The sequence below is a fragment of the Cryptomeria japonica genome, chromosome 4 (assembly GCF_030272615.1).
Source record: "Cryptomeria japonica chromosome 4, Sugi_1.0, whole genome shotgun sequence".
NCBI lineage: Eukaryota > Viridiplantae > Streptophyta > Pinopsida > Cupressales > Cupressaceae > Cryptomeria > Cryptomeria japonica.
Genome location: NC_081408.1, coordinates 727,644,612 through 727,788,790, shown reverse-complemented (window position 1 = coordinate 727,788,790; position 144,179 = coordinate 727,644,612).

The following is a 144,179-nucleotide window of genomic DNA, read 5'->3' as shown; positions in this document are numbered from 1 at the left end:
GTATGGAGACTCCTCAAGAAGATACAAATGCTCAGATTAAAATATTGTATACTATGTGATGAATAATAAGAGGGGGGGCTAAATTAGTATGCCAAAAATCTTTGCACTAAAACACTTTGCAAGACTAACAGTAAACCAATAAAACAGTTTAGCAGACAAACCGATTATCACACATGCGAACCAAATAGAAAATAATGCATTCACCCATTGAAGCACAAACACCATAACACAAGAGATTTTGAAGTGGAAACCCAAATGGGAAAAACCACGGTGAGATAGAACTCACAAGTAACTATCCGCAGAATAGGAACCAAACCGGTTAAGGTCTTACAATGTTCTTTACTAGAACAAATCCTATTAGGAATCTCAATCTCTGTTAGGAGATAAGTATGATTAAAGACTACCTTGCTAGAGGATTTTAGATCCATAGATGTGAACCACCTTGTTAGAGGATTTACAAAAGGCTTTTGGGCCTACTTAGTTAAGGGCTATGGACTTGTCAAAGATGTGAGTAATCAACAAGTATATGATCTATCAAATAGCATAGATTGCTTGGTTAGATCCTTGATAGCTCATTCCTAATGCATTCCAACATTAGTTCAGTCTTCTACACATTCAGACTCTCTTTATCTCATCAACCACCTTAAACCCTAGCAACAACATTGACCACAACAACAACCTAAAACCCTAGACATGATGTACTTATAAAGGAATCTGATTTGATGTCAGTCCAATAGGATTACAATACAATTTCCTAGGTTTAATGCATCTAGACATATTCTAGTAACACGACACAAAATGCACTGCCAAAGTGTCAGCACCGTCAAACAATCAGTGGATGGTAACTCGTCACAAAACGTCAGTTGGTAACTCATCACAGAGTATTACTAGTTCATACAAAATACCTATTGCTAGTTTGTCAAAAATGAAGACTGGTAAAAATGTGTTAAGCTGCTTTGATCCCTCAAACCGCTTGGAATCCATGAACCGCTTGGGGTCAACATGCTGCTTCAGACCAGTAAACACATTCTGCAAAACATCAATAGTCTAAAGACTATAATACAACATATCGGTTGGAACAAATATCGGTTGTGCTTTAACTCATACATATAAAGGAGATCTCAATGCAAGTGTGTGTCCATCAATGACAATCACAACATAAACATCAAAAATGCTAAAAATCTCCCCCTTTGGCATTGATGGCAACACTTAGGAAAATAAAATTTTGACATCTAAGTGTTTTACAACAAAATCATGCCATTAGCAAAATTGCTCCCCCTAAGCATATACACTATCCCTTTTGCATATAGAGATATTCAGAGCATATATCAAAATTTTGATTACCAGATACTTCTCCCAAATAGAATCCTTCTCCCCCTTTGCCAACAATGACAAAGTACAGCTGAACAACCCTATTTTCATTTGATATTAAAATAATAAAAGTTTATGACAATAAGGAATGATACTTGTCAAAAATAGATTTAAAGTCTTGCAAGAATTGTTTCATCGACAAAGACTAGGACTCAAGTAGGGAGGTGGCTACTTCTTTCTCTGTCTGCATCTGGGAGACTTGTTCTTCCATGGCATAAATTGTGCTCATCTCCTGTGTCACTGTCAAGGCATCCAGATTTAGATAGCACTTCTAAAGAATTTGCAGATGTAGGAGTAGAACCAGTTGTAACTCCTACAAATCTTGAGACTGGGTGCTGATATCTTGCTCCATTTTTGCTGACTGGATGTGAAACTGGTGAACGGTTTGCCCATAAGTTGTAAAGGAATCATAAGGTGGCTTGAATGTGCTCATGTAGGACTGCAAGTCCGTTTGAAGCTTTTGCTTCTAAGCTAGCACATCATCATAGAACAGATGGGGTTGACAGATCTTGCTGAGTAGCAAATTCCCCTCATCCAGAGCGTCCCTTATATCCTTTTGATCTTTTTGCAATTCAGACCTGAGCTCATTCAACTTCTTCACCAGAGCAATATTAAGAGCTTTTTGATGCTACTTCTTGACATTTTCCTCTACTGCCTCTTCTAGGCTCTAAACCTGATCATCCACTACTACGCATAGGAGTTTTAGTTTGGCCAATGATGATTTAGTGTTGGGAAGGTTAGTACTGGGTATCAAACCAATAAGAGTGTCCACAACCATTTGAATTACATCTTTCTCCTTATTCCTCCATATATTTTCAAGCCATTCTTGGGCAACTTTGATGCTTTGCATCAGCTCCATTTCACTTGCAGATTGGAGGTCAATAGGACTGGTGAGGTTAGCCAATTTGGCTAGACTATCAGTTGCCTTTGGAGTCTCCATCTGTGTATTCTTTGTTGCTTCTACTTTCTTGTCCTCCTCTGCTTTCTTCATCGCTTCTTTTCTCTTTTCCTCTTCCTTATCCTCCTCTGCCTTCTTCTTTGCCGCTTCTCTTCTCTTCTCCTCTTCTTTGTTCTCCTCAGCCTTTTTATTTTCTGCTTCCTTCTTCTTCTCCTGTTCCTTATCTTCCTGTTCCTTCTTCTTCCTTTCTGCTTCCTTATCTTCCTCTTCTTTCTTTTTCTTTTCATCTTCTTGCTTCTTTTTCTCTTCTTCATCCTTTTTCTTCTTCTCTTCTTCATCCTTTTTCTTCTTCTCTTCTTCATCCTTCTTCTTATTCTCAGCTTGTTCCTTTGCCCCTTCCTATCTGTCCTTAGCTTGCTTATCAACCTATTCAGCCTATTGCTCTTGTCCTATTACCTCAGATGGTGTTTCCTGAGTAACATCTTCTACGTCAAGGGCATCGATATCAATAGTGTCGACCAATTCAACAACCGGGTTTCCTTCATCATCAAATACTTCATCCAGTTTGGATATAATTGGTTCAGTTTCAGCTTGCCAATTGGCTAGACATGCTTTGTGAGTCTGGATAGCGGTTGCCATATGCTGATGAGTGTCCTTTTCAACAACATCAACTCTTCCTTCTAGCAGCTAGAGTCTTCCTCTTCTAGTGAAGAAGAGTCCTTTATTTTGGTTGATGACATCATATAATTCTGAATTGGATAGGTCAGGAAAGTATTGAGCAAACACTTTCTCCCTCATTTCCTATTCCTTTTATATGGCAATGCGCCATTTATTATCTAGGGACTTATACAAAGAATTCAGTGTCTCAGATCTAATTTCTAAGGGCGACCGGTCATTAGCACATAAATATTTAATGATTTCATTTTCAACAGCTTCTTGTTCATCATCATTGAAATCATCAAAATAATCAATCAAATCATTCAGTAGTTTTCTCCTAATATTTTTTATGGTTCTTTGACAATGTGTCAAAGGTTTGTAGGAGGAGATGTCAATATTTACCGGTGCCGATGATGCTGTTTCAATCTTTGTCTTTTTCTTTTCTTTCCTTGTCTTCTTAGGTTTTTCCTCAAAAATAGTTTCTTTTGAGTCTGGTAAGGTATTCCTTGTCTTTCTTTTCCTCTCGAAGACTTTAGCTGGTGTTGCTTCCAATTTCTTCTTGGCTGGTGACCATTTGGTCACTTTAGGACTTGTTGTAACCAATGTTGATACTGCAGGCACTGCCTTTGCCTTCTTCACTGCAAGTTCTTTTCCTTTCTTTGCAGAAGGTTCCTTGACCGGTGTAACCCTTTCCAGATAGGTTCCTATCCTCTTTGCCTTAGGATCTAGGGGTGAGGCAATTAGGGTAGATGCATACCCATCTAGCATATTGTACATCACCTCATAGCCCATAAGCTCCACCTCTTCTTCTCTAGGCTCAACGGCCTCCATTATGCATTGATCAACATTGATGATAAAGTAGATATCATCTTCATACTTCTTGACTATGTCACTGTATATCCTCATCCTTAGGCTCATTTTGCCTTTTAACTCATCAAAGTACCTATTTAGAACATCAGGATAGCCGGTTTTGACTTCTTGTAGACTTTCTTTGATCTGCTTGGTTATCGGTTGGTCCGCAGACCACTGAATGTCTCCCACTCCTAGGAAGTAACCTTGAAAATAGAAGAACAACCCAACCAGTAGTTGTCCAAACTTGAACCTTAGTGCATTATCTTGTTTGATTGATTTCAAATTTAATAGGAGTTTCCTTTGCATACCGGTGCACAAGTCAAATGATGCATCCTCCTTTATCATCCGGTAAGTGGCATTTACCACTGCAGCAGTGTCGTGCCCAAACTTTAGGGCACAAAAACGGAACAACAAAAATTTTTTTTGACGTCATGAACTTGCTATAAATCCTAATACATAACAACTGTATTTAAAGTTTTGTCTTATCTAGGATGTAAATAAACTTACTTACTAAGGTTAAGTTAAATAACCAACTCGAGCGAGTGACTTGATTGGTGGAGATTAATTTGCATTGCGGATTAGTTAGCTAGCTCAATTACCTAAGACAAATTGCCGCTAATTAAATCAAGGGATAATTGGCTACCTTAATGTATTAAATCATTCCAGGTCATATAATGATATTGCTAATGATTATTTGATGCTTATATAAAAATTCATTATACACATCCACCCGATGAGGGTTTCGAATTACTACAATGTCATTTGCCCACTAAAACCGACAATAAGCTAAGGCCAATTCTGATTTTCCCTAAACCCCTTGATTTTGTCAATTAATTTTCAATCCGACCAAAAATCGGTCTCAAGGGCTTAGGTTCATAAATTTACAAATTCCTCCTTTCAAATTTTCCTATCGTCGAAATATATGGGAGGTAAGTCCATTGATTAGTTAAATATATTGCTGGATTTAACGTATAGTTTATCCAACTATAGTAATCCTTTATTATTAACCCCCTTGAATTAATTGAAATTAAATTTCTAAAGAATGGGGACATATAATAATTTAATTATTAAATTAACCCCTATATCAAAAGTCTAAAATTCCATAATAATTCAATTTTTAGATTAGTCCCCAATTATATACATTAAAATCAAGGTTTAAAATTCCATAATATTTCAATTATAAACTTAACCCAAAATTATATACTAAAATCTAACTTTAAATTTCCAATTTAAATTCCATATATATATATATATATATATATATATATAATCACAATATAAATTCTTAAATTCTAACCCTCATTATAAATTAAAAATCAATTTTAATGTTCCAATCTAAATCTCCTATATATATATACATATATATATATGTATATATATATATATATATATATGTATATATATATATATGTATATATATATTTATATCTAATTACCTAAATGCTAACCCTAACCCGAAATTGGGTTAGGGTTGCTTTTCTACATTTTACTCCTTGTTTTATTTCCTTTTTACCATTTTGTACCCTAACCCGGAATGGGTTAGGGTTTTATATTAACCTTTTTCTTTGTTTTGTTTTCTTTCTTTTTTTTTTGTTTTGGAATGTGACTGCAGGTACGGAGGTAGAGGGTTTCATGCGGGGAGAGGCAGAGGGTTTCGCAAGGTATCGGGCGCCGCTATGCATACGCATAGTGGCGGCAGCGCCGCCCACTATGTGTACACACAGTGGCGGACGGCATAGCCACCGCCCACTGTGTATACACACAGTGGCAGGCGCCGTTCACTGTGCGTAGCACAGTGGCGGCCGCAACCGCCCACTGTGTTACACATAGTGCGGTGCCCTTCGGCGCCGCCCACTGTGTGTAGCACAGTGGCTCGGCCGTGGCCGTCCACTGTGTTGCACACAGTGGCCCGCGTGACTTTGCTTCCCCATTTTTTGCAACATTTTTAGTAAATTTCGTGGGTTGATAAAAATGGTATAAGATGTGGTTTTTTTTTTTGAATTTCAAATGTATATTTTATATATATATATAATATGCACAGTATCATTTATGAATATGAAGATATTTTCTTCTACAGGCATCCACAGAGTATATATTTTTTTTGATGCAGAATATATATATATAGATATATATATATTTATATATATATATGTATCTATATATATATATATATTAAGAAGTCCATTCTGCCATATCTTTTATTTGTTTTGTAACAGAGATGCACAAGATTCAGAATATGTCTTTTATTTCATTGTTACAGGGGTGTACACGCACAGGAAGCTTATATATATATTTTTATATCTATAGGTATATATTTTCAATATATATACTTATATACCTGAAAATATATATATGTATGATTAAATGTTGAGATAATAGGGTTAAAAACACTTATATTGATCTGAGATTTTTAACCATCTACATTCTATTTTTTTTTGTCTTCTAACAGCATTTAGAATAGGTCTACTTTATTCTTCCTTTTATTTAAACTTTCTACAACAATAAAACAATACTGGTTCTCCTTTCTTTCTAACAGACATAAAATAACAGAATTTAAAACTATGCAAGTAAATAATACACCCTATTGCATTTCTTTTTTTTCTTTTCCTTACTTTAACATTGCAGTAATTAAACTAGTGAATAGTAAATAAGGAATCCTAATGCATTTTTCTGTTTCTTTTCTTTAATATTGCAGTCAATAAACGAGTGAATAGACTAGATTAAAATGTAGACTACAGCAACACAATAGACATCATAATAAAATAAAAATTTACATTACTTTCCAGAATGATAAGTTACAATAGCCCAAATATGAAAGTGGGTAGAAAATCTAACAGTCCCCTTTTTTTTTCTAATCTTTACACAGAAAATAAAAATTACATTTATTTAAACAGAAACAGAATCATTTTAAGCCCTATTTTTACATATGCACTTTCTCTTCCTTTTTCTTTTTTTTTTTGCTACAAATCATAAGGTTACATTTCTTTCTTCTTTTCTGCATTTAAATAAAAGTAAGAAATCTGAATAGAAGTCTGCAACACAACAATCTGCAACTCCTAGTCTTTTTTTTTTCCCCAAGCCACCTGCAAGTAAAGTTTAGGACTGTGACCATGGGATGCTCACCTCCCAGCCCAGCCTTACCAGAAGCCACCCCCGAGCTAGGAGAATCAAGACCTAGATGGGTTACAACCAAGCAATACAACACAACAATAGGGCAATCACACAAACATTCACTTTCCCATCCCAAGCTACACTTTCACCACACTTTGTGATGATCAATCTACGGGTGGAAGTGGACCAAGTACCATTGGGGAGACTGGAGCCAAAAATATAACACAAGCCACCTCATGGCAACACAAAATACTGAACAAAATTCATCCCACACACCTTATGCCCCCCAAAGGCTCAAAGCCATTTCTCTCCCCTTATGACCCCCAAACGCATAAACAAGGCTATGCAGCAAGGGTCACAAAGGACACCCTTGAGGTCACTCTCCTTAAGGAGAGCCTCTCACCCAAGGCTGTCATGCTTCTTCCACCCCAAGATCATCCTACTCTCCCAAGAGTAGAAGATCTTGGACACTCCCAAAAGAAGAACACAAAACAGAAAAACATAGAAATGAAACTACACATTATTTTCTTCAACAACAATTTACATACACACTTTCTTTACAAGCATTTCTTTCCTTCAACAAAACAACATAACTAACATAAACAACAAAAACAAGAGGAGATAACAACCAACCTTATTCTGCCAATAGGTATGCTAAACTTGGTTGGAGATGAGCTGCCCAATCCACACAACTTTTTTCCAATCCTTGGCCCCCAAATTCCTCTAAATTCCTAAAACTGGTTTTTCCTTCCAAGTTTTTCCAAAAATCTCCAAAAATGGAGAGTGGGTGATTAGCTCACTAAGCTTCCATTCTTAGCCTAAGAAGGCCTCTCTCACTCCTTCCAACCTCTTGGATAGAGTGAGAGATCTCCCATTGGGTTGGTCTTCCCCAGGGCTTACACACTCCCTAACCTAGGTGTCTAGAGAAGGGAAATGGAATGGGGAAGGGGGATTACTATCTCCAAGAAGGTTATCCTACCAAGGAGGGCACTCCTATAGATGGAATTCGTCCATCTTGGGAAAACCACTTTTTTGGGTGGTTAAACAAGTCCTAAGGGGAAGACACATGGCCAATTTTGGCCTTCACCCATAGGTACCCCATGAGGCCTAATAGAAAAGCTCTAAAATTGACTCTAGGAGTTGATTTGACCTTCAGAAAGTCCACCTGAAGTTAACCTACGGGTCAACTCTGAGTTGACCTTCCTTGTGGCTCTCTAACCTAGATTTCTTGGTTCCTTCAAGGATAATTAGGGGATATAACAATTAACAAAAATAAAACTTTCAAAAAGGTGACATGACAAATTGCCAACTCAACATACTACATAGGTGTCAAGTGACACTACAAAATAATTCCACATCACAATAAACACATGGCAATTGTCCCTTAAACAATTTAATCAATCCAATAAATACAAATTACACTCATGCAACATTTTACATTTACGAATAAAATACAGTACATACGGGGTGTTGTCTCTCCAAATAGACAACCCCTGGTTTTACTAACGCACATTGGCCTAGGCTTGATTCTCCCTAATATTTCCATGGTCACATGGATATTTTCCTGCACATCTCAATTTAAACATTAGTACTTCCCAAATAGCCTCATATAATATATAATCACAAAATCAGAATACAATACATTCATTCTGCAAGGACTTGACATTATAAATTACGATTTGTCACAAATCAAGGCAATTTCCTCATAATCCTCAAAATTTGATCCATCTACAATATATGCAAACATTTTCCTAACATTATATCAAATCCTGAAATTCAGATAATAACCTGCATCATCACAACATTACCCTAATCTAGAATCATATAATATTCTATAATCCACAAGGGATAGAAATGAAGCATCCACATATATCAATGTTACCAAAATCGTGGAATCATGAAAAGTTCTATATCCATAGTGTGTCAAAACTAGCATCCAAAATAGTTCCAAAATGAAAATAACTGAAGAGATAGGATGGGTTGGGGTAGGGCCTCACACCCTCCCCCTCTAGGCATGAACGTCCTCCTGGAGTTCATCAAAAAGATGAGGGTACTGTGATCTCATACGTGCTGCATCCTCCCATGAAGCTGTAACCTCATCATAGCAATCCCACTGGACCCTAACCTGTTCCAGCTCTCGACCTCGAAGGGCCAACATCCGACGAGCCAAAATGCAAATGGGCTCCAAGGCTATCTGCCCGTCCGACTCCACCTACAAGGCATCCCAATCTAAAATATGAGACTCGTCATAGATATACTTTCTCAAAAATGACACATGAAATACATCGTGGATGCGTGACAGGCTAGGTGGCAAAGCTAGGCGATAAGCAACTGGTCCTATCCTCTCAAGGATCTCGAAGGGTCCAACAAAGCGAGGTGCGAGCTTAGAACCCTTTCCATAGCAGATTGGACTCTTATGCGATCGCACTCTCAGGAAAACTCTGTCCCCAGCCATGTAACTCTGGTCTATCCTCTTTGTATCTGCATATTTCTTCTGCCTATCCTGTGCCTCTCTAAGGCGCTGTCTAATCAAAATTACCTGCTGCTCCATATCATGGACCAACTCAGGGCCTATGGCCACTCTGTCCTCAATACGATCCCAACTCAAAGGTGTCTTGCATGGTCTGCCATACAAAGCCTGAAAGGGTGGCATCCCCAAAGAAGTGTGATGCCCATTATTATAGGCAAATTCTACTAAATGCAGGTACTCCTCCCATCGGGTCTGATGATCCATGACGTACATGCGGAGCATATCCTCTAACACCTGGTTAACCCGCTCTATCTGTCCATCTGTCTTTGGATGATAGGCTATGCTAAAGTTGAGCTTGGTGCCCAACGCTGTCTGTAATGCCTTCCAAAAGGAAGATGTAAAGAGAGAATCCCTATCAGAGATAATCTTGCGTGGGACACCATGAAGCCTAACAATATCTCGTAAGAACACCTGTGCCACTGCTGGAGCTGTGAAGGTAGTCCGGACTGGTGAGAAGTGGGCTACTTTGGTCAATTTCTCAACTGTCACCAAGATAGCATCATGGCAACGAGATGACATAGGAAGACCAATAATGAAGTCCATGGATATAGTATCCCACTTCCACTCTGGTATAGCATGGGACTGGAGTAACCCACCTAGATGGTGCTGCTCTACCTTGACTCTCTGACACTCAAGGCATCGGGCTACTAACTCGGCGATAAGCTGCCGCATTCCTGGCCAATGATATAACTGTCTCAAGTCAGCATGCATCTTCTTAACCCCGGGATGCGCTACATAAGGAGCTCTATGAGCCTCCATGATAATGAAATCTCGCAAACCCCCAGGAGAGGGTACATAAATGCATCCTCTATGGCATAATAGACCATCGGACTCTAAAGAGTAGTCCACAAACTTCCCTTCTAGGGTCTCCTGATTACGGATCCTCTGACAAACCTCTAGATACCAATCATCCTCTGGCAATCGCTGCAAAATACGGTCTCTCAAATCAGTGCTCATGGATATGGTGTAAACCTCATGTCGTCTCCTACTTAGGGCATCTGCGACCACATTCTCCTTTCCTTAGATGTAATGAACATCAAAATCATACTCAAAAAGGAACTCCATCCATCTCCTCTGACGTGCATTAAGGTTAGGCTAGGTGAAGATATACTGCAAACTCTGATGGTCTGAATGAAGCTCGAAGTGATGACCTAAAAGGAAGTGTCTCCACCTCACAAGTGCATGTACAACTGCTGCAAGCTCTAGGTCGTGCGTAGGGTAGTTAAGATCGTGAGTCTTAAGTTTCCTAGACTCGTATGCTATAACCCTACCCTCCTGCATAAGAACTGCTTCCAATCCATCTAAGGAAGCATCCGTGCATACCATGAAGTCGGTCGTGGGGTCTGGCACAATAAGAATGGGTGAACTAGTAAGTGCCCTTTTTAGATCCTGAAAAAGCCCTCTCACACTTCTCTGTCCACTCGAATTTCTTCCCTTTTTGCTAGAGGGATGTGATGGGGTGTGCAACTCTGGAAAATCCCTCCACAAAATGTCTATAGTATCCTACTAAACCCATGAAGCTTCTGACCTCTGTCACACTGGTAGGTGCCGGCCAATCCATGATGGCTCTAATCTTTGATGGGTCAACTGAGATCCCATCACTGGATATAACATGCCCTAGGTACTTGACCTCTGATCTAAAGAAAGCACACTTCGACAAACTGCCGAACAACTGGTTATCCCTCAAACACTGCAAAACCTGCCTCAAATGCTCCTCATGCTCCTGCTCATTTTGGGAATAGATCAATATGTCATCGAGGAACACTATCACAAATCAATCAAGGAAGGTGCGGAATACCCCATTCATGAGACTCATGAATACAGCTGGAGCATTCGTAAGACCGAATGGGACCACAGTGAACTCATAGTGGCCATATCTGGTGCAAAACGCGGTCTTGTGGATATCACTTTCCACAATCCTCAACTGATGATATCCTGACTTCAGGTCTATTTTGGAAAACACTTTGGCTCCCTAAAGCTGATCAAACAAATCATCGATCCTCGGCAAGGGATAGCGGTTCTTGATGGTTACTTTATTCAGTTGCTTGTAATCCATGCATAACCGAAGGGATCTGTCTTTCTTCTTCATGAAGATGACTGGTGCACCCCAAGGGGAGATGCTAGGACGGATGTGACCCTTCTCTAAGAGTTCCTCTAGCTGCATCTTGAGCTCATTAAGCTCATGAGTGGTCATCCTATAAGGTGCTCTCGAAACTGGCTCGGCTCCTGGTACCAAATCTATGTGGAAGTCAATCTCCTTGCTGGGCGGCATATCGGGTAGCTCATCAGGAAACACATCTGCAAATGCCTCAAGGATGGGATGATCATCTATGGAAGGCTCCTTCTCATTTTCTTCCTCTCGGTCACTGATTGTGATAGCAAACAACTGGCATCCCTTCCGCATGCTCCGCTTAAGCTGCATAGCGGATATCATACGAAGAGACACGGGTCTCTGAATCCCAGTGATTACTATGGGAGCACCATGATCATCCTCACACTCGACCTTTTTCAAGCGACAATCCATCTTGGCTCTATGGGCGTAAAGCCAATCCATGCCTAGTACGACGCCATAAGATCTGAGTGGTGTAACTCTAAGGTCTACTAAGGTGGTGGTATTACCAATCTGGAGCGGACATCCCCTAACCTCTGAATCCACTGACACTCTAGCCCCTGAAGCTAACTCCACTTCCCAGCTGACACTTTGCCTTACTGCCACTAGCCCGCAATGCTCCACAACCAATGGAGATATAAAGGAGTCAGTCGCTCCTGAGTCAAATAATATAGAAATACTACTACCTCTGACCTTACCTGCAGCCTCGATGACTGTGGCCTAGTGCTCTGCCTGGCGGTTGTCAACCACTGCGAAGACTCTATGGGACTTGCCCATGTCCCCAACTGTAGGCTCTGATGTTGCCATCCTCTGATTCCCTGTCATCTGTCCCTGTGGACAATCTCTCACCATGTGCCCCATGGCTCCACACGTGAAGCAAGCTCCGCGTGCCTGAAACTGTGCGCCCTGAGGCCTAGTAAAAGGATGCCCACCTGTCCAGGTAGAACCACTGTACCCACCCCTGGAGGACTGCTGAGCCCGTGCCGAGGGCGTGTATGTACCCTGTACTCTCTGGTCATGCCTAGGACCCTGTGATTGCCACTGTTTGGGCCTGGAGCCCTGCTGTCCCTGAGGTGGCCTATGTCTCTGACTCTGTTGTGACTGCTGTGGAGGACGGGGTTTATGGGACCCTGAAACATTTCTGTGGTTGCCTTTCCAATGGGGTTTCTGAAACCTGAAAGGCTGGGGAGCTGGGTTTCGGTTCTGGAACCGATCCCTCGTGTCCTGTGGCCTGATCTGAATCTCCTCGGCTATAAGGGCCTTCTCTACGGCAACCCGAAGGCTCCCTGGAGCGGCCATCCTCACTGGTCCTGCTATCCCAGCATTAAGTCCCCTAACAAATCGGTTGACAAGCAGCTTCTCATCCTTCAGGTAATCTACATAGGGTAGGAGCTCAATAAACTTACTCTCGTACTGGGTCACTGTGAGACCCTTCTGCTGGAGGTCATGGAACTCATCGATCCTACGCTGCCAGAAGTGCTCTGACAAGTACCTCTCTCTAAACCTCTCTGTGAAGATTTCCCATGTGATGGTATCTACAGTGAGTCCGCACTTGAATTCCTCTTGCTTCCACCATGTGGAGGCTGTTGATCTCAGAAGGTGGACTGCAACACGTGCCTTCAGATTGCTTTCATAAGATCGCAATGTGAAGCACCAGTCTAGGCTCAAGAGCCATGCCTCAGCCTCTACTCCATCAGTATTTCCTCCAAAAGATGGCGGCTGGAGGCGCAAAACCTCTCTAATCAGGTCTCCTTGTTCCTGACGTGCTCTCTCAAAGTACACAGGTGCTGCTACTGGAGGGGGTTCGGGCAGGTGAACGGACTTCGGTTCATGCTCTGCCTCACCCTCTATGGAATTAGGAGGTGGACTCCTACTCCATTCCCTATCAACCGATCTATGACTCCCTAAGTTCTGATTATATGCATGACGATCCACTGCTAGAAGCCTGTCCTGCACTATCCCAATCAAGTTCCGAAGAGCTAGCAAGATGTCTCGGTTAGGGTCAACCGGTGGTTCGAGAGGTGCTTCCGGGTTCCCTTCTGGAACCGGTTCCTCCCTAGCAACATCCTCGTGTGCCATACGTGTACGCCTAGGACCCCTTCCGCGCTTGCGAGCTTGTCGCGTAGTCAGAGGCATCCTATGAGGAAACAAAAATAAAATAAATAAACAATTAATTAAATAATTTAATTTTCATATATTTATATTTTTATTTTCCGTTTAAGAAAATATTTGATTAATTTAGATAATTAAAGCGAAACGTAATGGAGAAAGGTTCCTAGTGTTGGAAACCTTGCTCTGATACCAAAATGTCGTGCCCAAACTTTAGGGCACAAAAATGGAACAACAAAATTTTTTTTTGACGTCATGAACTTGCTATAAATCCTAATACATAACAACTGTATTTAAAGTTTTGTCTTATCTAGGATGTAAATAAACTTACTTACTAAGGTTAAGTTAAATAACCAACTCGAGCGAGTGACTTGATTGGTGGAGATTAATTTGCATTGCGGATTAGTTAGCTAGCTCAATTACCTAAGACAAATTGCCGCTAATTAAATCAAGCGATAATTGGCTATCTTAATGTATTAAATCATTCCAGGTCATATAATGATATTGCTAATGATTATTTGATGCTTATATAAAAATTCATTATACACATCCACCCGATGAGGGTTTCGAATTACTACAATGTCATTTGCCCACTAAAACCGACAATAAGCTAAGGCCAATTCTGATTTTCCCTAAACCCCTTGATTTTGTCAATTAATTTTCAATCCGACCAAAAATCAGTCTCAAGGGCTTCGGTAGATAAATTTACAAATTCCTCCTTTCAAATTTTCCTATCGTCCAAATATATGGGAGGTAAGTCCATTGATTAGTTAAATATATTGTTGGATTTAACGTATAGTTTATCCAACTATAGTAATCCTTTATTATTAACCCCCTTGAATTAATTGAAATTAAATTTCTAAAGAATGGGGACATATAATAATTTAATTATTAAATTAACCCCTATATCAAAAGTCTAAAATTCCATAATAATTCAATTTTTAGATTAGTCCCCAATTATATACATTAAAATCAAGGTTTAAAATTCCATAATATTTCAATTATAAACTTAACCCCAAATTATATACTAAAATCTAACTTTAAATTTCCAATTTAAATTCCTTATATATATATATATATATATATATATATATATATATATATATATATATATATATATATATATATATATATATATATATATAAAATCACAATATAAATTCTTAAATTCTAACCCTCATTATAAATTAAAAATCAATTTTAATGTTCCAATCTAAATCTCCTATATATATATATATATATATATATATATATATATAATTACCTAAATGCTAACCCTAACCCGAAATTGGGTTAGGGTTGCTTTTCTACATTTTACTCCTTGTTTTATTTCCTTTTTACCATTTTGTACCCTAACCCGGAATGGGTTAGGGTTTTATATTAACCCTTTTCTTTGTTTTGTTTTCTTTCTTTTTTTTTTTGTTTTGGAATGTGACTGCAGGTACGGAGGCGGAGGGTTTCATGCGGGGAGAGGCGGAGGGTTTCGCAGGGTATCGGGCGCCGCTGTGCATACGCACAGTGGCGGCAGCGCCGCCCACTGTGTGTACACACAGTGGCAGACGACATAGCCGCCGCCCACTATGTATACACACAGTGGCGGGCGCCATTCACTGTGTGTAGCACAATGGCGGCCACGACCGTCCACTGTGGTACACACAGTGCGGTGCCCTTCGACACCACCCACTGTGTGTAGCATAGTGGCTCGGCCGTGGCCGTCCACTGTGTTGCACACAGTGGCCCGCGTGACTTTGCTTCCCCATTTTTTGCAACATTTTTAGTAAATTTCATGGGTTGATAAAAATGGTATAAGATGTGGTTTTTTTTTTTGAATTTCAAATGTATATTATATATATATATATATATAATATGCACAGTATCATTTATGAATATGAAGATATTTTCTTCTATAGGCATCCACAGAGTATATATTTTTTTTGATGCAGAATATATATATATATAGATATATATATATATTTATATATATATGTATATATATATATTAAGAAGTCCATTCTGCCATATCTTTTATATGTTTTGTAACAGAGATGCACAAGATTCAGAATATGTCTTTTATTTCGTTGTTACAGGGGTGTACACGCACAGGAAGCTTATATATATTTTTATATCTATAGGTATATATTTTCAATATATATACTTATATACCTGAAAATATATATATGTATGATTAAATGTTGAGATAATAGGGTTAAAAACCCTTATATTGATCTGAGATTTTTAACCATCTACATTCTATTTTTTTTTGTCTTCTAACAACATTTAGAATAGGTCTACTTTATTCTTCCTTTTATTTAAACTTTCTACAGCAATAAAACAATACTGGTTCTCCTTTCTTTCTAACAGACATAAAATAACAGAATTTAAAACTATGCAAGTAAATAATACACCCTACTGCATTTCTTTTTTTTCTTTTCCTTACTTTAACATTGCAGTAATTAAACTAGTGAATAGTAAATAAGGAATCCTAATGCATTTTTCTGTATCTTTTCTTTAATATTGTAGTCAATAAACGAGTGAATAGACCAGATTAAAAGGTAGACTACAGCAACACAATAGACATCATAATAAAATAAAAATTTACATTACTTTCCAAAATGATAAGTTACAATAGCCCAAATATGAAAGTGGGTAGAAAATCTAACAGTCCCCTTTTTTTTTCTAATCTTTACACAGAAAATAAAAATTACATTTATTTAAACAGAAACAGAATCATTTTAAGCCCTATTTTTACATATGCACTTTCTCTTCCTTTTTCTTTTTTTTTTTGCTACAAATCATAAGGTTACATTTCTTTCTTCTTTTCTGCATTTAAATAAAAGTAAGAAATCTGAATAGAAGTTTGCAACACAACAATTTGCAACTCCTAGTCTTTTTTTTTTCCCCAAGCCACCTGCAAGTAAAGTTTAGGACTGTGACCATGGGATGCTCACCTCCTAGCCTAGGCTTACCAGAAGCCACCCCCGAGCTAGGAGAATCAAGACCTAGACGGGTTACAACCAAGCAATACAACACAACAATAGGGCAATCACACAAACATTCACTTTCCCATCCCAAGCTACACTTTCACCACACTTTGTGATGATCAATCTACGGGTGGAAGTGGACCAAGTACCATTGGGGAGACTGCAGCCAAAAATATAACACAAGCCACTTCATGGCAACACAAAATACTCAACAAAATTCATCCCACACACCTTATGCCCCCCAAAGGCTCAAAGCCATTTCTCTCCCCTTATGACCCCCAAATTCATACACAAGGCTATGCAGCAAGGGTCACAAAGGACACCCTTGAGGTCACTCTCCTTAAGGAGAGCCTCTCACCCAAGGCTGTCATGCTTCTTCCACCCCAAGATCATCCTACTCTCAAAAGAGTAGAAGATCTTGGACACTCCCAAAACAAGAACACAAAACAGAAAAACATAGAAATGAAACTATACATTATTTTCTTCAACAACAATTTACATACACACTTTCTTTACAAGCATTTCTTTCCTTCAACAAAACAACATAACTAACATAAACAACAAAAACAAGAGGAGATAACAACCAACCTTATTCTGCCAATAGGTATGCTAAACTTGGTTGGAGATGAGCTGCCCAATCCACACAACTTTTTTCCAATCCTTGGCCCCCAAATTCCTCTAAATTCCTAAAACTGGTTTTTCCTTCCAAGTTTTTCAAAAAATCTCCAAAAATGGAGAGTGGGTGATTAGCTCACTAAGCTTCCATTCTTAGCCTAAGAAGGCCTCTCTCACTCCTTCCAACCTCTTGGATAGAGTGAGAGATCTCCCATTGGGTTGGTCTTCCCTAGGTCTTACACACTCCCTAACCTAGGTGTCTAGAGAAGGGAAATGGAATGGGGAAGGGGGATTACTATCTCCAAGAAGTTTATCCTACCAAGGAGGGTACTCCTATAGATGGAATTCGTCCATCTTGGGAAAACCACTTTTTTGGGTGGTTAAACAAGTCCTAAGGGGAAGACACATGGCCAATTTTGGCCTTCACCCATAGGTACCCCATGAGGCCTAATAGAAAAGCTCTAAAATTGACTCTAGGAGTTGATTTGACCTTCAGAAAGTCCACCTGAAGTTAACCTACGGGTCAACTCTAAGTTGACCTTCCTTGTGGCTCTTTAACCTAGATTTCTTGGTTCCTTCAAGGATAATTAGGGGATATAACAATTAACAAAAATAAAACTTTCAAAAAGGTGACATGACAAATTGCCAACTCAACATACTACATAGGTGTCAAGTGACACTGCAAAATAATTCCACATCACAATAAACACATGGCAATTGTCCCTTAAACAATTTAATCAATCCAATAAATACAAATTACACTCATGCAACATTTTACATTTACGAATAAAATACAGTACATACGGGGTGTTGTCTCTCCAAATAGACAACCCTTGGTTTTACTAACGCACATTGGCCTAGGCTTGATTCTCCCTAATATTTCCATGGTCACATGGATATTTTCCTGCACATCTCAATTTAAACATTAGTACTTCCCAAATAGCCTCATATAATATATAATCACAAAATCAGAATACAATACATTCATTCTGCAAGGACTTGACATTATAAATTACGATTTGTCACAAATCAAGGCAATTTCCTCATAATCCTCAAAATTTGATCCATCTACAATATATGCAAACATTTTCCTAACATTATATCAAATCCTGAAATTCAGATAATAACCTGCATCATCACAATATTACCCCTAATCTAGAATCATATAATATTCTATAATCCACAAGGCATAGAAATGAAGCATCCACATATATCAATGTTACCAAAATCGCGGAATCATGAAAAGTTCTATATCCATAGTGTGTCAAAACTAGCATCCAAAATAGTTCCAAAATGAAAATAACTGAAGAGATAGGATGGGTCGGGGTAGGGCCTCAGAAGTAGATACAAAGTTAATTTTGCTGGCTGAGAATGTCCAATATCCAATTACCATGCATGCATACTTCATGAGGTCATCCTTGATTGAATTAATAGTCATTCCTCATGAGTCTCTCACCAAACCAGTGAGCTTGGACATCTCTATTTTTCTTACCATCCTTAGGGCTAGCACTTCCCCTATATTGCAAAAACTGGGGATGGCATGAATAGCTTGCGGCTTGATATCACGCATTCTCTCTAGGTACATTTTGTCACCATGGACTCTGCTTAGAATGATCCTTATATGATCCTCTATGAAATCCTCCAAGAAGTAAACAACATTGTGGAGCTTCTTCTTCTCCAAAATATTATACTCCGATTTGATCTTCTTATCCTTTCCACAAAATAAACCTAACTGGGAGTGGATAGCTAGAGACCCTAGGTCTTCAATCTTGCAATCTATGTAGTCAAAAATTCCCTCTTCTACTATCACACTAGCTGGAACTTGTGATAGGGCATTATACTTAGACTTTCATTGAATAAAACTTGCAGAGTCGACAGATGCACTAGAACTGGTATGAGATGCAGAAGCCATGATAAAATTTTTAAGAACTTGAGAAATACCTTTTGAAACATGTGAATTTAGGGCTTGCAGATTCTCCTTCACTTTAGACTCCGTTGGTTGCTAAATCACCACTTTGTATTCTCCACTTGACCATTTGCAGTTTGAATTTGAATCTCCTTCACGGTTTCTCAATTTCTCAAAATCTCAGCTCAAATCGCCTTTTCGTTGCTCTGCACTTTGAAAAACTTTTCTTCCCTCGAAAACTGATAGTGAGAAATGATTTGAAAAATGCTTTTAAGCATATTCCTCACCTAGTGTCATTAACGCTTCTCCATTAGGGCATAAACCCTAATTTGCCTTTTTACCATTTTTGGTCCTCTACCAAATGACAGGTATCACATATCGGTTAAGGTCTTTTATCGGTGTAAACCAAGGGTTTGAAACATTTCACCATTTGCTCCCCCTAAGCTCTTCTGAAGCTTAGTTTATCGATTCTATGATTTCCACACTAGGTGTAGAAATCGGTTCCTCTTGTAACACCGTTGGTTTCTTCTTGCAGGTTTTGTTCATGTCTGCTTGAATAGTGTCAACATCAATGTTTCCTTTCGGAGTGACTGGTATATCATCAGATATGTTCTTTCTTGATCTACAGAATCTGGCAATGTGACCTGGTTTGTTGTAGTGATAGAAAACCAATCCAGGTGCTCTCCAATGACCATTGTTCATGTTTCCATTCTTCCTTCTGTATGTTGCAGCAGTGTGACCATGATCATGACGAATCCAATAGTTTTCTCTCCATCTAGTTGCTGCTTGATAGCCACTATTACCTAACTAATGATTATAAGCATTAAACCAATTGGGGTTCCAGTTCACAAAAGAGTCCGAACCAACTCCTTGATTCCTCTGAGGATACCTTCTGGTGTTGTGCATGACAGACCTACATTCAAATGCTCTATGCGCAAACTTGTTGCATGCATAACAGTTACCATTGAATCTATTGGATCTAGGCTTATCATTTAGGAAATAAGGAAAATTGTTGTAAGCCTTACTCCTACACACATTTGCAATATGTCCTTCTTTAAGACAATTGAAGCAAACATGTTTAAACTTTTGCTTACCTTTAACCTCTAATGTTCCAGCATTTGCACTAGAGGTCTCACCTTCCTCATGACCAAAATAACCAAGTCCACCAGTATTCTTGACCAGTTTGGCAGATTCAAGCTTTTTCTCTAGCTTGACAGTACTCTTATTAAACTTAGCAAGTATTTCCTTTGACTCAAAGAGTTCCTTGGAAATAGCAGCATTTGTTTTCATTAGGTTTTCATTTTTAGAGATGGCTATGTTCAGTTCTCCTTGCATGTCTTCCTTTTCCACTTTGTTTGCATGGAGTTGAGCGGTTAGAGCACTGATCTCTTACTTCAACTTGGAGATCTCATGATCTTTGTCCTTCACCAGATCTTCAGCCTTCCTCCAGGTTTCAAGCTCTTGACACATTTAGATAGTTAGTCTTTCCAACTCCTTTCTCAGGTTGGAGTTTGACTCATTCATCTTTTCTACTTCTTGAATTAGGGCTTCCATATTCACTTCATCAAAAGAACTATTTTCAGATAGCTCCATCAGTTTCTCGGCATGTTCTCTCCTTTTTTCCTGAGAGGCCTTATATTTTATCATAAGCTCATCATAGGCTTTCTTAGACTGAGTGAGCCAATGGGTAAGTTCCCTCAATGTGTATTCCCCCATATCTCTTTCCAAGTGGTTAAACTTATAGAAAGGTAGGCTCTGATACCAATTGATGAATACTAAGAGGTGGGGGTGAATTAGTATGCCAAAATCTTTGCACTAAAACACTTTGCAAGACTAACAGTAAACTGATAAAACAGTTTAGCAAACAAACTGATTATCACACATGTAAACCAAATAGCAAATAATGCATTCACCCACTGAAGCACAAACACCATAACACAAGAGATTTTGATGTGGAAACCCAAATGGGAAAAACCACGGTGAGATGGAACTCACAAGTAACTATCTGCAAAATAGGAACTAGACCAGTTAAGGTCAAACCGGTTAAGGTCTTACAATGTTCTTTACTAGAACAGATCCTATTAGGAATCTCAATCTCTATTAGGAGATAAGTCCGATTAAAGACTACCTTCCTAGAGGATTTTAGATCCACAGATGTGAACCACCTTGTTAGAGGATTTACAAAAGGCTTTTGGGCCTACTCGGTTAAGGGCTATGGACTTGTCAAAGATGTGAGTAATCAACAAGTATATGATCTATCAAATAGCACAGATTGCTTGGTTAGATCCTTGATAGCTCATTCCTAATGTATTCTAGCATTACTTAAATCTTCTACACATTCAGACTCTCTTTATCTCATCAACCACCTTAAACCCTAGCAACAACATTGACCACAACAACAACCTAAAACCCTAGACATGATGTCCTTATAAAGGAATCTGATTTCATATCGATCCAATAGGATTACAATAAAATTTCCTAGGTTCAATTCATCTAGACATATTCTAGTAACATGACACAAAATGCACCGCCAAAGTGTCGGCATCGTCAAACAATCGGTGGATGGTAACTCATCATAGAGTATTACCGGTTCATACAAAATACCAGTTGCTGGTTTGTCAAAAATGAAGACTGGTAAAAATGTGTTAAGCCGCTTTGATCCCTTGAACCGCATGGAATCCACAAACTGCTTGGGGTTGACATGCCGCTTCAGACCGGTAAACACATTCTGCAAAACATCAATAGTCTAAAGACTATAATACAACATATCAGTTGGAACAAATACCAATTGTGCTGTAACTCATACATATAAAGGAGATCTCAATGAAAGTGTGTGTCCATCAATGACAATCACAACATAAACTTCAAAAATACCAACACTATGAATATAGACACCCAAGAGGTAAATATTATGGTAGATAAAGAGACCACTAAGGATAAGAAGAAAGATATGGCTACTGAGCCACCGACTGCAGATGTTGAGATTAAGGATAGCACAAAAAAACCCACTCAGACAGGGAAACTGACAAAGGACACCACTGGGAAACCATTAGAAGCTTTGTAAGTCAGTGTGACTTCTTTTATAACTGAGCAGTGAGCTCTAGGCCCTTGGCCTTCCTACATGTGGAGGCCCCTATTGTAAATAGTAATATTCCTTATTGACCAATAAGTGAATATTGTGGGTCACAAATCCCATGGAGGTTTTTCCCACACTGGGTTTCCTCATTAAAAATATTGTGTTATGGTGTGTTTCTTATGGTGTGGTTGTTCTTATTTACTGCATTATTTTTGGTTTACCGGTAGATAGTTTGATATGCTTTTCATGTTATAATTCAAGTAAATTGTTATACCGATCAGATACTAATTCACCCCCCCTCTCAGTATCTTTCAAAATCCTAGAAATTGGTATCAGACCTTGGTCCTCTATTTTCAAAAGGCTAATAGCTTGAGGAAGATCCTGACACCGGTAGAGATGGAAAACTTGAGAAAGAAATTGGAAACAACCCTTTCAGACTATGATGCAGAAAAGGTGAAGAATATAAAACCTGAAGATGATTTGAAGGCTGCACAGGATATTATTCAAGGACTTCAAGAAAATCTCACTATTGCAAGGAATAAGAGAAGAGAACTTTGCGAAAAGATGCAGAATAATGAAGATGAAAAGGAAACTCTTAATGATCTGGTGAACAAACTGAGACAAGAAAACAATACAATGAAGAATGAGATGCAAGATATGACTATGAGATTTTGTAAAGAAACTGAAAATCGGAAGAAGAATGAAGAGGACTTGGTTAGAAGACTGAACGATGCTGGAAATGAAAACACAAGACTTAGTCATGAAAATGATATGTTGAAGATAGACTTGATGCATACACAAAATGACACAAATGAACTCATGAGACAGAAAGGAATCTTGGAGAGTGAACTGGCTACTACAAATCAACGCAAGGAGAAATTCAAGAAAAGTTCAGAAGAACTTGTTGACATGCTGAAGAATTAAAAACCTAATGGTGATACAAATGGCCTTGGCTTTGAAGTTTGTGAAAGCTTTGGTACTGCAAACAATCATGATCATAGTAAACTGGTAAGACAACCTAATTCTTACAAATTTAATGGGAAATGCTTTAATTGTAACAAGTATGGTCATAGAGAAAATCGGTGTAGATCTAGAAATTATCAGAACACTAATACACCCACCGGTCAATGTTCTAAATGCAACAAAGTTGGTCACAATTCAGAAAATAGCAGAATGAATGTAAGATGTTTTGTTTGTGGAAGATTTGGACACTTATCTAATCAATGCAGAACACATACTGGCATAGGATACAGGAAAGATATTCAGAAAAACAACGTGACTTGTTATGCTTGTAACAAGATTGGACATATTGCAAAATTTTGTAGAAATAAGGCATCACCAACAAATAACAAAGGTCCTAGCTTGAAAGGTAAAGAAAAAGTTGAAGAGGTAAAGCAAGAATTCTCAAAGCAATGGATCAGAAAGTCAGATCAGAATGTTGATGGGAATACTCCTCCACTGGAAGAATAGAGTATCACTCCACCACGAAGAGATTCTTCATCTAACTGAAGTAAAATCCATTGGGGGTTTAGCAACAAATTTTAAAAAATACTAATATACCCTTGGTTGATGGTGAGAAGTTGGATTACTTCTTTACCGGCAGATGAGTTAAGTTGTGACTTAACCAACAAGCATTAAATGTGGTAGTTGGAGAAAAATAGCATTATAAAGCAAGGTTTTTGGCTCCTTTTTCATTCACCGAACATTCAAATCTTCGAGAGCACAAAAATTCTGAGCAAGGGCATCCATAGCAAGAAGGAAGAAAATCATTCAAGAACTCATCCTAAAGGCAGATTAAGGTATTTATAACCATGGCATCCTCCTTTGTTCCTGAATTCATTGCAAACCCTTTTATTATAGAAGAAGTTAAACGCCCTAGACCTGTGTTTAACATCATTCCTGACATTGCAAAGAAAGATGATACCCTAGGGGCATTCTCTCAAACTCCTAAAGGAGTACTATATGCTGAAGACCCTAGAATGTACATACATTGTCACATAGAAGAACTATGAAATGAAGAAATCAAGAATATGTATCAAACTATTTTGTGTGATGAATCTGTAAACATCAAACCAGAACATAAGATAGCGGAAACTCTAGGTTTTACTGAAATCCTTAGTATCCTAGATTTTCCCAAGGATGTTATATGGATTATGCTAAGAAGAGTGCACGGAGAATTATTTTGGTTGGATTCAATTCATAAGATCACGAAAGAGGCAGTTAGGGCAGTGACAAGATTACCCTCCACTGATAGTAGGCCTGACAAAACTAAGAAGGTCTCAAATGACACTATAATGGACCTAACCGGTGCAACATTTGACAAGAGATAACTTAGAGTCAATGATGTTAAGGATGAAACTATCAAATTCATTAGTGTGGTACTTAGCTACAAAGCTACTCATACAAACATACTAAACTCAGTCTCTAGCTTATGTATTAAAAGTGCTTATGGCTTAGTGAACAATAATGCTAAGACTGACATCTGTGAATGGCTGAAAGATGAACTAATAGAAAACCTAAAGAAAATCAAAGGTGACAAGAAGGGAACCTTTAGATTTGGCAACCTACTTGTAAGCTTAATGTTGTATATCACCAAGGAAGTACCCGGTACTGGTAGAAAAGACTTTGGATTTGATATACTGGTAGGAAAACAACTACTGAACCTACTGAACAACATGGGAGAAAATAGAGATAAGAACATCAATGAATATTTCCAAGCATTTAAGCCAGAGATGAAATCTAGAACAAGGTTGTCCCAAGCAATTGTTGACAAATACAAAGATGACATATGCTTTGTGGTAAAGAAAGATGGAATCTGGATGGAAGTAGTTGTCACAAGAACTATTTGGGTAACCTAAATGGGATATGAATCTGATGAAAACATAATTGAGACATATGAAAAAGGTCTAATTAAGGCATTAAGAAAATCGGATGAGAAATTCTTTGGTAATGCTAAAACTATTGAGAGTGGTATTCAATCCTAGAAAAGAATTAAGAAAACTAAACAGATAGTGAGGAAAAGTGCAAGACAAGCAAAAGCAATTAAGGAAGATGTATTGAAGCAAACTGGTATCAAGGAAAGTGAGTTGGAAGGACTTCAATCAGAATCTCATCTTTCACCGATTGCAACTTCTTCTGAAAGTGATATACCAATTGAGTTCAAAAGGGTAGTAAGGAAAAGAAAACCCTTACCGACACCCTCACCTACACCCAGAAAAAAAATACAAAAGCAACAGGAAGTGAGGCCTCTTGTTAAGAAGTTGACTCCAAAGTAGAAGAAGATAAAACAAGATATTTCTCCACTAGACAAACTCCTAAGTGAAGTAATTGAGGATGGTAAACTAAAAAATATTAGCAAACTGTATAACACACTTTCCACTGATGATAAAGAAAGCGTAGAGAATACTTTAATTTTACACTTGGACATATACAAGAAATTTTTTTATGGAGATTGTTGTTGATATACCCACGGATTTATACAGAAGACTAGAAGCTAGAAGGGTAGCTATTGTTGAGCTGGAAAAGAAGATAAAAATTGAAAAATTACTTGCAGTGCACCCAGTAAACTCACCTGAAGAGATAGATCAATTAATCAGTGAGGCCAACTGAATAGTATTTTCAACCAGTCACTGGCATGTTGCACTTATGGCAGAAAGAGTGAATGAAATTTTAGAAGAGATTGCGGATTAATGGGATATATTCTTTGTTGCAAAAGAGGAACAAGAAGAACTTAAAAGACCTAAGACCATCAAAGTCTATCAAAAGGACATGGATAAGGGAAAAGGTAAGGTAGGTGGACCTCCAAGCCTAAAAATAGCTGATAACTTACCCCCACCTTCTAATACTCCACCGACACATACTATTGACAATCAACTGGCAACTAAGAGTATGGAGACTCCTGAAGAGGATACATATCTTGAGTCTGAAATATTGTATACTATGAATATAGACACCCAAGAGGTAAATATTATGGTAGATAAAGAGGCCACTGAGGATAAGAAGAAAGATATGGCTATCGAGCCACCAACTGTAGATGTTGAGATTAAGGTTAGCACAAAAAAACCCACTCAGATAGAGAAACTGATAGAGGACACCACTAGGAAACCATCAGAAGCACCAGTAGATGAAACTAAGAAACAATCAGGAAAACTAGAAATGGACAGTGCAGAAGTGCATACTAAAAAACTGGCAGTAGAGAGCACAGAGAAACCCTCAGAGATATAGACTAAGAAATAGGAACACAAATAGGTTGAGGTACAGGTTCAAACTGAGACAGTGCCACTAGCAATAGATGAAAAGCCTAAACCTTTGCTAGTAGAAATGCAAACACAAACTGACCTACCAGAGGTCGAAACAAGCAAAGCTATTACTACAACCGGTAGCATGGAAATTGTGAAAATAGTTGTGCAGACATCTGGTACTTCAATGGTAGAATTCAGACCAACAAATGTAACAAAAGTCTTATTAGATTCTATTAAGAAAATTAGAGAGTGCAATGCACAAGCCTACAAGGCTATTGATGACCCAATTTCTATTCTTAAATTGATAGCACCAAAGTGCATTGTGGACAATAAAGATTCTTTAGGTCAACTAGACACATTGTCTAAATACATCACCGGTAACATTTTGACAGTTGATCAAATAAATGAGGAGACATTTAAAGAGAAAATGAATAAGGAGAAAGAAAAATTCTTTGAGGAAATAGTGAAGAAGAATAAGGAACAAATGGAAACCTTATTACCAGCACTAGGAGAAACAATTTTGGATTTCAAGAAACTATACAAGGATACCTACAAAACTGATATTTTGACAAAAGACATCGATTCAGAGATCAGCAAAGCTCAAGAAGAAATTAACAATGTTGCTGACAATTTAATAGGAACATCAGATCCATTTTTGGAAATTGAAAAGAACATTGTAGATTTGGAGGAGAAAATTGAGAAGTTAGAAAAAGATAAAGAAAAGATAAAGCATAAGGAAAAATATTTAAAATGCAAACTAGGTCCTAAACTAGATTACCTCATTTCTTTGAGAAATTTTTTTTTTGAGGCTCTGGTTCCCAAACTTAAGACACCAGAAGAGAAAATCCAACACCTCACCAGTATGGTTCAGAGAATAGAAGTGGCATTAAAGGACATCAAAAGATTCAGCGACAGTCAAAATTTTGCATTGGCGGACATCTATCAGATTGTAACCCACCAGTTACAAGGATCTAGGTAGGAACCACACTCCACTGATAGTGAATGACAACCTTTGTCATTGATGTCAAAGGGGGAGTAGTGGAGATGAGAAAAATGATCAGAAGAAAGACATCATCAACTCAGGGGGAGCACACTTTTGATAACACAGTTTTCGTAAGACAATTTTGGCAAAATCCTTTTGGATAAACATTTTTGGATTTTTCTCATGAGTGTTGCCATCAATGCCAAAGGGGGAGATTGTTGGAAAATGCAAACTCCAATGAGAAATTGTAGGTGATTGAAGGTATTGTCATTGATGGCAACCTTACAATCATATGATACCAACAGGCATCGGCATCGGCACCAGCAGATTCTACATTGGCATACAAGTTCACCAACATCGAAAAGGAAGATTACCGGCACCATGGCCGATAGGAATTTTGTAATTAATTGTAAAAAATTTTGTAAGCCGACTTGGCAGATTGTAATATGACTCATATAAGTATGAGATCATTTTAGATCATTTATGAGAGTGATATATGGAGGGATTAATGTAGACCTAATATGTGAATTGTAAGGCAGATATTGGATAAGGGTTTATGTAAATTGTAGAGCTTAAATCGGTACTAAATCTAGCATAGTATATGCTGATCTGAAGTAGTACAAGACATTGGATTTGTATAATCCAATTTTGTAAGTCAATGTGACTTCTTTTGTAACTGAGCAGTGAGCTCTAGGCACTTGGCCTTTCTACATGTGCAGGCCCCTATTGTAAACAGAAATATTCCCTTATTGGCCAATAAGTGAATATTGTGGGTCACAAATCCCACTGAGGTTTTTCCCACACCATGTTTCCTCATTAAAAATATTGTGTTATGGTGTGTTTCTTATGGTGTGGTTGTTGTTCTTATTTATTGCATTATTTTTGGTTTATCGATACACAGTTTTGATATGCTTTTTATGTTATAATTCAAGTAAATTGTTATACTAGTCAGATACTGATTCACCCCCCCCTCTTAGTATCTTTGGGAATCCTAACAACCTTCACTTTCTGCTTCTTTACTTCCTTAGCCTTCTTCCTTGGTATCCTGATAAAAATTTTAGGAATCTGTGAGGGTACAACATCAGTCTTAGAACCGAATGTAATAGGGACAATATAAGTCTTTGATTTCTTCCTCTTTACTACACTCTTGCCAGTTGTTGCTGGTGGTGGAGCCTACATTGCTACTGGAGACAACCCCTAGCTAGTCCAATAATATGCTTTATCTCAGTGGACATATTTTGCATAGCTTCCCCAACCTTCTTGATCTTTCCTTCCCTTTACCTCTTACTGAATCCAATTTCAACTTCAGTTTCTTTTTGCTTAGCAGTCCCAAAGGATTTCTCTACTTCATCTATCGAGGCATCAATAAGAGTCTTGGCATACAAGTCCAAGATCTCAGCATCTACCTCATGGACCATTTTAGTTATCTAGATCTTCTTAGGTTGTACATCCTCCATCAGTGTTTCATCCTTTTTTACCATAAAACAAATTTTAGTTGAGTACTTATCTACAATATGTTTTGGAACTCTTTCTCTCTTCTTCATTGCCTTCTAGAATGATTTGAAATAACCCCAAAAAATGGAGTCCCTGTCCTTTTCCTGTCCCATATTCCTTATAGAATCTTTGATTTTTTTTGCTACTGGTATATCAAATGCCCATTGAGTCTTACTGGTTCTGGGTAACTCATTTAGAAAGAAAAGCATTAAACAAACAACAAGGTTACCATACTAGAAAATACCCTTCTTCTCACCCTTAATCTTCCCTAAGTTTATTATCAACTCAGCACACATCCATTGGCATAGATCTATCTTTTCATTCTCCTTAATCATTTTGTGAGCATAGAAAATGCATGAACAAGAAATAGAGTTCAACTAATTCGATTGGGTTACCTTGTAACTGATGATCATGCTTGCAAATTGACCTACTTTGTCTCTAATAGTACTGATTCTCATGGATTGATTGCCAGATGTTGCACCAGTTAACTTTTCCAACTCATTGTTAGATATCTTCTTCCTTCCAGGGGTGGGATCGGTTTGGGGTAAATCACTGATCACACGAATAGCCTCCTTGGTGATCTTCTAGGGCCATTCTAGCCATATGAATTCACCATGGACTCAGCTTAGTGCATACTAGATCAATTCATCCTCAAATTTGGGCATCTCCAAAATGTCAGTAAAACTCTAATCCTTCAAAATTTCAAATTCTAGTTTCATCGATCCATCCTAGTTCACCAAAGTGCCAATATACATGTTCTTGATCTTAGTAGAACCCAAATCCTCAAACATCTTTGACATACGAAAATCCTTCAGGAACCCTAGAAAATGCACCAATCGAATCATTGACCTTCATAATCTGAGGGAATTTCTTGAAAATAGGGTGTGGACAGTCCTTGATGTTGGCAAAAATAGGGATAGCCACACCTTCTGGAGAAGAAGATGATCCAAAAGCCATTGCAAACAAAGGATAGCTCTCGAAAAACTGATAAAATACCTCATAACCTTTGCCGGTGAAAGCTCTTGAAAATGCACTAGAATTCGCTTGAAATGATTTTGATCACCTTAAACTCACTTTGTTTCACTTTGAATGCAGTGTGATAAAAAAATGAACCAATATTTCCCTTTTATTCTGTTAAAAACCCTAATTTCTTATTGATTAATGCATGTTGGCATATCATACTAGATTCAAAATCCATTATCTCAGCACTGGTGAATCTCCAGACTATCTTTACCAAGATCTAAAGTAGGCTTTTAGACCTCTGCTGAGGGCAATGCAAGATCTGTCAATAATTTGCCTCCCCCTAAGGCTAATGTCTTAGTTATCGGATAAGTTTCCTATCGATGTAGGAACATTTTGCTGTGTCAGTTGAGTAACTGGGTTGATTGTCTCTATTTGTTGATCTTCAGATTTCCTAACCCATTTCCTCTCATGCTCCTTTCGGATGTCTTCAACCTTTTGTTTTCCTTTCTCATCATTTCCTACCAGATTGTTCTTGCTTTTGCAATATTTGGCAACATGTCCTATTTTGTTGCATGCATAGCAAGTGACATTATTTCTCTGAATTGCCTTGTTGAGTCCTTGACCATTCTTTGACCCACATTGATTATCCATATGCCCAAACTTTCCACATGTGTGACATCTAATATTCATTCTACAATCTTATGTCCTATGACCATATTTATTACATTTTGAACATTGACCAAGAACTGCATTGTTATTCTGATTTGCTCTATTTCTGCATTGACTTGATCTATGACCAAACTTATTACAAACAAAGCATCTACCATTAAATTTATGTGCATTGGGTTTCCTTACCGGTAATTTTTTATTTTGATTGTCTGGTGGATTTCCCTGATTTGCAGTATTGGAGATTTCTCCATGCTCAAATCCAAGACCTCTAGTGTCTCCAATGTCTCTTTGATCCTTCAATAATTCATCAAGCCTTGCAAGACTGACCCTGAACTTTTCTTTGTATTCATTTGTAGCATCCAAATCACTTCTTAAGATTGACATCATTCTTTCTAGCTCTTTCTCATTATTCTGTGATTGTTCCAACTTAGTCCTCAACACATCATTCTCATGTGCCAACCTAATGCATTCCTTAGATATGTCTTTTAGAGATCTACTAATATTTTCTTCATTCTTCTTTTGGTCTTCAATCTCCTTGGACATCCTCATAGTCATGTCTTACATTTCTTTCTTCATCACACCATTCTCCTTACTTAGTTTTTGGCATTGTTCCTTAAGGGCATCCTTCTCTTCATCATCCAGATTTCGCAAAAGTTCCTTCATTTTAGCTTGAACAGATGATAGCCTCTTCTATAGGGTAAGAATGAATTCCTTTGCAAAGTTCAATTCATCTTGTAACTTCAATTTCTTCATCCTTTTAGCATCATAGTCCTCAAGTGCTACTTCAATTTGTTTCTATAGACTCATCTCCATGGATTCCAGATTCAAGATCTTCCTCAAGATATTAGACTTACTCCAAGGCACTGAGCTTTGATACCAAATGTTATAATCCAAGAACACTGAGAAGGGGGGTGAATCAGTGTTCTACCAGTATAATCAATTTTAACCTTATTAACAATGCAATTCAGTAACTCGTAAACATGAAAGAATATAACATCAAATAGAAATGAAGCAGCCACAAGATCATACACCATAACACAAAGATATATACGTGGAAAACCTCAAAGAGGAAAAACCACGATGGGATTAGAGACCCAAAATATCTATCCACTAGCTAGATGAATAAATATTACAATAGGGGCCTACACATGTAGAAAGGCTAATAGCCTAGAGCATACTTCTCATCACAAAAGGAGCCTCACTGACTACAAACACTACATATGAAGTTACAAACAAAATTTTGAACTCTGATAGTGCATCTGCTATGCTGGATGAGTTTCAGTTAAAGAATAGTCTATACCAGATTACACTATGTCCTTCCTTATTGGTATCTTGCTTCGCTTCCCAAACCTCTAAACCAAAATCCAAGACCGACTACAAAATATTACATTCACATTTTGTCGATCAAGATTACTCATACAACATTACATTACTATATCCCATTACATTCTTATGCATCCTTATCCATTACCAAAATAACCTAACCGGACTTACTTAAATACCCTTCCCAAACACAAACATAAATGCCTTATGTCGGCTTACAAAGATATTACAATTTATTTATGTCAGCTTACAAAGATATTACAATTTATTTACATGACTGCCTAAGAAAAAATAAACTCATTAAATTTCAAGACCAATGCTTTTGATCATTATTGTGTAGACCTACCGGATCAATCTCTAGTGTTAGCCTCATATACCAGTTCCTAGATTATCAGTTTCCCTTTCCTACCAGTGTCAGTTCCTTGTGTGCCAGATGACTAAATGTCAGCTACCAAACAATGAATACCGGTGAGTATCGGTTAAGTGACCAACCCAAAATGGTGTGTGTTTCCATTAATGACAACACAACTAAGCCGGATGAGTGTCAATTGCCAACAAGTTCACCAAAATGTAATGGGTAAAAAATTTAGGGTTTCCACCACAAGAAGGATGAAGACTACTATTTTTTGCTTGGGGACTTATTACATTCAAAAGGGGTTGAATCCAATAGATTTAGTCTCAAACCAGCAAGGCTAAGGACTAAAAATATTGATTGGATTTAAGGTGTGAATTGGCTTACCCTCTTTTGTAAGTTGAATTGCTATCAAAATTAGGGTGTGTTGGGAATGATAATACAAACATGGAAATAGTGAGCTACAATTGTTGGATTGAGCTATATACCAGGAACTGAGAAATATAAGTAGATTATGATCAAATCCATGAAGGAGCTCTCAAAATGTTGGCACCATGGTGCTTGTCGCCCTAGTCCTCCAAACATTTTGCACCCCAAAGTGGGATTGATTTGTCACTATAAATAATTCTTATCCTAAAGATCATAACTTCATACTTGTTTCCTACACACAAAAAGAAAGGGAAATAGGTTGGGAATAGGGGCAAGTGCCTAAGTCAAACCCCAGTTTCAAAATTAATCATGCAATAGAGATAAAAGATAATTGAATTTCTATAATTGAAGATTCTCCTTTTGAGGGAGATGTTGACTAATGATTGAAAACCAATTAATATACCTCCTTGTGAAGTTTTGTTTGTCTCCACATATGATTAGGTTTTCATGAAGTCTTTGACAAAATAGGATGTGAATGTCCACTTCAATCTTTGATCTTGACTCTATTACTACTCCAAGGCTTGAAGGAAGACTAATTACTTTCTCAATTGCTTGAATACTTGAATGTAGTCACTTTTGTGCTTGAATATATGTGTGTCTTATGCCTCTATATCAAAATGAGAGGGGAAAGCCTCTTTTTATACTTGCCAGTTGAGAAACGCATTAATTTTCTAACATGGGCCGACACAGGGCTAGGTTTCCTGCTCATATTTGAAATAGAAAAAATGGTTCAAAGGGAGGCCCAAATATGGAGGACCAAGGCATGGTTCCTTGGTCCTATTGAGGACCAGGGCATGGCACCCTAGTCCTACCCCATTTTAGGGCTAGGATAAGGGAATAAATTTATATAAATAACAATAATGGAGTCATATTTACATGGTGTGAGTAAAATTTATTCACATTCATGTTGAGGGGTGCAAACGCTAAGGCAAAGACCCAAATGCGATCAAAATTATAAAGGGGTAATATTTTAGGACGCAACAATTTTATAGGAGCAATTTTTTAGGAAAGATAGATATTTTAGGTGTTTTTTGGATTTCTTTGTATTTGCAATGTCCTAAAATTGTACCCCTTGCAATTTTTTACTATATTTGGGTCTTTTCCTTACTGTTTGCACCCCTCAGCCTAATTGAAGACCTGATTGTGCTCGCACATGTCAAAAATGCCATGCAATTGAGCAATGCACCTTGCCTACACTTTGATCATGCCCAAATTAGGGCAGGACTAGGGTGTGGTGCCTTGGTCCTCACTAGGACCAAGGCATGGCACACTGGTCACCCTTAATAGGGACCCATCTTAGACCCCTCCGCCTAACCTTTCTCAAATTTAAAGTGGGAAAATCTTCTCTATGTCAGCTCAAGTTAGAAAATCAGTCAATTAATCCTACGGGCAACTATATAAGAGGAATTTCCCCTCATTTGAAATAATAGGAAATTTAATCAAGAATTTGAGAATTCAAAAGAAAATTGAATATTTCTAGTCTTCCTTCAAGTTTTGGAGCAACAATAGAGTCAAGATTTCAAGCATTCAAGAGGAGATCATCATTCTACTTCATGAACTCATAATTACACATGGAGGCAAGAAAAACTTCATAAGGAGGTATAAGCATTTCATTTTTAGTCAATTCTACATCCCTTCAAAGAGGAGGATTTCTACAGTCAATCATTTCAATTACATTATTTCAACCACTTGGTTAATTCCAAATATGGGGTTTGACCTAAAGGTAAGCCCCTATTCCCAACACATTTCCATTTCCTTCTATGTGTAGAGAGAAGGTGTGCAACTGTTATTCTAGAATTAAGCTTTATTTGTAGAGATGGAGAAACCCTTTTCGACACATGAAAATTTTGGAGCACCGATAGGAGGGTGACCTAGTCTGGACACATGGTCCCTACAACTTTTGGCATATTTTGCAGAGAAACTTCGAATAATCTCAAACTACTCAGATCCAGGTGCATGATGAAATCCCAAATCTGTAGCTCACTATTTTCTTATACTTTGTTTTCATTTCAAGCACTTAGTCTTAATTCAACTAGTCAACTTACAAAAGAGGGTCCATTACATTCCAAACATGATCGATCTACTTATCATTCAATCCTTGTATCAATTTTGGATTGGATCTAGTAGATTCATCCCCTCTTTTGAATGTAAAGTCCAAAAAGTGAAAATTAAGCTTAGTGAATCCTCCTTTCCCCGTGGTGTTTTTGTTAAGCTCCCAATTTTCCACTTTACATTTTGGTGAACCCAACATGACCACCCTTAATTCTAATTTTTTGTTTTCAGATTTGAGTGTATGCAATGTAAAAATCAAATTTTCAATTACAAGTTTAATTTTCTTGCAATTTTCAAAAATTTAGAGGTTAAATTCATAAAAACCTTAATTTTTAAAATTCAAAATTGAACTTGTGATTTGTCTAAATTGGATTGACTGTTTCTGATCTGAGAACTCTTCAATTTTTACAATTCAATTTTTCATTTACATGTTCAATTTAAAAAAAAAATTAAAATTAAGTGGTTAAATAAAAAATCCCTAATTTTTAATTTAAAAATTGAACTTGTGGATTGTATAGATCTTGAATTAATTTTTAGATTTTGGTCCTTGCTTCAATTTCAAAATTCACTTTCCCTCCTTACAACATTCAAATTTTCAAATTTAAATTTATTAAATTAAGTTGTTTATGCAACAAACCCTAATTTTTAAATTTCAATTAATCTTGTGCAATTTCAAATTTTTCTTTAACCATTTAGTTGACTCAATTAAATATAAAGCCTCTTGTTGTAATCCTAAATATCATAAAATTTGGCCCTTAAGTGTGTCTTTTTTTTATTCTTTCAATTAATCATCTTCTCAAACATCCTAAGTGTGTCCTATTTTGACCTTGAATGGTTGTTTTCGCATATCTAGACATTTCCAATTCCCATATCCTTCTGGAATTTGCATCAAAATCATAATATCTTGCTTCCCTAAAGATTTGGGGAAAAAATAGTCAAACCAAGTCGCTACCTACTTGGTCCTGGCTTTTTCTCCTCAAATTTTAAGATTATGTTTTGACTGTATTTTACTGCTTAATTCTTGATATTTGTGAAATTTTATTGATTTTAGGTCGCCCTAAGGTCAAAAATGAATCTGAATTTCATCATTTCAATTTTTAATTTAAATTTTAAAATTAAGTGGTTAATTACATTACCCTAATTTTCTAAAATTAAATTGATTTCTTCAACATCCCAATATTCCAAAAAATTAAAATTAAGAGATTAGATTTGGACAACCTTGATTTTAATTTTTATCTTTCACCCCCTTTTTCAATTTTCAAGTTTTAAAAATTAAGAGGTCATCTTCAGCCTTAATTTTAAATTTAAATTTCTATCTTCTAAGGGATAATTTTAAATTTAAATTAAGAGGTTATTTTGTTAAAACCCTAATTTTAAATTTCAAATTCCTAGGAGATTACAATCATTTTTCATTTCAAATTCCAAATTTCCGATTTCCCTCCCATAGGGCATGAGTTTTACTATTATTATTCCTACCTATAGTATCCTCATAAGGAGAAGTTGTAGAATTAAGGCCGCCCAAGGTTTAATTACAAAAGAAATGGAGCCTAATTTGGCTATCTTTTTCAATGAGGATATTGGCGGTTCTTCCAATCCTACAAATATTCTTCTTTATCCTCTTGATAATTCTCATAATGAGGAGGAATCACTAACTAGGGTATTTGTTAACCAATTGATAAATATGGACAATCAATTTGACAATCTTCAACAATGGATGAGTTGAGAATACCCAGAAAGTAAAGCTCTCCCATTGATTAAAGGATTAAAAATAATGATTCAAAGTGATAAACATGGTGTTGATATCTTGCATGGTATATCTCATATTGTTGATTCTAATATCATTTCTATGAAGAGTTGTGTTGAAAACCTAGGCTATATACAACCTCATAGTCAAGTTAATCATTCTATTCCTTTAACAACTTCTATGATTAGTGTCCCTACCTTCACATCAAACATCATGGCTCCCTCTATACAAAATGTCATACCTACAAATGTTAGTCATGGAGGAGATACCTCTTCTTTCATTGCTCCTACCATGAGTGTTCCCCTTGTTACCCAATCACACTTACCACCAATAAATGTTAGTCAAGAGGGTAACTCCTTCAATCGCAATTCTTTTATTCCTCCTATTAGTTTTCCATGTGTTACCTAACCCTCTCCATTACCTACTTATCATAGTGTCCCAGCTCCTCATTCTCAATCTCTTCCTTCATTCAACAATGTTACTCCTCCCTTTCAATCCAACATGTCCAATCTCAACCCCTCTACCGAAGCTACAATAAATAGTCTAGCCCAAACAATGTCTTCCTTATAACAACAAATAGCTTCTATGAATCAATTCAAGTATAATGTGCCCACATTTGATGAGGGAGCCCATTATCTAATGACATTGTTAGATTCATCCCTTCTAAACATGTAGAAGTCCCTCAATTGGAACTTTATAATGGAAAAGGTGATCCCTTAACTCCTATTAAAACATTCCAAACTTTGTGTAGTGGCATTGCTCATGATCAAAGATTGTTAGCAAAATTGTTTACTAGAATAGATTTGCAATGGTATTATTCTTTTCCTCTATATTCTATTACTTGTTTTCAACAACTGGCTAATGCTTTAATTCAACAATTTCACAATAACATTGGTCCTAAAGTTACTTTGACTGATCTGATGCATTGTAAACAAGGTGTTAAGAAAAAAGTGACTGATTTTAATGGTAGATATAAGCATTTGTATTCTCAGATTTCTATTCTTGTGCCTGATCAAGATATTCAAATTATTTTAATTTCTAATTTACAAAAATATATTAGGGATAAACTTCTCTTAATTGAGTTTACTTCATTTCTATAGTTGTGCACAGTACTTCAAAATTATCAACTGACTATGAGTCAATTGGAACAATAATCTCCTTCCATGGCTCTGAGTGATAAGGGTGACATTGCTCAACAATTGTTTGCAAATTTCAAACCAAACAAAGGACTCATCAAATTCAATGACAACAACAATAATCAACTAGTAGGCACTACAGGTGTGCCTCCTTTGTCTAAATACTTTAAAAGTGAAAAATAATTTACTCTTTTGAATGAATCTTTGCATAGCATTATGTCTTAGTTAATACAAAGGAATGTGTTAAAACTTCCCCAATTCAAACTAACTAATCCAACTAAGACAACTTCACCTTACTTTGATGCTAAATCCTTTAGTCAATATCATCGCCAACCTAGTCAAGATACTGAAAATAAGATTCAAGAATTGATTGATAACAATGCCATATTTGCGACAGGTGTGAATGATAAAGGAAACAAATCTATAGCTCCTCCTAATCAAAACCTTCGTATTTTCACTGATCCTTTACCATCCCATTCCACTAATGCGATTAAGACTGATCATCTTTCTTTCTCTTCCAATGATATTTGCCTTAAATGTAATAATATGGTGAAACTTGTAGATAAACAAGAACCTCCTAAATATTTGTGTATTACATTTGATCCTAGTGAAACCATTAAAGCATCTAATGGCCCATTGTACATGAGTGTGAAAATCAAAGGTATACCCGCTAGAGGAGTGCATATTGATCCTGCTTGCATGGTTAATGTGATAACTGAAGAATTTCTTTATACTTTGCAATTGCATCAAGTAATATATGATGATACTGAGGTGGTAGCTAAATTTTTTTATGGCTTCTCTTATCCTGCTATTGGTTCTATAACACTTCCTATCAAGATTGGCACTAAATGCTTAGACGTTCAATTTTCTATCATTCTTACATCCGATCAATTTTGTGTGAAGTTGGGACATACTTGACTCTCTTCCATGAAAGCAATTGCTTCTTCTATTCATAAGTATTTAAAATTTACTCATAATGATAAAATCATAACAATTAATCATAGCATGTATCAACCTACAATGAGGTGTGGAGATGTTTGTCTTGATTACTTTTGGTCTGAACAATTCTAGCCTCTTCAACCTAAAAAAGATGCTCTCTTTATATCATATCAAAACTGGAAAAATAAAATAATTTTATCCTTGATTAAACCTAGAAATATGACACTACACATTCCTCTTGATAGATCATATACCTCTTCTTCAGGATAAGATTATTCTTCCTCCTAAGGAAAGAAATAATCTTCTTCCCAAAGAGGCACCTATTCCTTCTCATAAAGAGAAGAGTATCCTTTATCTTAAGAAAAGAGATATTATTCTTCCTAAAGAATAATCTATTTTTTCTCCTATGGATGAATCTACTCTTCCTCCAAAAGGTAGAAAAACTCTCCCTCCTAAAAATCAATCTATACCTCCTAAGGGTAGACATATCCCTCCTCCTCATGATGGACCTAGTCTCCTTCCTACACCTCACATTCCTCCTTTATATGGTGTGGTTCCTCCTGCCTCATCTTATAGAGAGAAACGAATGGCCTCTCCTAGTGTCCAACCTATAAGACCTCAACCCATTCATCCTTCCCTACAAGAAGAGACAGAACCTATACCTAATGAACCTAAACCTCCTCAACCTTTAGCCAAAACTAGATGAAACCATTGTACGAGGGAACATCGACAGATATGTCGTGCTAGAGCTTGTGAAGTTGCTTCCCAAACCATTTCTTCTCCTAAAACACCAACTATTAACATGATTCCATTTTCTCCTAAAACATATGCTCAACTTGATTCTCCAAGATGCAAAATGCTTAAGACAAATGATGGTTCAATTTCTATTCCTATTAGAGCTCATATTCTTATTAATCTTGGTGAAATAGGTGAAAATGTTGTTGTAGACATATAAACATGACCATATTCCTAAATGAATATTTTATGTTCATTCCTCTATTTAGTTAAATCTAATTTAATTAAATCACCCACATTCTTCTATTTAATTAAGTAAATTATTCAATTAATTTATTTAAAATCACTAGAACCTTTTACATCATTTAATTGAATAAATCATTTTATTTAATTAAAACCCTTCTTCTTACTTTTTAATTAAATTTACATTTAATTAATAGTTTATCCCAAATTGAATAAATCTAATTTATTCAAATTCCCAAATTGCAACCAAATTGAAATAAAGCAATTTATTTTAATTAATTCTATTTTCCCTCACCCACTTGCATTTTTCTATATCTCCCACTTGCATCCTAAACCCTATTCCTAAATTCTTCTAGAATCCATCTAATCCTGATCAATTAATCTAAACCCATCCATTATCCCTTTTCCCTAAATTTGAGGAAGTCACTTCTCAAATTTGGAGTAAAGTCTTCAAAAAGCATTAAAGCCTTTATCCATTCAACAAGCTAACTTGTTGAATACCCCCAAATTTGGAAGGACTCTTACAAATTTGTCCCCAAAGTCTTCAAACCATTAATGGTTAACTAACCCTTAGTGGCATGGTTAGAGACTTTTTTACTAACTTAACCCTCATCTAACCCAGGGGTCTCATCAAGCATTCATTGCTTTGACCATGGTTATCCCTTTAAACCTTTGCACAAGAGTTTATCCTTTGTGTAAAAGCTTTATCCATTAGATAACCCTAACCTAACCTTAACCCTTACCTCCTAGGGTAACCATGAGGTCTTCTCAAGCATTTAATGCTTCTTACCTCTCCTCTCAACCAGCCTTATGTTGACAATTGTCACCATTTCATTGATGAAAATTGAAAACATGGACTGACAACTTTCAAACTAGACCCTTGATTAACTCTTTCAATCCGGACCATCCATTGCCCTATTTTCACTATAAATAGAGCTCCCATTCCTCCATTTTAGGATACATGCAAGCTTTTAGTATCTCATTTATGCTCAATTTTATTAACACATCTAGCTTCTCTTTGTAATAGGAATTAATCTAATAAGAATTTTAGACTATTTCCTTTATCATTAGCTTAACTCATAAACTAGTATATCATGTTAGGATAGTATTGCTACTAATCCTGTCATCTTATAATCTAGTTTATTGCATTTGTAGAATCATGCATAGATAGGATGCATTTTCATAATGAAATCAATCATAAGAATCCCTCATTTTTGCATTTGTCATTCCTAAGCCACTTTGCTCAGTGATTTGAGAGCAAAGGTATTGGCTTGAGGGACCTTCTGAGATAGAGAACCATGGAACCAACCTTGGGAAGTTGAGTCACTCTTCATGACTCCATAACTTGCACCAGGAAGTCCTATGGGTGTGTGAACAAGCCTCTTTGAGACCGCATTTTCACTTTTTAAGTTTCATCAACCCGCTTTTCCTGCACACATTTCTGGCGCCCACCATGGGGCACTACCCCATTAATCAAATCAGTTTTTTAAAAAAACACTTTTGTAGGTACGCGGGAAACAGGAATCAGTGCATAGGAAACATCCCTTAGTGCATCTGGTGGATCTTTTAGCACATCCAGCTCACTGTTTAGTGCGTGGCACTCGTTCCCCAGCACGTGAAGATCATACCTTAGCACATCATCCTCACTAACATTTTCCTATAGGTCTCGGCATGGGAGAATAACAGAGTTGCACATTTGGAAAACAACTTAGTGCATCGGGTCTATCTGATAGCGCATCCTGACTATACAGTAGCACATACAGTTTGTTATATAGTGCATCACAAATAGAGGCAAAACTAAAAACTGTAAACAAATGTGAAATTAGACTTGTTGAAGTCCACAAAAACCCAAAAATTTTCTAACAATTTTACTGGTATCTTGCAGGGTTTTAACAAGTTTCTTGCAGATGGGAGCTTAATTTTAGGATCATAAATAGTTTAAGTTTGTACTAACTTAGTTAAGTTAGTTAAAATATAAAGCTTTTTTTTTAATTCTTCTTAGATAAAATTGAACTCATTTTGTTTGGGCCTTAAAAAGAACCACAAAACAATTTTTCCTTGCTTTTCTAGGAGAGAAAATTTTCAAATTGAGTCTTAAAAAGAACAAGTCAATCTTTCAAGTTTTGCAAGCAAATAGATTAAAAAGAACTTCACCATCCTTTGGTGTATAAAAGGATCCATTTTAAGTTTTAGCAAAGTAAATAATCACACCAAGTCCAAAAGTCTGTTACAACTAAAGAGGGAAGATCTTCCCCTTTCAATCGATTTCTTTTGTTGACGAAACATCACATTTATTTTGTTGACCAAGTTCTTTTATAGATCAGAAAATCATTGCCTGGAAAGGTTAAAAAGAACACCATGTTTTCATGGGCCAACATCTCCATATAGGATTAGCAAATCATTGCTTTAAAGGGCTAAAAATAACTTGTGTTCTTTGTCTCGAAAGTGGAAGGTATATGCTCTCCCCTTAATTGGGTGATCAAAAACCCAAACCACTCTTAAAAGCTTTCTTTAATTCAAGCAATAAATCCTTTAGTAGGCTTGCCTTCCTGAGAGGTTGGAAAACTCTTAAAGCCATTTTTTTGGCTAGTGTGAAGGGAACAACCTAAGTGGGAAACAACTTTGAAGCCAAGTTTTCCAACCCACTATAATCAAAAGTGGAAAGTGATGAAAGTCCTTTTGAACGGTTGCATGCAGTGACTAGCCTTCCCCCAATATCCTAGAGATACATAAAGCCTTTGTTCTAAAGGTTGGGAAGCCTCTTGAGGGAGTTTATCACTGACGACTTAATAGGAAGCTTGACTACAAACCTTAGAAATAGAAACTTTGAGATGAGTTAGTAACCAGACATTTGTAATATCATAGTGCAAGGGTGGGGAAGAATCCGCCCACAAGATCGCTCATCATATATCTCCCAAGATAACTACTCAATTGTGAAGCAATTCACTTTGAGTTAATTTCTAGCAAAAGGCAAAAAAAGGGGCACCCCCTAGGGGGTGACACGACTATTTGAGCTGACGGAATATCGAGACTAGTGGGCTATGGTATTACTTATGACCTTTGAATAAAGAGTCTTTTTGAAGTATATTCTTTGTATCCAAACCTGTTGAAACATTGGGGATTTGAACACATCCTCGTAGAACATACACTTATTGTTTAGATTAAGCAAAATGGTTGTCTCTTTGATGCCATGTTTTATTTGTTACTTCAGAAAATCATCTATCAGCACTAAAAGCTCAAGGCAAAACTCCAAAATTGCAGAAAAAAACTAGGTCAAAATATGCCAAGGTAGTTTAGCGCATAAGAGCAACTTCTTAGCATGTGGGGACCATCTTTTAGCACATTAAACCTTCTCCTTAGCACATCAAGTCTTAATAGTAGTGCTTCACCAGAATCTAAAAACAAACATTTACAATTAGCATATTTTGAAAATATTTTGGCGCATTGAAGCATCAGCTTAGCATGTGGAAGCCAAACTTTAGTGTGTAGGGTTTAACTATTAGCACATAGGCAACCCATATTGGTGCATAACCTTTTTTAACCAAGGTTGAAGTAAAATTAAATAGTATTAACTAGTTAGTGCATAGCATGGGGCAACATAGCGCATGGCATCTTTTAGATAGTGCATTGAGAACTTTCTATAGTGCATTACGTCTCTATTTTAGCACATAGCCAAAACTAGAAAAATAGGGGGCAAAACAAAGGTTAATTTTAAAAATTTTGAAAACAATTTCGAAAGCTTTCCTTCATCAGCCTGAACTTCATCAAGCAAAAAAACCAAAATTGAGTATAAAAAGCTATTTCTAAAAGCAAATTTCCATCAAACAAAGTTATCTGAAATCTGAAAGTAGTCGCAGGATAAACATATCTCTCCTATCAAAATCAGGAAACATCATAACAAGTGGCTAGAATGCAATCATTGTCTAATCACGAAAGGCTAGAATGCAATGAATCTATCCTAAGCACACTCAATAGAGACATGAAATAAAAGCATTCAAAAACAACAGATTATGCAAACCATAGACATGACTTGAATGCTCCTTCATGCGGCTCCATTGTTCTTCTTTCCTCTTCAAATGGTTGGATTGTGGATCTCACCTACAAGTGCACACACACAATTGAAAGCAAGATGGATATTGATTATTGATCAAGAGTACTAGAAGCATAAATTCAATAATCTGATTAGCAAATTCTTAATTATCAGGGGCTAGGGATTGATTGAAGAAAATCATCCAATTTATAGAGAAATTGGAGAAAAGACAAGATTAGCATGACATTGATATTTTGGCAATTGATTTCAAAAATGGCACAATTGAGTGGAAAGAGGAAGGTTATGACACCTTCTATGTCATGAATTATGACATATTTCCAATGCAATGGTTAGAGAACTAGGACCTTATGACATCTTGCTATGTCAAGAGTATGACACATGAAGCACAAAAATAGGGAGAACTAGAGACAAGTTAATTAGGTGGAAATTAAAATTAGGAAACTAGAAAATAGGTGGAAATTAGGAATTAGGAAATAATGAAAATAGGAAATTAGAAATTTAGAAAATTAGAAATAATGGAAATGAGAAAATTAGGTAAACTAATTAATAATTTGTCATTTATTAATTAATTCACAAAAAGAGGAATAATTAGCCAATTAAATGAACATTTAATTGCGATGAAAAGACTTAGGATAAATAAATAAATTATTTAACCTAGAGGAAGAAATGACAAATTAGGTTAAATGAATAAATCATAAAACCTTAGAAGAAATGCAAGGATGACAATTAGGTTTTGACAAGAGATAATTAATGTCGATTTGATTTGATCATGATTTTGAATTGATAAATGATTTGATTGACAAACAATTGAAATTGGTTGACAAATTGACCAATATTGATAAAGAGACCAAATTGATATGCGCCAATTGACATGATTGAAGAGGACAAGGATTGATGACAAATCAATCACAAAATTGACAAGATTGACAAGGACGAGGATCGATGACAAATTGATCTCAAAATGATAAGATTGATAAGAGGACAAAACCCTAATTCAAAAGCGATAAAAATGAGGAATGCAGAAGAAGGACTCAATGCTCGCAAATGATAAAGACCAAGTACGCAACATAGAAGAAATGTTAATGCGATGCAAAAACCTAAAATAAGGCAATGCGCAAATGTTAAAGTACGACTCCGCAAGCATTGACCATTTTTAGGTGTCTACATTTTGCCCCTCTTTGAGACAATGCGATTTTAAGTGTTGTTTCAAAGAACAATAATGAAAATGCCCCAGACAATAATAATGACATATGCATGCCCCAGACAATAACAATGACATAAGCATGCCCCCTCGAGGAATTGGCTAGAAACATGCAAAAAAGAGGCCAATTGATCGATAAGAATGATAGAAAATGATAGGATCAAACAGACTGCCAAGACTGACGGAAGAAATGTTAGTAAGAAGAAATTAGATAGAGGACAAGTAGAGATGAAGAAATACTTGCTTTCACCAATGCACAGAAGTAGGTGAGAACCTTTATTTGATATGGCAAAATGGATGCGGCGCTACATGGCAATGAAGGCCAGAGCGATAATGCAATCCCTTTGCGTAAGACAGACACATCGCAGACAAACAACAATCACAACCAAAAGAAAAGGACCATGAACCATCCTGGTCACTCTAAATCACTCAGTGACATCATCAAGAAACATAGGAACATGATCGAAGCCAAAGATAAATCAATAAAAAGATAAGACACATAAATTCAAGCAAATCAGACAAACATCTTGATCTTCATTGTCAAAAGTTGAAAGTGCTGATAGGATGATCATGCTGTCTGGTTTCACGAAATGCGGTACCCCGTCTAAGACAGGACACAGTCTGGTTTTGAGTATACCACACCCTGTATAAGACCCATGATGAGAGGAACAAGGACAAATGATTTGGAGACTGATATTCGATTGAGATGACAGTTGTGATCAATTTGAATGTTTGGTTTTGATTGAAAAAGTTCATCTGGTTACACATGATTTTATTAAAGCACAGCGTGAAATGGATTGTGAGTGTCGTTAGATGAATGCTCAGTGGTTTGTCAATGTATAAAGAAGATTTATTGCAAAATGTTTGTTTTTGGATTTGAGTTTTTACAAAAAAATTTGTGTTCATTTTTTTTTAGGACTTTATTTGACTTTTTAGGGATTTTTTTTTCAGGACATTTTTCAATTTTTATGACTTTTTTTCAGGACATTATTTGATTTTTTTGGATTATTTCAGGACATTTTTCAGTTTTTTTTTTTTTTTGAATTTTTTCAGGACATTTTTCAATTTTTATGAGATATTTTTTAGGACATTTTTCAATTTTTTTGAATTTTTTCAGGACATTTTTTAATTTTTTTGAATTATTTATGATTTTTGCCCCCAGTGTCTAGCAAGGCAAGGAATATGACAGGTGAATAAATAGGCTTGCTGAAATGATGGTGGATAGAGGGAAGACAAAGGCCTTTTATTATGGAGACAATACGGATGCAATTTTCAAGGGCTATTGCATGGTGGGACAAGAGACTAGATATGACAATGTAAAGTAGGAACATGGCATGAGGGACATGTCAAGAGGTTTTTGAAACCATGTTTAAATTTTGCGTCCTTATGTTAGATCAAGATCAAGGGATGAAAAAGAGTGTATGGATAGTGATAAGATATGGATAGGATAAGCAAGACCAAGAATGGATAAGGGACATGGACTGAAAATCGGGATAGGATACGGGATAGTGGCAGAAAGTTGCAATAAGCTAGGGAATATGGATGAAAGGTGATAATAAGCAAATGGATAAATGACCAAAAGCTATGATGGACTGAAAGCTGTGAATAGGATGCATGACGCTCATGAAGATCCTCAACCTTGTCAAGATCAAAGGTGGAAAGGGAAACTGGACATGAGGGACAATAGGATATGAAGGGTAATGACATGGTATGATAGGATAATGAAGGGCCATAGGCTATGAAGGAAGAGATCTGCCCCCAAGTGTGGTGTGCAAGAAGTTCATAGATTACGCATGATGCCTATTTGCTAGGTTTTCATCATGGTACTTGCCCAAGGTGCCTGTTTGCCAGGTTTTCACCAGAGGACGAATTATTTTTCTTTACTTTTTTCTTTTTCTTTTTTTTTTCTCACTTTTTTTGATTTTTTTTTTGAATTTTGACTTTTTCAATAGAAGATGGACACATGATAGGGGATGGAAGAAGGACTCAAGCATCTTTTTTTTTGTTTGGAGAGTAGCCTTGAAAAAAAAAAATGGACCATGACCTTTAAAAAGTATGCTCAAAGACGTTGGTAGGATAAGGACATGGAAAATGAGATGAAACTAAGGCAAGGATTTATGCAAAGGATGGGATCAAAGGGATCGAAGGATGGAAAATATGCATTGGATAATGGATAGGGTATTGGAAGAATTGGGCTTTAGTGGATGGAAATGAAGGAAAGATTGACATTGGCACACACCTTGAGGGGTGATGGACTGATGGAGGAAAAATGGATTTTGGATATTGAGATTTTGATGGAGGAAAGGCTATGGATTTTGGGACATAAGGGCCCAAAACGGATGAAGAAGGTCGTGGAGAAATAGACTTGGAAGGTTTGGATGGAGGAATAGCAATTTTGGATGCCAAGTTGGATGTTTCCTTTTGTGCTTCAAGGAGCTGCTTAGGAACCCACATGGTTTTTGATTTTTCATGCTTTTGTGGTTCCTTGGAGTGCATTGCTTGCACAAGGGATTTAGGAACCCATATAGATTTTAACTTTTCTTTATTTTGCTCAGTGGGCCTTTGTGGCCTTTTGGATTTTTCCTTTTCTTTATAGATCATATTGTTCTTTGTTTTGACATGTTGATTAGATTGGACATGTTGATCCTTGAATACATGTGGATTTCTAGATTTATGATGCTTATACTTGGCATCCAAATTGCTTGGGAGAGGGAATGAATGTCGGTGTGGATGGGAATGATATGGAGGCATGTGGGATGGATGGAAGGTTCTCCAAGATGTGTGCCTTTTCTGATGTTGCATAGGAGATGGAGGGATATAGGGACCTAGAATGGATGGAAGCGATGATGGGGAAGGTGGACATTTGGATTTTGACTTTGAAGGGATACCAACGCCTTGAGTGTGAGCTCTGTAGCCATGACCATTAGTATACTCTTTAACATGAAGGGATTCTTGCTTATGAAGATCTACTCCTTTTCCTTTATGAATATCTTGACTTGTAGGATACTCTTTTCTTTGGGAAGAAAATGCGAGTCCATTATGAGGTGGATATGATATGAGATAAATAATGAGATCTTGAAGTGGATCGGATTGCACCAAAGTGGAAGAACCCATTATGCATGCCAAGAGTTCATGAACATCTTGCACTGACATGTTAGAATCATGAGGAGGATTAGGATCATGAGGGCGATTAGGATCATGTAGTGGACATGGCTCAATGATAGGCTCTTCAAGAGATGGAATGGGAGAAATAATGGGATCATCAAAAGAAATGCGATCTTGGAGTGTATATGGAGCATTAGGACAAGGAGATGGAGGAACAAAAGGATCTTGTGGAGGATTCAAAGGAATAATTTGATCTTGACAAGGAGGAAGATCATTGGAATCCTCTTCAAAGGTGCTTTGCTCTTGACTTTTAATAGGATCATTGGAAAGGATGGAAGGGATATCTTGATCTTTCTCAGGAAGTGGAATGTCAATGGGATCTGAAAAGACATTTTTTTCATGAAATGGAAGGGGATCGTTTGGGATTGGATGGACTAGAATATCTTGATCTTGCTCAGGGAATGGAGTGTCAATAGGGCTTTGGATAGGATGGAGAAGGATAGGGGAATCATCATGAGTGTCCGGGAAGATGAGATCTTGGTCAACAATTGAATGGGATGATAAGGTATCAGGATCTTCATCTTGATTTTCATTAGGACTCATTTCTTCATGCTCTAAATTATCCTCTTGACATGGACTTTGGATATACATGGAGGATTCTGACAAGGAATCAATGATTGAACATGAGGAAGAGATACTTCGAATGGGGTCCTCTAAAATAGGTAATGGCAATAAAGTGCATGGTGGCATTGGGTCTTGTATTTTTGAAACATAACAAGGATGTGCATCATGAATTGGATTATCTTGGCAATCAATTATGGATAGCTCTTGAATAATTGCATCCTTGGGTGTATTATTTGATGAGGACAATATGGAAGGTTCTTGTGAAACTTCTAAAGGTGTAGGGATAGATGCCACTGGAGAGTCAATTTGCTTACCGGGGGATGAGGCATTGCTAGACATAAGTGTATTATCTTGATCTTCTTCAAAGGACTCACTTGGTAGGTTCCTTAAGAGCCTTGCAATAAAGCCACCTTTCTTTTGAGGTTTTGACATGATTGGATCTGGAATTTGAACTTGTTTGGCAAGAATTTGGTTTGATGTCATGTTTTGATATTGGACTTGGTTCAATTGTTCTGACATGTTTGAAACTTGGGTTGGTGTGTGCTGCAACCTTTGTTTTTGAATGTTTGGTTGTGATTCTTGACATTGATATGTTGATTGAACTTGTTGATATTCCACCATTGGTTGAATCATTTGTTGACATTGTATAGTTGGTTGGACACATTGTTGAAATTGGACCATTGGTTGAACCATTGATTGTGATGGTTGAAAATCTGATTGATAGTAAACACCTTCTTGTTCTTGTTGTGGAGGCACATAATGTTGAAATTGATGTTGTCTCTTTTCTTGAAATTGTTTCATCATCTCTATTTGGGAGAGGAGAGCTGGTATGTCTGATCGTTCAAGAAGAGATCTTACATCAATTGGCTCAATATTTGGATTTCGACCTTGAAATTTTTGAAACATTTTGGACGTTTGTGATCTATTCTTCGCAATGTTTTTCACTCTTTGTTCCAATATCTCATTTTCTTGAGCTAATTTCTCCTCTAGTTTTTGTATTTGGAGACTTGTTTCATCATAAAAAGTTTGATTGATATTGCCTTGTTGTTGGGTTGGATAGAATTGTGATTGCATTGTCGGTTGGTATGTCAAACTTTGTTGCATCATTGGTGCTTGGAACCTTGTTTCAATAGACATGTCACTTATGCAAATGCAATATTTTTGGAATTTTTCAAGGAAAATATATGATATGCAACTAAATGCAAACTAAATAAATGAAAATGCAATCTATGTTTTTGGTTGTTATTGAAGATTTTGACAAACTTATGAATGCAAATCTAAAATAGACCCTTAGGAAATTGAAATGATGTCTATACCTCAAAGGACAAAAGGACTTAATTGACAAAGGACAAGATGACGATGTCTCCCCTATATGCTTGGATACTAAGCGAGGTTTGATGAAATGACATTGATGACAAAAGGACAAAAGGTTTGATAAGGTCTAGACTTCTTAACAATGACTTAGGGTTTATCAAAGATTTGGATTACTCAAGTATGACAAAACCTAGTTTTGACACTATATGCAAAGGGATAATTACTATGCAAGTGACCTTACTATGATATGATAATGACCTAATCTTAATGAAGAGACCTAGGGTATGCAAATGCAAATGTATGACAATGGTATTACTCTAATGCAAGAGGACATGTGCAAATGGATGACTCTTATTGATATGCAAAGGAGTATGACTTAGGTGAAACCTAACCTTGGTACTTGACAATGAATTTTGCAAAATGCAACCTAGGATGAACCTAAATGTAAGTGACATGAATGTCAAGACAAGATTTTGAACAATGTTTGATAATCATGTTTGACGGTGTATTGAACTTTGTTGGATGAAATGCTCTTATGTTTAACCTTGTTTTGAATCAATTTGCCTTGTTCTTGGAATGAGATAAAATTCAACTTTTGACAATCAAAGAAGACAAGATATTTCCACTTAGACTCAAGACAATCATGCTCATTCACACATTTCTTAGGGTAGGCAAGGACATTAGGTACTTGAGAGGTAGACTCATTATGGGATTCAAGGAGAATACATAGATGCTTGACCCCACGGGCTCCCCTCCACGACACTCACTTCTCAGGGCAGCCAAGCATCAGTCCCCATGGAAATCTCCCCATGGCAAACTTAGTATCTCTTCCAAGTATCTGAACTTGTCCTTCTCAAGCAACTAGAAGGATTTTTGGCCTCTAAATACAAGGTGTTTAGTAAGGATTTATGTTAAGTGTTACTCCTTGGTGTCACGCAAGCATGATTGAGACATAAGCCCACCAAGATACCAAACAAATGTAGTCACACAAGCATGATTTAGACCTTGAGGCCCTACTTAGATGTTGATATGAGAAAGAGTTCAAGGGTCATCACTTCCCAAGTAACTACAATTCCCATGTAACCCTTCCTTCAAAGCTTTCGCTCATCGGGTATTTTTTTATAGTGATTTAGAATGCCAAGGTATTCTAGCCGTACTCACTTTGGGTTGTTCCCTTCTCACGATTATCACTTGCTTGCAAAAGCAAAGTGGTCGGGAAGGCAGGCCCTCTAAAGGTAACACACAATCAAGACAATGAGAATGGTATTGAAGATCTGGATTTCTGATCACCCTAAGAAGAATGAGAGCATACTCTCCTACTCCAATGTCACACTCAACAATCAAAGCAAAAACATGCATTCATTCCATCCTATTTAGAAATCACTAGGTGCCTAAATATTAATTGCAAACACAAAGTTTAGTTGTAGTCCAAGGCAACTTGCAAAACCACCAAGTTAGAAGTTTGATATGTTTGATCTTTGACTATCAAACCTACATAAAATTCATTAGTAGTTTGTGAAATAATTCTTTGTCAAGCGTTTTGCCACAAAGCTACCAACAATGTTAGAAATCAAGAGAAATGAATCACCAACAAAATTAATCCATAAAAGTTGTGATTCTTTGTCCTCTTAGATTAATCTATGTGAAACTTATCAAATTTACCACCCTAGATTAATCTAGATAAAATTTGCATGAATGCATGATTAATTTGCCAAGCTAAATTAATCTAGATGAAGGTTGCATGATTTTGTTTTTTTTTTTAAATTTTGACCATTTACAGCAGCATAATTAAGAATATAATAACTTCCTCAATATTTATCCAAATCACAAACCGTAAAATGATTTGGAAAGGTAACAACATGATCTAATAAACCCAGAAATCATTTATTTTAATTCTGCACGAAATTTTTTACGTTATCAATTAATTATGACTGTTTTTTTTTCAAAGAAAAATCTGCAATTTCTCCACAAAAAAAATCTGCAACTTCACAAAACATGCAAAAAAATATTAGATCCAAGAATTTTCACATCGGGTTCGCCAATTAATGTAGCATAGGAAATAGGAAATCATCACAAACAAGAGAAACATATTCATCAATCATTGTCTAATCACGAAAGCCTAGAATGCAATGAATCTATCCTAAGCACACTCAATAGAGACATGAAATAAAAGCATTCAAAAACAACAGATTATGCAAACCATAGACATGACTTGAACGCTCCTTCATGCGGCTCCATTGTTCTTCTTTCCTCTTCAAATGGTTGGATTGTGGATCTCACCTACAAGTGCACACACATAATTGAAAGCAAGATGGATATTGATTATTGATCAAGAGTACTAGAAGCATAAATTCGATAATCTGATTAGCAAATTCTTAATTATCAGAGGCTAGGGATTGATTGAAGAAAATCATCCAATTTATAGAGAAATTGGAGAAAAGACAAGATTAGCATGACATTGATATTTTGGCAATTGATTTCAAAAATGGCACAATTGAGTGGAAAGAGGAAGGTTATGACACCTTCTATGTCATGAATTATGACATATTTCCAATGCAATGGTTAGAGAACTAGGACCTTATGACATCTTGCTATGTCAAGAGTATGACACACGAAGCACAAAAATAGGGAGAACTAGAGACAAGTTAATTAGGTGGAAATTAAAATTAGGAAATTAGAAAATAGGTGGAAATTAGGAATTAGGAAATAATGAAAATAGGAAATTAGAAATTTAGAAAATTAAAAATAATGGAAATTAGAAAATTAGGTAAACTAATTAATAATTTGTCATTTATTAATTAATTCACAAAAAGAGGAATAATTAGCCAATTAAATGAACATTTAATTGTGATGAAAAGACTTAGGATAAATAAATAAATTATTTAACCTAGAGGAAGAAATGACAAATTAGGTTAAATGAATAAATCATAAAACCTTAGAAGAAATGCAAGGATGACAATTAGGTCTTGACAAGAGATAATTAATGTCGATTTGATTTGATCATGATTTTGAATTGATAAATGATTTGATTGACAAACAATTGAAATTGGTTGACAAATTGACCAATATTGATAAAGAGACCAAATTGATATGCCCCAATTGACATGATTGAAGAGGACAAGGATCGATGACAAATCAATCGCAAAATTGACAAGATTGACAAGGACGAGGATCGATGACAAATTGATCTCAAAATGACAAGATTGATAAGAGGACAAAACCCTAATTCAAAAGCGATAAAAATGAGGAATGCAGAAGAAGGACTCGATGCTCGCAAATGATAAAGACCAAGTACGCAACATAGAAGAAATGTTAATGCGATGCAAAAACCTAAAATAAGGCAATGCGCAAATGTTAAAGTATGACTCCGCAAGTATTGACCATTTTTAGGTGTCTACAGAAAGACTCATGGAAAATGAAAAGGAAAAATACTTACTCATGCTCACAAGAAAAGGAGTTAAACTTCTGGAGGACTTTGACATGGACATTTTTAGAACAAGATCTCAACATTACGAATATCAAGAATGACAAAGAGAGGAAGAACATGTGACCCTGAGCAAGATATTCCTGAACAAAATCTACCAGAACAAAATATACCTGAGAAAAACATCCCCGAGCAAAACATACCGTTCCATACACCATTTTAGCCTAGAACTAATGCAAGGGAGGAATTTTTCCCTCAACAAAATAACGCACCTTTGATTGCTCTTACTCAACAAATGCAAATGTTACAAAGACAAATGCAAGACATGCAACAAGGGACAACAGTATGGTATTCATTAACTAAAATTTGTCCTTATCCATTTGATAGACGATTGAACATGGTGCCTTTTCCTCCAAACTCAGATGTTCCCAAATTTGACAAATATGATGGAAAAAGTGATCCCCATGATCATGTTCGAGAATTCTATACAATGAGTCTTGAATTTGCTCATGATGATACCTATTTGATGAGGTTATTCCTGAGAAGCTTGGGAGGGCATACAATGGAATGGTTATCCAAAATCACACCTCCCATCAGATCATTCGATGAACTAGTCAACAAATTCATAACTCAATATTCCTATAACATTCAACATGCTATCACCATGTCAGACGTCTGTAACACCAAACAAAAAAACATTGAAACATTCATGGTATTCCTTCAATGTTGGCGGCGTATGGTTTTGAGATATCCTCATGATGTACCCGAAAAGGAAAAGATGAAAATTTTCATAGACAACTTGAATAGTGAGATGAGTTACAGACTCAAACTCCAATGCATACCATCTTTTGCTAAATTGATTGAGAATGGCATCCAAGTAGAAGAGGCATGTGTCAAGAAAGGAACATTGAAATTTTTCAAAGAAGGAACAAGTTAATCCAGTTACAACAACCAAAACAATAACAACTTAGAAAAATCCAGATTTTAGACTAGAAACAAAAACATTGGAAATGAAGGAAGCAATGAATCAAATGATCCAAAATCAAAGCAGCCTGTGCTCACGTTATTAGGTAATCCTCAAGATACAAAGAATCCCAAAGGTGCTAACTCAAGCACTAACACTTACGCACCAAATACCAATCAATATCAACTCAACACAAACAACACCAACAATGCCCAAAACAACAACACCAATCAAGGACCTAATCCAAACTCATGGGGTAATGCAAACAACTTTCCAAAATGCATTTACACACCACTAGAGAAATCACTAGAGTCAGCATTCAGAGAACTCCTAGCAAACAAAATTATCTCTTTACCAGCAATCAATAACTTTGAACTACAAATCAAACCACCTTGGTGGAATGACTCACACTTTTGTGATTTTCATCGCAACAAAGGTCATCAAACAAATGATTGCATGAGGCTGAAAAACATTGTTCAAGACATGATTGATAGAGGCGATTTAACAGTTGATGGTCTCAAGACAAATGGTGACCACAGAGCTTTCAAGAATCCTCTTCCAAACTACAACAAGGATGGAGCTTCAACCTCAAACGATACATGTGGAGCTCATATCAATCACATATACAATAACACCATCAATCACATATCAGCTGAAGACAATCAAGTCAATGTTATCACAATCAAAGATAGGCGTGAACATGAATCCATCAATGTAACAACCAGAGCTCAAAAATATGTCTTGAAGGGACATATGTCAACAACAAACATCGTACCCAAAATACAATATGATCTAGTCAGTCAACTACGCAAAACTCCTGCTCAAATATCTATCCTAGAGTTGCTAAAACTTTCGCCAAAACATAAAGACATATTGGAACAAGCGTTATTAGAAACAAATGTTGTTAGAAACAAATGTACCTCAAGATCTAGATGCTAACAAATTCCAAGCCATGGTCGCTCATATGACAGGGCCTCATAACCTCACTTTTTTTGAGCATGATAATATCTCATTGAGCCATCCACACAATAATCCACTCCACATTGAAATCTTGGTCTACAAGCATCGAGTCAAAAGAGTATTAATAGATGGGGGAGTTGGCCTAAATATCTGTACCTTAAAACTTATCCGTGCATTAGGCTTCTCTGAGGAGTCTATTGATCCATGCAAAAAGATCACTATCAAAACATATGATGATGAAGAAAGATCATCTAAAGGAATAGTAATGTTGCCAATGCAAGTAGGACCAATACAAAAGGACACTATGTGCCAGGTCTTAGACATAGAGCTCACATACAATATCTTATTGGGTCGACCTTGGATACATGAAATGCAAGCAGTACCTTCTACATATCATCAGTGTGTTAAGTTCCCCTACAATGGGCAAGAGATTTCCATATCAGTAGATCATAATCCATTTCAACATTGTAATGCAATGGGGGCAGCCCAAGATAGCTTGGTTCCACATAATAGAGAAAAACAAAGTTACTTAGCACTAGATCCTCAGCAAGAAAAGTCTACATCACTATCTATAGATTTCAAGCAAAAAATGAAAATTAAAGAGTGAGGCATGGGAGAGTACTCTTTGGAACCCATGTGTTTGGCCAACTTACCAACATCACCTAAATCTCATGGATTACCTACAGCATCAACACATCAAGCAACTCAGCCCATCACCAAGTTTGATGGCACATTTATCCAACTCGGCACTCTAGCACATGAATCAGAGGAAAAGGACATCCTTAGTTGGCTATACAAAGATGAGGAAGAAGAAAAAGAAACTACTATGGAAGTAGCTATACCAACACACCTATATGGAAAAGGCTACTTAATCATGCAACAAATGGGATGCAATGGCAAAGGCCCTACTGGTAAGCATCAGGAAGGTGTGACAAAACCAATAGTTATTCCTTCACAATTCAGTAAAGACAAAAAAGGATTGGGCTTTGAACTCACTCTACTACCAAAGAGGGCACCATGCTAATATCAAAAAACTTAGTGGAAGGCAAAGAAGAAGTACAAGGAAGACTCCTAGTAGGAGGCACTATTTGATTCAGCAGAGACCATATGTAAAGAACGTGAATATCAAGAAAGGAAGCAACATCAAGAGAAGCCCATCATTCAAAAGAAGGTAGCATCTACAAAAGTACATCATGTTCCAGAACCTATATCCAACAAAGATGAATCACCTCCTGATAACATCATTCCTCCCCAAGGAGAGATAGTATATGAACAAATACAAAGAGTTGAAGCAGGATCTGACACAAAGTCAGAGAAAACTATCAAACTTGTATCGATCATCAAAGACTTGTTCTCACCCTACAACATACCAATCCACAGCACTACTAGAATCTGGGATACTAACTCTGAGACTAATTCCAATGAATATGAATGGGGCAGTTGTTCTAACATTACTGAAGATATTTGTGCAAAAGACAGTAGTGCACCCATCTCTCAAGAAGAACACAACACAAAATCTAGACCACTTGAATTTGGTCCACAAAATATCTATGACACCAAGGAAAATGAGCAGTGACATTATGAGCAAGTCTATATGGAAGATGATACCATCAAAGACCTTGATGAAATCCTTAACTTATTTAACACCCAGACCAATCATGATGATACCTCCATCCTGACACTTACAGTAGCAGAACTTGATCCACCAAACGACTCCTTACCACTTGTCTTTCTTGACCTCATAGACTGGGATGAACTTGAAACTCATGATATACCAATTTTCCCAAATGACAAATCCATTATTCATTACTTGTGTACCATTAACCCAGAAACAGACTCTACCAGTGAACAAAGTAACGACATATACAACCAGGGGAGTGCCAAGTCTCTCGGTCACAAAAATGAGCAAAATAAAAGATCTACTGCTGAAAACGAGTCAATGGCAGCAATAGATCACAAAAAAGTAAAAATAAAGGATGCATCTGAGGGTGAAAACCTTTTAAAGGCACCTAAAGATGGGAGACTTGACACTCTTTCTGAGCATTATCATGAGTGATCACCCATATTGATTGAGCCCACTCAATCAATCAACATTGGTACTACAGAAGTAGCCAAAAATATACACCTTGCAGAATCTCTGACAGAGGAAGAAAGATCAGAATTTAGTAAATTTTTTAAAGAAAAGCAAATCAACTTTGCTTGGTCATACATAGATATGCCCAGAATTGATCCACAATTAATCATGCATCACTTATCCATTGCTCCAGGAGCTAAACCAGTCAAGCAAAAACTGAGAAAGATGAATCCACATGTAGCACTCATGGTCAAAGTTGAACTGAAGAAACTATTAGATGTTGGATTTATCCAACCTATTGACTATGCTAAATGGATTTCCAACATCGTACCAGTATCAAAACTAGATGGCAGTATCAGAATATGCACTGATTTTAGAGATGTCAACAAAGCCTATCCAAAGGATGACTTTCCTTTACCCAGTATTGACATAATCGTAGACCTCACAGCAGGCCATGCAATGCTATCACTAATGGATGGTTTTTTAGGCTATAATCAAATCAAGATAGCCCCAAAGGATCAAGATCATACAACATTTACCTATCCTTGGGGAACGTACTATTGGAATGTCATGCCTTTTGGCTTGAAGAATGCTAGGGCAACTTACCAAAGAGCAATGACAACAATCTTTCATGACATGATGCATACCTTCATGGAGGACTATGTAGATGATTTACTAGCTAAATCCTTCACTAGAGCAAAACATCTAAACATTTTAGAAAATATTTTTGATAGATTGGAAAAATTCCAAGTCAGGCTCAACCCTAAGAAGTGTGTCTTTGAGGTTACATCGAGCAAGTTACTAGGCTACATAGTTTTAGCTAAAGGTATTGAAGTAGATCTAGCAAAGGTACAAGCCATTATGGAGATGCCACCACCAAAGAACATCAGTCAGCTCAGATCTCTATAAGGATGACTCCAATCAATCAGGTGGTTCATCGCTCAGCTAGCAGATAAAAGTCTCCCATTCAATCATTTGCTACATAAAAATGTGCCATTTAGATGGGAAGCCAAATGTGCAGAATCCTTTTATCAAATCAAGAAATACCTGATGAACCCACCAGTTCTAGTACCACCAATAGTAGGGAAGCCACTCATTCTCTACATTTCAACAATAGACATATCACTGGGGGCATTGTTAGCACAAGAAGATCAACAAGGCAAGGAACAAGCTATATACTACATCAGCAAGACATTGAACGGATATGAATTAAACTGTACACTCATTGAGAAGGCTTGTCTAACAGTGGTATTTGCCTCTCAAAAATTCTAACACTACATGCTAGCTCACACAATTAAGCAGGTTGCAAAAATTGATCCTCTCAAATATCTACTTAGCAAGGCAGCTCTTACAGGCAGATTGGCTAAATGGGTCATGATTCTCAGTGAATTTGATATCCACTACATAAAATGATGAGCTATCAAAGGAGAAGCAATTGCAGATCAACTGGCTGAAGCACCACTACCTGGAAAACAACCTATGGAGATCAAATTTCCAGATAGAGATGTTCTTGCTATTTCCACCAAACAATGGACCTTATACTTTGATGGATCCTACACACAACATGGCTCAGGTGCTGGAATTATGTTCATCACTCCTGAAGGACACACTATACCAAGATCATATAGGCTTATGTTTCCATGCACAAATAACATTTCTGAATATGAGGCATTGGTTATAGGCATCAAAATGGCCATAGAATGGAGAATCATAGAGTTAAAATTCTATGGAGATTCACAACTAGTCATCAATTAGATCAACAATGACTATCAGACAAAGGATGACAAGCTGCAGCCATATAAGCGAATGGTGGATGATTTCAAACAATATTTTGTACACATCACCTTCGAGCAAATACCCAAGTTGGATAATAGAGTAGTCAATGCAATGGCTACTATCACTTCACTACTACAAATTCCAAAGCAATAGAGAGTCATTACGAGTTTCTGGTAGAGCAACTATTCTCCCCAACCTATGACCATTATGATTCCCATGTTATCTATGCCTTGACTGGTTCTAACTCTCCATTATATGGACCAATATATGATTATCTTAAGAACAACATCCTACCCATTAACCTATCCTAAAACCAAAAACGTAACTTTATCTAGTAGGCCACTCGTTATACTCTCACTACTGATACTTTGTACCGTCAAGGTCAAGATGGTACTCTTCTTCGTTGCCTTGATCATAATGAATTTGACTCTGCTTTATAGGAGCTTCACGAATGTATCTATGGCACACATTCAAGTGGTACTACTCTTGCTAAAAAGCTTCTAAGAATGGGATATTATTGGCCGACAATGGAAAAAGACTCTTATCACTTTGCAAAGAAGTGTCCTAAATGCCAGATCCATGGCAATCTTATACATGCACTAGCATAGGAACTGCAGTCATTCACAACATCCTTGCCCTTTTGTCAGTGGGGACTAGACTTGGTCAGAAAAATTCATCCTTCATCTTCAAATGGACACAAGTTCATTAGAACTACAACAAAATACTTTACCAAATGGATTGAAGCAATCTCCATGACCACAATGACTGGGAAACAAATTGCCTCTTTTATCCTTAATTATCTGATCTATAGATATGGCATTCTAAGTTCCATCATCATCGATAATGGATGACCTTTCAAAAACTAGGATGTGTGAGAACTATGTGAATTATTCAAGATCCAACATCATTTCTCTACACCTTACTACACTCAGGGGAATGGTCAAGCAGAAGCATCCAACAAGACAATATTGAAAATCCTAAAGAAAACAGTGTATGATGCAGGCAAAGATTGGCATGTACAACTTAATCCTGCACTTTGGGTATACAGAACTAGCATCCACACACCTACAGGAGCTACACCATATTCACTAGTTTATGGATCAGAAACTATTTTACCCTTGGAGGTAGAAATTCCATCTCTCAGAGTCTCTTTGAAAGGCTTAATCCTAGATGAAAAGTATCGAGTTAGCCGACTGCAAGAACTTGAACTTGTAGATGAAAGATGCCAACATGCCTAAAATCATCTCAAAGCATATCAACAATGCATGTGAAGGAGCTACAACCACAAGGTTATTCCCCAAATTTTTAAAATTGGTGACCTAGTACTCAAAGAAAATCCTAGAAATCAGCAAGATCGGGAAAAGAAAGGGAAATTTGAACCTAACTGGTTAGGTCCCTATGTCATTATATTAGCCTATAGATCAGGTGCCTATCAGCTAACAACTTTAGAAGGAGATGTGCTCAATGAACCAACTAACAACATCCATCTAAAGAAATACTACACCTGAGTAGTCTAATGCATGAAAAAATCAAAATATCAAAAAATCAAGAAAAAGCAAATAAAGAGGTACAATAAAAGCAACTGGTAAAAACCTGGCAATAGGTGCTATTGTGAGAGGATAGATCCTTTATCTATATCCATACCATTATATCCATAGTAAAGCACTATTAGCCATTGCTCGACATTTTTATCACAATATCCATCCGGGACATACTTAGTGTAGTCACTATCCTAGTTTATCTGCATATCCTTTCACCACATCTCACCATGGCTTGGTAATCACTATACATATCCACATTAAGAGGCACACTTGGCTAGAGGAAATATTAATCAAAACTTGTAGCATGTTCAAGCTATCAAAACTAGTCGCAAACTCAGAACATCATATCCAACAAACAAAACTCAAACAATCGCAAAATCACACATTGATCACTTAACGAGATTCACAAAATACGAAGGATGATTTTCTAAAGTATCAAATGTTGCATCTTACATAAAGTTTTAACTATTTTTGCACTTGAACTTTTTGAATTATTGGATCCTCTAAATTTTCTCAACAACGCTTCAAAGCTAGAGAATATCGTGGGGACTCCAATATTTTCTTAGTTTTCTATCTGTGAGGCGATCATCTATACTATGTAAATACTTGTCTCGAGATGTGATTCACAACATATCACTAAAAGACATGATTCCACTTTATGCATACAAATGGTTTAATCTTGTCTATTTCTATGCAATCTGCACTCAAGTCATCCTGGTTCAATTATACCTTGACACTTGTGCTATCTTGCAAAATAAAAAATCATGTAAATTTTCTCAGGTCATTATGGTTCAATTATACCATTATGCTTGTATAAATTTTCAACATATCCCAAAATAAATCATTGCTCAATGATGATACATATAAAGAAAGTAAACAACATGTGGCTATATAGGGATGACAAACACAGAATAAGGATGCTCAAAAACAATTAGTTGCATATCATTTTAAAATATTGCATAAGTATCACAACATATCATATCATACATCTCATTTTAAAGATACATCACACAACATATCATATCATACATCTCATTTTCAAGATACATCTCACAAAATCATGCATTACCACATCATATTCATCAAATATCACATCACATGCATCTATCTAAGCATTGCATCATCATAGAATACACAAAATCATATAAAAAGCATAATCCATAACACATCACATGAGGATCAAAGAAAATGGTCTCATATATATATCTCAAAATGATCAATGTACAAAAAAATGTCAAGTCTATACAAATACAACAAAATGATCAAAATACAATAAAGACAACGTCTCTTAGGTATGACTATCTCCTGAAGGAGATGGTCTCGTTGCAGATGTCCCAGCACCTAGATCTCTAGGTGGATCCTATCTAGAAGGCCCTATCATGCCTCTACTCTCCGTCCTTGACCCCGTCTCTTGGGATCGACTGGATCTCGACTGTGTAAAACTCTGCACTCAGTGCTCCTGGGGCATCGCATCCTCATAATGTCTCCTATAGTACTCCGCCTCCTTGGCTCTCAAAGCCAGCTCTCTCAAAGTGTCTCTCATTGGGCCACCTACTGTCGCTCTCTGCATACTTGCCGCGAGCTCCTCTGCTTGACCTCGCCGCTCTATCTCTGTATCACGCTCCATAGTCAACTGAATAATCTGACGGTGATGCACCAACAATTGTCTTCAAATGTTGCACTGACAACTACAGCAATCTAATTTGCACATCCTCCACATGTGTCAGAATCCACATCTGCAGGGGTACCTGTGAAGGGGTACCCCCTGTCCCTCTACCTGTCCTTGGTGCTGGTGGAGGTAAAGCATCAGACCTCTTCCTCTAAGACGGTTGTCTAAAATCATCATGCCCTCCCACTACCGCTATCACCTCCCCAACCCATTCCTCACCTATAGCTCTAATAGCCAAACTTCCTCTCCCTCTATCCACTGCCACCTGCCGTACTACCCTCTCAACCCATACCCCTCTAACACCACCATCTCCACCTCTCTCTCACCCTATACCCCTCTGACACCACCATCTCCACCTCTCTCTCCTCTCCTCCCTCAATCAAGTCTCCCTTGATCTAATCTCCCCCTCTCCCCTCGCCTACCTCGGCCCCCTCCTCCATCACCCTCTCCTCCATCATCACCCCCACCATCACCACCTCCCTCATCTATCTCCTCACCAACCTCTCCTCATTGATCATCCTCATCATCATCAAAGGCAGGAATCATCTCCACTGGATCTGACATCCAAGCAACTTCATGCACTGCAAAGAGTACTATAAACTCGTCATTCATCCCTGCATCCACTATCTCAGGGGCATAATTCCAAATCTGGCCGGCTAAATGAAAGAACTCCTCCACTATCACTATGCTATCAATCGTAGGTCCCTAATCTGGAATCTCCTGTCTCCGTCGAGCATAAAAACATGCTCCTTATGGAATTCCCTACTATCGACCATACTATCACAGCACCCAGCTATGCAAAAACCTCTCAATAACAAAGGGCGTCTACCCTATCAAATATCTAGTCATATAAACGTAGGGAATCTCCATCCCATCCTCTACCCATACCTTGCAACCTGTATATGGTCACGAGATGACCATATCAATATCATCCAAAACTCTCCTCTAGTGCTCTAGTTTCCCCAGCTTACACTAGACAACTATCCCTCGGTAGCCATATGCATACACGCACCCAACAGGCCTATCTCTGTCTGCCAATGACCTGGCTGCGGGAATATGCTTCCATGCCCATACCTATAGTAGTGTCACTCTAGTTGATAAACTGCCATAACCTAAGTATACCACCTAATGTAAATCCCTATATAAGTGGGCCAGCATAGCCAACCCCCATGCAAATCGGCGACCGTGTGTCACCATGTCCTCCAGAACCAATCCCCAACCCACTGCTAGTCCCTTTGACCTACGATTGGGACATAAGAACCCAGCTATGAAACCTGCCAAAACTGATGGTAGAGGATCGTAATCCAAATCAAAGAACTCCTGCCAGGGGATCTCATACCCACAAATAGTATCATCCTGCAAGATCTAGCAAAGTGCCTCAGTCCCACCCTCCTCAGTCTGCTCATAAGGTAGCAATGCACCTACCACAAGAATCCATAGAATTCGGTAGCAATCCTCAGGCATCACTATAATCTCGCTTGTTGCCAAATGAAAGGTGTTCATATCACTGTGCCACCTCTCAGCCAATGTTGTCAATAAACCCCGGTTTACGATAAACTGAGGCATCTCTAACAATGAGGATAGGCCACACCTCTCAATGATATCCCTATCAGCCTGTGTCAATCATGGTATCAATGACCACAGTCTCGAAAATTGCTCACATGACTGAACCACTCCAAGATGCTCCTGTCAAAAAGCAAAGCAAGTCCAATATTAGTTTCCTCATCAAAACATCATATCAATACATCAAATCATATCAACTTGTAACACAACTCAAGTTTCGTATTCATATCAACTTGTAACATAGCTCAAGTTCCATATCATCTTGTAACACAACTCAAGTTCCACATCAACTTGTAACACAACTCAAGTTTCATATCAACTTGTAACACAACTCAAGTTCCACAATCAATACAACTTGTAAAACAACTCAAGCTCCACATATATATCAACTTGAAACAATCACATATCAAATCAAGTTCATATCAAAAACATCCATATCAAAACCCACATCATATCAAATCAACATCAAATCTATATCAACTTGAAAAATCACAATTCAAATCAAGTTATATCAGAACTCATGTTGGACAACTTATCAAAACAATGACATCAGACACCCAGACTGACAATTTACACTTATCGCGGTAGAACTGACATCAACCGACCAATTTTCTTTATTCACAAATCACACTATACCAAAATTTTCCCTATGCGCTAAACAATTTTGTCTACGCACTAAACTGCTTATCATGCGCTACCCTATCCTCTCTACATGCTACCAAATCTACCCTATGCACTAGCCAGCACCTACGCGCTACCCTTTTCTCCCAAAGCACCATCAAAACTACCCTAAGCGCTAAACTACCCAATGCACTATTCTATCCTTCTCGTGTGCTACCTAATCTACCCTATGTGCTAGGTTATACCTACGCGCTATCTAGCCCTACCCGTGCAACCTCCTGGACACCCTATGCGCTAGGTGTCCCCTATGCGCTACTCATTTTACCCTATGCGCTACCCTATGACCTCGATGCGCTAATCTAATCCTAAGTGCTATCCTAATCTATTGATGCACTACCCTAAACTTTTCAGATGCTACCCTATTTCATTGACACCTACGTGCTATGAAACCTATCGTATGCACTACGCTTTGACCCCGACGTGCTAAAACGTAAAATCTGCGTGACAAATTCAAAACATGACCAAAAAAGACAAAATGAAAAATCCAAAAGGGTTCAAAAAGGTTGACTTACCGGTGGTCCATACACGATGGGCCTTCGATGCCTCCGCATGCGCTCGAATCGATGAGAGGAATATGGAATCGACATGTTGACTTTTCTCCAAGTGTCACTTTCTCCAAAGTCAACAAGCACAAATAAGACAAAAAGAAATCACTTTTTCCCTTTTATAGGGTAAATCAAAATTAGGGTTACGTGGAAAATTGCTCGCACTGTCTCATACAACCCTACCAAACATCATTATTGGGAGATGAATCAATTTATCGCATTCAACATAGACCAAAGTTTAAAATGCAATTAAATTTATCCAAATCAAATCAAATGTTTAAAAAATTTGATTCATCTCCTGAGGGGTCATTATCAACATCATTTTATCAAATCTGGGGCATCGGTTATCAAATCTGGGGCATGACATGAAAATCTCAAAACAACATAAAAATTGATCATAACTAAATAAAAATGACACATCATTTTCTTTGAATCAACATGTGCACACACGTCACTTCAAAGAGGGAAAAAATGTAGACGTATAAACATGACCATATTCCTAAATGAATATTTTATGTTCATTCCTCTATTTAGTTAAATCTAATTTAATTAAATCACCCTCATTCTTCTATTTAATTAAGTAAATTATTCAATTTATTTAGTTAAATTCACTAGAACCTTTTACATCATTTAATTCAATAAATCATTTTATTTAATTAAAACCCTTCTTCTTACTTTTTAATTAAGTTTACATTTAATTAATAGTTTATCCCGAATTGAATAAATCTAATTTATTCAAATTCTCAAATTGCAACCAAATTGAAATAAAGCAATCTATTTTAATTAATTCTATTTTCCCTCACCCACTTGCATTTTTCTACATCTCCCACTTACATCCTAAACCCTATTCCTAAATTCTTCTAGAATCCATCTAATCCTAATCAATTAATCTAAACCCATCCATTATCCCTTTTCCCTAAATTTGATGAAGTCACTTCTCAAATTTGGAGTAAAGTCTTCAAAAAGCATTAAAGCCTTTATCCATTCAACAAGCTAAAATGTTGAATACCCCCAAATTTGGAAGGACTCTTACAAATTTGTCCCAAAAGTCTTCAAACCATTAATGGTTAACTAACCCTTAGTGGCATGGTTAGAGACTTTTTAACTAACTTAACCCTCATCTAACCCAGGGGTCTCATCAAGCATTCATTGCTTTGACCATGGTTATCCCTTTAAACCTTTGCACAAGAGTTTATCCTTTGGGTAAAAGCTTTATCCATTGGATAACCCTAACCTAACCTTAACCCTTACCTCCTAGGGTAACCATGAGGTCTTCTCAAGCATTTAATGCTTCTTACCTCTCCTCTCAACCAGCCTTATGTTGACAATTGTCACCATTTCATTGATGAAAATTGAAAACATGGATTGACAACTTTCAAACTTGACCCTTGATTAACTCTTTCAATCCTGACCATCTATTGCCCTATTTTCACTATAAATAGAGCTCTCATTCCTCCATTTTAGGATACATGCAAGCTTTTAGTATCTCATTTATGCTCAATTTTATTAACACATCTAGCTTCTCTTTGTAATAGGAATTAATCTAATAAGCATTTTAGACTATTTCCTTTATCATTAGCTTAACTCATAAACTAGTATATCATGTTAGGATAGTATTGCTACTAATCCTGTCATCTTATAATCTAGTTTATTGCATTTGTAGAATCATGCATATAGGATGCATTTTCATAATTAAATCAATCATAAGCATTCCTCATTCTTGCATTTGTCATTCCTAAGCCACTTTGCTCAGTGATCTGAGAGCAAAGGAATTGGCTTGAGGGACCTTGTGAGATAGAGAACCATGGAACCAACCTTGGTAAGTTGAGTCATTCTTCATGACTCCATAAATTGTACCAAGAAGTCATGTGGGTGTGTGAACAAGCCTCTTTGAGACCGCATTTTCACTTTTTAAGTTTCATCGACCCGCTTTTCCCACACACAGTTGTTAATGATGAAAATGTTGATCCTAATATTTCTGATGATGAATATGAATATGTTGATGTTGAAAATGATTTATTTGCAAAAAAAATTCAAAAGCATTAATCCTAGCTTCTAGTAGCAAACAAAGTGACTCATCATTAGATCATGGTCCTTGTATGGAACTTGTTATAGCTCCATCTACTGTGCTTGATGTGGATTCTCTTACATTTTGTCCACCTTCCCTAAATAATGTTCAACAAGATTGAGGGGAGGATGTTGTGCTTGATTAGATTCATTAGCATTGTAGATTCTCTCTCTCCCCTCTCTTGCTTCTTTGTGATATTATTCTATTTGTTTCCCATATTCTTCTATTTTTTGTCCCTAGTGTTGTCTACTTGAGGATGATGCAAAGCGTTGAGATCTCTTTGGTCTCTTGAACTCTTTCATGTTGAATCAAAAGACACATGTGTTGCCTTCTTTCATGGTGGTTTCCTTTCTCTGGGGGATAAGGACAATTCTATGCATACATATATATACATTATATACATGAGTTATCATAAAAAGCATACTCACTCCAAAGTTAGGTGAAACCACCTTGTGTTTTGTGTTTTGTGTTCATTATCCTTTGATTTATCCTTTCTTGGGGGCTAAAATATTGTGATAATGTGCTTTTATTTCTTGGGTGTATCCTACCTTAAAGAAGTTTCTATCGGCAAGGTGTGCGCAATCACTTTAATGTGGGGGCATACACTTCGCTCATGATTCTCTCTCTTTTGGTACTTAAAGTTACTTAGTGAACTTTGTATTTGCTTTGTAATTTTTAGTGGCTTTTCTTTTCATGACTCATAGTAAGAGAACCTTACCAATTGTAGTCATGGTTCTCTCTCTCATAAGCTTCCCTTTTACCTTATCATTGAATTCATAAGATCCTAAAGTCCACTAGGGGCTTGGTTAATCTTGCCTCTTTGACATGGTGAAAGTCTTTCAATCTGAACTCCTTGTACTTTACCACGAATATTTGCATAAGCTCATACTCCCTCTAAAGTGGGGGAAAAATGTTGTTGGAATTTTTGATGATTATGTTGTGATTGTCATTGATGAACACACACTTTCTTTGAGATTACTTTTTGTATGTATAAGTTATGCTCAACCGGTATTTGCTCCAAACCGGTACTATGTATTATAGTCTTTAGGCTATCAGTGTTTACCGATCTTAAGTGGTATGAAGACCCAAGTGGTATGACGACCTCAAGCAGTTCATGGATCCCAAAGCGGTACAAAGAAACATAGTTGTTATCATTTTCCCAGTCTTCATCTTGTCAAACTGGTAATTAGTAAAATGTGAACTGGTAATAGATAAATGTATGAATCGGTATTACTCTGTGATGAGTTACCAATCGGTATTATTTTTGTAATGTGATTTTGTGTCGTGTTACCAAATGTGTCTAGATACACTGAACCTAGGAACTTGCAATGTAATTCTATTGGACCGACATGAAATCAGATTCCTTTATAAGGACATCATGTCGAGGGTTTTAGTGGTTGTTAGGGTTTTCAATATTGCATGATTTTTTGTATGAGCGATCATAGGAGAGAAGAGCAAGTCTATGTAAAGTAACAGAGTTTGGATATTTTGAAGACTGAAGTAATGCTGAAATGCATTAGCAATGAGCTATCATGGATCTAATCAAGCTGACTATGCTATTTGCTAGATCATTCACTTGTTGATTACTCACATCTTCAACAAGTCTGAAACCCTTAACTGGGTAGGCCCAGAAAAGCCTTTGTAAATCCTCTAACAAGGTGGTTCACAACTATGCATCTGAAATCCTCTCACAAGGTAGTCTTTAATCAGACTTATCTCCTAATAGAGATTGAGATTCCTAATAGGATTTGTTCTGGTGAAGAAAATTGTATGACCTTAACCAGTCTGGTTACTATTTTGCAGATAGTCACTTGTGAGTTTCATCTCACCGTGGTTTTTCCCATTTGGGTTTCCACGTCAAAATCTCGTGTTATGGTGATTGTGCTTCTATGGGTGAATGCCTTATTTTTTGTTTGGTTTGCATTTGTGTTAACCAGTTTGTTAGTAAAACTATTATACCAATTTACTGCTAAATTGTTTAAGTGTTTGAGTTCAGTATTTTTTTGTATACTAATTCACCCCCCCTCTTAGTATTCATCAATTGGTATCAGAGCCAACCTTTCTATAAGTTTAACCACTTGGAAGGAGATATGGGGGAATACATTGTGATAGAACTTACTCATCGGCTCTCTCAAATTGAGAAAGCCTATGATGAACTCAAAGTCAAGTACAAGGCCTCTATGGCGAAAAGAAGAGAGCATGCTGAGAAATTGATGGAGCTAACTGAAAACAGTTCCTCTGATGAAGCAGACATGGAAGCCCTAGTTGAAGAAGTTGAAAAACTAAACGAATCTAATGCTAACCTAAGAAGAGAACTTGAAGGACTGACTATCAGGATGTGTCAAGAGCTTGAGAACCAGAGAAAAGCTGAAGATCTAGTAAAAGACAAAGATCATGAGATCTCCAAGATGAAGAAAGAAATCAGTGCGCTTACTGCTCATCTCCAAGAGAGTAAAGTGGAAAAAGAGGAAATGTAAGGTGAACTAAACATGGCTATTTTTGAGAATGCAAACTTGAAGGAATCCAATGCTACTATTTCCAAAGAACTCACTAAGTCAAAGGAAATACTTGCCAAATTCAACAAAAGCACTGTTAAGCTAGAGCAAAAGCTTGAATCAACTAAACCGGTAAAGAATACTAATGGACTTGGTTTCTATGAATATGAGGAAGTTGAGACCTCTAGAACAAAAGATGGAGCATCAAAGAAGCAATCAACATCAAAGGATAAAGGTAGGCAAAAGTTCAAACCTGATCACTTTAGTTGTCTCAAGGAAGGACATACTGCTAATGTATGTAGAAATAAGGCTTACAATAACTTTCCTTACTTTCAAAACGATAAGCCTAGATCCAATAGATACAATGGTAAATGTTATGCATGCAACAAGTTTGGGCATAAAGCATTTGAATGCAGGTCTATCATGCACAACACCAGAAGGTATCCTCAAAGGAGTCAAGGAGTTTTTCCTGAACCCTCTGGGAACTAAAATCCAAACTGGTTTAATACCTATAATCATTAGTCTGGAAGCGGTGGCTATCAAGAAGCAACTGGATGGAGGGAAACCTATTTGATTTGTCATGGTCTTTGTCACACTACTGCAACATGCACAAGGAAGAGTGGAAACATGAATAATGGACCATGGAGAGCACCTAGAATGATTTACTATCATTCCAACAAACTAGGTCATACAGCAAGATTTTGCAGATCGAGAAAGAATATATCGGATGATATACCGGTCACTCCAGAAGGAAAGATTGATGTTGAAACTATTCAAGCGGACATGAAGAAAGCACAGAAAAAGAAGCCAAAAGAAGTGTCTCAAGAAGAACCGATTTCTGCACCTAGTGTGGAAATCTCTAAACCAGCAAACTAAGCTATAGAAAAGCTTAGGGGGAGAAAACAAGGAAATGTTTCGAACCCCCGGTTTACATCGGTAAAAGACCTTAACCGGTATGAGCTACCTATCAACTGGCAGAAGACTGGAAATGATAAAAGGCAAGTTAGGGTTTACACCCTAATAGTGGAGCATTTATTATGGTAGGTGAAAAATTCATTTAAAAGGAATTTTCAAGTCATTTTCACTTATCATTTGCAAGCGAAGAAATTTTCAAGTGCAGAGCGACAAAAGGGGATTTGTCTTGTGACTAAGAGAGATTTCAAAACCTTGAAGAAGAATATGAAGATAACATCAATCGGTCAAGTGTAGAACTCAAAGCGGTAATTTAGCAACCGAAGTAGTGTGCGGCAAAGTGGAATTTCCAAGCCCTAAATCTTGACTTGTGAAGGTATTTTTCAAGTTTTTCTATTTAGAATGTCTTCAGCATCACACTCTAGTTCTAGTGCACCCATTGATTCTGTAGATTTCATCCAATGGAAAGAAAAATATAATGAATTATCCCAAATACCTGCTAGTGTTATAGTTGAGAAAGGTATTTCAGATTACATTGACTGTAAAATTGAAGACCTAGGATCTCTACTGATCCATTTTCAGTTGAGTTTGTTTTGTGGGAAGGACAAGAAGATCAAACTGGAATACAGCATCTTGAAAAAGAAAAAGCTTCAAATGCGGTCTATTTCCTTGAACAATTCATAGATGATCATATCCACATCATTCTAAGTAGAGTGCATGATGACAAAATGTATTTGGAGCGGACACATGACATCACACTGGAAGCAATTCATGTCGTCACTGGTTTCTACAACGCTGGTGAAGTGCCAGCCCTAAGGAAGATCATCAAGACAGAAATGACCAAGCTCACTGGTTTTGTGAGTGACCAACAGGGAATGACCATCAATTCCATCAAGGATGATCTAGTCAAGTATGCCTGCATGGTGATAGGTTACTGGACATTCTATGCTAGTAGGATCAACTCTGTCTCTGCTGCAGTGGTAAATACTACCTATCGGATGATCATGGAAGATGCCTCATTTGATTTATGCACCTGTATGGAAAGGCAACTTCTGGTGAACTTGAAGTCAATTAAATAGGACAATGCCTTGAAATTTAAGTTTGGTCAATTGTTGGTAGGATTACTCTTTTACTTCCAAGGCTATTTTCTAGGAGTTGGAGATATTTAGTGGTCTGCTGACCAACCGGTTACCAAGCAAATCAAAGAGAGTCTTCAAGCCATTGGAACTGGTTACCCTAAAGTATTGAACAAATACTTTGATGAGTTTAAGAGGAAGATGAGCTAGAGGATAAGAATATCTGGTGATATTGTCAAAATTTATGAAGAAGATATCTACTTTACCATCAAAGTAGATGAGTGCATAATGGAGGTTGTTGAGCCTAGAGAGGAAGAAGTGGAACCCATGGGATATGAGGTGATGTACGACATGCTAGTTGGTATGCTTCTACCCTACTTGCCTCACCACTTGATCCTAAAATGAAGAGAACTAGCACCTATCTGGAAAGGGTCACACCAGTTGAGGAGCCCTCTATGAAGAAAGGAAAGGTAATACCATTTGTATCGGCACCGGTTACCTCAACTTGTCCTAAAGTGACCAAGCGGTCACCAGCAAAGAAGAAACTGGAAGTTGCACCCACCAAGGTATTTGAGAGGAAGAGGAAGACAAAAGGCAACACACCAGACTCAGAGGACACTGTATCTGAAGAACAGCCTAAGAAGACTAGGCAAACGAGGAAGAAGACAAAGACAACCAGCAATGAACTGGCAACATCAACATCGATAATTATTGATATTTCCTCTTATAAACCTTTGTCATATTGTCAAAGGACTATCAAGAATTTTAGAAGAAAATTGTTTAGTGATTTAAAAGAATATTTTGATGATTTCAATGACAATGAGAGAGAGGAAGTAGAACAGGAAGTCATTCAATATTTATGTATTAATGACCGGTCACCCTCAGAAATTAGATCTGAGGCACCTGATTCTTTGTACAATTCTTTGGATAACAAATGGCGTATTGTCATAGAGAAGGAACATGAAATAAGAGAGGAAGTGTTTGCATGATACTTTCTTGATGTGTCTAATTCAGAACTTTATGAAGTTATGGAAAAATAAAAAGGCCTCTTCTTTATGCAAAGAAGGAGACTCTTGTTGCTAGAAGGAAAAGTTCCTAAAGTGGTGAAAGATACCCACTCTCATGCCAAGGCTACTCTGAGATTGCACAATGTATCTGAAGCCAACAAAAAGGCTAGCAATAACCAGAAACCAATAAACCAGATGAGGTGTATGACACTGAAGGAGAACCAGTCACTACTTAAATGGACCCTATTGATGTTGATGCCTTGAACGGTGAAAATGTTTCTCCAGATGCACCAACAAAAATGATAGGACAAGAGAAATAGGAAGAGGAAAAGAGAAATGAAGAAGAGAAGAGAAAAGAGGAAGAAAAGAGAAATGAAGAGGAGAAGAGAAAAGAGGAAGAGAGAAAAGAAGAAGAAGGAAGAAGATAAGAAATAGGAATAGGAGAAGAAGAAGAAGGAAGAGGAGAGGAAAGAAGAAGAGAAGCAGAAAGAAGAAGAAAGGAAGAAGGAAGAAGAGAAAAGAAAGAAAGAAGCTAAGGAATAGAAGAAGGTAGAAGAAGATAAGCAAAAAGCCAAGGAAAAGGAGGAAGCAGCAAAGAGTGTACATGAAGAGACCCCAAAGGCAATCGGTGGTAAAGCCAAACTGGCTGACATCACCAATCCCTTTGACCTCCAGTCTGCAAATGAAATGGATTTGTTGCAAAGCATTAAACTTTCTCAAGAGCGACTAGAAGCGCTAAGGAGGAAAAAGGAGGAAGATGTGATTCAAACTACAGTGGAAACTCTCACCAATTTGATTCCCAGTACCAATCTCCCAAGTACGGATTCCTCTCTAGTTCAATTGAAGCTCCTATGCACAGTTGTAGAGGACCAAGTGCAATGTATGGAATAGGTTGCTGAAGCTAGTGCATAAAAGATGCATCAAAAGGCTCTAAACACTGTCTTGGTGAAGAAGTTAAATGAGGTCTGATCTGAACTACAGAAAGCACAAAAAGACATAAGAGATGCAATGGATGAGGGGAAATTACTGCTCAGTAAGATTTGCCAACCCCATCTATTCTGTGATGATGTGCTTGCTCAGAAAGACAAACTATAGACTGATTTGCAGACATACATAAGTACTTTCAAGATGCCCTATGATTCCTTCACCACATATGGGCAAACCACTCACTGGTTTCAACTCCAGTCTGCTAGAATAGAGTTAGATATTAGTAACTGGACCAAAGATTTGCAGGAACTTCAACTGGTTCTACTACCAAGACTGCAAATACTTCAGAAATGTTATCTCAATCCGGATGCCTTAATGGTCACTCAAGAGATGAGTACCTTGGATGCCATGGAGGAACAGGTTTTCCAGATGCAAACGGAAAGTGAGGTTGCTACCTCATTTCTTGAGTCATGGTTTGTATCCATGAAGACATTTATGCATGACTTTAAATCAGTTTTTGACAAGTTTCACTCTTTATTGTCATAAACACTTACTATTTTTAATGCTAATGGAAACAAGGATTATTCAGCTGTACTTTGTCATTATTGGCAAAGGGGGAGTAGTATTCTGCATTTAAAATTTTGATGCATGTTATGTATACTTCCATTTTTATCTTTGTAAGGGAGTAGTATACATTGTATTTTCTACAAAAAGGGTAGTGTATATGCTTAGGGGGAGTATTTTTTATTATGGCATTTTTTTTGTTGTAAAACACTTAGATGTCAATTTTTTTTCCTAAGTGTTGCCATCAATACCAAAGGGGGAGATTGTTGGTATTTTTGATGATTATATTGTCATTGTCATTGATGGACACATACTTGCTTTGAGATCACTTTCTGTATGTATAAGTTATGCTCAACCAATATTTATTCCAAACTGGTACTATGTATTATAGTCTTTAGGCTATCGGTGTTATGCAAAAAGTGTTTACTGATCTCAAGTGGTATGAAAACCCAAGTGGTATGAAGACCTCAAGTGGTTTGAGGATCCCAAAGTGTTATGAAGAAACAAAGAAGTTGTTATCATTTTCCCAGTCTTCATCTTGTCAAACTGGTAATCGGTAAAATGTGAACCGATAATAAGTAAATGTATGAACTGGTATTACTCTGTGATGAGTTACTAGCCGGTATTATTTTTGTAATGAGTTACCATCCACTGACACTTTGGCAGTGATTTTGTGTTGTGTTACCAAATGTGTCTAGATACACTAAACCTAGGAACTTGCAATGTAATTCTATTGGACCGACATGAAATCAGATTCCTTTATAAGGACATCATGTCTAGGGTTTTAGTGGTTGTTAGGGTTTTCAATATTGCATGAGTTTTTGTATGAGCGATCATAGGAGAGAAGAGAAAGTCTGTGTAAAGTAACAGAGTGTGGAGATTTTTAAGACTAAAGTAATGCTAAAATGCATTAGCAATGAGCTATCATGGATCTAATCAAGCTGATTGTGCTATTTGCTAGATCATTCACTTGTTGATTACTCACATCTTTGACAAGTCTGAAACCCTTAACTAGGTTGGCCCAGAAAAGCCTTTGTAAATCCTCTAACAAGGTGGTTCACAATTGTGGATCTAAATCCTCTCACAAAGGTAGTCTTTAATCGGACTTATCTCCTAATAGAGATTGAGATTCCTAACAGGATCTGTTCTAGTGAAGAACATTGTATGACCTTAACCGGTCTGACCTTAACTGGTCTAGTTACTATTCTACAGATAGTCACTTGTGAGTTTCATCTCATTGTGGTTTTTCCCATTTGGATTTCCATGTCAAAATCTCTTGTGTTATGGTGATTATGCTTATATGGGTGAATGCCTTATTTGCTGTTTGGTTTGCATTTGTGTTAACCAGTTTGTTAGTAAAACTGTTATACCGGTTTACTACTAAACTGTTTAAGTGTTTGAGTTTAGTATTTTTTGGTATACTAATTCACCCCCCCCTCCTAGTATTCATCAAAATGTAACATCCTAAAATAGCATCCCTTACAATTTTCAAATGCATTTGGGTCTTCATCTTAGTGTTTGTGCCCCTCGGCCTGATTAGAGACCTGATTATGCTCATAAATGTCAAAAACATGATGCAATTCAATAATGTACCTTGCCTACAAGTTGATCCTACCCCAAATTAGGGCAGGACCAGGGCATGATACCCTGGTCACCCTTAATTGGGACCTATCTTGGACCCCTCCCCCTGACCTATCTCCAATTTGAAGTAGGAAAATCCCCTCTATGTTGGTTCAAGTTGGAAAATAAGTCAATTAATCCTATGGGAAAGTATAAAAGAGGGATTTCGCCTCTCATTTGAAATAATAGGAAATTCAATCAAGCATTCGAGCTTTCAAGAGAAAATTGAGCATTTTCAGTATTTCTTCAAGCTTTGGAGCAACAATAGAGTCAATATTTCAAGCATTGAAGAGTAGATCATCATTCTACATCATGAAAACATAATTCCATGTGGAGATGAGAAAAACTTCACAAGGAGGTATAAGAATTTTAGTTTCAATCAATTCTACATCCTAAAAGAGGAGGATTTCTACTTTTAGTCATTTCAATTACATTATTTCAACCACTTGGTTAATTCCAAAAACGTAGTTTGACTTAAAGGCAAACCCCTATTCCCAACACATTTCCCTCTCCTTCTGTGTGCAAAAAGCAGGTGTGTATCTATTCTTCTAGAATTAAGCTTTATTTGCAGAGATGGAGAAACCTTTTTTGATGTGCAGAAAGTTTGGAGGATCGATAGGAGGGTGACCTAGTCCAGACACACGGTCCCTGCAACTTTGGCAGATTTCACAAAGCATCTTTGAATCATCTCAAAATTCTCAGATTCAAGTGCACTATGAAATCCCGAATCTGTAGCTCATTGTTTTCTCATACTTTGTCTTCATTTCTAGCACTTAGTCTTAATTCAACTAGTCAACTTACAAAAGAGGGGCAATTACATTCCAAACACGATCAATCTAATTAGCATTCAGTCTTTGTATCATTTTTGGATTGGATCTAGTAGATTCATCCCCTCTTTTGAATATAAAGTCCCCCAAGTAAAAATTGAGCCTAGTGAAACATCCTTTCCCCATGGTGAATTTGCTAAGCTCCCAATTTTCCACTGTATAGTATTTTTTTTAAAAATGTCTATTTTAAATACTTTTTTTCAAAAAGAAATGTTTGTTTTAAATAATTTTTTTCATTTTTTATTATTTATAATAGTAAATAAAATATTTTTTCCTAAATACATTATAAATTTTAATAATTCTTTTTATGTCAAAATATAGATAATAAAACCAATTATTGGGATTTGATTCAATTTAAATTAAATACAAATATTTCTATTAAATAAAAACTAATTATTATATTTATTTTTATAATTTTATTTTATATATCTTTCTGAAATTGTTCTATTTTTAAATAATTTTTTTAAATCATAAATTTTTTAATCATTTTTTATTGATAATTATATTATTTTATTGATATTCAAAACAAAGTACATAAGTTGTAGTTGAAGACACCTAAAAATGTCTCATTGATCATGTATTAATTATTTGTCTAATTAATTAAATAATTTTTATCTAAACTCATATTTCTTTGTCATCCTACTAATTATTATATTTTCAATTCTATCATCATTTAATTATTTAGAACATTTTCAAATGTTAATTAAATATTTATTATTTAATTAGTTATGATTATTAATCTTTCAATTTAAATAATCTTTATTATTTAAATAAATTCATTTTCAATTACTATCTCTATTCAATTAATCATTCAACCCTTTTCTAAATATTAATTAAATATTTATTATTTAATTAATTATGATTTTAATCCTTTATTTAAATATTTGTTATTATTTAATTAAAGTCCATTTCTAAATAATTAAATAGTTTCTTTAAATTATTTAATTAACTAATTAGTTCATTTAAAATCATTTGATTTTTAATCTTCTAATTTCTTCTAATTTCAAATACATGTGCATGATTTCAAAAATTAAATTGAAAATGAAAGTCAAGTTCTATATATATTCAAATAACAAATTGATTTAAAATAAATTCAATATTTGAATTAAATCTCATGCAAAGATTAAATTGAAAATCTAAACCAAAGTGCAAGCACATGCTAAATTAATTCAATCAATTAATTAATTAATTAAATCATTATCTTTTCCAATCTCTATTTCTATCTTCCACTTTACTTTTTTTCAAAAAGCGTTCAATCAGTCATCTCAGTTAACTATTTCAGTTTCTTTAATTCTCTCCAATCATTCTTTTACTATCTTTCCATTAGTTTTTTCTAAATAAAGCTTTCTTTGTCATCAATTGATTATCCTTTGATCATTCTTTTTCATCTTTCAATTGGCTTTTTTCTCAATCAGTTAACTCATTAATCTATTCAATCAATTGAGTTTCACCTCTAAATCAACAGTTCAACTATCAATCAGCACGTGAGCTCACTTGAGTTCCAACTCTCTATCAATCTGTTCCACCTCTCAATCAATCTCATCTAATTATCTATAAATTGAGCATTCAATCTCCATTTTCAACAATCACGAACTATGAGTCTTTTTGTCATTTGCAGGTTGTCAGCATAATATTTGAGGGCCACCATACCACAAAGAGGAGAAGAACAATGGAAGCTACATGCGATCATGGAATAGGGAGATTTAATTGATTATTTTACATTCCTATTTGCTTGATTGTGTTATTGTTGGGATCCAAGAACACTGAGAGGGGGGGTGAATCAGTGTTCTGCCGGAATGAACAATTTTTAACTTTCTAGACCATGCATATATATACCGGTAAACAAATAAGCATATAACAAGAAGAAAATAAACTATCCACATAAATGAACACCATAACACACAAATTTTATACGTGGAAAACCTCAATGAGGAAAAAACACGATGGGATTTGTGACCCACAATATCAGTTCACTAGCCATATGAAAAGATATTACATATAATAGGGGCCTGCACTTGTAGGAAGGCACACTTCCTAGAGCATACTACTCGTCACTAAAGAGCCTCACTAACTACAAGCTTTCTGCCAAAGTAAATTACTAAAAATGAACTCAAGAATACATTTGCTATGCCAAATAGAGTTTTAGTTCTGGTTCTTCTCTATACCGGTTCATAAACTCTGAATTGCTGCCGGTATCACTTCTCCTCTAAGAATGCTTTCCAAGCTATCTACAGATCATTGCATGATATAGAATTTGCATAAAAAATGAACTCCATGCATATATTTTGCTTCATACAGTTCTGTTATATTCTCCTATATCTGCACATATCATATATCTTGCTCCATTACAAAAATAACCTAGTAGACTAACCTATATACCTATTAAAAATGATATGCCTTATGTTGGCTTACAACACATTTACAAAAATGTCAGCCTTGATAATAATAATTACAAAATTATTTAAGTAAATCCTCCTTGATGTCAGCTTCCAAAGAAGTGTTGATGTTGGTGTCAGTGCCGGTGTAGCCCTAAATGCTCCAAAGCTAGTATTTGCCGGTTTATGCTTCCTAGTGTTGGTTTATGGCTTCCATCATATCTTGTTGCCATTAATGACAACAAAATGAATCCAATGATTGTCAATTGCCAGCAATCTCCCCCTTTGGCATTGATGGCAACACATGTAAAAAATGGATTCCCTGTCGATATGCTCCCCCTAAGCAATACACTCCATTTGAAATGTGTTTTTCTGATATTTTTCACATATGAACATACTCCCCCTTTAACATTAATGCCAAAGACTGGTGAAAGAATTGAAAGAATAAAAGAATACAGTTAGTTTCACTGGAGCTTTTCCATCTTCAGGATTTTTGGGTATGCCATTTGCAATAACTAAAGATATGTATCCTAGCTAGATTTGAAAGTATCAAAAATAGATGCAAGTCCACTTAGTAAGTGGGAAATTATTTCTTTCTCTTGGATATCTTCTGATGTGGGTTTAGCTATCATATCCAAGCATTCTTTCTTGTGAACACCCAATGAATCTAGTCTAGGACTTACCAATCCTCTTAGATTTCTTGCTCTTCTCATGATTTTAGCTCTCTCTTTCTCAAAAGCAAAAATTTGGTTCTCCAAGGACAAAATATGTCCATCAACAGATATGGTTAGTGTAGTCAATCCATCAAAAGAGCTAGCAATTTTAGCCATCTTATCATATAACTCCTTCAATCTGCTATCTACATTAGTTGTAAGACTTTCTATGTTGCAACACACTCTGTAGATATTTCTACATTGTTTTAAACAAACCTGAATAGTGATAAGTTTGTCTTCAATTTTATTCTTCCCTGTCTCTATAAGCTGATCAAAAGTCATTCTTTTTTCTACTGTGAAATTGTCCAAAGCCTGTCGGTTTACTATCTACCTCAGAGAATGAAAATTGTTGGATATGTGCTCTATTAGAGTCTTGAGCTTACTAAAAGGGCTTTCTCCATCTTCAATTTGATAGTCATGTAATAATCTGTGCAATACAGAGACTGATTGATCAATTAATCCTTTATCCATAGTACCTTCCTTCAGTAATTTATGAGTAGCCATCATCATTAATTTAGTTGGACTCAACTCAGAGACTGATTTATTCTCAACCTGAGAAGTGTCAAAAACCTTTATCAGGGAATTAGTTTTACCTTCTGGTATGGACTCAATGGTTACCTTGTCCATCTCAACCTCTATTGCACTGGTGGCTTCACCACTTCGTGCAGTGTTGGTTACTCTCAGTGGAGTATTATCCACAGCATTTCCAGTGTCCTATACATTGCCTTGCTAAAAAATGGTATGTGTTGGTGCAGACTGTACACTCTCCGTAGCTATCGGTTGTGTTTAAATATCTACAGTTACTGTCTGTGGTGTCAAAACTGGAGTTGAACTGCCCAAAATACCTTTCCCTTTTGATTTGTTAGGAGTGGTGGAAGATGTTGCCCTTGCAAATTCTTCTTGAGATGTGAGAAAGTCTAGTTTTTTCTGAAAGAATTTTATCCATCCTTTACTTGTCTCATTTACCACCTCATTTACTCTCCCCACCATAAGACTTATATGTTGGGATTTACTACTGAAGATAGTCCTATTTGCAGTGCCAATACTCATTTTTCATTTCCTCATTATTTACATGAGTACCACACAATTCCAAAAGTGCAACTTCTTTGATTTCCCTATCCCTTTTGACAGTGTCAAGTCTCCTAGCCTCAAGCTTTATCTCCTTCAAAATTTCAATTAAGCATTTCTTATAGATGTCCATATATAACAAAATTACCTCTTCTAATTCACTTTTCTCATTCTCTTCTAAATCTTCATAATACTTGTAGTCACATAAATCTGTCCACTTAATTAAATGAATACTTAGTATTTATTTGATTATTTAACCATCAATTAATAATTAATTAAATTAATATATTTAATTAATTCATCTTAACCCTCTTCTCCTATTAATTAAATAAATTATTCAATTTATTTGATTTAATTCACTTAACCAAATTCAGACCATTAATTAAATAAATAAATCATATTTATTTAATTAAATCCCACCTCTCACATTTAAATAAATAAATATTTATTTAAATCCCCCAAAATCCCACCTCTCACATTTAAATAAATAAATCATTTATTTAAATCACCTTTATCCTCCACCCACTTGTATTTTCCTACAAAAGCAAGTTGCACAATTATTTTAAATAAATAATTTATTTAAATCACCTTTATCCTCCACCCACTTGTATTTTCCTACAAAAACAAGTTGCACAACTATTTTAAATAAATTATTTATTTAAAATCCTATTTATCCTCACCCACTTGAAACCTTTAATGGTTTCCCTTAAAGTAGTCAAACTTGATGGCTTTAAAGTCTTCAAACTTGATGGCTTCCTTCTATAGTCTTCTTAAGACTTTAATGGTTTTCCTTAAAGTCTTCAAGCCTTTAATGGTTCCCCTCAAAGTCTTCAAGCATTTTAATGCTTTATCTTCCTTTTTCTCATTTAAATAAATTAATATTTATTTGAATATTTATCCAAATACAACTTGCACACATTTATTGAAATAAATGAATTTTTATTTTAATAAAATCCTATTTTCCCTCACCCACCAAATCCACTTGCAAAATCTAATCCCCTTCTAGATTCTTCTAAACCCTTCCTAATTAGCCTAAATCCATCCCTTAAATATTGTCACATTCCTAAGCAAATTGGAGTCACTTCTCAAAGACTCCAAAGTCTTTGAAAAGCAATTAATGCTTTGTGTGTTCAACAAATTAACCCTCAAAGTCTTGGATAACCTTTGAAAGCTTCCAACCTTCAACCACTAAATGGCTCAAAGTCTTTGATAACCATTGAAGGCTTTCAACCTTCAACCACTTAATCCCCAAAGTCTCCAATAACCATTAATGGTTACCTCAAACCCTCCCACATGGTTAAAACATTTGTTTTGACTCAACCTCTACCCAACCCAAAGGTCTCATCAAGCCTTTAATGCTTTGACCATGATTATCTCTTAAACATTTGCACAAAGGTTTATCCTTGGATTAACTCTTAATCCAATGGGTAATCTTAATTTAGACTTGACCCTTACCTTCTAGATAACCATGAGGTCTTCTCAGGCCTTTAATGCCTCCAACCTCTTCTCTCAACCCAATCCTATGTTGAAACTTGTCACCATTTTATTGGTGCCAATTGTGCACATGGATCCCCAACTTTCAATCCTAACCCTTGTTAAGATTGCTCAATCTTAACCCTTCATTTCCCTATTTCTTCTATAAATAGAACCCTTCTCCTCAAGCAAAAGGAGAAGCATTTTAGAGTATTGTTGTTATACTGGCATTAGCATAGAGCTTTTTCATAGCATCACTATCTACTCTTGCATAGTATTTGCTTATCATATTCAACCATCTTGAATCTCCATATGGCATCCATGGCTAGTGCAAAAAGCTGAGAGCTACACTCATTTGGGACTTGGAGAGGAGAGGAACAAGGGAGGAGCAACTATGAGCATCTTGATTAGCTATTTCATTCTATGTTTATATGCTTTCTATTTCATGCTTAATATCTCTCTTGATATACCTGTTTAGGATAATCTTTTGTTGCTAACACTAACGTTTGTTTCTTGTGCTCTTGTGTGTGTTGCTATCAAACAGATTTTCTAATCCTTTTTGCAGAGCATCATTTGGTGAACCCGACGTGAATCCAAACACCAAAAAGATCAATTTTTTTTTTTTTAACCAATAACATGTTTGAATGTTGAAAATGTCACACAGGTTGCGATTTTGACACTGTTTTGGTGCGTTTGGCATTATTTTGGCGCTATTCCCCCTGTTTCAGTGCTTTTCCCTTCTCTGTCTTTCCCTTTCTTTTAATACGTTTGTGTTAAATAGTGCCTCTGTTCAAACGCAGATTAGCGCTATTGTAACAAAACGTTGTACAAATCACTTTGTAACCAAAAAAAATAAAAAACCAAAAAAAAAAATAAAAAATTTAGGCTTGTAGAAGCCCACCAAATAGGCGGATTTTACTAACTATTTTTCTCTTTTGTGCAGATTTAAATTAGATTAAAGAGTAGATTTATATTTTTTACTAACTTGTTTTTGAAGTTGGTTTTAAAAATGAATTCACTTTTTATTTCGGTTTAAAATTAACTTCACATTTCAAGTTTGGGCTTTTAAAAAAGAATCACACATTTGTTTGGGGCTCTTAAAAAGAATTTCATTGTTCAAAGGTAAAAAGAACCACAAACTTATACAAAAACAACTTTATTTTTTTTGCAAGTTAGGAAACAAACTTCGTTTTGGTGCTTAAAATCAACAAGGCAAATTTTATTTCTTGCATCAAGATAAAACTCACAATCCACACTTCCATTTTTGGTGCAAATAAAATTCACAATCAACTTGTCTCATTTTCAAAGCAATTTTACTTCATGCAAACGTGTTTTTCATTAAGTTGACCAGGATTTCAAATTCTAGTTTACTCAAACAATTGCCTTTGAAAATTAAAAAGAACACCATGATTGTTGGAGCAACATCTCCAAATAGTTAGATCACATTGCAATGACAGATTAAAAAGAACAAGTGTTTTTCATGCTTGGCACACTTGTGCAAAGAGTTGGTCGAGTGGTCCTACTTCTAACACACACTATCCTCTCCCTTGGCTTTCGTGGTCCTAGGTGCAAGAGAAAAGTGTTAGTAACACTCAAAATTTTATCTTTTTAAGAGAGGCCTGCCAAGAGACACATCACTCTTGGGAACGACCTTGAGCGGTAAATCCTTCGAGCCGCTATAGAAATCAGGTGTGAGCGAAAGCTATAGCCTTGGGTATAGCTGTTCCTACAGTGTAACTGGCCGAAAGGACAAATGGGCCCCACCACCAGTTACAAGGCTCTTAAGTGAGTCACTGCAGAATGAACTTATGTCCAAAAACATCGAACATGACTAAACACCTTTAAGTAGTAGCCCACCGGTTCTATTGATTGAGGATATTTGAGGTATAATTTAGTGCAAGAGCATAGATGGTTTTGCTCCCAAGATACTCACCATACATATTTCCTTGAGTAGAAACATAGCTTTTTGAAAGGTCACTTGTGGCTTGATAAAAGTGGTGACTCCCCCATCATAGGGATCATCTATTTGTTATGCTCGTGCAAGACTTAGTATATCACATCCTTACCTGCCACGGCGGGATTGATAAGGTATGTAGTACCAAAGTCGAAGAAATATCAAGATGTGGGCTAAATTTATCACAACTGGCCATTTGACCTTAGGGATAAAGCGTGTTTGAAGTGTGTTCGTTTTACAGACCTAGTGCAAATTGAGCCGACTTCAGGCTTTGGAATTACACCTTAAAATAAATCTAAAGGAAGGGTCAAAAACAAGTCCAAGGATTGGGTTGATCTAGACCCATACTCATTTGTGCCTTTTGAGGCAACATTCTTGTGTTTGTGTGCTTGCTTTGTTTTCTTGTCAAAGAAAAATCAGAAAATCAATCCCAAAAACAAAGTATTCATCCAACATCTGTCAACACAACCAAAAACATCAAAAACAAGGTACAAACAAACAAAGAATCAAAAATTTATGACCATTCTTCACATCTTGCGAAAGAAGAAGTGTCATCAGAATATCACCTTGAAAAGGAGACCACTAAGCTCAAAGGCTTTGATCAAAAGGAGGAAATTCTTCTATCTCAATAGACAAATCTTTGTCTCACATAGAGTCTTTCTACATCGCATGCGTCTCTATCTTCAAGGTAAAACAAACGAGTTTGATTCAGAATCACTGAACCGCAGAGCTTTTATGCAATATAGAGCTCTGAGTTATCACAAAAATCAAGGAGGAAAGATTAATCCCAACTTCTTCCCAAACATCTGTATCACCTACAACACAGCTCGAGAAGTGCCACCAACGCCTGAAAGGGAAGAGATAGAGTTTGTCCCATTTGTGACACAAAGTTTTTATTGAAGTTGAAAACATTTTCATCCATCATCTCACTCATACATCATCACTTCATCATCAATCCATCCCAACTCTCAAAACATTAAGAGGTTCTTGTCCCAAGATTCTTTTTTAGATATTGCTTGAAATCAAAACACATCACATCACTTTTTAGATTGTTTCTACATCTAGGATAAGCTCATCCTAAGAGACACATCTACGCAGGTTAAAACTAGTTCATGAGTGAATCCTCTCATTGCTAGGTAGTTAAATCTGTAACACATCTCAGATTTCTCTGCACCTTATCACATCCAAACTTATCAAACAAACAAGCAAATCAAAGAAGGAATTTCGGTTACATCTACCTTAAAGTGCTAGAGATCCACATACAACACAAATCACCAATCATCAATCTTTCATTTCATCACCAACTCATCATCATCTTCAATCAACTTCAAAACAAACTTGCAAACAAAATGGCTCAAACCCGATCGCGATCAAGGCAATGAGAAATAGAAATTGAGGAAGAAGAGGACAATCTCAATGAATTTCAAGAAGCACTTGGAGGAAATGTAAATGATGAAAACCCAAGTACTCCTACTCCGTCAACAATCGAAAGGGTTCAGCATAACCCTCATTTTAACAGATTATTTGATGAAATACTAAGGAGCAATGCGGATGCTCACTTTTTAAGACTCGCTCAAGAAGGAGCCAAAATCCCCTCTGACTTTGATCTTGCCCAATTAAGACAAGCATCAGAAAGACAAAGTCACCATGAGGAGGAAAGGGGTAGAAATCACATCAGATATAACATCCCTCGAGGTAACCCACCACCTCCTCCTCCAAATGAAATGGAGATGTTGCGGCAACAAGTCGCGAATCTCGCCCAACAACTTCATAGTGGTGTTAAGACCAATCAATTTTCACTTAACGACATCTGTCCCTATCCGTTTGATAGGAATCTTTATATGCCACCCTTTCCACGCGGGTTCGAAACACCCAAATTTGAAAAATATAGAGGAAAGGGGGATCCCCGTGATCATGTCCGAGAATTTCATTCCGCTTGTCTTGAAGTGGCTTATGAGGACACATACCTAATGCGCCTTTTTCCCCAAAGCTTGGGAGGAACCACCACATCATGGTTTTCCCGATTACCAGGTGGCATTAGAACATTTGAGGAACTCATCCAGAAGTTCCTATCTCATTACTCTCATAATATTGAATGCGACATCACCATGGCTGATCTATGCAACACCAAACAAAAACCAGGTGAATTATTCTCAGTATTCCTGCAACGATGGCGCCAAATGTCTAGCAGACGTTCTCTTCAGTTACCTGAACGAGAACTAGTGGAAATTTTCATTTCCAACTTAAATGAAGAAATGGAATTTCACCTGGATGTCAAAGATACCGATTCTTTTAACGATATGATCACCAAAGGTATAAAGTGTGAACGGGCACTCATCAAAAAAGGACTCATCAAAATCTTTAATGAACCAAAAGATGGTCCTCGCCCGCGCTTCAATAGCGATAAACCGAACTTCTGGAACAAGAATAAGAATATCGTCAACGATGGAGTTGTGGATGCTCGGACTATCCAAAATGCACAACCTGTGGTTCGATTTGCAGGACAAAATCCTCCACCTCAAAATAATACACATGGTCCTCCTAATCAAGGTCGCATCACATCTCAAGATGAACCAAGACCTCGTCCACAAAAACAAAAACGCACTTACACTGCCTTAGGGGAACCCATTGAAACAGTGTTGCGACAACTCCTCTCTCAAAATTTGGTCACTCTACCTAAGCTATCAAACTATGAGCCTCAAGTCAAACCAGCATGGTGGAAAGATACTGAACACTGTGAGTTCCATCAAGGAAGAGGACACAAGACAAGTAATTGTCACCGATTGAAAGATCTCATTCAAGATCTTATTGATCGAGGAGAAATTGAGATTGAAGGACATGATCCAAAAATGACAAATAATGATCACCTGATGTTCAAGAATCCACTTCCATCACAAGATCAAAGGGGTCCTTCCACTTCCAGGCGAGGCACCGATACCACTGACTATACGCAGGCTGCGTATAACTACACTGTAAATCACCTATATGATGCCAGTGAACAAATTGCAACTATAACCTTCAAAAATCCCACCTCAAATTGCAATGTTGTTACACGTCGCGGCAAAGTTACCATAAAGGCAGCTCCACAGGGCACCACCTCTGTCCCGAAGCAATACAATCTTGTGGAACAATTAGACAAAACCCCTGCACTTATATCCATTTTGGAGCTTTTGCGTCTGTCACCCTCTCATAAAATAATCTTGGATCACGCACTCCAAGAGGCGTCAGTCCCTGCAAACCTAAACACGGACCAATTTCAAGCCATGGTTGGAACTCTAAAGTCATCACCTTGTCTCACTTTTTCCGAAAGTGACAACTCTTCGTTCCAACAACCTCATAACGCCTCACTCCACATTGAAGGCTTTGTCAACCAACACAGGATCAAGCGAGTCTTGATAGATAATGGAGCAGGCCTAAACATCTGTACACTACAGTTGGTCACAGCATTGGGATATGCAATAGAATCAGTGGATCCTCGCAAGAAGATCACCATCAAGGCCTATGATGATGCAGAGCGTTCGTCCAAAGGAGCTGTGGTACTACCAATCCGGGTTGGCCCTGTGGTAAAGCACATAATTTGTCAGGTTCTGGACCTTCCTCTGCCATATAATCTATTATTAGGGAGACCTTGGATACATGCCATGCAAGCTGTGCCATCTACCTACCATCAATGTATCAAGTTCCCACATAATGGTGCAGAGATCACAATCCTGGGCGATGCAAATCCCTTTGCATTTTGCCATAATATCAGCCATCAACCAGAAATTACTGTTCCTAATAATAGGGAAGCCATTTCCTCCACATCATATGTAAGTCCCGCCTCTCTTGCCAGTTCAAACACCCCTATACCCAAGCAAGAAAAGCTTAAGATGAAAGTTGCAGAGGAAGGTCCTGGAGAATACAACTTGAGTCAACTCTTTTGTGTGGGACAAATGCCCACTTCTCCTAGAACACATGGTAAACCACAGCAGTTGCTCCAGCAACCACTAATCACGCCAGCATGTGCCTTAACGCCTTTCATCCTTGGAAAGAGTCAAGAGGAAGAAACACAAAATGAGGACCTAGCGGACTGGATCTATAAAGATCCCATCACCACTGACAAACCGCAAGTTACACTTCCTACGGAACAATATGGCAAAGGCCTCCTCATTATGCAAAGAATGGGATATGATGGTCAGAGTGCTTTGGGATACTGCAAACAAGGACGACATGAACCACTGCTGCCAGAGTTCAAGCCCAAAGGTAATACAGGCCTAGGCTTTGAAAAAGAGATCCTTCCTAAACTCAGATTTAAAGGAAAACCTAGCAAATCATTTTGCCCACCTACTGCAAAGAGGACACCTTTCATAATCAAAGCACCATCAAACACTATCCCCACTGCCCCATCAAGGCTCACAAACCCACCACAACCATCTACAATACCAATCATCCCACCAAACGAACCAGTAATCCCATCAATAACACCAATAGCAGCAGCAACTGTATCAGAACCCGCAGCAACATCTATGGCACCAGTAATTCCAGCAGAAGCCACTGAGTCACCATTACCGATACTTCCAGTGACAAAACCATTAAACCCCATCACAATTCCTGCAACACTGATCACTACAAGGATACATAAACCAATCACACCTGCCGTGTTTAACTCCAAAGACATCCCAGTATGGTATAGCAATCGGATGCTGGAGAGTGATTCAGAGACCGACTCACATGAGTGGGAATTCGATTCAGTGCAACTTAACACTTCAGATGAGGAAGACACATCACCACCTCCACCCCGCAAAGACATCCCTGTTTACGGAGAAGCACAGATAAAGACCACTTGGGTACCTGAGCTGGAAACATCTTCCACAGACCCTACGTCTCATCCTACGCCTGATTCTGACAGGGAGAGTACCATCAACGACCTTCACCACACTGTCTTAACCCTCACTGATACATCTCCCGCACTTAACCTAATCGATGATGTAATGCCCATTGTCCACCCTGAACTCATCGAATGGAACCAACCAAATCCCCCATGTCTTGACCTCTTCCAAAACGATGAGGCTATCATTGACTTTTTGGAATTAAGGGATAATCTACCAAGCGGGGATCACAAAGCTGGATTCGCCATTGAACTTAATAGCGCAGCATACTTCGGGGCGGATGCCAAACCCTTCAGCTGCAAAAATATAACAATAAAACATGGATCTTCCAGTGAAAACCACACTGTGGCACTATTTGATCCGACAAAAGTAAAAAGAAAGAGCGTATCCAATGGTGAAAACCTCTCTAAGGCGCCTGAGGATGAAGGGTTTGACATTCTCCCTGCTAGTACACAACAGGAACGATCGACAATTCTCATTGAGGAAACCAAAGAATACAATGTGGGGACTCCTGAAAATCCTCATATCATACATCTGGCATCTCTTCTCACTCCAGAGGAACAGCCTCCATTTATAGAGTTCTTCCAACAGCGTCAGATCAACTTTGCATGGTCATATGCAGACATGCCTGGGCTTGATCCTGATTTAGTCATGCATCATCTCACAGTAGCAAAAGGAGCCAAACCTGTCAAGCAGAAGCTTCGTAAGATGCATCCTCAGATTGCCGTGCTAGTCAAAACAGAACTCAAGAAACTCCTGGATGTTGGTTTCATTAGACCAATTGATTATGCAGAATGGATCTCCAACATTGTACCAGTTGGCAAACCAAAAGGGGGCATCCGCATTTGTACAGACTTCAGAGATCTGAATAAGGCATGTCCTAAGGATGACTTCCCTCTACCAAATATCGACATCATAGTAGATTTGACAACAGGACATGCGATGCTTTCACTCATGGATGGCTTTTCAGGATACAATCAAATAAAGATCGCACCAGAGGACCAACATAAGACAGCCTTCACATGTCCATGGGGCACATACTGCTGGAATGTAATGCCTTTTGGTCTAAAGAATGCAGGAGCGACCTATCAAAGAGCAATGACCACCATCTTCCATGACATGATGCATACTATGATGGAAGATTATGTGGATGATTTACTAGCAAAATCACTTACTAGAGAAGGACATCTTCACATCTTAGATAAAATCTTTGATAGACTGGAACAATACCATGTTCGACTCAACCCAAAGAAATGTGTCTTCGGAGTGACCTCCGGGAAGCTTCTAGGATACATTGTCTCAAGCAAAGGTATTGAGGTCGATCCAGCAAAGGTTAAGGCAATCATGGACATGCCACCTCCAAGGAATATCAGTCAGCTAAGGACACTACAAGGACGGCTTCAATCCATCCGCAGATTCATTGCACAATTGGCTGATAAGTGTCACCCATTCACACACCTGCTACACAAGAACATCCACTTTCAGTGGGATGACAGATGCCAGCAAGCATTTCAGGCACTTAAAGACTATCTCATGAATCCACCATTGCTGATGCCACCAGATCCAAGTAGACCATTATTGCTCTATATCTCAGCAACAAGTACAGCATTGGGTGTACTACTGGCACAACATAATGCAGAAGGAAAAGAGTGTGCTATTTACTACATCTCTCGCACACTGGTGGGCTATGAACTCAATTACACACCTATTGAGCGAGCTTGCCTAGCAGTAATCTTGGCAGCCACTAAACTGAGGCACTATCTGTTAACACATAAGGTACAACTCATCGCAAAAATTGATCCACTCAAATATTTACTCAGCAAAGCAGCATTGACAGGTCGTTTAGCCAAATGGGTGATGATTCTAAGTGAATTCGACATCGAGTATGTGGACCGTAAGGCTATCAAAGGGCAAGTTATTGCAGATCAGTTGGCTGATGCACCACTCATAGGCGATCATCCTCTCATTTCCAATTTTCCAGATGAAGAGATATTCATGATTACAGAAGCACAGTCATGGAAATTATACTTTGATGGTTCATACACTAGGCACGGCTCGGGGGCAGGCATTCTGTTTATCACACCTCAAGGTGATAGCATCCCGAAGTCTTACAGGCTCACATTTCCATGCACAAACAACATAGCAGAGTATGAGGCCTTGATCACAGGACTCAGATTAGCCATACAATGGAAATTAAAAGAACTGCAAGTATATGGCGATTCCCAACTAGTCATTCGACAAGCAACCGATGAATATCAGACCAAGGATGATAAACTCATGCCATACAAGCAAATGGTGGACAATCTAAAGACATCATTTACTACTATCACTTTTGAGCAGATACCAAGAGATCAGAATCGAGCTGCTGACGCTATGGCTACCATCGCATCTCTACTAGATCTTCCACAGAATTCAACACGCTACGAGTTCTTGGTAGAACAACTTTGGATCCCCGCTTATGATATCCCTGAATCTGAGATGATATGTCGCCTTGTCGGTTCAGAATCCCCATGGTATGGTGAGTTCTACACCTATCTTCGCGATCATACCCCTCCTCCCAACCAATCGAATAACCAACGAAAAACCTTCATTCGCCAAACTGCTCGATATACCATTATTGCCGAAACCCTATACCGACGCAGTCTTGATGGTACTCTCCTTCGATGTCTAGAACAAGGTGAGATAACAAAGGCTTTGGAAGAGGTACATGAAGGAATTTGCGGGACTCACTCAAGTGGTCCATCACTAGCCAAGAAGATCATGCGAGCTGGATACTATTGGCCATCTATGGAAAAGGATTCCTACTACTTTGTCAGGAAATGCAAGAAATGTCAAGTTCACGGCGACCTGATACATGCACCGGCCCAGGAACTGCAACCAATCACGACACCATGGCCTTTTTGTCAATGGGGCCTCGACCTTGTGGGTAAGATTCATCCATCTTCATCCAATGGCCATAAATTCATTATTACCGCCACCGAATATTTCACCAAGTGGATCGAAGCTGTTCCACTTACCCAAGTCACCGGCAAGCAGATCGCCTCATTCATCCTCAATTACATCATCTGCCGGTATGGTGTACCCATGTCCATCGTCACAGATAACGGTCTTCCTTTCAAAAATCAGGATGTCCGTGAGCTTTGTGAGAAATTTCATATCCAACACCGCTTTTCCACTCCCTATTACCCACAAGGCAATGGTCAGGCCGAAGCATCCAATAAAAACATATTGAGGATCCTAAAGAAGACAGTCAATGATGCCGGCCGTGATTGGCATGTTCAATTGAATCCAGCGCTATGGGCATATCGAACTAGCATTCGGACCCCTACAGGTGCAACTCCTTATTCATTGGTCTATGGTGCCGAAGCTATCTTACCTATTGAGGTTGAGATACCATCATTACGAGTTTCCTTGCATAATCTCATTGATGATGAAGCATACAGAGTCTCACGCCTTCAGGACTTAGAGTTACTTGATGAGAAACGACAAGCTACATACAATCACCTCAAAGCCTATCAGCAGCGCATGAGTAGAAGTTACAATCACCGAGTTAGATCTCGTACATTTGAGGTAGGTGATCTTGTTCTTCAAGAAAATCCTCGCAACCAACCAAATAGAGAACATCAAGGCAAGTTTGAATCAAACTGGCTGGGCCCATATGTTGTCACTGCTGTATTCGAGTCCGGGGCATATCAGTTGGCTACTTCAGAAGGAGAACCGCTTGCAGATCCAATCAATAGCATGCACCTCAAAATATTTTATACCTAAGGTGTACAGAGCATCAGGCTCCCCTACATATCAGAAAAATACCAAAAACATTCAGAAAATGTCCTGAAGAAAATACAAAACCATTCAAAACAAAAAAAAGTAAAGAAAAATCATGCATCCAAACGGTGAACAACCACTCTGGTGGCACCTTGGGTAAGTGCGATGGCGAAAACCTGGCAAACATGCGCCACTCGTAAAGGCAATGGCTCCAGTATCTTTCAGGCTCGTTGCGATCACATTCATACATACACACATCCATCCATTTAACCATGGCTTGTTATTTGATCTGTCATCCAAGAAAGTACTTCATGCGTCTAGCATCCCGCTTTTTCATAAATCATGTCCAACTTGGGGGCAATGCCCTTACAATCTAGATGATGGAAGTGGATTCTACATTACTGGTGATTCATTGGCAAAAACATTCAAAAATGTCTCGCAAAATACAAAAACATTCAAAAATGTCTCGCAAAATACAAAAACATTCAAAAATGTCTCGCAAAATCCAAAAACATTCAAAAATGACTCACAAAATCCAAAAACATTCAAAAACTATTACACAAAATCCAAAAACATCGAAAAACCCATCGAAAATCACACCAAAACATGGCAACACCTTGTACATATTCATTCAAGCAGATGCAAAACCAACATTAACACAGTACTCACACAATGACCATTTATCAATCGACCACACAATCCACATCCAACAAATCAGAAACTGTCTTTAAAAACAAGGATGCATCCTTCCTTATCAAAAACAAAGACAAGATGACGTTTTCTTTGACAAGAAAATTATGTTAAGCTATCAAATACTTGGTTGATTTGTGAGTAATTCATTTGTTTATCTGTATCGGGATCTTTTCAACATTGTTTTGTATCGTTTGTGCATTATTTCCGATGAAGTTCTGGGGCATGTACTAATGGTGTCTACGTGGGAAGTTCACCAAGCTACGTGATCTTATGCCAAATGCAGTCATAGATCACTACGGCTTGCTGACTACAGCGTATATCTCGACCATATGAGCATGAACCATTACCAAGGATCCATATTCTTTATTCTTTATGTATATATTGTTTGTTTACAGGTACAATGCTCATTCTTTGGTTCCTCCTCATCCAATTTGGATAAAGGTTTTTATTTCTTAGTACGGTATGCACTTGTCTCAGGATATGATCAGCCTAAGATCAAGGAGGACGATCCAAGTCATGCATGAACGGAGATAATCCTTGTCTGTTCCGCAAGCAATACTCAGGTCAACTTGATCCATTATATCAAGTTGCTTGTATTAACTTGCTATATAAAAATCCATGTAAGAAATACTCTGGTCATCTTGAATCTTTATGTCAAGTTGCTTGTATTTTCTTACAACATTTTAAAGCTCAATGATGAAAATAGAGCACTATGGATCGTCATTCCATCTCATCTATATATACTGCATTTCGTTGCATTCCACCCATCCATACATTCATAATAGCTGCATATCATGCATACGTAGTCATAATAATGCATACTCTATTTTACTCATCTTCTTCCATAGGACTCGATCCTAGTCCTCCATATCTTCTATCTAACATCAAATCCCCCCTCACCCTCCCTATCTTGATCATCAACATCATCCTAATCCCTTCATCGCTTCCCATCCTCACTCATCCACAAAATTAAGCCAGTTACTCTGTCTACACAGATACATCGACTCCCACACACCTAGACTATCAACAGATACTCTGATCACGTATCTTCGGGTCTCAACAGGTAATCGATTATGGTAATCCTAGACTACATCAGGCATTTATCATAATGACCTAGTCTCAACGGGGCTGCCATGATTCCCCACAACCATCTATCACACGCACATACTATCAATTGATCAACCAATCAAACACAATCCAATGGACAATTACATCAATTGACTACGTCTCAACGAGTATTTTGCTTCATATACCTTGACTTCATTGGGCAATTACATCAATTGTCTAAGTCACATCAGGTCACTTTGATTCACTTACTCAGACTTTATCATGTCCAAGCGACCAACTGACATCAACTGTCACGCTTTGACTTGACCGGGGCAATTAAACCGATTGCACCAGATTGTCCAAACAATTTTGATCAATTGTATAGCATCAATCCAAACCCCACACTACATCTGCTATGTATCTCTTGCATGACCTCAGGGTACTCGTTGGCTTGTTGTTTCTTCATATTCACTCCATTTTCTCCCATTCTTTCATCATTAGTTCTAATTTCTTCTATTCTACCTCCCCTCCGCTTTTCATTCTTTTTCGAGAGATCGCCCGATTTTTCAAAAAAATTCAGCCCATCCCTCGAGGGGGCATACCACCCATTAAATTTACATTTTATGGGGCATTTCTTCACACCTATTTTTCTTTCTTTGAAACGACGCGATAAACCGCACCGTCTCAAAGAGGGGCAAATGTAGTCACATAAATCTGTCCACTTAATTAAATGAATACTTAGTATTTATTTGATTATTTAACCATCAATTAATAATTAATTAAATTAATATATTTAATTAATTCATCTTAACCCTCTTCTCCTATTAATTAAATAAATTATTCAATTTATTTGATTTAATTCACTTAACCAAATTCAGACCATTAATTAAATAAATAAATCATATTTATTTAATTAAATCCCACCTCTCACATTTAAATAAATAAATATTTATTTAAATCCCCCAAAATCCCACCTCTCACATTTAAATAAATAAATCATTTATTTAAATCACCTTTATCCTCCACCCACTTGTATTTTCCTACAAAAGCAAGTTGCACAATTATTTTAAATAAATAATTTATTTAAATCACCTTTATCCTCCACCCACTTGTATTTTCCTACAAAAACAAGTTGCACAACTATTTTAAATAAATTATTTATTTAAAATCCTATTTATCCTCACCCACTTGAAACCTTTAATGGTTTCCCTTAAAGTAGTCAAACTTGATGGCTTTAAAGTCTTCAAACTTGATGGCTTCCTTCTATAGTCTTCTTAAGACTTTAATGGTTTTCCTTAAAGTCTTCAAGCCTTTAATGGTTCCCCTCAAAGTCTTCAAGCATTTTAATGCTTTATCTTCCTTTTTCTCATTTAAATAAATTAATATTTATTTGAATATTTATCCAAATACAACTTGCACACATTTATTGAAATAAATGAATTTTTATTTTAATAAAATCCTATTTTCCCTCACCCACCAAATCCACTTGCAAAATCTAATCCCCTTCTAGATTCTTCTAAACCCTTCCTAATTAGCCTAAATCCATCCCTTAAATATTGTCACATTCCTAAGCAAATTGGAGTCACTTCTCAAAGACTCCAAAGTCTTTGAAAAGCAATTAATGCTTTGTGTGTTCAACAAATTAACCCTCAAAGTCTTGGATAACCTTTGAAAGCTTCCAACCTTCAACCACTAAATGGCTCAAAGTCTTTGATAACCATTGAAGGCTTTCAACCTTCAACCACTTAATCCCCAAAGTCTCCAATAACCATTAATGGTTACCTCAAACCCTCCCACATGGTTAAAACATTTGTTTTGACTCAACCTCTACCCAACCCAAAGGTCTCATCAAGCCTTTAATGCTTTGACCATGATTATCTCTTAAACATTTGCACAAAGGTTTATCCTTGGATTAACTCTTAATCCAATGGGTAATCTTAATTTAGACTTGACCCTTACCTTCTAGATAACCATGAGGTCTTCTCAGGCCTTTAATGCCTCCAACCTCTTCTCTCAACCCAATCCTATGTTGAAACTTGTCACCATTTTATTGGTGCCAATTGTGCACATGGATCCCCAACTTTCAATCCTAACCCTTGTTAAGATTGCTCAATCTTAACCCTTCATTTCCCTATTTCTTCTATAAATAGAACCCTTCTCCTCAAGCAAAAGGAGAAGCATTTTAGAGTATTGTTGTTATACTGGCATTAGCATAGAGCTTTTTCATAGCATCACTATCTACTCTTGCATAGTATTTGCTTATCATATTCAACCATCTTGAATCTCCATATGGCATCCATGGCTAGTGCAAAAAGCTGAGAGCTACACTCATTTGGGACTTGGAGAGGAGAGGAACAAGGGAGGAGCAACTATGAGCATCTTGATTAGCTATTTCATTCTATGTTTATATGCTTTCTATTTCATGCTTAATATCTCTCTTGATATGCCTGTTTAGGATAATCTTTTGTTGCTAACACTAACGTTTGTTTCTTGTGCTCTTGTGTGTGTTGCTATCAAACAGATTTTCTAATCCTTTTTGCAGAGCATCAATACTTAGATATATTTTTCAACATTCTATCTTTTGTAATTTCATCAACAAGTGCAGCATAGGTCATTGTGGTCTTACCAATTCCAATATCATCACCCTTCTTCTTTTTGCTTGTGGTTGCTAGTGTGACTGGTTTCCTCTTTTGCATAGGATTCCTTTCCGGTGGTGGAGGTGCAGTAGGCTTAGTTTCCTTTCTGACAAGTCTCCTCCTAGGCTCTGCCTTCTTCTACTCTACCGGTGGTTTTACCACATTCTTCCTTTGTACCCTTCTAAAAGCTAGACGTTCATTATCCTCTGATTTAGAGTTACAAGTAATAGGGGAAATGTGAACTTGTGGCTTCTTCACTTCTGTAGTACCAACCTCTGCCAGTTTAGCTGATTTTTTTGATTTGGAACCTAGCTAAGTGTCTATCTTATACAACACATCTTGTACATATATATACATCTTTTCTATTTTCTTCTCTCTTCTCTTCCTATTAAAATTGGTTTTCACTTCAAGAGCCTTCTCTCCCATTGTACCAAAATGTTTTGTCTTATCATCTAGTGGGGCATCTAACAACATCTTTGCATAGAGTTCAAAAATGCTATCATCTACCTCATATACAAGCTCAGTAATCCAGATTTTCCTCTATTCAACTACTTCCATAAGAGTTTCATCAATTTTTACCATGAAACAGATATCAATGGAATATTTCTCCACAATGTTCTTTGAAATTCTCTCCTTTTTCTTCATGTTTTCTTGAAAAGTCTTAAAATACCCCCAAAGTTTCTCATCTTTGTTGGTACCTAGACCGGTGATAGCTTCCTTGATTTGCATACCTACCGGTATGTCATGAGCCCAATGCTTCTTCCCTATACCGGGTAGCTCATTTAGGAAGTAAAGCATTAAACAAATGATCAAGTTTCCATATCTAAAGGTGCCTTTCTTTATTCCTTTGATCTTTCCAAGGTTTAACATCAAATCACTCCTCATCCAATCACATAAATCATACTTCACATTATTTCTCAACATCTGATATGTGGCATGAATGCATGAACTAGCAACAAAATTCAATCAGTTGGACTAAGTTACCTTGTAACCTATGAACATGCTTGCAAACTTTATATCTGTGTCGGTGATTGTGCTTATCCTCATTGATATGCTATCAGGTGTAGCACCAGTGAGTTTTTCGACCTTTGTGTTGGAAATTTTCTTGCCAAGTTCTTGTCCAACCCTAGGTAAGCTGGTGATAGCCTGAATTGCCTCCTTTGTGATCATGTAAGGCCTATCTAGCCAAAAAAAATCGTTGAACCCTGCTCAGAATGTATCTGATCACCTCATCCTTAAATTTTTGTATGTACAGATTATTGGTTAAGCCTAGATCCTCAATTGCTTTGAATTCTGGTTTAATGGTTCTGGAGTCTCCCAGTATCATGGATTGATACATTCTTTTGATGTCTTCAATGCCCAAATCCTCAAGGTTGCAGTGAATTTATTCCCTCACATCTTCAACATACATTACATCATCAGGAACCCTAGAAAATGCTCCTGCGGAGTCTTCCTTTTTAGCAATTTCAGGAACCTCCTTAAATACTAGGCTCAACCTATCCTTGACTTTGAAAATGGTGGGATTTGCAATAAAAGTAGGTGCTAAAGATCCAGATGCCATGTTGAGAAATACTTTAGAGTGAATGTCCGTGGAAGATTGATAACTACGTGAAATCTTTTCATAATGTTTCTTCTCGCTCTTGATTCACCTTTACTTTACTCTGAATGCTTGAATGCTTGGTGAGTGAAAATGAATTCACTTACCCTCTTTTATCAACAAATAAAACCCTAATTTCTTATAATAAATGCTTCACCAACAACCCTACCAATGTCGGTTTCATAGTTATGTGTCGGGTGAACCTTTATCGATGATGAACACAATTCTCTAGATCTCCTTAGATCTCTTCTAGGGTAATATGCAAAATTTAGCAATGACCTTGCCAACCCCTAAGGCTTATGCCTTAGTTAACGGTGGAAGAATACTCTATTCTACCGATGGAGTTACCAGTATAGATCCATCTCCACTTGGTTATTCAGATTTTCTAACCCATCTCTTGGTCTGATCTTGTTGTATTTCATCTACCTTCTACTTTCCTTTCTCATTATTAACTAGTTGAGACTTGCTTCTGCAATACTTAGCAATATGACCTATTTTTTTACATGTATAACATGTAACATTGTTCTTCTGAATTTCGTTGACATATCTGGTATCATTTCTTGACCTACAATGATTAGAAAAATGTCCAAACTTTCCACATGCATGACATTTAACATTCATTCTGCAATCTTCTGATCTATTACCATATTTCTTGCAGTTTGTACATTGACCAGGAACAGAATTGTAGTTTTGATTTACCTTATTTATACATTGTTTAGCAATATGCCCAAACTTATTGCAAACAAAACATATACCATTGAATTTATAAGCGTTAGATTGTCTTACCAGTTTCCTCTATTCTAATGAGTTCTGCATACTAGTTGTCTGATCTTCATTTGCAGTACCAGAGCTTTCACCTTGTACAAATCCAAGTCCTCTAGAATCATCAATTTGTTTTTATCTTTTCAATAATTCATCCAACTATGTAGCACTGATCCTAAACTTCTCTTTATACTCACTTGCAGTAGTGCAATCATCTCTCAGAGTGGTTACTTGTCTTTCAAGTTTTTGTTCATTGTTCCAGGAGTGTGCCAAATCAGTTCTCAACAGATTAATCTCATGAGTCAATCTGCCACTTTCATCAAATTTGTTCTTTAGAGATATAACTAGATTATCTTCCTTCTTCTTTCTATCCTCAATATCTTTTGATAACCTCATAGTCAGATCTTGCATTTCATTCTTCATGAGCATGTTTGCTTGACTTAGCTTCTGACATTGTTTCTTAAGAGCATTTTTCTCCTCATCATCTGGTTGTTGCAAAAGTTCTTTTCTCTTGGCTTGAGTAGATGATAACCTTTCTTGCAAGATAAGAATGAATTCATTTGCAGAATTCAATTCTTCTTGCAATTTCAAGTTCTTCATCCTTTCAGCATCATAATCCTCAAGAGCCATCTCAAGTTGCTTCTCCATAGCCATGTTTAAATATTCTAGTTTCAGGATCTTCCTCAAGCTATTAAACTCCTTCCAAGGTACAAGGCTTTGATACCAATTGTTGGGATCCAAGAACACTGAGAGGGGGGGTGAATCAATGTTCTATCGGAATGAATAGTTTTTAACATTCTAGACCATGCATATATATACCGGTAAACAAATAAGCATATAAAAAGAAGCAAATAAACCATCCACATAAATGAACACCATAACACAAATTTTATACATGGAAAACCTCAATAAGGAAAAACCACGGTGGGATTTGTGACCCACTATATCAGTTCACTAGCCATATAAAAAGATATTATATATAATAGGGGTCTGCACTTGCAGGAAGGCACACTACGTAGAGCATACTACTCATCACTAAAGAGCCTCACTAACTACAAGCTTTCTACCAAAGTAAATTACTAAAAATGAACTCGAGAATGCATTTTCTATGCCAAATAGAGTTTTGATTCTGGTTCTTCTCTGTACCGGTTCATAAACTCTAAACTACTGTCGGTATCACTTCTCCAAGAATGATTTCCAAGCTATCTACAGATCATTGCATGATATAGCATTTTCATACAAAATGATCTCCATATATATATTTCACTTCATATAGTTCTTATATATTCTCCTATATCAATACATATCATATATCTTGCTCCATTACAAAAATAACCTAGCAGACTGACCTATATACCTATTACAAATGATATGCCTTATGTTGGCTTACAATACATTTACAAAAATCTCGGCCTTGACAATAATAATTACAAAATTATTTAAGTAAATCCTCCTTGATGCTAGCTTCCAAAGAAGTGTTGATGTCAGTGTCGATGTTGGTGTCGATGTAGCCCTAAATGCTCCAAAGCTAGTATCTATCGGTATATGTTTCCTATTATCGGTTTATGACTTCCATCATATCTTGTTTCCATCAATGACAACAAAATGAATCCAATGAGTGTCAACTGCCAACAGTTATTTTATTGATTTGTTTAGGACTCTTTAATTAGATACGGATTCATGATTTCCCTTTATTTCTAGTTGAATTTGATGATGAATTTTAGCATATACACATTTTGGTGAACCCGACATGAAGTAACAGTTAATTAACCCTCTGTGTTTTCTGTGTGATTTTTGCAGATCGTATAGATTTTTTAGATTTCAAATAGGTTTTGTACGGATTTCAAAGGAAGATCTCATCATCACACGATTGCGCATACAGAATCACACAATCGCATAGATAGATTTATGCATCCGTGTAAACATAAATACACATTCATAGTTTTTAGATTCTAGTTTGAGTTTGTGTTTTTTTGGTGGGATTTTCAGTATCTATTACGCATTCACCAATATTTTTACACATTCACCAATATTTTTATGCATTCACCAATACCTTTATGCATTCACCATAAGTGTCACGCATTCACCAAAAATTTTACGCATTCATCAAAATTTTTATTCATTCGCCATAAGTGTCATGCATTCGCCAAAAGTATCCCGCATTTGTCATAGGTGTCATGGATTGGTCTTGATAGTATCACACAATTGTCTTATCACTGTCACGCATTTATGCTGACACATTTACGCATTCACCCTATTATTTTCATGCAATTAATCTGTTAGTATACTACATTCCCTCTATCAGAATTACGCAATCACTTTTTCAGAATCACATAATTGCCAACATAGAATCACGCATTCGCTCAGGTATCATTACGCATTCATACATTTCATATTTAACTTTTTTGTTTATTGTGGATTTTCTTGGGTTACTAATTATCTGTCTACAATATGTGGCAAATTTATAGAGAAGATCAGATTATTATTGAATCATAAACATTCATGCTTTCACACTTCAATTGGGGGATTAAAATAAATCTAGTTAAAATGGACATGCATGCCTTCACACTTTGATTTGGCTTAAAATAAATCTGGTTAAAATTGACATGCATGCTTTAACACTTTAGTTTGGTGTTCTTAAATTGAAATGCACATGCGTATCTCACACCTAAGTTTGGGTTTTTAAAATGAACGTGAATTAGGCTTATCAATAGAATAACTCACACTTTTTGTTTTTTTAAAGGAAATAACTTTTTTATTGTGTTTGGGGTAGACCTCCTATTGCATTAACTACCTTTCCACCTGCCTTCAGGGTCTTGGGAGAAAGGGAAAGGTGATAATGACACCCACTTTTTCATTTTAGTAGTGAGGGGTATCTTTGATTGGGAATTTCATCACCCCATAGAGGTGCTTCAAATTGGGATGCATTGGGGATATCATCTTTCCCAACATACTCTTGAGCAGGTTTTTTGAGCTGCTATATAAATATACATGTCAAGAAGCTAGAGTGTTGAGTGAATTCTATGTATGTGGGGGCCTTCCTTGCATAGATAAGCTTAACTAAAGTCTTAAGTGGCTTTCTTTGAGAATTTGTCATTGGATCGAGATCCCTCAAAATTTACAATAAGAACCATCTTAGTAGCCCATATCCCACATTCAGTGATTCTGGGAGTGTGGATTGTACCCCATAGATACCCTTCATGTACTTTGCATTATGAGATAGAAATTCCTTGGTGATAAGATCTTTGGATCTTTGAGGTAAGAGAGATTGGAATGCCCAAGAAATATGTGTCATGGGGTGGAGCGAGTGTTGTCCAACTCTCTATCTATTCATCTTGTTTTGATATTTTGTTGTGGGTGCCTCATTGAATGGTGTCCACTTTCCAGCCTAAGATTATCTTTTGTGCTTTTATGTGTATCGTTGTTCCAGACTGAGGCCCTACCTTGTGTATCTCTGAATTCTCATAGTTGGTCAGAACATAGTTCGGTCAACTATACATGTCTTCAAACAACTATTCTTGGATTTGGAAAATAATAAACTTGTCCTACAAACAAATTTACTAGAAACAAACTTTATCTTGAAACATCAGACAGTCCAACAAAGTCTAAAATTTTGCATACTTGAGACCATAGGTTTTCTTAGAGTCCTTTGGGTTTACATTGTCCTCATTATCACCCTCATTATTGTCCTCATTTATGTCTTTAGTCTTTACATAAGTCCTTCCATAGTCCTCATTATAGTCCCCATTTATGTCCTTCGGGTTTTCATTGTCCTCATTATCACCCTCATTATAGTCCTTATTTACTTCCTTAAGCTTTGCATAAGTCTTTGCATAGTCCTCATTATCATCCTTATTATAGTACTCATTTATGTCCTTGGGCTTTGCATTAGTCCTTACACAGTCCTCATTTACGTCCTTTGTAATGCCCACCAAAATACCCCAGAGAAATATAGCTAAATACACACTAATTTAAATATTATTTTTTTATTTAACAATACAATGCATAACATCACCTAAGCAATGCAGTGAGCACACAACAACATTTAAGTGTTATGAACATAGAATAATTCACTCAAGCCATTCAAACAATTATGCATGCGGAATACAATAAATCATTACTACTAACTCCCTAGGGTATCTCAATGCCATTACTTGATCTACCTACATAAGCAATAAGCATTTACTTTCTTCTAGATCAATACCTTATAATCTTAATCATTATACACACATAGGTGCATCATAGCAATACCTAACACTCATGATATGTAACCTACTTAATCTTTCATTTAATATGAGATTCTATCTTTCAATGCATAGCTATTTCCCTTTTTCTCTTAGGTTCATCTTATAAACCAAGTCCAAATGTTCCTATTACTATTAACCAAACTTCAACTATTAACATCACCATTCACATACCAAGAGTAACCCTTACATTGCATTAACACCATCTCCATTTACGATTAACTTCCACATAATCATTTATGATTCTATGCTCCTAGCATGCTTATTACTTCATCATGATTCCTAAAGTACATAAGGCAATAATCACAAAGTCTTCCTAAACATTTAACCCATAGCTCATTTAATACTCCTAAAATCTCTTACACTATATCAATTAACCAACAATCATCTTATTACAAATTAAGTAACTAAACGAATTCATCTCAACACAAACTAAGATACAATATCCTAATTCCATAACAGCTAATAGCATCCACCAAATGGAGATATAATCTTAAACCATAACATATGATACACTCTAATCCTTTCCTAAAAGACAAGCATTCATTTTACCGTCTACCCATACACTTACTAGTAATTTTCTTTAATAAGACTAGTAATTCATTTAGTAAGAACATCCATACAATATTTTCATAAGGAACATTCAACTACCTCCCAAGCATTATAAGATTTCAATCCTACCATTAGATCACTGCCTATGAAGTATGATACTATAATTTCAAATTCTTTAATCACCAAACATAGACATGTCCTAAGATATCTTCCAATATTACTCGTACTCATACATCCTACCAAGGCTTAACATTTCTTCTACTTAAAGCATTAGTTAGAGACATCATTTCTAGGCTATTACCATTATCATAACATTTACACCATTTTCCTTTAACATAGCTCATCAAGAATACAAAATGCATCATTTAATTCCGAACCACAATACTTATCCTTATCTCATGCATCCATTTCATTTAATATAAATGTGTTACAATACAACTCAAGGTTCATTATTATAGTCATATACCATAACCAAAAGCTATCACTACAGTTAGAACAACATAATCATTTCTCATAAGCATAATTACTTTTACAACCATTACATAAGAATTTCATTACATAAATCATATAACCATTTGCATTCTTGTTGCACTTATTATCCATAAACTATCTGAATAATCATCCTCATCCACACAAGAAGAATTCAAAGATAGGAACATCCCAATGGTTTAAAAGCACCAACCACCCGACAATGTGGAACCAAAGGAACCACCCCCCATGCTAGGAGATGACACAAGGTCCCAACACACACTCTACACCTAAGTTGGCACCTATAACCAAGGAGACTAACCACACAAGGACTCTCAAGAAATAACTCACACAAAACCACAGAATGAACTCCTAGAGGCATAAATCTCATCAGGACATATATGCATCCAATAAGCATAATCATAAATCATAAAGGGGAAACACATATAGGAGTGGAGTGTCATCACATGCCATCCTCATAACATAATAACATAATAACACAAGGCACTAGCCTGATGGACATGTGGAGCCATCTCAACCTATGAGAGACCAAGGGAGATTAGCTTACCGTCTTCACGGCCTTCTCATGCTTATGCTAAAACATCCTTCCTAGGAATAAGCCATGAGGCTCAAAATTATTCATTATATTATTTAAATGAGTTCTAATTACCCATCCCAATTAATTCATTATCAATATTATTACTTTTTTACAAATCATGGAAAAATCCAATGTGCCCTGGTGGTCTAGACTTCATGCATCCTTAAAAGGAACCTCATGCAAGCCCCTCTCTCGTGACCCTAGTCATCACAAGGAAGCCCACTCCTCCTAACATGGCCCAACAATAAATCACAAGAGGCTCTACCAACATAAATACATGAAAATAATACTCAATGCAGCCAAAAACTTCCACACATACTCTTACAACATATGCAAGGCTACAACAACATCAATGTAGAAAAATGAGCCTCTTAGCTAGAAATAAACAAAGGCATATCAAGCTATGAAATGTTTCTATTAAATAAAAGATAACATCATAGCAAGGCCTACTCACTTGCTAATCCAAAACAACATAGTAATCATCTCAATCATCCATGGCCTATCAACATGGAAGAGAGTCTAAAATATCCAAAATGGTGTAGAGAAGTAAATATACATAAAACTTTCAAAATACATCAAAACCGATAAAAGCCGAATCTAAAAAATATTAACAAACCTCAAATAAAGCCTTTGGTACAAAAACCAATTCAGGAAAATTCATTAAAATAAGCAAAACTATGAAAAACACATAAATCAGACAAGTTCATGCATTTGCCCAACAAGTTCATGCTTTTGTTCAACAGGTTAGCTCTTTTGTTCAACAAGTTAGCTCTTCTATTCAACAGGTTAGCGCATTTGTCAATAGGTTCATGCATATGTTCAATAGGTTCCCACATATGTTCAACAGGTTTGCACATATGTTCAACAGGTTCACACATTTGTCAAAACAATGCATATGCCTAAATTTGACAAAAATAATTATGATCAGGTTCATGCATATGTTCACAAGTTCACGCATATGTTCAACAGGTTCATGCATATGTTCAATAGGTTCACACATATGTTCAATAGGTTCGCGCATATGTTAAAACAATGCATATGCATAAATTTGATGAAAATACTCAGAAAACTTTCGGGTAGAATACTAAAATCTAGACTTCATCAAAGGGCTTGAAAAAAACATGAAAAGAGATGCCCAGAAATAAGGGATACATAGGTATAAATGAAATAAATCAACTCAAACTAAAATCCAAGATTAAATCAAATGTCTTCACAAGAGTTTTCACAGAACCAGGAATGACATACACAGAAAATACCAAATACAAATTTTCAAGCAACTATACAAAACCCAAATAATATAAAGTTTCCTCCCCAAATATTTATTTCGAAAACTATATTAAGACTATAGAATATGCAATACATATTTCTTTCAACCCAAACCCAATACACTTGTAGACATGATGCATACACAGAGAGGCCATTAAAATTAAAATACATAGGGTCAAGCTCCAACCTTCAACCTGAAGTAATGGAATGAAGCTCGAGAAGAGCTCCCACAAAGCCAAACCAAAATCCAACCAAGCTCCAGCCAAAACCAAGAGTGAAGAAATCCAAAACCAAGGAAGAAAACTTGCTGGAAATTTCTAGAGAATAGCCAACCCCAAAAACTTCACGGAAATGAAAATAAAAAGCCAAACAATAACCAAAAACCCTAGCCTCCACAACCGCCAATCAAAATATTCAATTCTATAATATATTTTACCAAACCCACCATATAATATAGTTTTACCTCCCTTTTCAAATTCAACCAATAAGAGAATAGGGTAGGTAAGATAAATATAAATCATGTTTTTACAATTAGGTGGGAATATTTTATTATTTTATTTTAAAGTGTATTTATACAACCCACTAATATAAAAGTTAAACAAATAAATAAAACATGAACCACAATTAAATAAATCAAATGGGGAAATTAAATTAAATAAACCAAAGGCTCGTAAGTGAATTAAAGAACCAAATAAACATTAAATACCAAATTAATATTAAACCATAGATGATTAAATAAATAAATAAATAATTAAATACCAATAAAAGGTCAAATCAAAAATAAATATAAAACTGCAACATAAGCTAAACAATAAATATTAAATCATCATTAAAATAAATAAATATTTAAATATCAAATAATTAAATACCCAAAAAGGCAAGAATCCAATAAATTAAATTAAACATTAGATAATCAAATCGCTATTAATCAAAATAATTAAAATAAATGTTATTAACTATTTAATCTCACATCAATAATCGATCAGTCTCAACATAATAGAACTAACCAACCAATACTAACATACTCACAACACAAAAAAAACCAAACTTACTAACTGACATGGCGACTTGCACCAAGACATTGATGACTCACAGTGAACAACTTAGACCTAGAGTATGTGAGGGGAACTTGTGCCAACTCCGAACCCCATGCCATTGGGATTTAAAGACACACTCAGACCTGTGGAGCCAGGTGGAGTCAGTGTCTGGTACCTGCAAATCCTACATCCACAAAGCAACGATATAACATATGTATATATATTATAATAGACAAGGGTTAGAGAATCGCAATGACACATCTCGCTCGCAATGAGTGATGTGGCATTGTCTCTATCCCGAAGATAGTCATACAACAATCAAACACACCATAAGATCAACTCATCATAGATAATCATTAAATATTGTCAGTACATAAAAACATCATCAAGTGCATGATTAGTATAATTCATGATTATAGTAAGGCATCTAAAATCAATCAACACTTATGCTCATCAAATCACATGATCAATATAATCTTTTGATAATATATCACATAATAAGTATATAGTGTCTAATAAATCACACGATCAATAATGATAGTATGAACATCATATAAATCATCTAAAATAGCCTATGCCCAATAATGTCTATCATGCATGAATTAAAAGCCAACTCTAGTCAAGACAAGTCAAGTCAAGGGTGGACACTACATCCTTAGGCTTTGCATAAGTCCTTGCATAGTCCTCATTATCGTCCTCATTATAGTCCCCATTTATGTCCTTCGGGTTCGCATTGTCCTCATTATCGTCCCCATTATAGTGCTCATTTACGTCCTTAGACTACATAAGTCCTTGCATAGTCACCATAATCTTTGCATAAGTCCTTGCACAACTGTCATAATCCTTTCATAAGTCCTTGCATAGTCATCATATTCTTTGCATAAGTCCTTGCAAAGTCATCATAATCCCTATTTTAGTCCTTTCATAGTCGTCATTCTCATAAGACATAGGGTCAAATCATTATCTCCATTTTGCATTACCTTCAAAATTAGGGTGTTCCCTAGTCCAAGCCCAAAGTTGCATTGTCATTCTTTAGGATTTCATCTTGTCTTTCCTTAATCCAATTTGTCAAAAAATTCAAAAAAATAGGATTGCATTTTCATCCCTTAGTTGCATTGCATTTCATCCCTAAACTTCAAAAATCAAAACAAAATGGCACATAGTGCAATGGTTGAAACAAGCTCTCAAAAATTCTAGGAGACAACATTGCCCTTATTAAATCTCCAACTTTCGTGGCACCATGTCATTGCAACCAAACAATCAGTCATCTCAATCCAACATATACATTTCCCAAAACATGCATCAAACTTATCAGGAACAAACAAGTGTCATACCTATTTCTCCATCACTTGAAGAGAAACTAGCTCGAGAAATAGAGATCTTGGAATAAAACATTAAAAAGGGCGAAGAGAGTAGATCCCTAATGTTCAAACTATTTCAAAAATTTGGAGATCCCATTACAAACCTAGAGCCAGTTGATGTGCGAGCTCTTATTAAGAAATCAGACATACCAACTATTCTCACAAAAATAAACATGAGAAACCATTATAAAAAACAAACACATCCAACAATGCAAGTCCAACAACCAATACAACAAACAACACAACTCTCAACACCACACATTGTGCAAACAACTCAACCACTACCAAAGTCACACACAATCACACAAGTAATTTTTCCTTCGGTCACATCAAATGTCTATGAATATCCTCTTATATCTTCAAATACACCACCAAGGGTGTCCCAAATTAATGTGAGTGTATTTACAAACATGTCACCCTTTGGACATCAATTTAACATAGTCAATGTGTCACCTATCATGCAACAAGGTAATCTGCTAATGTCTAGAAATGGTTCTTCCCATCAAGACTTTGCACCTCAAGTAGCCTCCATATCTTCCACCATTTCCTCATACCCTGAATTCACACAAGAGTAGTCCACACCATCTTTATCCAATAACGCAACCTCCCAAGGGCTATCCATAATACAAATCCAATATAATCCAAGTCATGATGCTAGTCCTTTCCATGCTTCAGAAATTCAAGATCCAATACCATCATATATTCCATTTCCAAGAAAACCCACTTCAAAGAGACTCATTCAAAATCCTTTCTCATTAGGCCAATGTATTGAAACATTCCAAGAATCTCCCAAGCATATCCAAACTCCTTCCCCGTGTCAAGAGGATAATCTAAAATTAGAAGTAACGAGTCCTAAAATAAATAAAGATCAAGAATAACCACTTCCATCCTACCCAATTTTTTATCAAGACCCCACCGACCAAAAATCTTATGATGATCCCCTCGCTCTTTTATATTGAATTCATAATGATACCATTTTGTCTCGAGAACAAAGTGTCCTTTCAAGTCCCATCCAACATCCATCTCCTAAGCAAGATCAAGACATCCCTTTCATCCTTCCTAATAATCCCTTTCCAATTCAAGATCAAAGTATTCCTTCACCTTTATGTCCTAAACAAGATCCCATTATTTCTCCAAATCCTTATCAATATCCCTCTGTCCCTTCATTTCTATGTCATAATCCTCCATTTCTCTCACAATATTCCCTCTCAAATGAATTTACCATTTCTCCTAGTGATCCCAAACCATCTACACAAGTTGTTCATGAACTCCTTATCAATAAAATCAATCCAGATCACACTAGACAAGACAACTTGTCAACAATGGTATGTGCACTATCATCAAATGTCAATGACATGACATAAATAAGCATAACACCAGCTAATGAAATCAACACCATATGATTCCATCATATTCTTTAAGCACAATCATAATACTAGTTAATGAGATCAACTCCTGGTTGGCTTCATAAGCCTCTTCAAGTGCATCAATAAAAACAAACATAACACATGCTCATGTCACAACTTTAGAACTAGAATATATTTGCCTCATACACTCACACTTGATAGATTGGGGGAAAGAGAATCTACCACAGTTGGATTGCTTTAAAAATGATAAGGCTATAGCTGAATTCATAGGTGCCAAAGCTAGATTTCCCTCTGATTATCCACAAAATCCAAAAACTAAGAAAATCAACATTTGAGATGTCGAACATGTTCACTCAGTCGATTCCTTATATCCTATTGGAAAAGACATCTTTATCCGACTCTTGAAACAAAGACCAATGAACTACCTACACATAAATTCTTGACCCTATGAACAACATGCACCTTAAACGATATTATATATAAGGGTTGGGTTAGTTTAGGTTTTACCATCCACATTGCATCTCATTTTATTCAAAGCACTGCATCACATATAGTTTCTTTTTCAAATGCATCACATTCATAAATTTCATGGCATATATCAAAATCAATAAAATAAGGCAAATTTCCAAGTCTATCATTTGTTTGCATTCAAGAGCAATAAGGGTCGTCTCCTTTCCTAGATATTCAGACATGAAGTCTTTGAGGTCCTAAGGTCATTCATTTTCAACATTACCTTATGATGACACTTTACTTATTGTTGGGTAGTGTTTTTACTATTTGAGACTTGTTGACCCAAAATCTATCAATTTCTATATCTCAAACACATTAACAAAATCTCTAATTCATTTGAGATGCCTAGTTGATCATATGACTAGTGAAAAATCTAAAATTCTACTTTAGCGTTGTTGTAATTGTCACACCCAAGTAGGTTTCATTACTTACAAGTCAAGGCAAGAAAAAAAAAAATTGTTATGCCAAATATCCATCTCAAGGCAAAAGAGAAATGATATATAACTGAAATATCATGCATATAGGTGCGACAAAAATCTTGACTATGGGAACATGTGAGTAACTCCATCAGGGCTATGAACACCTACTAGAAATGCAACAATATTTGAGAGATTACGGTCTATAACCTCGCCGAAGCTCTAAAAGCTTGGTGGCAGTGATGCTCTATTCGAGATGCTTTTGAAGTTAGAATAATCAATGTAGCTAGTCATATAGGATGCTAAGGATCTTTAGTGAACACAAGAGCAGGAATTAACTCATTTACACACACATGGGCAAAAGAAGATCAAAGTTTCAAGAACCAATGGGGAAGTTTTTCGTGTCTCCATTTGTAAATCCTAGTCACTAAGTGTGTTATTTTGGATGTTCCAAGGGACCTTAAGGATCGATTGACTTCTTATCTATGAAATGTTTTGTATCTCCGATTCAATTGGTGTATTAAAAAATGCTAAACAAACATAGTCATCCTTGTTTGAATAGGAAATGTATATTCATCATGCATATTGCATTAACATAGGTCATGTCAAAAATTTATTGTCTCCACATGCATTTTACAGATCATCATGTCATATAGGTCTACATAATGGGGGCATAGCTGAAAAAATCATAAAAAGTCTTGAGAAAAATCCTAAAAATCATAAAACGTCTTGAAAAAATCCAAAAAAAAATCATTAAAAAGATCCTTAAAAAAAAAATCCAAAAAAAATCATAAAATGTCCTGAAAAAACCCTTAAAATCAAAAATTCAAAAATTGAAAAATCAAAGCAAGAAAACATAGGTCGTCCATCGAATCAAATCAACAACAAACAAACTCTCAAAGTCTACAATCAAACTAATCACATGTCTTGTTAATCATTTTATCGATCAAACTTTATCAAACATCAACATATCTTATACAGGGAAGGGTACACTCGAAACTAGACAAATCAGTCTTACACTAGGTATTCACTCTCTCAAATCAGACATTCCTATCAATCATCAAACAATCAAAAAAATGGCATAGATCAATATGGCTGTTGGATTTTGTCCAAGTTAGTCTTATCTTTATCAATTGGTGATAGGTCATGTTTCATCAAATCCAAAACAGTGAAAAGCACAAAAATTATTAAATGTCTTGAAAAATCAACCAAAAACATCCATATAATCTCTTAAATAATCAATTAAAAACATTCAAAAATCGATCCACAAAATCAAAAAACAATCAAAATCAATCAAAAAAATTGCAATAAAATGTCTCGCAAGAATCAAACACCCTAGCAGATATCCAGCAAACACTTCGCATGAATTTAACAAAGGATATAACTATCTAGTCAAACATTTGTAATTAGCTAACCAAACTGTCTTATTAATCCTATCATATCCATATCAAGTGATCATTATCTTGTCTTAAACATAGATGGATACACTTGAAATCAAACAAGTCAGTCTTAAATGGGGTCTGCAACTTTTTGAGATCAGACATTATCAACTATCACATCAAGCAACTAAGAATGAAGGCACAAGGTCAATATAGCTGCTGAATTTTGTCTTTAATTATTTGATGATAGATTATGTTCCTATGCTACTCAAGAATGTCCACAAGTGACAAGAGGAGCCATCATGGTCATGATCTTTTTCTTTTTTTGTTGTTTGTGGTGTGGACCAATGAACTTTTGGGGCAATAGTTCTAGTGGGTGTCTGTGTTGGTACGTTCATTTGACAAGTATCGTATGCAAAAGTCAAGGATAGTTATGTTTGTGACTATCCCACATACCTTGACCCCTGGCATTATTCCCAGAATGGAGGGTTTCACTCCTTGTCTGCTACGTGTCTATTTCTTCAATGAGATATCTTTACATCTTGGTTCCTTGTACGCTAATGTACAAAGCTCCATTGTTACATAATAAGGGTCAGTGATGAATATATATCACGCTATGAATAAAGGCACAAAAGTTCATGAAAACCATCATCTTCATTTTCAGTCTATCATTATCAATCTATCATTTCATGTCAATCATCGTCAATTGCTTCTAATTCTCGTATTTCATTCTATTTCATTCTAAGGTTCACTCTCTCATATTCTATCATCAATCTCATCATGCTAATTGTCTCTTCAAATCATTCTCTCATCAAACATCATTTTTTTGGATCAACCTTTTTAATTCTTTTCAATCATTCTTTCATCTAACATGATCTCTCTCATCACTTAATTCCAATCTTTTCATCTATAATTCTATCATTTCTTCATATCAACTATTCTATCTATCAATCAATTATTCATCATCTTCATCATATTTTATTATTCATTCAATTTTGATCTATCATTTGTCTTATACAAGATGTATCCTTCCTGAAACTAGACGTTTTGACCATCTTTGTCTTATATAGGATGTATCCTTCCTAAAACTAGATGTTTTGATCATCTTTGTCTTATATAGGTTGTTTCCTTCCTGAAACCAGACATTTTGATCATCTTTGTCTTATACAAGTTGTTTCCTTCTTGAAACCAAACTTTATCTTTATCAAATCAATCCGATCAAATCTATCAATCCCATCAATCATATCAATCTTATCATCCAGTCAATCTACAAATCACTCTAGCCATTTCTTCTATCCAGTCAATTCCATTCATGTCATCTATTAATCATTCTTTCATCTTTTAACTCACATTCTTCTTCTTTCAAGAGATCATTCATATCTTTAATGCATAAACAATCTCTCGAGGGGGCATTATACCCTAAGCATCACCGAGGCATACTGGGGCAGAATTTTTTTTGTTTTCTTTGAAGCAACATCATTCCGACATTGTCTCAAAGAGGGGCAAATGTAGACACCTAAAAATGTCTCATTGATCATGTATTAATTATTTGTCCAATTAGTTAGATAATTCTTTAATTCTTTAATTAAGCTAATTAATTCTATTCTTCTAAATTCATATTTCTTTGTCATCTTACTAATTATTCTATTTTCAATTTTGTCATTGTTTAATCATTTAAACCATTTTCAAATGTTAATTAAATACTTATTTAATTATTTGTGATTATTAATCTTTCAATTTAAAGATTACTTAAATAAATTCATTTTCAATTTCTGTCTCTATTCACTTAATGATTCAAGCCTTTTCTAAATATTAATTGAATATTTATTATTTAATTAATTGTGATTTTAATCCTTTATTTAAATAATCTTTATTATTAATTAAAGTCCATTTCTAAATAATTAAATAGTTTCTTTAAAATATTTAATTAACTAATTAATTCATTTAATTTCATTTAATTTTTAATTCTTCTAATTTCACTTAATTTCATTAATTCTTCTAATTTCAAATACATGTGCATGATTTCAAAAATCAAATTGAAAATCAAAGTCAAGTTCTAAATATATTCAAATAACAATTTGATTTAAAATAAATTCAATATTTGAATTAAATCTCATGCAAAGATTAAATTGAAAAATATAAATCAAAGTGCAAGCACATGCTAAATCAATTCAATCAATTAATTAATTAATTAAATCATTATCTTTTCCAATCTCTATTTCTATCTTCCACTTTGTTTTTTCTCAAAAAGCATTCAATCAATCATCACAGTTAACTATTTCAGTTTCTTTAATTCTCTCCAATCATTCTTTTTCTACCTTTCTATTGGTATTCCAATTACAATGAGAGATAGTTAGCATTTCAATAAGGATATTGAGAAGGTTGTTAATGATTATGGATATAACTGATCAAGGATGTTTACTGTCTTAATATTATTATTTTGTCATTGATGTCAAGAAATTGATTTTCTGATTTAGTATGATGTTGCCATATCTTAAAAAGATTGATTTGAAGAGAATTAAGATGTTGGTAAAAGACACAGAAAGAATGTGATGAATAAGGGGAGGAATAAGTTATTCAATGGGCAACTATTACCGAGTTAGACAATGATGAGATCATGATGTTTAGATTGTTTTGATATCCTACATATGTTGTTGATTGTAAGGTTAATACTATACTATGTCACTGAGCAAAGAACCTAGTTGGTAAACCCTAAGGAACCCAGTCGGTAAACCCTAAGGTTATCGCTATCGGTTAATGAAGGCAGAATGTCTACCGAGTTACAACCGAGCTGTAACAGAATGCATTGGATGAATAAAAGCATCATTTAATGAAGGAAGCTGATGAGCTGGAATTGATTAAATAATTGGTATGTCGTGCATGAAGTTTGTTAAGAATCTATGGCAATGGAAGATCGGTAGGAAGATCTACAGCTCAAATTGAACCGCAATACCCTAGCACAAGTTTCAAGAAATGTATGCAAGTTCCAAGGCAAGGTAAAATGTTTTTGAGATCAAAGGATACATTAAACTTGGTCAAGTTTGAAGATCTGATGGCTATGATTAATCATGGGAAATGTGATCAAGGAGATTCAACGGTTAGCAAATTGTTTATAAATAAGGAATTGTTGATAAACAATGGATGCGAGCAAATGTAAGCATAGGGATGCTACATAGTGATTACCGAGCACAGAAGCTTGAAGACCTATTTGAATAATAGAGTATAGAGCCTAGAAAAGGGACAAGATAAGTCCTATGACTAGGAAGTATTGAGCAAATAATAATTTTCTTTAGCATTTTAGATGTAAAGTTGTAGATATATTCTTATTGCTGTTATTTTGTAAAGTGACAAAAAATCTCTTAACCGAGTGGACTTAACAGTCTTATTTGTAAAACCTCTAGCAAGGTAACACTCTAATTGAGTGTTTGAAATCCTTTGACGAGGTCACTTCTAACAAAGTGAAGATCCTAACAGATCTGAGGGAAATCCCTTAACTGGGTCACATCTAGCAATGTGTTTATAATCTTTAATAGGATTTGCTTTTAACCGAGCATACTCTAGAAGAGTATATTTCTTAGTGGGTCCAAAATACCACAGTGGTTTTTCCCTATTTGGGTTTCCACGTTAAATCTAGTGTTGAATGTGTTGTGATGTTATCTGCTTATGAGTTTGCATGTTTTACAGTTTTGGTTACATATATCTGTTAAGGCTACAGAGGTTGAATCTATTGATTTTATGGAAGTTTAAGTTTGTATGATTCACCCCCCCTCTCATCTTGTTAGCTTGGCATCTGTACTTAACATTTAGTATCAAAACATAACAATTGGTATCAAAGCTTTGGACTCAGGAAGAAAAGTTTAAAGGTACTTGAGGCAAAGATCCAAAGATGTATAAGAGGGATGCACCAAAGCTGAACAAGTCTAGTTTCTCTACATGGCAGAAAAGGATGAAGCTACACTTATCAGGAGTTGGAGAATATGCAACATATTATTTGGAGAATGATTTCATTACATCGAGCACCTATCCATTGACAATGGAAGAGATAAAGACAAAGCAAGAACACACTCAAGCAAGGATTGAAATATCATCTGCATTGACTGACTCGAAGTTTAATGACCTAGAAGGCTACAGTGATGCAAAAGCAATGTGGGACAAACTAATATCTGTGTATGGAAGTGATGAACATGTTTAGAGAGAAAAAGTGGATAGTCTAAGAGGACAACTTGAATCTATGAGGATAAATGAAGGTGAGAACATAACCCAGTACAATAAAAGACTAAAGGAGATTGTTAATCAAATCAAAGGAGCAGGAGGAACTATTGAAGAAAAGGATTTCACAAGTAAGTTATTGAGAACCCTTCTACCTTCTTATGCAATCTGAGTCTCTGCAAACAATGAATTGAGGTCTCTACCTAATATGCCAGTTTCTTTAGATGCTACTATTGGTAAGCTACATGCATTTGAGTTAAGTAATTTTGATAATAGTGGGTCTTTGGTAAACAAAGTTGAATCTACAATTAGTTCTTTTCATCTTGATGAATCTAATGATTACAATGATAGAATGAGTAAGTATTCCAAAGGGAATCACAATGGAGCAAGTGAAAGATTTCGTAAGAATATGGAAGAAGTACACAAGCTGTATGAGGAAATCAGAAAGCAAGAAGAGTTTGAAGCACTATTGGCCAGAAGGTTACCAAGAGGCAAAGGTAAGTATAAAGGAAAACTACCTTTGAAATGTTTCAATTGTGATAAGATAGGACATATGGCTTCTAACTATCCTAGCAAAGATTCTACTGAAAAGAGAGATTACCAAGATGACAGACAAAAAGATAATCATTACAGAGGATACCGAGATTTCAAAAGAAGAGATAGAAAGACATGCCTAATAGCTGATGAGGAATCCAATGATGATAAATCTGATGAAACTGATATAGAGGAAGTAGTTTATGTGCCTATCAAAGATGGATCAGATGAAGAAAGGTATGAAGAAAAAGCCCTAATATCTCACATAAATACTAATGATTCTTGGATCATAGATAGTGGATGTTCACATCACATGACTAGTGATAAACACAAATTTGTTAAATTAGAAGATTATGATGGAGGCTATGTAAGATTTGGTAATGATGCACCATGTCCAGTAAAAGGTAAAGGCTCTATCACACTTCCTGACAATACAAAATGTGATGATGTTTATTGGGTTAAGGTTTGAAATACAATTTGTTGAGTGTAGCACAGCTAAACAACACAGGTTACTGAATAGAATTTTAGAAAGGAATTGTCAAAGTTCATGACAAGCATGGAAAGTTAGCTGCTACCGGGACACAAACAAAAGGTAACACATTTCACCTTGACTCAACTTAGAACAATTGTCTTTATGCAAAGATAGATGATACTTGGTTATGGCATAAAAGGTTTTGTTATGTAAATTTTGATAATCTGATCAAAATAAGCAAAAAGCACCGAGTAAGAGGTCTACCGAGTTTGGAAAAACCTAAGAATGCTATGTGCCAAGGATGCCAGATGGGTAAGATGACAAGATCAAGCTTTGCAAGTAAGTCCTATACTTCTAAGGGAATTTTAGATCTTGTGCATACTGATCTTTGTGGTCCTATGAAAGTTCAAATTTATTATGGTGATAAATATTTTATATTATTTGTGGATGATTATTCAAGGATGATGTCAGTTATGTTTTTAAAAGAAAAATCAAAAGCTTTTCAAATATTTAAATGGTACAAGGCAAGAGTTGAAAATGAAACAGGAAGATAACTGAAATGTCTTAGATTTGATAGAGGAGGAGAATTTACCTCTGATGAGTTTAACTTATTCTGCAATGATCATGGTATAAAAAGATAAGTCTTTGCACTGAGAACTCCACAGCAAAATGGGATAGCTGAGAGAAGGAACAGATCTATTGTGGATTGTGCCAGAACCCTGATGATTGAAAAGAAAGTGCCACAAAAATTTTGGAGAGAAGCAATAAGCACTGTTGTTTACACCTTGAACCAAGTACAACTAAAGAAAGGAACTTTGAAGACACCATATGAAATCTAGTATGACAAGAAACCTAATGTAAGTTACTTTAAATTCTTTGGAAGTAGATGCTATGTACACAAAGATGATAGAAATGGAAAGTTTGATCAGAAAAGTGAAGAAGGAACATTTCTTGGTTATTCTTCTAGAAGCAAAGCATTTAAATGTCTGATCAAATCATCTAACAAAATAGTAGAAAGTGCAAATGTGAAAGTTGATGAGTTTGGAGAAAGAAATTATGAAGGAAATTCGAAGGATCTAGAAGATTATGAAGAATTTGTCTATGTTCAACCGACAAGTCCTACCAAGAGAGTTACTGAAGAAAATAAAGAGGATAACCAGTTACCGAGTGATGAAGAAGATAATACAGAGCCTACCGAGCTTGTATTAGCCAACTATGTCAGAAGGAATCATGCATCAAGTCAAATTATAGGAGATAAGGATGATCCAGTGATGACAAGGAACAAACTGAGATAGAACACATGTCTGATATCTGAATTTGAACCGAGAATAGTAAAAGAGGCATTTAACAGTGAAGATTGGGTAAATGCTATGACAGAAGAGATTGATCAAATCAAGAAGAATGACACATGGACACTGGTCCCAAGACCAAAGGACAAAAATGTAATCGATACAAAGTGGATTTTCAAAAATAAGCTAAATGAAAAAGGTGAAGTCATTCGAAATAAAGCAAGACTAGTTTGCAAAGGATATGCTCAAGAAGAAGGAATAGATTATGGAAAGACCTTTGCACTTGTGGCAAGACTTGAAGGAGTAAGAACATTGTTGGCATATGTTGCTTTCAAAAATTTCAAGGTATATCAAATGGATGTCAAATCTGCATTTTTGAATGGTATATTAGAAGAAGAAGTTTATATTGAACAACCTAAAGGATTTGTTGAAGACAAGAATAAATATCAGGTATGTAAATTGAACAAAGCTTTATATGGTTTGAAACAAGCACCTAGAGCATGGTATGAAAGATTGCACTCTTATTTGATCAAGATTGGTTTTATGAGAACAAGTGAAAACAACAATATGTACATGAAGAATGATGAAGACAATGGAATACTGATCTCAGCCATATTTGTTGATGACATTATATTTTGTGGAAATGATTCTCTATGCAAAAAATTTGGTAATGAAATGTGCAAAGAATTTGAGATGTCACTAATCAGTGAGATAAAGTATTTTATAGGTTTACAAATACTACAAATGAAAGATGAGATTTTCATCACTCAATCCAAGTACATAAAGGAAATATTGAAGAAATTTGGAATGGAGGATTCAAAACCAGCAAGTACTCCTATGACTACCAACTATAAGCTATCAAAGAATGATGAATCTACATCTGTTGATGAGACACTTTACCGATCCATGATTGGAAAGTTACAATATGTTGTTCATAGTAGACTAGATATAGCACATGTAGTAGGTATTGTTGCAAGATTTTCTGCAAATCCCAAAGAAACACATATGATAGCAATCAAAAGAATTTTCAGTTACTTGAAAGGAACTGAAGATTACGGCTTAGTATATGACAAGAGAAATGATTTTGATTTAAAAGTGTATACTGATGCTAATTGGGCAGGTAACATTGATGACAGGAAAAGCACAAGTGGAGGAGCTTTCTTTTTAGGAGAAAAACTAGTAAGTTGGTGTAGCAAGAAACAAGGATGTGTTTCACAATCAACAGCAAAAGCTGAATATGTTGTTGCAGCATTGAATTGCACTAATATAGCATGGATCAAACAACTATTAGAAGGCATAAATGAGAAAGTTACCAAGCCAGTAACTATATTCTATGATAATACTAGAGCCATTAACATTTCAATGAATCCTGTAATGCACTCTAAGACAAAGTACATCTCTATCAAATATCATTATCTTAGAGAATAATTTCAAGAGAAGAAAGTGGTGTTGGAGTATGTTAACACAAAGGAACAAATAGTAGATATCTTCACTAAGCCACTACCAAGGGACACTTTTGAGTATCTTAGAATTCAATTAAGGGTCCTACTCCTATCTTCTACTCACTGATAGAGTTCGGTGGAAGCATCAATTCGATGAATCTACATAATATTATGTGTGGATTGATGTTGATTTACACACTTTAGGAGGTTTTCTAAAGGTGTGCAGAAAACAATATAGGGAACAGGAATTGAAGACTAAATGCTCTGACCAAGACTGAGTTGATACATAATAGCAAGGAAATCACTTCTCAGAGGAAGAAATAATGTTTTAGTTCTTTTACTTTTTGGCATTGTTGTCAAAGGGGGAGAAGACTAATAAATGGGGGAGAAGACTAATGACAGGGGGAGAGCATTTCAAAATCTCATAGTAATCCAAATCCGAATCAATTAGGTCAAATCAATTGGTTTTGCCATCAATTCCAAAGGGGGAGATTGTTGGTATTCCAATTACAATGAGAGATTGTTGGCATTTCAATAAGGATATTGAGAAGGCTCTTAATGATTATGGATATAACTGATCAAGGATGTTTACTGTCTTAATATTATTATTTTGTCATTGATGTCAAGAAATTGATTTTCTGATTCAGTATGATGTTGCCATATCTTGAGAAGATTGATTTGAAGAGAATTAAGATGTCGGTAAAAGACATAGAAAGAATGTGATGAATAAGGGGAGGAATAAGTTATTCAATGGGCAACTATTATCGAGTTAGACAATGATGAGATCATGATGTTTAAATTGTTTTGATATCCTAGATATGTTGTTGATTGTAAGGTTAATACTATACTATGTCACCAAGCAAAGAACCTAGTCGGTAAACCCTAAGGAACCTAGTTGATAAACCCTAAGGTTATTGCTATCGGTTAATGAAGGCAGAATGTCTACTGAGTGAAGTTTAGTATTTACCAAGTTACAACCGAGCTATAACAGAATGCATTGGATGAATAAAAGTGTCATTTAATGAAGGAAGCTGATGAGCTGGAGTTGATTAAATGATTGGTATGTTGTGCATGAAGTTTGTTAATAATCTATGGCAATGGAAGATCGGTAGGAAGATCTACAGCTCAGATTGAACCGCAATACCCTAGCACAAGTTTCAAGAAATGTATGCAAATTCCAAGGTGAGGTAAAATGTTTTTAGATCAAAGGATACATTGAACCCGGTCAAGTTTGAAGATCTTATGGCTATGATTGATCATGGGAAATGTGATCAAGGAGATTCAGCAGTTAGCAAATTGTTTATAAATAAGGATTTATTGATGAACAATGGATGCGGGCAAATGTAAGCACAGGGATGCTACATAGTGATTACCAAGCATAGAAGACCTATTTGAATAACAGAGTATAGAGCCTAGTAGAGGGACAAGATAAGTCCTATGACTAGGAAGTATTGAGCAAATAAGAATCTGCTTTAGCATTTTAGATGTAAAGTTGCAAATATATTCTTATTACTGTTATTTTGTAAAGTGACAGAAAATCTCTTAACCGAGTGGACTTAATAGTCTTATTTGTAAAACCTCTTGCAAGGTAACATTCTAATTGAGTGTTTGAAATCCTTTGACAAGGTCACTTCTAACAAAGTGAAGATCCTAACAGATCTGAGGGAAATCCCTTAACCGGGTTACATCTAGCAATGTGTTTGTAATCTTTAACAAGATTTTCTTTTAACCAAGCATACTCTAGAAGAGTATATTTCTTAGTGAGTCCAAAATCCCACAGTGGTTTTTCCCTATTTGGGTTTCCACATTAAATCTAGTGTTGAATGTGTTATGGTGTTATCTGTTTATGAGTTTGCATGTTTTACAGTTTTTGTTACATATATCTGTTAAGGCTACCAAGGTTAAATCTATTGATTTTATGGAAGTTTAAGTTTGTATGATTCACTCCCCCCTCTCATCTTGTTAGCTTGGCATCTGTACTTAACATAGAGTATCAGAACATAACACTTTCCATTTTTTCTAAATAAATCTTTCTTTGTCATCAATTAATTATCCTCCAGACATTCTTTTTCATCTTTCAATCAGTTTTTTTCTCAATCAATTAACTCATTAATCTATTCAATCAATTGATTTCCACCTTTAAATCAGTAGTTCAACTATCAATCAACATGTGAGCTCACCTGAGTTCCACCTCTTGATCAATCTGTTCCACCTCTCAATCGATCTCATCCAATTATCTATAAATTGAGCATTCAATCTCTATTTTCAACAATCATGAACTTTGAATCTTTGTGTCATTTGCAAGTTGCTAGCGCAATATCTGAGAGCCATCATACCACAAAGAGGAGAAGAACAATGGAGGATACATGGATCATGGAATAGGGAGATTTAATTGATTATTTTGTATTCCTATTCATTTGATTGTGTTATTTCAATGAGTTTGCTTAGGATTCTTTAAATAGATAGGGATTCATGATTTCCCTTTATTTCTAGTTGAATTTGATGATGAATTTTAGCATACATAGTAGTATCATTTATCCCACAACATAAAGAAACATTGCTAAAATTTTCTCCAAAATGATGTCCATAGTTTGACAAAACATCAACCAAAGTCATACCCCCGCCTACCAGTATTTTGCCCTATACACCCATTTATACAATTTAGTAGTTTAAAACATATAGCAGTCGATAAAGTAACTACATAAACAAGCTTTAAACAGAAAAAAAAAAAAAAATTATTTTCATTTCTTCCTCTCTACTTTCAAAGGCTCGTTAACCCCCTGGTCTTTCATATTGAATCTTGCTTTTAGTTCTTCTTTCGGCCCTACCTTCCTCTTTCATTTTGCTTTCTCTCAATCCTTTACCCATAGGTAATGAATCAATGAATCACAACTGATATACGCTTCTGCTCTACACTCATCCTCGTTCATCCCCTATGCCTAGTGCATAGATGACATCAGTTGTTGAGGAGTCTCCTCATCTATTCCCTTGTCCACCTCTGCAGGCATAAACCTTGCCCTTGAAATTGCCCTTTCCAACATTGAATTTAGAGCATATAGCCAATCATTTTCTACACAACCCTTCAACACCCATTCAACATCTTCTTTCCATCCAACCCCCATGCCGCCACCATTGACACAATATGTATATTCATCTTGTAGGTCTATGTTTAGTTGTCAAAAACTCTTCACCCAAAAGGATTTCCATGATCTAAATTAAAATATCTTCAAAATTTGAAAGGATATTTCATTCTTTTCTTAAGGACTTTTCTCAAAAACGCTAATTGTTGCCTTGGTGTAATCAAGGAAAAGGTGGCCTCCATATTAAAAATGTAGTCACCACCCATCCTTTATTATGAGTACCAAGTGGTATCCATGTCACATCACCCCGCCACCACTCTTTCATTAATAGATTCTGAAAAATAGTGGTATACTATTCCAACTCAAAGATCAAGCTCAAGATTATGAAAATCTTCCACTATGCTTTTTGGCCCATCATCAAGAGTCACTAGCCATTTGGACAACCTAGCTGCCATGTTGTTCCTTGATCTCATCACATACCCAACTTCAAAGTCCTCAAAAGTTTCTAATAAATGCTTGGAATGGTTATATATTTATTCAAATTACAAGCATGTATTTCACCCTTTTTTATTGTATTAATAATAATCAAGGAATCTCCTTCAAGTTGTATTTTTTGGAAGCCCAATTTTTCCCATTTTCAACATTTAAATAGTGAGCCAAGCCTTAGCTTCATTGTTCATTCCCTCCACAAGTTTTGAAATTTCAATTGCTACAATATTGCGCTCCCAATCTCATGCCACAAATCTAGCTCTTGACAGTCCAGAGTTAGGCCATGTTCCCATGCAGCTACTTAACTCCATTTTCTACTTAATTTTAAGGAGTTGGAGTGTTCCCATGCAAATTTAAAATTGTTGGAAAATGATAATTTAGAATCTTTTTTTATTTAAGTGGAGCAGCTATTATTTAGGAATCAAAAATAAGCTATGGGAAAATAAGCAGCAACTGCATATTGCTAAAATTGCCACGTGGCTCCACAAATTTGTTTCCCTCTTTTTTTTAACATTTTTTTTCTATTTTTTATTGTGCACAAATTATTACTAATATTATTAATACCAATTTTAAGATTTCCCTTAAAAAATAAGCAGAAAAATAAATACTCATGGGGCCACCAGCTCCACAGATATTTCCTAAAAAAGTTGAGTAGCGGCTACTAGCAAAAATAAGCTAAGTAGCCCCATGGGAACATGTCGTTAATGACTAGACAGTGGATAATTTAAAAATAATTTAAAGACTAAAATCTAAATTAAAAAGAAACTTCCTATTATTATTTATTAAATACAAAAAAAAAAATTAAATCTAGATTGAACAGAAACAAATCTAAATAAAAAAGCAACTTCTTATTATTATTATTATTTATTAAATGCAAAAAAATTGGAAGGCTTGGAACCATGTTAGACAATACGTCAGCAATAAAGGCATATTAGATAAGAAGGGCTCTCTCAATCTAGGAAGGTCTATATGGTGGAATACTCTGCATAATGGGAAACAACTAGCCTGTCTTCAAGGATGTTCTGCCCTAAAATGGCACAATCAAGGACTGGTCACATTTGAACACATTCTGGAAGATGGCACTCTGATCTCCTAGGAGACTCTCAGCTCCAAATTCAACCTTCCCCTCTCACAAGCTAGAACCTACAACATCCTTAAGTTTGCGCTTACTCCCATCCTTCCCTCTCCGAGCCCCTCCTCTGTTAGGATTCGCACAGATACTAAGAGGGGGGGTGAATCAGTATCTAGCTAGTAGTTAGATTTTATTAACTTAAAACATGTAGAACATATTAATACTGCATACCGGTAAACAAAAAGTAATGCAATAAATAGAGATAAAAGAAACCACATGAAAATCAAACCATAGCACAATATTTTAATGAGGAAACCCGGTGTGGGAAAAACCTCAGTGGGATTTGTGACCCATAATATTCACTTACTGGCCAATAAGAGAATATTACTGCTACAATAGGGGCTTGGACATGTAGGAAGGCCAAGTTCCTAAAGCTCACTGTTCAATTACAAAATGGGAAGTCTCACTAACTTACAAAATGGATTATATCAATCTAGTGTCTTGTACTACTTCAAAACAACATCTATAATGCCAGATCCAATACCGGTTTCTGCTTTGCTTCTTACATAAACCCTTAACCTATAATTCGCATAATAGGTCTACTTTATTTTTCCTAATTACATTCCTCCATCCTTACATAATTGTTCTACAATGATCTCTTATATATATGAGTCATTTTACAACTTGCCAAGTCAGCTTACAATGTTTTTACAATAATAAACAAAATAAATTACAAACAAAATTCATGTCGGCCTCTGTGCCGGTATGCTTCCTTTTACTACCAGTGTCGGTGGTCTGAGTGTCAGTGTGGAGTCTGATCTTGCTAGTGCCGGTGGAATGTCTTGCCAGTGTCATAGGATTGTAAGGTTGCCATCAATGACAAAACCTTCAATCACCTACAATGTCTCATTGGAGTGCGCATTTGCCAACAATCTCCCCCTTTGGCATTGATGGCAACACTCATGAGAAAATTCAAAAAGTGTATCCAAAATTGAAGTCCAAAAATATTACCAAAAATGTGTGCTCCCCCTGAGCAGATGATCCCTGGATTTTTCTCATACCACTACTACTCCCCCTTTGGCATCAATGACAAAGGTTGTCAAAGTGTCAATAGAGTTTAGTTTTTTGCTTTACCCTTGTAACCAGTGGAATGTCTTGCCGATGTCATAGGATTGTAAGGTTGCCATCAATGACAAAACCTTCAATCACCTACAATGTCCCATTGGAGTGTGCATTTGCCAACATCTTCGACCTCCCCTCTAGCCTCCCTCTACTGGATAGATGGCTCTCCCCTCCCGCTAACCAAGGCCAAAATGATTTACTCTACCCTTTTTGATTTTGTGGATATTCTTGAGAACCTTAACTGGACCTAGAACCTCTCCTGGGATACAAAAAAATGGCATGCTAGCCTCTTGAGATTCTAGTCTAACCCGACTGAGCCAAAAAAGAAATTTTTTGCTTGGAGGCTCCTACTTCATAAACCGCCACTTAAAGATAACAACGGTGACCCCCTACTGTGAAAACTTTGTCGTATCCCTGAAACAGTATACCACATTTTTTTTTAATGTCATTTTGCCAAAGAAGTCTGGAATATGTTTGGTATCTCACTTAATAACAATTGCTTTTCTGTTGATGAGATGGTACTTGGTTATGTTAGAGGTGGCAAGAAATATGCTAATCTTTTTTGGTCTGCTCTCTCCTTGGAAATTTTGTGGATCATTTGGAAATCTAGGAATGATGATGTTTTTAATGGAAAGAGTAGGAACCTCACTGAGTCTCTTAGGAGACTCATCTGCTACCTTGTTGCTATGCAGGTCACAGTGGTACTAAGATTGGAGGAAGACAAATTTGACAGGTGGCTAAAGAATGGAGCTACCCTCGTATTCATTAGAGAGCTCTCACATGGCTTCACTTGGGATCACATGGGAAGCAACAAGACTCATTTTAAATAGGGGCTGATGAGATTCATGCAAGAGATGGAGGCATGCCAATAGAGAGAAGACTTAATTAAACTAGAGCTGGGAGGATTACCCTCCCACCCCTTCAGAGATCAGTTCGCTAAAGGAAATGTGTTGGTCTAGTGCGAGGGAGAGCTAGGTTGGACTGCATGGCTCCCCCCCCGTGGGTGACAATAATGATCCTGATTCCTCCTTTGTGTTTAGCTAGTTGTATAACCTATGTTGCATTTTGATATGTCTCTCATGTTGTGTAATTTTGTAACTCAACTCCAATGTATATGATCTTATATCATGACTCGTGATCCTGCTTGATATAGCTCTGATAATTTATGTTTTAACTCTTTAGCTAGCTGCAAGGTATCCAACCAAGACTCTCGAATTTTGTAACTGTTGTTTATATGATGCTTAATACAAAAAATGCAAAAAATAAAATTATTTTTTAAATCTAGATTTAAAATAAACTTCTAATTTAAAAAATTATGTTTTCAAGTCTAGATTTTAAAGAAACTTCTATTTTTTTTGCATGCAAATCATTCCATATTCTAAAATAAGACTAAATTCTAAAAATTATATGTTTAAAACTAGATTTAAAAGAAACTTTTAATTTAAAAAAATTATTTTTTTAAATCTAAATTTAAAAGAAACCTCTATATATTTTTTTGCATGCAAATCATTTCATATTCTAAAATAAGATTAAGTTTTAATAAATATTATGAAATTAATTAATCTGTGCTAAAGGTAAAGATTTTTTCAATTTTGATATCTCTTGGCGTCTTCTACATAAATTATATTTATAAAATATAGGTATGCTTGTTATATATTAATAATATATATTATTATATATTAATTATTATATGTATTATTAATATATATTATTATATATTAATAATATGTATTATTAACATGTATTATTATAAACTAATAATATGTATTATTAACATATATTATTGTATATTAATAATATATCTTATTATTATTATTACACAATGGAAAACATGGAAAAAGGTATCGGATATCTGATACCTATACGTATTTAAAATATTCAGACTGTGGCCACCCGTGGGCCATTTTTACCCACAGGATTGGCATTTTGGAGTGATCATCTTTGATTGGAGCTGATATCTGACTCCTCAAGAAAATTTTCATCAAATCCAAGCATCATGTATGAATTTTTTTATATTTCCTTGTCTTTTAATCATTCATTTGCATTTTTTTATTTTGTTTTTTGAATTCTTAGTTAGAAATTAGGTTTTTTTAATTTCAAATACACTATGTTGTTTGAAATATGTTAATTAAATCTAAATTTTCTTTAATCAACTAAAATGGCTAATAACAATGAGAATCCTTAACCACCACAATTGCCACAATCACCAAAACCTCTGCTACCGAACCCCCCTCAATTCATGAGTTAATTGGTCAAAATTTGGACCAATTGAGGGGCATTTTTTATGTCTAAGCATAATCCCTTGTCTATCACCCATGTTAGATGCACTATAGGCAATAATTTCCAATGTATAAATCATCACAACTAAGCACAATGTCATTCTTTTGTGGTGAGAGGCCATGAGGGAACAATATGTGAATGGCTTGTCCTATGATGAGGTGAAGAACCTCAAGATAATTGATGCCCTATTTGTTAATCCTTGCACTGGGCAACCCGTAGCTGTGAAAAAACCAAAACTTTCCATCAAATGGTGTCAAAATGATGGTATGTGAGATAACTTTTAGGATCGTTGGTGGATGGTTTTTGATAAATCACGCAACAACAATCTCGATGTGCCATTTTACTTCATCAAGAAATTATATGTCAAATTTATTTTAGGCAAGCATGCCAACTACTTTTACATTAGACATTTCCAGGGCATGGGGGGAGGTATGCCCTAGGATAGACCTAGGGCAATTTGAGTAGTATAGGGCCCATATGTTCCCCCTCCTCGCATTTCTTGCCCACCTCTAGTACAGCCTCCAAATGCTATTGTTGAGGAAATGTCACAACAATATCAGTTAATAACTCTTTGAGTGGCCTTTTGGTTTCTCAAGTTGTAGCACTAGCTTAGCCACATGAGGGTGATGTTAGTACCGGATCAGGTGGCACTAACACATCCTCCTTAAATCCACATATTTGTGTGTCACATACTTCTAATATGTGTCATCACATGTGTGTAGGTTCTCTTAGACAATCTATTGGTCATCCCATCAACACATTTAATTATGAGGTTCATGATATAGTCAATGCACCAAATGAGATGATGGGGATTTGAGCACACCCTAGGGAGTCCTTGCATGCTAGAGATGAGGAGGTACCTTTATCGTACAATAACAATGTAGTGTTAAGACTTAACATATAATTTCATAGTGCATTTTATTTTAAATAACTATTTATAAGAGATACTATTAAGTACTAATGTCTGTATACATTATCTATTAAATAGTTAATGTCTAAGGAGGAGTTAGCATACGTCCACAATGCCACCCTCTCAACCATTTCATTTGGCCTTCATAGCTATGCAGTATATATTTTTGCACTTAGTTGTTTACATTTTTTATTGTAGCATGCTTATCATTAATTAAATTATCCATCAACTTACATGTTTATCTTATTTTACTCTTTTAGGACACATCTAGTATGAGTGCAATGTTGTGAAATCTAGACTCTAGAAGTGCACTCAAAGACAAGGGAAAGGTAATTGAACGCAAATATAATTGAATTAAGAGTTTAAATAACTTATAATGATTATACATGTAAACATAGATTGATATTTTCACATACTTGTTGGTTTTATGTACAGGGAATTGTTGGTTTCACATCCTTGTTAGCTACTTCCACAATACCTAAAGAAGCTGAAGAAGGGATGCCTCAAGTATGTGTTTATTTTATTTTTTGTTTAATAAATATGTTCCTATCACCGATAATTATATGCTAACTTGTATCAATGTTATGTTTGTGAAAATATATAGGTTTTATATGAAAAATATCAATAACATCCCTTCTCTACCACAAGCATATTCTAGGAATCTTGACTTTCCTAAGAGAAGATGTGGACTTGAGGTAATCAAAAATTCAATTTTAGTGGTGCAAGAGCACCCTAGGGACCTAGTTTTGGTCCAAGAGGTCAAAAATTGAATTTCATGTTTGGTTGTGTTCTTTTATGAAAATAAGGCCATATGAGGCCATTTTGATGTATTGAGACCCAATTTGGAAATTTTGGTGTCCATATGGTTTAAAATGTAAAAGTTGCAAAAAGTTGTCATTATTATCATGACAATTTTTGCAACTTTGGTGCAACTTTTCAAATTTGGTTAGAAAAGTTAGTTTATGGCAGTTTGAGGATGTAACTCACTTGGTTTGGTATATATCATCCTTTGGAATACCATCCAAGGCTGGTTGGTGGAATTGTGGATTTTTTTTGCTAATGAAAGTTGGAGTTTTTATGCATTTATGGGCGTTGCAGTCTGATTTTCATCATTTTTCATTGTGAAATTCTTCTTGTTTGCATATCAACCCTATTTGGCATGATAGAATAGTGAATCATTGAACTTCTTCCTTTTGGGGCTTTAAAATTCATTAATTTTTGGTGAAGTTATCTCCATTTTTGTAAAATCTGCCTAAAACCCTAGGTTAGGGTATCCAGTCATAAAAATAAATGTATAAATCTTATCCCCACCGGTGAAAAAATTACCCCAATGGGTGGGAAAATTTATATTGGTATTATATTTCATGTTTTCATTCTTTGTAGGTCTCCAAGGTTCGTTGGCACGTGCAAATGGTGACTGTTGGTTTGATATTGGTCATGTATCAGACCTAGTGCAACAGTGAGGGAAGATTTGAAGTTGTAAATGAAAGATAGACCCCCTTGGGGTTTGGAGGAAGGAAGAGAGGGGTGAAAAGGGGTGGTGCAGATCCACTCCAAGGTGTGGCAGACCATAGGGGTGAACAAACACAAAATGGTTATGATTGTCCTAAGTTTGGACTATCATTGTCACTAGTCTTGGTCAAGTCCATGTTGCAAAAGGAAGGAATTGCTAAAATTCTTTTATTTTTAAGGGCCTATAAAGGTGTGTAAGGTTCCTAGAGTAACATTCCCTTAGGGTTTGTTGTCTTCAAAATCTGATTCCCTTTAACATCCTTAAAATAATATGATTAAACTCGGTGCAGAAGAGACATCAAAGATAAGGAAATTCTCAAGACAACATATGACAAGGTTTGATTGAACCTTCTACACTTCGGACTTACTCAGAGCCCAGGTGGGTATACCTTTGTAAATTGAATTCACACTTTCAAACATAAACCCACAACAAACCAGTCCAGAAAACCAGTGGATCTATTCACCTTGAAATCAACTGAAAACAAAGAATGGAAATTATACTTAAATTCAGCATTTCGATCAACAAAACATGCAATAAACAACTTCAATCAATACCAATGCCTTATCCAAGGTCACAGAGTCATCTAAACTCAGATAATAATCCTCAAACAAAACATCTTTATGCGTCTCATTGGCTTGGTTTCTATTAATCCTTGTATATACCTGACACCTACAAGAATTTATGCATTCCAAATTAAGCTATGATCATCAAAATTCAAAGTCTCTTCCAAAGAGTTTATTGGTATGAGTGATCCCTACATCTTTAATTTCCCTCCTAAAGAGAAAATCTAATGAACACTTCTAATAAAATTGGTTTGCAATTCCATTCAAACAGAACAACCCTGGATTATTCAGAATAAAAACAGTAAACAAATTATCAACACACTTGAAGACAACACAAAGCTTCACTCAAAACCGATGGTCTATATATTGATATTTAGTTCAAGAAATATTACAAAAAGTTTTTGAATATTCTCCATTAGACTTAGAAAAGCTCAAATAAATTTCTGCAACGTTTTCTTACAATTCTTTGCGATTGATCTTCCTCTAGTCCTGGTATCCATTTATAACAACATGGATGCACAAAGCTCCGAACTTCTCGAGGAGAGTTTGTTACAATCATTTCTTTCAAAATAAAGAGGTTACAAGCTTTTCGCAAAAGCAGTTACAAGCTCTTTTCGGCCTCTGCAGTTTCTTCAATAGGCTGTTCGGTTGCAACCTCTTCTACCTTTTCAGGGGTGCTCTCCAACTATTTCGGATCATGGGTGGCATATTTAGTTGTCCACTCATCATACACCTCTTTTGTCGGCCATGATAATTTAATCACTTTATCCTTAGTTTTAGTCAACCTTTTCCAAGAATTTCTCAATTTGTTGACTTCTGAATTAAGAAAACTATAATGTGACTTAATTTTCTCTATCTCTTGTATTGTCAAAACAAAGAAAGAAGCATCATCTAGATCAATAATTCCTTTCACTCTTGCTGACAATTTAGCTTCTATCTCCTTAAGCCACATTTGTTTGTCCTTTAATTGATCTGGGCTAGCAAAAACTCCTGGGAGCAACTCAAAAACTTGATCAGTGTACTCCTTTTTGCACAAATTTACCTTCCTATCAACATTATCCACTTCTGCTACTAATTGTACTAAGACTTTAGCGACATTAGAAGTGGATTTAATGATGGGATTGGCCCTTGCTTCATCAAAGGATACACACATAAACTCTAAATCTTGCTCACTAGGCCTCCATTTGTCAAAAATAGGTGTCAAAATGGCCTTGTCTCTCCTGAGCTCATTCCATATATCCATAATTTTACCTACATTGTTATAGAGCAATGAGGCATTTATTGTATCTGTAAAACTAGAAATTGTAGCCCTTACTCCCTTCTCATACTTCTTTGCATATAAGGCCTGAGCCTGTTTCAATTTTTCTAATTCTTGAGGAGTAATTTCAACCATTTGAGAGCTGGAGGGTGCTGGAGATGGTGGAAACTCAATGATAGGGCTAGTAGGTGGAGGTCTTACAGGAGAAGAGGAGATCATCAGTGTTGAAGACTCGCCTTGATGGTATTGTCCAGTCAACTAGCCCTGCAGCTTGGCAATGATGCTATTCTTACCTCTTAGCTCCTCCTTGGCATTTTTATAGGCCTTCAAACCTGTTTCCAACTTGACTTGGAGGGCCTCTTTCTCTTTGGCTTCCTTCTCTACTAGTGCAACACTAAATTTGCAGTCTCTAACATAGTGCTAGCAGCTTCCACTACCCCTGTACTCTGCACTCTCTTCACCATCATCCCACCAAGGTAACTTGACCCTGGGGTGTCTTTGCTTTTCTTACGCTCATTTCTCTTGAGAGACCACATGATGAGTGCAACATTGTCCTTATTGAAAGTAATCCCCTCCATGGGTTTAGTCTCTTTTCTCACTGCATCTAGTACCAGGGCATTTGCTATATCCCATTCGGGTAAAATAAGCACTCCATCTTGTGCTACCATATCTCTTCCCTGCTCAGGGGTGATGGTTTTGAATTCTTCCATCATCTCTTACTTTATTTCCTTTTCTACTAGGGCTAGATCTTTATTGGGCTGCTCAGCCTTTCTCTTTTCACATCTAGCATTATATTTATCTATGTGTTGTTTCCATATAAACTGCATAAATGCTTCTGATGTGACAAAATTGTTATCAGCTAAGAAGCCATTACTTGCCTACTTTATCTCAGGATCCCACTCTTGGCCTTTGAGTTCAGTGGTAGTGATATCCATTTCAACAGCAATGGGTTCTTCTGGCATTCCTTCCTCCACTTCATCATAAGTGTAGGCAATTTCCCCTAGACTACCTAACTGTAGCAGTTGCTCAGCTGCTGCTTGCTCATTTCTTATATGGATAGGGGATTGGGATGGGGAATACAAAGGTGTATCTGATTGTACTTCTTTCCCAACCCTTTGCTTCTTTGGGCTTTCTTGGATGTCAATGACATCTTGTATCTTCCTGTTTCCTTTAGAGGTATAGGACTCCCCTATTGTAGGCATCATCACACTATAACTGGATTTCTTATGCAATGTATAATCACCAGGAGGGATTACTTTGCTGGAAGCTGACCTACTTAAGATCATTCTCACCTTTTCAGGGTTGCTTTTAATTATTGCTTCCCTCTTCTCCTTCAGGGTCTGCATCACATCTTCAAAGCAAATAATTAAAAACTTTATTTTCTCCTCCAGAGGGAAAAAGCTAGACAATGGGTCATAGCTGGCATCAAACTGATGCACAAAATCCAAGGCTTTCTTATAATCCACCCACTTCTCTTTCCTCAGCTCTTGCTCATCTAGATCAAACTCATTTCTAATGAGGTCTTCAAGAAACTGGAATTGATGAGGCCTACCAATGCATGCTGCCTTCTTTCTAAACATACCGCTGAAGAAGTCTCCTAGATCAGCACACCTGGACACTGTAGTGGACAAATGATAAGGCTTGAGGAAATCCTCAAAGCAATTCCAACCTCCCTTTGTTATTACAATTTTATTGGGCTATGGTAGCTGGAAAGAAAATAGTCCCTTTACCCCTACCTATCAACTCTGCCTCTTGTAAACCACCAATTTGTCTAAGGATCTCTGCAATTCCCACTTTGAGAGGGACCTGGTAAGGTAGCAAAAATGGGGTGCCTCTGAAACCAAACACTCTGAAAACTATTGAGACTGGATACAAGTAAATGTCACCACAGTTATGAACAATTTTTATGTTCTCTGGGAATTCTTTTGGTCTTATGAATTCCAGAAGAACTTTGGGGATTCTTGGGTTCTCAGAGTAGAGGAGAGTCCTTATCTTGGATGCAAAATATTTATCAAACTTCAAAAAACTGGCATCCTCTCTATCCCATGACAACACAGTACTCCATAATTGTACCGACATTTTTTCTCCTTCTTTCTCCTTGACAAGGTCTAGTCCACTGGCAAAGTAATCACCACCTTTGAAGAGAAAAAGATGCATCAGGAGTGAGTACCATCTGAAAGGCCTATCCACCTTTCCATTCTTGATCCCTGTTAACCCTCCATGAATAGCATCAGTAATGAAAGAGGCATAATCAAATGTAATTGCAAGAGAAGGATTCAAAATCTAAGCAATCATTAATAGGTAATGATTTGGCATATTTGCTTCAGCATCTTCTACCAAAACTTGGCAAAGTGCCCAATACATTCCTTTAGCCCTCAAGGTGAACATAATGAAAAGGGATCTTGTGTGTTGGGTCCTACAATTGTTAACCCTCCTATCTTCACAAAAAACTCTATGAGAGGCCCGTTCCTGAGATGACTCCTTTGTGCACCGTAAATTTAGGCTAATGATGTGAAATTTATAGGTTCTCGAAAATTGGTGAACTCATTAAGCCCAAAAGCTTTCCTGAATTCTTCAGCATTAATCTCAACATGGGTTTTCCCATTTATATCTCGAATGCTTCTTGTGACTAGATCATAATTGAGCGCAATTTGGGTCAATAGATCTATGTCCATAAACACCCCTAGGACTACTAGTTTCCCAACATCTAATTCCCAAATACTATTTTGCGGGGCCAGAGAATTTCTCATTCCAAATCCAATCTTAAACAACCCCAACCCAGACAATCCAACCTGTGGGTCTCTCAACCAGTTACCCTTGTCATATAGTCATTCTCCTATCTTTAAACGGGGAGCCTTGGGCACTAATTCTTTTGCCTTTGACGCCTGATTAGTTGACAACGTCAACTATTCTAAAAAATCATCACAGACACTCATTTCTAAATAGTTAACTTTGCCAGAAAATTCTCTTTTAGGAGCCATTTAGAAAACGTAAGAAATGAATACCCCTCATAGACAATCTTGTAACAAATCAATTATCTTATCTAAAACACACCACACAGGAATTGCTACACAAGAATACGAGAAAACCTATTTTTGACTTGAAGGAATTTGCTCTGCAACTGAATTGACTTGCTTTGTACCTGAAGAAAATAGCTTTGCATCTGCTCCTCTACAAATATTCTTTAAAATATATCTTCACTGGGTTGATAGGAAATCAAATATTGTACTCAGGGACTTAACTACAACATTGATTCCACATGCTTCAGTCGTCCCTTCAAAATTGAATTCATATGAGAATTCGTATTTTTCGCTCCAATGGGTCACAACGTTCCTGCAAGTGTTTCATTTTGCTCTTTTGCAACTTCACGAAGCATGACTATCGGGCAGCTTGGTCCTGCGAAATAGCGCCGACCGTCCGATCAAAAGAAACTTGATCGAGCGTTAGATTAACTAACAGCTTTGGCTCTGCACTGGGTCCTGCTTCTCTATTGGCTATATGATACCATGTGGTGCCCAACCATTGGCCTTGAAATTTCCTTCACATTCGACTTAACGCTGGCCGCATGTCTTTCTTTTATACCGCCGGTTCCACCTTAGCAGGCCCACAACTTTCTTCTTAGACCACGTGTCGCTGGACACATGGATGGCTCTCATTCACTCTCACTATTTCATGGGGTATAAAGAATGAGCATCTTACCCTTGCAAAATAGCACGGGCCGTCAGATCATCTTTTAAATGGATCAGCATTTAACCATCTAAAAAGGCTCTCGGGAGGGGTGGGTCCGCTGACTCACTATGAACACATGGCGTCCAGTCACCTTCGGAGCTAACTTGTCACTTTTTTTATATGCCAAAAGAAAACCATGAGGCCCCAACAAACTCTTGACAACTGTATCCTCCAGGTCCTCCATCATGACACGTGGACAGCTCTCATTCACTCTCGCTATTTTGTGGGGTATAAAGAACGGGCATCTTACCCTTGCAAAATAGTGTGGGCCGTCGAATCATCTTTTAAATTGATCGGCATTTAACCGTCTGAAAAGGCTTTCAGGAGGGGTGGGCCCGCTAAGTCACTGTGAACACATGGCATCCAGTCACCTTCGGAGCTAACTCATCACTTTTTCATTTGCTGAGAGAAAGCCACTGGGCCTCAATTTATTCTTGACAACTATACCCACCAGGTCATCACCTAACTACGACCTAACTCACCTTTGGAGCTCACCTTATAGCCTTTAATCCTGACCCGCTGACTATTGTGACTTGTGCCGCGTGCTACCATTTTACTCGCTATCATCAACCAGCTAGACCGTCTATGTGGCATCCCATGTCATTTTTGCAACTTCGTTGGTTTTAAATTACGCGCAACTTCACCTAGTGAAATAATGTGAGCCGTGGATCCACCTGTGAGATGCGCACTAGTTACTGGGCCTGACAACTTTAGGAGAAAAACATATAAGGAATAAATTTTTCAATTAATTAACATGACCGCCTAGGCAAACAACAAGGGGGAACACTTCCTACGACCCCATGACCCATTACTTAAGTGAATAAAGTAATGAAAGATTAGAAACCAAAGGGTTTAAAACAAACACAAGAGGATCTAAAATCAAAAACCCTTAAACCCTTGAGGTCTAGAACAAAGCTAAAGTATTTGAAACTGTACCCTATTCAAAATTTCAACAAACCATAGCCAATCATGGGAAAAGAAAAGCCCATTTTTAATCAGTGATAACAGTGGCTCTGACTGGGGATGGTTGATCGCAAGGTCAACACAAGAAAACTCGAAAACTCTGAAAAAATAGACCAAAACACAGACCAAAACAGAAAAGCAGGAAAGGAACAAAATATGTACAAACAAAGGACCTACCGTGCATGGACATTAAGAGAAATAATGCTTCAGGAATTGTCCATGCACTGGAAATTCCTACATTTCATCATTCATATTCTTCAAGAAATATGAATCCTTACCATTTAAGTCACAAACCACAAAAGGGCCAATCCATAGTGATTCAAATTTCTTGTGCTTTCCCTTATCCTGTCCTTTTGCATTCCACTTAAGAACCATGTCATCAATTTGAAACTTCCTTAATGATGTCCTTTTATCAAAAAGATACTTTGACTGCAACTAGATCTTCTGATTTTTCTTATGGGCAGAAGTCCTAAGCTCCTCCATTTCTACAATTTGGATCATTCTGTCTTCCATTGGTTCAGATACCTCCATGTCCTCATTTTGCAAAAACTTATACACTGGAAAAAGGTTATTTACCGGCAATCTGGCTTGGGCACCATAGACTAATCCAAAAGGTGACATTCCAATGAATTTCTTAATTGTTATTCTATCTACCCACAAAGCTAACTTCAGCTTTTGATCCCAAGATCTTTTATTCTCTTCTAGGATTTTCTTGATGATATTCAATAGGCTTTTATTGTTGGATTCTACTTTTCCATTCCCCTGAGGGTGATAAGGTGAAGAGTATGACATGAGTATACCATGACTAGTACAAAAGCCTACAAATTCTTCTGATCTGAAACACATGGCATTATCCATCACCAATTTTGCAGGTGTTCCAAATCTAGTTACAATATTATCCATCAAGAAATCAATGACAACTTTACTAGTAACTCTTCTTGTAGAGATGGCTTCTATCCATTTGGTGAAATAATCAGTAGCCACTATGATCCATCCATGACCTCTCCCTGACCTCTCAACAATCTCTCCAATAAAATCAATGCCCCACTAGACAAAAGGAGCTTCTACAGAGACTGGATTTAGGGGTAAGGCTCCTTCATACTTGAGCTTGGATGAGAATCTCTGACATGGGTCACATCTCCGAACATATGCATGAGTATCTTTAAATAAGGTGGGCCAATAATACCCAGCCCGGATTATCTTACTAGCAATAGTCTTAGCAGAATAGTGACCTCCACATACTCCATCATGCATTTCAGTCAACACCCATTTAGCTTGAAATTCATCCAAACACATTAGTAACTCTCCATCTGTTTTCCTCCAAAAAAGATCACCCTGAATGAGCACATATTTTTGGGACTTGAGTTTCAGAGTTCTTTTCTAATTGTATGTCATTTCTTTTGGGAGTGTATCACCTCTCAAAATTTGGATTATCTTTGTGTACCAGGGTTGCCTCTCAATACTAGTGACCAAAGAATCTCTAACCTCAACATTGTGTATTTCTACATTCATGAGATTCCACTTAGTCATGAGCTTAGCCAAACCTAAACCTCTCACCAATTTGGTGATCTTTATCTCCAAGTTGAATTCCTGAATTCTATTAATCCATCTGCATCTCTTCCCAGTAACCTCAAACTGAGACAAAATATCTTTAACTGCAGCATGTGGGACATAGGCAATGATATTTGCATTCACTAAATATGGCCTAAAAGCCTTAATAGCTTTAACTAAGGCATAAGCTTGTTTCTCCATGGTTTCATATTTTAGTTCTGCCGCCTGCAAAGACTTACTGTAGAAAGCTATGGGATGTTCATAACCTTAATTGTCCTTTTGTAGTAATACTGCAGCCACCATATGATATGAAGCAAAAGAAAATAGAGAAAAAGGCTTACTATAATCAGGAGATTTCAACACTGGTGCCTCCTGGATTGCCTTCTTAATCTCAGCAAAAGCTTTTGAAGCTTCTTGATCCCAATAAAATTTTGTATCCTTCTTAAGCAATTTGACGATAGGGTTCACTATCTCTATGAAGTTTGCAATGAATCTCCTGACAAAATTTACTTTACCTAAGAAAGATTGGATACCTTTCACATTTTTAGGTTCAGAAACCTTATTGATTGCTTCAATTCTCTTAGGGTCTATCCTTACCCCCTCCTTAGAAACTATGTGTCCCAATAACTTTCCCTCAGTGACCCCAAAATGACATTTCTTGGAATTCAGTGATACACCAAATTCCAAGGCTTTATTGAACACCTTCTCTAGATGTCCACAATGATCATCAGCTTTCTTAGAGAAACAAGTTAGATCATCTTAATAAACCACCATGATGATGTTTATGAATTCTTTGAAAGCTACATCCATAGCTCTCTAAAATGTAGCTCCTGCATTTTTTAATCCAAATGGCATTCTCACATATACATAAGTTCCCCATGGAGTAGTGAAAGCTGTCTTGAGCTGTTCAGACTCCTTTACCAACACTTGATTATATCTTGAGAAACCATCCATCATGGATAAAAGATCACATCTTGTCACTCTCTGTAGCATGGCTTCCATATTTGGGGATGAGTAGTTATCTTTCAAGGAAGCAACATTTAAATTCTTAAAATCTACACACAATCTGATGTCTCCATTCTTCTTCCTCACTGGGACCAAATTGGAGACCCATGAAGAATGCCTTATTGGTTTGATAATTCCCCCTTCTCTCAATTTGGTCAACTCTTGTTGCATTTTAGTTTCTAACAAGGGATTGATAGGCCTCTGTTTCTGTCTGAAAGGCTTAGCATCTAGAAGTAAAGGAACTTCATGCTAAAAAAGATCTTGTCTATACACCTTTAGGTCTTCATAAGACCAAGCAAAGACATGCTTATACCTTTTCAATAAATTAATAAGGTTAATCCTGACATGAAGGGGTAGTTTCTTTCCAATATATACCAACTTAGAGGATGATTCTGTCCCCAGGTTTACTTCCTCTAACTCTTCCAGCTTGGTGGTAGACTGTTGATGTAAATGACTATCTTTATAGCTAAACATGCTCTCCAGCTCCACCAGCCCTTTAGGTATCTCATTGGTTTCCAGCTGGACCACATCATTTCCAAACACTGTCTCTCTATTGTCTACCACTTCCACCAATGTATTACAATCAATCTTTTGTCCATCATAATCATCAACACATTGGATAAACCTAAGAATGTCTTCATCATCAGCAAAAACTTGCCAATTGTACACATTATCAGGAATAGCAGGCCTAGATTTTATTTCCATAGTGCAAATACTGGTTAGCATTGCATCATCATTTTTCAAAGAAACATTAGCTAGGAAATCTGCCATAATATTTTATGCTCACTCTATCCAATTAATAGAAAATGCATCAAAATGCTCAATAACATCCCAAACAACATGTTTATACTGCTTTAATCTATCATTCTTGGATGCATATTTAGATCTCACCTGAGAGACAACCAATTCTGAATCCCCCATTACTTTCAACAGTTGGATTCCATGCCTTTTTGCAATCTCAAGTCCTAGTAACAGGGCTTCATACTCTGCAGTATTATTTGTGCACTGGAATGCCAATAAAAATGAGTATTTAAAAGTTATACCTGACAGGGACACAAAAAGAACCCCTGCTCCAGATCCGTCTTTGGAGCAAGCTCCATCAAAATACATCTACCACAACCCATACTGCTATGCTTGTAGCTCAACTACAATAGGGTCAGTATTCTTCAATTGAGGTGAAATTGGTTGAAGTCTAAAATTATCTAAATCTACATCGATCATACAATTAAGCATACTAGGGTCTACATTTTCAATTACCCTAGGAGCTCGTAGCTCTCTATATAATTTGACCTGATTACCACTAATAGGAATGGTAGCATAAGATAAGTCCAGTTGAACATTTCCCCCTACTACTGCTGCCCATTGCCTGGAAAGTAACATACCATAGTGGGGTTTAGTGTCAGTAACAATAACATCCATTTTGTAAGTGGCTTTAGGAAATGCTGCTATTTTTACTTCTACATCTTTCATTGTACCTATCATAGGTACTTCTCTGTTATCCATGGCATAGCATTTCCCATACATAGTGGTTACTGATAACCCTAATTATTTCATAACACCATAGGGTATTACATTAGCAGTAGCTCCTGAATCTATCATGCAGTTTTTAATCAACCGGTTATTGACTAACAAGGTAACATAGAAGGGATCTACTTGAGAAGGCTCCTGAGTGATAGTGGTTCCAACATAAACCTTTGGGGTTTGGAACTCTTGATCCTTTCCAACTTTAGCTGAACTGGTGGGTAATATTGTGTTACTATCAAATATACTAGAGAATAAAGACAAAGCTGCATCCTTATGTTCTCTAATCTTTAGTAATTCTACTAATGGAACAATGACCTTCATTTGAGTTAAAGCTTGGGCCATGTCAAATGTAGAACTATTGCATTTTTCAGTATTAGCCCTAACTTTTCTTGTTTTGAATTGACTTGCCCACTTTTCCTGTTTTGAATTGACTTGCCCTTTTCACTGTCTCTACTCCTTGTACATCACTAACATTTTTATCATCTTTGCCTTTGAGTACATCTTTAACTTGTTCTCCCTTCTCTTGACCGACCTTAGGAACAGTAGTAGCACTACTTGATGCCCCCTTTTTTGTAACTTCCTTTACAAACATAGAACCTGGCTCACCCTGATCAGTGTCTCTCTTAGTGCTTCTCAGATTATAGTTATGTTTTGCTTTGGCGATTGTAGCCTTAGTGAGATTTCTAACTTCTTCCTCGCTAGGCCTCCTAAGATGAACCTCTTCATCTTCAATTGTTACCACATTCAATGTAGGATGCCAATCTAAGGCTAACTGTCCTTGCACTAGCTTTTCATTATCTAGCACATCACTGTATTCACTTTACATAGATTCCTCATCACTTTCTATGATGGTTTCAAACATATTAATGTCAGGCTCTGCTTCTGGTCTCATAGATTCTTCAAGAGCTTGAGCCACTGCACACTGATGAGGAGAATGTGGTCCATCACAAGCAATACACCAAGGAGTATTTTCTATATTGTGAATAGTTTTCCCTTTCAAGGGATCCGGTGTGTCTTGAATTTGGGTAATTTTGGGCTTCTCAATTTGGGGTTTACCATCCTTCCAATTGGTATTATATGGCATATCATGTAATCTAGGGGGTCTATCTTGCCATTTAAAATGAGGTTTATCATTTTTGTTAACCTTGGCAGTCAAATCTTTCATAGCAGTCACCAATTTTTCTATCTTATCATCTTCTTTAGCAATTTTATTAGGTTGCTGTTTGGTTTCTTGCCATAATCTACCATATGTTCTTCTTCCTAATTTTCCAGATGCTTTTCTATTACTTTCTACATTTATGGCAATTCTAAAAGCATCTCTCAAGTTATGGAGATTTTTATCTCTTAAGATATAGGCCATCTTGGAATCAAATGCATTGTAATATGTATTAAGAAACATGTTATCATCTAGCCTCATCACTTGATACAATCTGTGCATGGCTTTCTAGAATCTGGCATTGAAATCAGTGACCATTTCATTTTTAGATTTTCTAATATTGTTGAACTCATTTAGCATGAAACTCACATTAGTCTTGTCACCATACTGCTCTTGAAAGCAATTTTTAAAATCTTCCCATGAACCTATGCTATTGACTGGAAAACCTCTATACCAATCTCTTGCATCATCAACCAGGGATTGAACAAACAATTTTATGGAGTCTATCTCTTAACTCAGTGGGAACATGATTTGGATATCCCAAGATTCCATCAAAGAACAATTGCCTATATTGTTCTAGATTGATTTATCTTCTTTGAAAAGGGGTAATAGCACTATTATTTCCCATGGTCATTTTAGCTTTTGGGATTGGAGATTGAGGTGCTTGGGTGTACTATTTATTCACAGGTATTTGGCTTACTGGGGCAATATTAGCTTGTACTGCAGGTTGAGTATTAACCTAAGGAAAGGAAATGTGTTGGGGGTTAGGCTTGCTAAGATCTTCTGATGGGAATGTAATAGGGGGAGCCTTTAAGTAATTAATCTTTCTTTTCACTTCCTGATTCAATGCTTCTAACTTAGCCTTTTCCAATTCCATTTGGAGATCTTCGTTTTCTTTCCTCATCCTTTCCACTTCTCTCTCATGTGCTAAAAGCCTATGAGAGATCTCTTATGTAGTTTTAGATTATATTCCATCAACCATCCATTTCTATTTTCCTTTATCTAGATTGGCTTTATGAAGCTAGGAGTCATTAAATACTTCCCTAGTTGGTTGGGCTACTGACTTACAAGCTTGTTTAGTTTTGGGGATTAGGATTTCTCTAATCACAAGGCCTTCCTCGTCACTTTTTTCTTTCTCCTTAGCAAGTATTTCAAGATTAGCTATCTGTCTAAGAAGCCTATCCCTCTCCATCAATTTGGCTTTAACTTCCTTCTCCTTATTTGCCTCCTTTTGGGCTCTTAGGGATATTAAATGAGGGACTCTTCTATTTAAATCTTCAATCTCTTGAGACACTTTATCCTCATCAGGGAAGTTTTCTTCAGAGTCTGATGCATTAACTTGATCTATGTCAATCAGACTAAT